This window comes from Rhinatrema bivittatum, chromosome 1 (genome assembly GCF_901001135.1).
Source record: "Rhinatrema bivittatum chromosome 1, aRhiBiv1.1, whole genome shotgun sequence".
Taxonomy (NCBI): Eukaryota; Metazoa; Chordata; class Amphibia; order Gymnophiona; family Rhinatrematidae; genus Rhinatrema; species Rhinatrema bivittatum.
This window is the reverse complement of record NC_042615.1, coordinates 521,009,421-521,153,599: the sequence shown is the minus strand read 5'-3', so window position 1 is coordinate 521,153,599 and position 144,179 is coordinate 521,009,421. Positions and strand designations below refer to the sequence as shown.

Here is a 144,179-nt window from a genome sequence, read left to right as displayed (position 1 = left end):
TGAAGGTACACAAGTTTCCCAATACACATATATATACTTCACACAAAGGAAACACTTATTTGCTTTATCACAAATGACCCATTTATTATTATTAATAATAATAATAATAATAATAATAATAATAATTAATAAATGGGTCATTTGTGATAAAGCAAATAAGTGTTTTCTTTGTGTGAAGTATATATTGAATCTCAGCTGCCATATCTTTGACCACTGTTCAAGCTTCCTTAAATAACATCTCATGCTCTCTACTCCTTCCTACATGTCCACTCTGTTGCAGATCTTAGTATCATCTGCAAAAAGACAAACTTTACCTTCTATCCCTTCCGCGATGCCGCTCACAAAGATATTGAACAGGACCGGTCCAAACACCGATCCTTGCGGCACTCCGCTTAATACCGCTCTCTCTTCAGAGTAGGTTCCATTTACCATCACACGCTGTCTTCTATTCATCAACCAGTTTGTAATCCAGGCCACAACCTTCGCGTTCACTCACAAGCCTGATATGCGGGACTGCTGAAATCCAAGTAGATAACACTGAGTGCTCTTCCTCGATCCAATTCCTTAGTCACTCAATCAAAGAAGTCAGTCAGATTTGTCTGACAGGTGAATCCAAGCTGCCTCTGGTCCAGCAATTCTTCTGACTATAGATAGTTCACTATTATTTCCTTCAGCAGCGTCTCTATTACTTTTCCCACCACCGAGGTGAGGCTAACTGGCCTGTAGTTTCCAGCCTCCTCTCTGCTCCCACTCTTGTGAAGCGGGACCACCACTGCTCTTCTCCAATCACTTGGCACTATGCCCATTTCCAGGGATCTATTGAACAGGTTGTGCAGTGGACCCGCCAGCACATCTCTGAGCTCCCTCAGTATCCTGGGATGAACCTCATCCAGCCCGATGGCTTTGCCCACTTTCAGTTTTCCTAGCTCTTCTCATACATTCTCTTCTATAAATGGAGTTTCGTCTACTCCATTCCCCTCCATTTTCATGTTAACTAGCGACGGTCCTTCTCCAGGGTCTTCTTTAGTGAACACCGAACTGAAGTATTTGTTTAATATTTCTGCCATTTCTTCATCTCTCCACACATTGATCCTTTTCACCTTTCAATTTCACTATATTACTTTGGACCTTTCTCTGATGTATCTGAAGAATGTTTTGTCACCTTGCTTTACCTCTTTGGCAATCCCTTCTTCCACTTGGCTTTTTGCTTTCTTGATTACTTCGTTTTCCTCAGTCTCACCAGATATTCTTCCTTGTATTCTTCCCTTTGGGATCCTTTATATTTCTTGAACGTTGTTCTTTTTGCTGCTATTTTATCAGCCACGTCCTTTGAGAACCAGATCGGTTTCTTATTTCCCTTGCTTTTGTTTACTTTTTTAACATATAGACTTGTCTTTGTAATTGCTCCTTTTAGTTTAGCTCACTGTTGTTCCAACTCTCTCATTTTCTCACAGTCTTATAGTTCTCCCTCCAAGTACTTCCCCATTTCAACAAAGTCCGTATTTTTGAAATGAAAAACTTGGGTCTTTGTGTGACTTCTCTGTATCCTATTTGCAATATCAAATCATACCATTTGATGATCACTGGTGCTGAGGCGAGTGCCCACATGGACATTAGAGACATTGTCCCCGTTAGTGAGCACTAAATCGAATATAACTCCCTCCGTCGTGGGTTCCATTACCACTTGTTTGAACAAAGCCCCTTGCAGGGCATCCACTATCTCTCTACTTCTGTTAGATTCTGCAGAAGGGATTCTCCAGTCTACGTCTGGTAGATTCAAATCTCTAACAATCACCACTTGTCCCTTCTTTCCCACCTTTTGGATGCTTCAACCAGATCTGTCTAGTTCTTTCGTTTGATTCAGAGGCCTATAAACCACTCCAGTAAAAATGGATGCACCATCATCTTTTTTTTTTAGGATGGCCCATAATGCTTCTTCTTTACCCCATAAGAGAGAACTGACAGAACTGATCAAATATTAACCATGAGGATGATGTAATAAGGTACGCTCAGCAGAATACACAGTCAGGGTTGGTGTAAGGGTATTAGGCACCCTAGGTAAACCTTACAGCATTGCGTACCCCCTCCCCCCAGGCCCCAGCCTACTCCACACAGAATTCAAAATTATGCATTTATAGTAACATATTTTACATGAAAAATAACATTCAAAATACAGTTTTCTAATGTAAAAATATCACTTAAAACATGTATATTATATTTACAGGTATTGCTGTATGCAACCAGAAAACCTTGCTAAAAAGCAAAAAAGCAAAAATGCTTGAAACCCATATATTAGGCCTATTATATCATGTGTTGGGTATGGGCTTATACTCAGAAAGCCATGAGTAAACTGAATTATAATTAATTAAAAAGATATAATTGCGATGGAGAAGTACAGAGAAGGGCAACCAAAATGATAAGGGGAATGGAACAGCTCCCCTATGAGGAAAGACTAAAGAGGTTAGGACTTTTCAGCTTGGAGAAGAGACGGCTGAGGGGGGATATCATAGAGGTGTTTAAAATCATGAGAGGTCTAGAACGGGTAGATGTGAATTGGTTATTTAGTTTTTCAGATAATAGAAAGACTAGGGGGCACTCCATGAAGTTAGCATGGGGCACATTTAAAACTAATCGGAGAAGGTTCTTCTTCACTCAATGCACAATTAAACTTGTTGCCAGAGGATGTGGTTAGTGCAGTTAGTATAGCTGTGTTTCAAAAAGGATTGGATAAGTTCTTGGAGGAGAAGTCCATTACCTGCTATTAATTAAGTTGACTTAGAAAATAGCCACTGCTATTACTAGCAACGGTAACATGAAATAGACTTAGTTTTTGGGTACTTGCCAGGTTCTTATGGCCTGGATTGGCCACTGTTGCAAACAGGATGCTGAGCTTGATGGACCCTTGGTCTGACCCCGTATGGCATGTTCTTATGTAAAATATAATAAATCTCCCCATACCAAAACAGCACCACATGCCAGCACTTAAAAAGCAAAAACCTTACCCTATGAAAAGGCTACACTACAAATATTACAGCAGGCCCTAAAACACCAATACATCTCCTATTAGGAAAACAGAACAAGTCAAGCTGCTATAGCTCTTTATACAGAAATTACACACTAGCAGAATACCTCATTTGTTCACATATGCAGAACACAGATAGACCATCACTAAATACAGAATAAAGAGACCCTAAAGTATAAATAAAAATATGTAGACAAAAACTGAATTGGAAACCGCAACAAGCCAGACTCTATGCGCAACATGACAATGGAAAATTAGAAACACTGCCAATCTTCATAAAATATCAAACAATAAAATCAAGAAATATAAAACAGCAATAATAGTATTACTATACCAATAAACCGAATATTCTGAAACAGATGACAAAAAGAATAGCATTGAATAATTAAAAACATATAAACATTAAAAATATGTTCCAAACACCAAAAAAATATTGCAAAATGGAAGACACATCAAACACCACCCAATGATTAAAACTAACAAGGATTAAAATATCCCCTGTTCTCAATACCTCTGAGCTTTTGATTTCCAGATGTCCTGAGATTGTCATGGATTAGCTGATGAGGTAGGGAGGGAGCGTTATTACATACAAACTTTCTGTTGCGTTTGTGCCTGTTCTCGCCCTCGCTCCACCCTCTCTACCTTTGTGGCGACTCCCTTCAGGTCTGACGGACAGATGCTGCCGCGGCTTCTCCTTGCCGCTTCTCCCCGGAATCCCCGGGCTGGCCTGACGCTGCGGATTTGCCATGTTCCTGATGACGTAAGGGTGCGCATGCGCGCGCTCCAGAGTTTGTACCGGCAAGGGCGCGAACCTTGGGGGCGTCCCCCCGTAATGACGTCATCTGCTTCCAATTTAAAAGGTCTTTGTTTGCTACTCCGAATCGAGTTAGCAAGGGGAAATCTTTCTCTGCTGCTCTGCCTCTACAAACTTACCTAGGGGTACCCGTTCCTCAGGGGCCTCGCTCTCTCTTCTTGATTTCAGACTGCTAAGATGGGATCCGGTACTCGCTCCTCGAGGGCCTACGTCCCTGAATGCTCAGAAGACTCAATGCCTGGAAGCGATCGCAGACGTGAACACTGTGAGTTATATTACAGATAGGAATCGGTAATCGCTCCACGAGGTCCTATATTCCTAATCTCTGAAGACTCCCTTCTGTCTAAGACATTATCGCAGGTACGGAGATCGTGAGTTGTCATTGAAGATTGCAGATAGGAACCGGCATTCGCTCCACAAGGGCTTATGTTCCTAAAACCTTCCAAAGACTCTCTTCTATTACAGAAGCCACCTCATACACAGATACTGTGAGTTCTTCTTCCAGACTGCCTATAGGAACCAGTACTCGCCTGCAGCTCCTGTTCCTGCATATACTGAAGACTCTCTCTGTTGCAAGATATCTACAATTGTGAGTGTATCATTTACTACTGGTTATGTATCCAGCATACCCTGTCTACTCACTATCTATAGTCTCTCTCTACAGCTCAGAAACCCAGAGATCACAGTTCCAGTATCTGAGGGACTTCAGCCTTGCTAGGCACATCAACTCACTACTGCCACCTCTGGTGGTTCTACTTCCTGTCTAATAAAGGACTATCTGTGTTTGTCTCCATACTCCAGCCTAGCCAGTGGTCCTTCTCAGGATATCCTCCTGGGGGGCGCTGTCATCTGCCATCGGCCCAAGGATTCACCTTCCATTCAGTGTTTTATTCCTTACACTACTAGAGCGGTATCATACAGACTGCCACTCTGTGGGAGCCAACCCACAACAGATCATTAACTCCATCTACGGAATACATCACTCTGCTGACTACTCCCCTCTGGGGAAGCAGATCCATATCAGACTGGTAACTCCGCCTCCCTGGCAGGGTGATCTACATCAGATTGCCAGCTCCTCCTCTCTGGGGGAGCTGATCAATAATAGAGTACTAACTCCGCCCCCCTTGGCGGGGTGAGTGCTAACACTTTCTTCCTCTTATACACACATACATACTTCCACACACCTACACTCTCACTCTGTCTCCAATACACTATCTCACTCATATACAAAGGTTCTCCCACTCACACACATACATTCAAACATGCTCTCTCTGACACACACATACCTTCATTCACTCACACACTCATCCCGTCTCTCTCTCTCTCACTTCCTCATACAGGCTTCTTCTCTTACTCACATACAGGCATCCTCATACAGGCTCCCTCCTACCGATAACCTAACCAAATACAGAAAACAGCTAGCTCTTTACAAACATTTAATACTCAATGCTAAGAAAGAATATTTCAGCAATAAAATAGAAAAGTTTGCGAACAATCCAAGAACACTATTCTCAATAGTTTCGAACCTAACCAGTGACAAGCAAGAATCACCACAAAACCTACCAGAAGCAAAATGTAATGAGATTGCCAAATTTTTCAGTGACAAAATTACTAAATTAAGAGACAAACTTCCAAACGCTGCCAACCAAGAAATCAAAATGCAAAAAAGAGATGTCAACCAATGGACATCATTCACTGAGATATCTGAAATGGAAGTGGAACAAATGCTAAAAAATGTAAACCCCGCCCCACACAAAATTGACGCAATACCAACTATTGAACTTAAGAAATCAGCTAACACAGTCACCCATACACTGACTAAAATCATAAACCTATCCCTTGAAGAAGGAGCAATGCCAGATATACTGAAAGGAGCAATGATAAAACCAATCATTAAGAAAAAAAACAGTGATCCCCTTATCCTGAACAACTACAGGCCAGTATCAAATCTTCCCTTAGCTAAACTAATTGAGAAAACAGTACAGAAGCAGCTAGCTGAACACCTAGATGACAATAACATACTGTATCCATCGCAACACGGATTTCAAAAACACTACAGCACTGAGACATTGCTCCTCTCTCTAACAGATAACATTCTAAGAGGCTTTGATAGCGGTAAACACTATATTCTAACAATGCTCGACCTATCGGCAGCCTTTGACACAGTTAACCACAAAATACTACTAAATAGACTAGAAGAAATCGGACTACAAGGCAAAACATTAAACTGGTTCAGCTCATATCTAAAAAAAACAGGTTTTTCCAAGTTCAGATCAATAACACATTATCAGAAAAAATCAACCTCAAAACAGGGGTTCCGCAGGGATCAGCCCTGTCTGCGACCCTTTTTAACATATACATGCTGCCATTATGCCACTTACTGGCAGGACTAGGAATTATACATTACATTTATGCTGACGATATCCAACTAATTCTACCTATAGATGACACAATAGAGAAGACATTAAATCTAGCTAACATGTACCTAAGCATTATAAAACAACTAGTGACACAAATGGAACTTGTTATTAATATTGATAAAACAGAATTTCTACACCTAGAACGGAAAAATACTGAAATCAGCCAAACCTCAATAATCCTCAAAGACAACCAGAAAATTGAACTAGCTGGAAAAGTACGTAACCTTGGAATAATAATGGACCCTGAAATCAATCTAAAACAGCACATATCACTAAAAGTAAAGGAAGGATACGCAAAACTCATGGTACTCAGAAAACTAAAACCACTACTAACTCAAAATGACTTCCGAACAATTCTACAGGCACTAATTTTCTCCAGCACGGATTACTGTAATGCCCTGCTGCTAGGACTACCAAATACTACGTTAAAACCACTTCAAATACTTCAGAACACAGCAGCTAGAATACTAACCGGAAAAAGGAGGAGGGACCACATAACCGAAACTCTAGCAGAACTACATTGGTTACCAATTGAACACAGAATTAAATACAAAACCCTATGTACCATCCATAAACTAATTCATGATGAGAAATCAGACTGGCTAAACACAGCATTACGGGTACACGTCCCACACAGAAATCTTCGATCAGCAAATAAAGCACTCCTAACCATCCCTTCAGTTAAAACAGCAAAACTAACCCAAGTGAGGGAAAGGGCCTTATCATTAGCAGGACCCACAATTTGGAACACAATGCCTCCAGAGATCAGATTACAAAGTGATCTCAAGGCATTTAAGAAAAGTTTAAAAACATGGCTTTTTAAACAGGCATTTTACAAGGAGGCGGGAGAATAGAAATTATTCAGGAATAAGCAGATAAGCACCGACACACAGTACTTAGGACAATACAGTAGAGTAGTCTATGAACCCCACATCACAACTAGCATATTGATAACACTATGTATGATAAATTTACCCATAAAAGTACTTTAAGTACACTCGGTCATGACCCACTTCTCTAAAAATTATTTTGTCTAATGATATATTGTAACCGAACCTTTGACGGCACCTGTTAGAATGTACTATAGTACACTTTTACCTACATTAAATATGTGCCTACATGTAAATCGTTGCGATGGTATATAACTTAGCGACGGTATAGAAAGGATTTTAAATAAACAAAAATAAACACACAGGCAACCTCCCTCTCAAAGGCACCCTCTCTCTCTCTCTCTCATACAAAGGCACCCTCTCTCTCTCACTTGAAGTGCTTGCATCCCACAAGCAGGGGAACTCAGTGGACCATATATACTCTCTGCTCAGTCCTTCAAGCTCTTTGGCTTGGATGTCCTGGCAGCCATATTCTTTGCACTGTCATAGTTTATAAACCAGCCTCACAGTGAGTAAGGCTGGCTTATAAAACTCAGTTGGGTCCAAGTCTAGTCCTTTTTATGGCCTCTACAACTCTGCTTTTGTCTGTTCTTGCTCAAGTCTTGTATTGACTGAAGTTGTGCCTTTTGCTTTGCTTGTTCTTTGTCTGCTTGGCCCATGTCTGTGGCCTTCTGCCTTGCTTGTTCTTTCTTTGCTTGGTCCAAGTTTTGGACTTCTGATATTTCTGTCTCTTCTTGTCTGTTTGGCCCAAGTCTGTGGCCTTCTTGTCCTTGTTCATTTGTTCTGTTCGTGTCTGTCCTCTTTTGATGACTCATAAGAAGCCTTACTAGTCCCTGTGCAAAATTCAAGGCATAAACTATAAGGCAGGATTTTGGGAGAACACAATTGGGCTTGGGCTAGAAAGTAAGATGGCTTCTCTTTGGGACTACATTTCTTAGCTCCCATAACAACTAGGTTCTGGCAGAATCTGAGCGGGAATTTGCTGAGACAGGTGCAGACAACACTGCATCACTAATAGGCTATCAGGTGCCATAAAGAGTGCTTTGCAGTAACAAGGGAGAGGGGAAATACCATGGCAAGGATAGAGCAAGAGCAGGCAGCTAATCAACCCACAGACATGGAGACGAACCTGGAGGAGAAGTGTAGGAAGATCTGGTTTGGATCTCTTAAATTTGATTATCAGATTTAACTAATAACTTTATGATAGGGATTTATTAGTTTTAAGAAGCAGATACAGACAATTTTTGTAAGGTGGTCAATTAGTTTATTAGCAACATAAGTAAACAAGAGTAATTCAGTACAATTCTTTCTTTTTTGTCCATTGCAGTTTTAGTTTGAGTTTACAGTTCAAGCACTGTCATGTTAGATAAGCAGTGAATAAATGTTATCTTTAAGCTCAACTTAAGAATTATGCAATTGCCAAAATAGATAAGCCCAGCTGTAAGGTAACTTAAGCCAGTATTCTCACCCTGTTACGACTGTCGCTGCCCAACGTCTCCACTCTGCCCTCCTTACCTCTCTGGCGACTCCTCCCATGGTTGACGGACGTTTGGCTGCCGCGGCGTCTGCCTGCCGTCCTCTCCGGCGTCCCCGGTCCGGCTTGGGCGCTGCCTCCCGCCATGCTGTCCAGCTGCCTTAGGGCGCGCGCGCCGCGCAGCCCTGCTTCAAATACTTTCTTTGGCGCGAACCTCAGGGGCGTCCCCCTGTGATGATGTCATGCATCCCGGATACAAAAGCCTACACTACTGCTAGCCAATCGAGTTAGCAAGGTCAGGTATTCGTACTGGCACTCCTTACGGATGGGATTCGCTCTCCGTACCTAGCTACTCTGCCTCTCCATTATTGGACTTGCTCTATTTGGGGTACTCGCTCCTCGAGGGCCTCTCTCTTCTCTTTCAGGTCGCTGTCTGGAACCGGTACTCGCTCCTCGAAGGCCCATGTTCCCGGACTCGCTGCCTGAACATTACTTCTGCCTGGAAGATACCGCTGCCTACACCATCAGTGAGTTACCATCTACTTCTCTCAGAGCTGTTCCCTGGAACCAGGTACTCGCTCCTCGAGGGCCTGCCTCTATTCCAGCTCCTGTGATTCCTACCGAGAGAAACCGCTATGTGAGTACTATACCAACGAGGCTCTATTCCTGAGCCCTGCATATACTTCACTGTACTCACTATCTCAGTTTCTCTTCACTACAGCACAGCCATTGTGGGATCGCTGTTCCAGAGCCTGAGGGACTACAAACCCAGCCGGGCTTCATCTCTGCTCACTACTGCCACCTCGGGTGGCTCCTCAATACTGTTAATAAAAGATCTATCTGTGTTGTGTGTCCTAAAGCTGAGCCTGAGCTGTGGCCCCTCACGGGACTTCCTCCCGTGGGCGTGGTCAGCAGCCACAGTGTCCAAGGGTCCACCCAAAACCTTACAAATAATAACACACCCTCTGTAGTACTGCACAAGTCCAGTCTAATTCCTGTAACAGAACACTGTCTTGACACCAAGGGATTAATCCCCACAAAATCCATTTTAGTGGATGATAGATAAAACCCAGAAAAGAGGTAAAAATTCACTAATTGATCAAAAGTCTTTCAATGGGAATAACTGGCAAACAGTTGCATTCGCATTACTGAATAACTGTGCTGAGTAAAACTCAGTCTTAGCTGACAAGTCATAGTTATAGTGACTTCCATAGTCATTTCTAGAAGCACGGCTCTCAACCCGAGCTTTTGGGTAGTCCGTGAAGGAAAGTCACTCTTGGGGAACTCAGAGTCCTTTTCTCAGAGTCAATCCCTATTGCTTATTCAGTTTCTTATGGGTCCAGTGTTGATCTGGATTGGATATTGCTACTTCCTATAGACACAGGATTGGTGGGATGCAAATTATGTTGTCCAGGCACCAATGCATAGGAATATTCTCATATGCTCATTAGAATCTATCAGCAAAATAAGTATTAAAACAATGCCCATTTCATAGCTAGTATCAGGCAGGATACAAAGTTTCACCAAGGACATGTTCTCACTTTTGGGCCAAGGACATGTTCTGTTTCAAGTTTCTTCTCTCATTTGGGAGGTGATGAAGAAACAAATATAGTCTTTTCTCCTTTGTGTAAATACAGTTTCATATAAAGTTGCCAAAAACATCACATAGCTGCAAACTCCATGTCTGCATTGCTTTAGGCCTGCAGTTTGAGTGCATAGCAGTAGGCCTCAGGTTCACGATACACATCCTGTTTAGGACCATTGACATTTACCCTACAGGAAGAGGACTCAGAAACTGACCTAGAAACAACTCATCACTTTAAGTCAAATGTTAAAGTTGTTAAGAGGGAGACTCTTTTCCCCGAAATGTTGGGACTTTGAGAAAATGATTTTAAGAAAGAAAGTGACCTGAGTATAGGTCCTCTGACAGGGCAGACCTGAAGAAAGAAACAATAGAACTGAGTTGGGCTTTACTCTTAATAAAGACTAAATTCCTTGTTTTCAGGGTTTAAACTTTATGTGAGTAAATTTGAATAGTCAGGCTCTGTATTGAAATCTTACAGCAGCAAACTTCTCCTAAATTAAGTAAATGAGTGAGGGAGTTGAGCCATTAGCTGGGCTAGAAATTGTGTTCCTGCTTGCCAGTTAATAACAGTACACCAGGCTTTTTAATTACAGGCACTGCTGTTATGTTTCCCTGATTGTTTGAAGGAAAAGGTTTGTTTCCAAACTAATGAAACTTGGCAATTTGGTTATAGGAACTGCAACCTGTGGTAAGCCAGGATAATTAATGACAATATGGTCATCCAGTACTTTTGTGTCACCCGCACCCTCTCACTTCATACTGAACAAAAACCAACGCCAATAACAAAATCAACAACTGTTGGAATCAAAATTGCCCACAACTTTATTACACCATGTTTATATATATATATATAACTGAGTGTAACAATATTAACACCTAACTCATTGCCTATAGACATCACCACATCACCAACAAGATGCCCAGCCCAGGCTACTCAGCCTGCAGGCTTCCCGCAGCACTACCATTACTACCTGTTGCGTTCATGCATATTCTCGCCCTCACTGTTGCGGTTCTGGCCGCGAGCGCCACGACCAGACCCTTACCTCCGTGCTTCTGGACCTAGGCCCGGTTTGCGCCCTGTTTGGTGGCGTCCCTGCGGGGGCCACGCCGCCAGGAAGCTTCCCATGGATGTCCTGCTTCTAGGCGCGCGTGCGCGCCACTTGGACGCTTTTCTAGGCCGTTTCCCGCCAGTGGTGACTCCACTCAGTTCCTGACATCAGATGCCGCGGCCTTGATAAGCCGGCTGCAGACACTCAGTCTTTGCCTTGCAACGGGCTTACCTCCTGGTTCCCTGTTGCGCCGTGCCCCGGAGTGAGTTGCCTTGCTACTCCCTCTGTTCCTGCTTGCCTGCTACAGTACCTGCTTGGTTCCTGCTAGCTTGCTACAGTACCTGCTTGGTTCCTGCTAGCTTGCTACAGTTCCTGCCTGGCTCCAGTCCCCGAGTCTTGCTACAGTTCCTGCCTGGTTCCATTACCCGAGTCTTGCTACAGTTCCTGCCTGGTTCCATTACCCGAGTCTTGCTACAGTTCCTGCCTGGTTCCATTACCCGAGTCTTGCTACAGTTCCTGCCTGGTTCCAGTACCCGAGTCCTGCTACAGTTCCTGCCTGGTTCCATTACCCAAGTCTTGCTACAGTTCCTGCCTGGTTCCAGAACCCGAGCCCTGTTACAGTACTTATCTTCTGTTCTAGTCTGGTTCCAGTTCTCAGTCCTGATCAACAACCCGCCTAAGTCCCAGCAGTCGGGCCCCTACAGGCTCCTCCCGGGGGGGCTTCGGCTTCCAAGGGTGAAGAGCACCTCTACGTCCTGCCTGAACATCTGCCTCCCGGCCTGCCACATACTAGAGACATTGACCACCTTTCCCAGTCTCCTGCAGGTCGGCCTAAGGGTCCACTAAACTGAGACTCCATAACAGATTGCAAGGCAATGGACTCGGCGGATGTGCCCGCTCCCTCGGATCTGCCCGGGGTGGCCCGGCAGATGCTACAGCACCAGAGCTGCATTGATACTCTGGCAGCCATGGTGGAACGACTATCCTCTCGCCTGGAGCCAGCTGATGAACAGAATAACATCCAACAATTAAAAACTCATAAAAATTATTAAAAATTGTCCAAATATCAATAAAATATTTCAAAACAGCAGACACATCACATAATACCCAATAATTAAAATGGCAGTCAATCAAGAAAAATAAACTTAAAAAGCCGCCTTTACTTACCTTCTCCAGCAGCTCTCCTACTCCTTTCCCTTGCAGGCCAATAGCACTCACCAGAAGCATCAGTGGCTGCTGAAGCTCTGTCCTCACAGTCCTCTTCCTTAGGGCCCACAACCAGTCACAACCAGTCTTTGTCTCACACAGACCAGTAACCTCCCTAACTAGTATATCTTCCTCACACACACACCAGTCACCTCCCTGACATAAGAACATAAGAACATAAGAAATTGCCATGCTGGGTCAGACCAAGGGTCCATCAAGCCCAGCATCCTGTCTCCAACAGTGGCCAAACCAGGCCACAAGAACCTGGCAATTACCCAAACACAGTCTCTGTCTCTCACACATCACCTCCCTGACCAGTCTCTGTCTCTCATACACACACACACCAGTCACCTCCCTGACCAGTCTCTATTTCTCTCACACAGACACCTGTCACCTCCCTGACTAGTCTCTGTCTCTCTCACACAGACACCGGTCACCTCGCTGACCAGTCTCTGTCTCTCACACATCACCTCCCTGACCAGTCTCTGTCTCTCATACACACACACACCAGTCACCTCCCTGACCAGTCTCTATTTCTCTCACACAGACACCTGTCACCTCGCTGACCAGTCTCTGTCTCTCACACACACATACACACACCAGTCACCTCCCTAACCAGTCTCTGTCTCTCTCTCTAACACACACACAAGTCATCTTCCTGATCAGTCTTTCTCTCTCTCACAGAAATACATAATCTCTGACCAGTCTCTCTCATTCACACACATGCTCTGTCACTTACATACTAGCTCTCAATCACACACAAATGCTCTTGCTCCCATTCTACCACAACCCAAAAAGCTGCCACTCACGCACCCAGGCACCCATTCTACCACAAAAACACACAAAGCTGCCACTCACGCACCCAGGCACCCATTCTACCACACACATGAAGCTGCCACTCATGCCCCCATTGTACCACACACACACACAAGCTCTCACTCATGCACCCAGGCACCCATTCTAACACACACACAAGCTCACATGGAGCCTCTTCTAATTGTTTGGCCCAATAAGCTTGGCCTCCGCTTATCAGGCGCCGCTGGCTTGATCTCCAGCGGCGTGCAACATCTCTCCAGCCGCCGCCGGCCTGGCCTCCAGTGGTGCGCAGGGTCTCTCCTCTCTTCGGCCCTGCCAGTCTGGCCTCTGGCAGTGGTGCACAAGTCCCTCCATTCTTCAGCTGCCGGCAGCAGTGCGCAGCGTCTCTCCATTCTTCGGCCCTAATGGCCTGGCCTCCGGCGGTGGCGCACAGGTCTCTCCACTCTTCAGCCGGCGGCGGCGCACAGGTCTCTCCACTCTTCAGCCGGTGGTGGCACGCAGCGTCTCTCCATTCTTCGGCCCCGCCCCTGGGGAGAAGGGAAGCACAAGTGGGGCAGTGGGACACTGGGAGCCACGACACACCAGTTGAGAACCGCTGGTCTAGAGGAAAGGGTCTCAGATTTGTTGTCACTACTCTTTAGCTCAGACTTTTCACTTTTTCTTCAATCCTCATCAAATAATATAGCAAGGAGAGCTACCTTTGTTGTTACATTTGTTTTAGAATCCAATAAGGATATTTTCTTTTGCCAATACATAAGAGTAGCCTATTTTGTGGACAAAAGATCCAAGCATTCCCAGATGTCTCTAGAGAGATACAGTTAAAAAGAAAACAAGTTTCTTCAAATGAAGCCTCGAGTCTTGGCTATTGGAACTTCATTCTACTTGAAATTTCCCTGCAAGAGTGCGATAAGTTTTCAGGGCAATGGGTTTATTTTTACAGATCCCGTACATCTTGAAACCTTCTTAGCTGATAAGACCTAAACCTATATTAGTGATATTGAGACCAAGGTGTGTTCCAGGGCTATTTTTCCTTGAGTGTTCTTCTTTGTTTTGCCTAATAAGCTGTCCCCTTGATATGAGGCCATATTCAGTATTTGTTTTTCTTCAAAATTTGTGTACTGTGCAGATACATCTAATAACATCCAATAGTTAAAACAAATAGGATTAAAAAATAATTCTAGCTCTCCATATCTGGGAACGTTTGATTCCCAATCACCATGAGATTGTTGTGGAATAGTGGGAGAGTGGGAGGGTGCACAATTTATTCTCTTTCTCATATATACAAACTCCCTAATATAATATTCATTCTCTCTCACACACATGTTGACTTTCAGGCATACTTCTCTCTCTCTCTCTCTCACACACACACACACACACAACTCTTTCAATCATTGGCTCTCTCTCCTTCCCTCACACACATATGCTCTCTCACATTCACTGGCTCTCTCTTACACAGACACACAGACACACCCCTTCACTGGCTCTATCTTCTTCACATACACAAACACACTCACACACGGGCTCTCTCACATTCACTTACTCTCTCTCTCTCAAGTACACACACACACATACACACAGGCTTTCTCTCCCATATACATACACAGTCTCTATCACATTCGATGGCTCTCTCTCCTTCCCTCACACATACTGGCGCTCTCACACATAAGAACATAAGAACATGCCATACTGGGTCAGACCAAGGGACCATCAAGCCCAGCATCCTGTCTCCAACTGTTATGCTCAGGCTTGTGGACCCTTGGCCGACGAGAGGATGGTATACCTTTCGGAGGGTCCATAGGCTCTCTCATCGGGTGGCGAGGCAGAACAGGAGGCAGGACCAGCTGACCCTTGGCACTGGAGACTGAGGCGAACACGGAGGCGATGAAGAGATGAGATGAGGCGCTGTGTCTTCACCACTGGTAGTCTGCGGTCCCCCCGGGAGGAGCCCGTAGGGACCCGACCGCTGGGATTTAGGTGGACCTAGGGAGGTCAGGGTAACGGTACAAAGGTCAACTGGAGCTTCGCCCTGGAAGCCCGCGGTCCCCCCAGGAGGAGCCCGTATGGACCCAGGCTGCTGGGACTTAGGTGGGCCCTTGGAGGCGGTGGTCTTGAATGAGTCCTAGGTCAAGTGCCAGAGGGACGACGCTCACCAGTCCGAAGTCGTGTACCAGAGAATCACTGCTTGCCAATCCGGAGTCAGGAACCAGAGAGTCACCGTAAGCCAATCCAAAGTCAGGAACCAGGAACGTCAAGACGGAACAGGAACGAGATCCAAAGCTTGAAGACTCACCGAAGCAAGTAGACTAGACAGCGCTAGGGGACGTTGCCAAGTCGCTGGATGAGCAGAGGAAGCTGCCTTATATACTTCCTCTGTTCTGCCTGATGGAAGACAGGTGAAGCCATTTAAAGGGATTAGGTCCCTTTACATCTCTGGAGGGGGCGCGGCCTCACGCCTAAGGATGGCGGTGGCCATCTTGAATCTCCCCCGCGGAGGGGAGACGCCATCAGATGCTGTGAAGGGGGAAGCAGGACGGCTTCCTCTGCAGTGAGCAGGTCCGGAGGCCGCGTGGGTGCGGTGGCCCGAATCGGGGCCCTTCCCCTGGGCTCCCACGGCAAGAGAACGCCGTGACTCAGGTAGGGGGCCCGCGGTCGTGGGACGCCACTGCTGCGGGACACAACACCAACAGTGGCCAATCCAGGCCATAAGAACCTGGCAAGTTCCCAAAAAACTAAGTCTATCTCATGTTACTGTTGCTAGTAACAGCAGTGACTTTTTTCTAAGACAACTTAATTAATAGCAGGTAATGGACTTCTCCTCCAAGAACTTATTCAATCCTTTTTTAAACCCAGCTACACTAACTGCACTAACCACATCCTCTGGCAACAAATTCCAGAGTTTAATTGTGCGTTGAGTGAAAAATATTTTCTCTGATTTGTTTTAAATGTGCTACTTAGTAACTTCATGGAGTGTTCCTGTTGCGATGTGGACCCTTGGGCCAAGGTGGGGTTGACGCTATCTACAGGGGGGGGCGGAGCCCGCCGGATGTCCCTGCCGTTGGCAGGCAGCCCGGGATGATGCGGAGACCCTGCCAGACCTTCACCACTACCAGCCCTCGTTCTCCACGGGTTGAGCCCTTGGGTGCCGGGGCTGGCTGGACTTAGGCGCAGCTCTCCGTGCGAAGGTTCCAGGTGAACGCTGGATGAAGGCGGAGTTGGACGGGCCAAAGTCAGGGCAGGCAGCAAGCAGAGGAATCCAGGAGAATAGCCGAGATCGGGGCTGGCAGCAAGCAGGGGAATCCAGGGGACAAGCCAAGGTCAGGACTGGCAGCAAGCAGGGGAATCCAGGAGACAAGCCGAAGTCAAGCCAGAGGAGCAGTCCGAGGAGCAGAAGGCAACTGGAGCAGGAGCTGGGTCAGGAACTGAAGCGGAGATGAATCAGAAACTGAAGGAGGAGCAATACACCACCCAGGTGGAGCTGAGCCGTTGCTGAGGTGATTCTGGGAGAGCTGAGCTGCCCTTATATAGGGGCCTTCCTGCTAATGTCATCAGATGGGGCCGTGGGTGAGCTTCCCGCTGCGGCCCTTTAATGGTTGGGGCAAGCCGCGTGCGCGCACCTATGGGATCCTGTGGGGGAAGGCATGCCGCGTCGGGTTGCTGCGGAGGAGGGTGGCGGCGGCCTCCCCGGGTCGTGTCCACGGGGCGAGGTACACGGCCTTGGCGAGGGGTGAGTAGGGCTGGCTGTGGAACGTGGCGGCCAGCCAGTGCAACAGTTCTCTAGTCCTTTTTATGAAAGAGTAAACAACCAATTTTCATTTACACATTCCATGCCACTCATGATTTTATAGACCTTTATCATATCTCCCTTCAGCTGTCTCTTCTCCTAAGCTGAAGAGCCCTAACCTCTTTAGTCTTTCTTCGTAGGGAGCCATTCCAGTCCTATAATGATTTCAGTCGCCCTTGTCCCTGCCTTTTCTAGTTCTACTATATCTTTTTTTAGATGTGGTAACCAGCGTTGTACATAGTACGCTAGGGGGCAAGTGTGGATTGCAGAAAATATCAGCCCAGGGAATGCTTTCAAAACTGGCCCAGAGTATATCCAACTCCCTCATGTGCTTTCCCTGCAGCATGTGCTTCAACAGTTCCCAAAGCATACCAAGCTAACTCTTGATGTATATGATGCAACCTGGAGCCTGACAGAACTGAAACATAAAACTTCCAAAATAGAATTTTACATTTTTCCTAAATAATTAAGAGCACACCCTAGACCAGGGTTAAGGAAGTTGAGCTGCAGACCCTTTTCCATCCATGCAATTGGTTGGGTCTCCCACAAGTTTGGTTACATCTTATATACATATCCTAAATTCCTGGCCTGATATTAAAGTCTCTTGCCAACCACTTGGCTCTTGAACCAGCTGCAAGTAATGAGATAACCATACTGCTAGCTAGTGTGAGTTGCATACACAGATTTTCAGCTTGAGGAAACTTTATTGGCATATCACACCAGTGGCGTAGCCAGAATTGATTTTTTGGGTGGGCACAAGGTTAACATAGGTGGGCACAAGGCATGCAGGTCTACTAGTTGTTTTCTTACTGATAAATAATGCCATATACTGCACCCTAGAATGGCTTTCTAAGTAGTTTGCAACAGCCATTATGTGTCATGTATGAAACTTTAAAATAATTTACTTCAATTATTTCAAGTATAGAAAACAATCAAATCCAATCATATAATAAAACAAAAATTAATGTATTCTTTCATGAACCATCTTTGCAGAAACCCAGAAATCTTCATAAATACAATAAAATATAATTAATCATCAGAACAGGTGCAGCGCAAAGCTAGGGCAATTCACATTACAAGTAACATGAAAAAAAAAAATTCAAATTCTGGTGTAATCTCAGCAAAAAATAACCCTCCACTGCTATTTTGTGAAGTAACAAACTCTTGCAAAGAAAGAGGCATCAGGAACCTTGCCAAACAATCACAGCACTGACTCTCAGGATTCAAACAGCAACCTTATGAAAAAGCAGCAATGCAAATACTACACCAGGCCCTAGAACATTAATACATCACCTACGGGAATAACAGAACAGGCTGGACTACTACTACAGAGAAACTATATGCTAGAAATACTCATTTCTGTCACAAACGGGCAAAACTGAGACCGACCCTTACCTAATATAGAAATAAGAGACTATAAATTAGAAACAGAAACATGTAGATAAAGCCAAAATAGAAAGCCTGAGAAACTAAAATGTCTGAACAGTGGAATACTTAAGAAAGAGCAAAATACAAAAATATAAGAATGCACATTCCCAAAGATGACATTTAAATTGTAACATCTCTCTCTCTCTCTATATATATATATTTTTTTTTTTACCTTTGTTGTCTGATCTTTGTATTTTTCTAATCAGTTGGTTGTGGTCTCTCTTTCCCATTTTTTCCCTTGTCGCTCATTTCCTAATTCCTCTTCAGTGTCTTTTCTACTACTGTCTTCTTCCCTTCCACACACACACACACATATATACATAAATGCTTTCTCTCACAGACTCCCTCACACACTCAGGCTCTCACTTTCATATGCTCTCCCCCCCCCCCCAGCTCACATTCTCTGCAGACACACATACAAGATCTCACTTTCTCACCCCTCCCCAGGCTTATATTCTTATGCACACACAGACGCACATCCAGGCACCCATTCTCATCCACACACACAAACCCATTCTCACCCACACATACACACATTTAAGGTCCCATTCTCACCCACACATACACACTTTCAAGCACCCATTCTTACCCACATATTCAAGCTTCCATTCTCACCCACACACACAAACCCAGGCTCCCATTCTCACCCATATATACACACATTCAAGCTTCCAACCTCACCCACATATTCAAGCTTCCATCCTCACCCACATATTCAAGCTTCCATTATCACCCACACACATTCAAGGCTCCATTCTCACTCCCATACACACCCAGGGTCCGATTTTCACCCACACACACACAAGGCTCCCATTCTCATCTTCACATACACATTCAAGGCTGTGCACAGTTTCTGCTTCCTCCCCCCAGAGCAGGAAGATCAGCTGGCCTCTCCTGCTGACACTGGCCTCCTGCTATCTTCGGGTCGTATGGCCGACCGATCTTCCTGTTTGGGGGGGGGGGGAGGAGAGCGGAAGCGCCGCGCACAGTTTCCGCTTCCTCCCCCCAGAGCAGGAAGATCAGCTGGCCTCTCCTGCTGCCAGTGGCCTCCTGCTATCTTCGAGCCATACGGCCGACCGATCTTCCTGCTGGGGGGGGGGGGGGGAGGGAGCGGAAGCTGTGCGCGGCGCTTCCGCTCTTCTTCCCCCCCCCCAAACAGGAAGATCGGTCGGCCATATGACCCGAAGATAGCAGGAGGCCAGTGGCAGCAGGAGAGGCCAGCTGATCTTCCTGCTCTGGGGGGAGGAAGCGGAAACTGTGCGCGGCGCTTCCGCTCTCCTCCTCCCCCCCCCCCCCAAACAGGAAGATCGGTTGGCCATACGGCCGCAGCAGCGCTTCCCCACGTGTGCCGTGATGGCGTGCCAAGCATGGGTTCTCCTCTTCACTGTCGCGGGGATGGGATCCCGCGACAGCCTTGCAGTTCTGGTGTCAGTTGGGTGGGCCTGGGTCTAAATTGGGTGGGCAGCTGCCCACCCAGGCCCACCCGTGGCTATGCCACTGTATCACACACACACAAACTCTCTCCCAGAAACAAAGATACACTTGCACACTGACAGTAAAAGAGAGTCTGTGTGTGTCTTTGTGTCAGAGAGAAAGACACCCACACTGTCACACACTCTGTTGTTGTGCTGCTGCTGCTGCTAATGTTTGAACTATGGATCTCCATACCAACTTCAAGCTCTGATTGATTAAGAGCCTACTCAGTCTCTTTAAATGTTTTTATTATCCTAATCTCTATGTTCCTTAGACCTTTCTTTCTAGCAGTCTTGGCTTCCAAGTTTACTACCCCTGTTGAATGTAACTTTGTCCTTCCTGTTTTTTACCAATGGTTTGTTACAGTTTCCCCCTTTCGATGTAAACCGATCTGATATGGTCCTCAACGAAGGTCGGTATAGAAAAGTGTTAAATAAATAAATAAATAATGTGCACCCCCAGCCCTGCTGCCTCCAGGGCTCTTAGTGTGGTGGTGGTGGTTGGTTTTACAGCAGCCACTCAGTTTTATCCACTTCTCAGTCACTGACCAAAATACTCACTGAAGCAGGGTTTACTTAATAGAGCAGGCACTCAAAACACAGGAAGAGGCAATGATGGTATTCAACAAAAGGAATTTACTTTATCTTAAAAAATAAGATCCAGGCCATTATTGCAGAAATCATAAATAGCCATAGTCTCTTTTTACCACTTCAAAGTAGATTATATTCAGGTACTAAAGGTATTTCCCTATCCCCAGAGAGCTTATAATGTTAAGTTTGTACCTAAGGCAATGGAGGATAAAGGGACTTGCCCAAGGTCATATGGAGTGATAGTGGGACTTAAACGCTGGTCTCTTGGATCAGAGCCCACTACTCTAACCACTAGGCTACTCTTCCATGCTGTAGGATAACATCTTCTAGCTCTGTTTCCTCTCACTGAATCAGTGTCCAATACACTATAGAGGGTAGGAAAATCTTCTTCTTTCACCAGCACATAGTAGAGGGAGAAAAAACAAAAACTCTTAGTCTTCAAACTGTTACACAACTGATTTTCATGATCCAGATATATCTATCCACTCTGCGTACTGGTTGCAGGATAGATTTGCTGTAACTCCAGCCTATCAGACAAGGGGGAGACTCAGCCCTCCTGTAGGAACTGATCCAACATGCAAAACTCTCAGATCCTCTCAAAGACTGCCACTGGTCAACCATGAGGTCTACCAAAACACCACCTCAAAGCTCCATCCTCTCAACCTTCAACCCAAGAGGGTCTAAGAGGATCTCGCCCTGAGGACGCTCAGCCAACACTTTATATAGAGGCGGGACTCCTCCCAAAGAAAAGGAATGGCGCAAAAAGGAGGAGGCCCTTCCAATGCAAACCCCCCAAAAGGAAGGCTGGGACACAATATTTAGTGATGGTGGCAAAGCCTGGTTTCCCTGGTAACAGGAAGCCCATGCGGGAAGAAGGGTGGAACGCTGCAGGGTCTTTCAGCAACAAAGGGCTGTGCGTCTGGCATTGGAGCTGGAGCTGTGCCGTGACTTAAAGGGCGTGGGGACGCCTGAGAAGAGGATTTGAGCAAGAGATCTTACCTTCCCCCACCATCCCCCTTTGTCCTATAGGCACATATCAGCAAAATCTGGCCGTGCTCAGATGGTGGAGAGAAGATTGCTTGCTTGGAAGTGATAACATTCAGGGACTTCCCTCTTTTTTTTTTTTTTTTTGAGGAGAACCCATTCCTGTAGCTCCCCTGCTCTCGGTTGTGCTTCTGGACTGTACACTATTGGTGTACTGTCTGTGTTGATTATGTTTTCCTGCAATCAGTGACCAGTAAAGGAATTTATGTTTTGAACACCTACTCTGTGAAAGTGTTGCACCCGTCGGTCGCAGATGGCTGTGACCTTTGATGCTCACTTCTTTTTTTCCCTGCACCAGCGATTCTTGGAAGATTGGCAGTCTCCGCCTGCAAACACCGCCTTCCTTGGCGTCCCCAGGACGGCGTGGGCAATCCTGTCAGTCATCTTGAATCAGGGATTACCTAGGGCACGCACGCGTCCAACAGGCCCTCTCTTAAACACGTCATGGCGGGAACCTCGGGGGCGTCCCCTCCGCATGACATCACCCGCCAGTGTATTTAAGATATTCGGACTTTGCTTCCTACGAGTTCCTTCCTGCTGAATTCCACTCCTTTTGGACACACTTTGCTACTTGCTACTCTGAACTCGTTACTGCACTCTGGGTCTTGAACGCCTTAGGTATCCGCTCCTCAGGGGCCTTGTTGCGTTCTGGCTATCCGCTCCTCGGAGGGCCTTCCTGCCTGGAGAATCCATCTACTCATATTGGGACTCAACCTTGTTCAGCCTTGTGAGTACACTACTCGTTTGTTACCATCTTGCTGACGGAACCTCTGGTGTACCCCGTACCTCGGGCCACTACCGTGCTTGCCTCAGCATACCTGCTTCTGCACTTCGGAGTGTGTATCTCTTCTATTCTGCTCTGTTGACCTCCGGGACTTTGCTACCTATCATCTGTGTTGATTCTCGACATACCCTGCGCTGCAGGCCACTACCGGATCTACCCCTGAGAAGTGATCATTGGAGGAAGAATTCCCTGGTGTACCCCGTTCCGCGGGCCACTACCAGGGATATCATCACCAGCCTCATTACCACTCTGGACTGTGCCTTTCTTCCCACTCGGTGGGTACTTCATCTACGTTCCAGTCTAATAAAAGTCTCTTTTCTATCTGTGTCCGTCTCAGCTGAGACCACGCCTATCGTGGTGAGTCCCCACAGGGCTCCTCCCTGTGGGTGGAGTCAGCTCGATCAAGGGTCCACAACCACACCAGAACATAACAGAATGATGGGTTTTTTTTTATCCTGAGTAGACTGGTTACAGAAAAGCTTCAGGTGAGGAAAACCCTTAATGGCCCCAAACGATTGACCCTTTCCCTTCGGTGTGGGAAGAACCCCAAAGCATGAGTATTGTTCTGGGCCATGACCTTGCCCATGAGGCCCTGCATGCTAGGGGAATTTGGGCAGGGGTTACAGTTGATTGTACGTAGGGAGAGAGATACAAGAGCAGAGCAGAGAGGTGGAGTGTTCAGTAGCATCAGATTTGTCCATAGGCAATGCAAACAATTGCCTAAGTTGCCAAATTTTAAAGGCACTGGCTCAGACCTCAAAGCATGCTGGAGGAAATCCAGGTGGTGCCTCACCCAGTATAGGAAGAAAGTCAGTGTGGGGCGTGTGAGTAAGCATGCGCTCACGAGTCCTGCAGTGTTCCTGCCCCTTGTAGATTTATTTGGTAAGAGGAAGCCCATGCAAGAGGAGAAGATAGGGCTGGGAGCTTGTGCCAGTTCATAGACCCCATGCAGACCTTCTTCCTATAGCTGCAACAAGCCAGAGGAGTGGAGGGAAGGAGTCAGAAAGAGGCCTTGAGAAAAAGGGGTCTGCACATTAAAGGGAAGGACCTGAGCAGGGGTACCCTGAGGGGGCATGGAGGGTAAGAGACAATCCCCACCCTAGGGTTCCTATGGGTGCCAACGTCCCAGATTCAGCCCTAGTGTTTAATCCAACTTGGGGAGCTATAGAAGCAGCAAGAGAACAAAATCCACCAGGTATGCTGACTGGGAGAAGAATATTTGTAACAGTGAAAAATTGTTTAGAAAGGAGTTGTAGTTTAAAAAAGTGATTTTTATGAGTTTAATCAAACAAGAAATAGATCTGGTTTTTGGGATCTGATAGGTACTTATGACCTGGACTGACCACTGTCTGAGAGAGGATGCTGGGTGCCATGGACTTTGGTCTCACCTAACATGACATTTCTTATGTTCTTATGTATAATTGAAAGCCATTGCTCATCCCTGAGTGTAAGTAGCATGGGCTCCATTTACTATTTGGGATCCTGCCAGGTACTTGGTTGGCCACTGTTAGTAACAGGACTACTGAGGTCCATGTATCCTTGCTCTGGCCCATTATGGCAGTTCTTATAGTTAACAAAAACAACTGACAAGTGAAGGACCCTATGTAGTCTGGAAAGCTCATGTGCATAATCTTAGATAATTATTATTAGGTTGATCCTATAAAAAAAAAAGATATCAAAACCTGAAAAGCCTCCCTCCAAAAACTAACAAGGCAATATCTCCAGCCGGGGCGAATACTGTAATCCTAACTTTACAATGGAAGCCCTATAACAGAGGGCGCGCGCCCCCTGCCGGATCTCTTTTCCCCGTCCCCGCGCGGAAGACTCTCTGGACCGGTAGTGTCTACCTTACGTCTCAGCGACTCTGTTGCCATGGCAACAGGACGCGCTAGGAGAGTTCACGCCTGCGGCGCCCCTCAAAAAAAATGCGATCCGCGCCTTCTCCCGGGCAGCTCCGTGTACTAAATAGCCACGTTTCAGCAACGCATTTATTTGAGACAAGGAGGAGAGTGGAGACGAGCAATCTCAACTTTGAAACTTATGTTTCTTTTTAAACTGGGCGTGCAGAAAGGAAAAGCTTGTGCGCGGGCGTGGCCGCGGAGGGAGGGGGTGAGGTGGCGCGGGAGTGCATAGTGCCCGCGTTCCAGCGGCGGTCGCGTGCAAGCAGGAGCCTGTGGGATAAATTCAGAGAGCGCGCGCGCGCTCGGTACTGTCTATTGGGAGCAGGGGAAGCAGCCAGCATGGATCTCGAGTTCATGTGGCCGAAACCTGACCTGAGGGACCGCAAGGGCTCCCTGACCCTGCGTGCCCAGCAGCAGATGATCTACGGGCGACCCACACTGGTGTACAACTGGTGAGCGCGCTAGTCCTCAGCCCGGGCTGGCTGGTTGCGGCTCTCACTACTTTGAATGGTTTAGACGGGGCAGAGAGGTCTTTACAGAACTGCAAGCCCACTAGCTTTGGGCCGGAAGCACCTATTCCATCTCTTGTCTAAAGGGGGACCCCTGTTCTCCCTGCTCCCTCCCTCCCCACGAAACATTTCCCGCCAGTCGGGATGTAAAGGTAGCTAGGCTTTTTTTTTTTTTTTTTTTTTTTACCCAATCCCATTGTGGGATTGGGTGCAAAAAATGGTAACCACACCCATTCCCCATTTAGAGTATATTATTGAACTATGTAACCATATAATACTGGCACCTTTTGGATAATTTAGAAACCAAACATATTTGTGCCTAACTGTAAACCGTTGTGATGGTGCTCTACTAAACGACGGTATAGAAACGTTTTTTAAATTAAATTGTGTGGGTATGCATATGTGCACCTGTTTAGGTGTTTGCTAATTATTGTTCTTCAAGACTTTTATTTTTTTTAAGTTGGGGAAACAGCATGTTTATGTGTACATACCCAAAAACACACACTTGTAGACATATATGCATACATAGGCAGGGCTAGGTTAAGGTCTGGGTGCTCATATGCAGAATACGGTAGTGGTGTCCTTTTAAAGCTGTGCTGAAACACTACCCTAAAGCAAGTGGGAGTAGGCTTCTGGTCGGCCTGGATCTTTGGTGCCTTAAAGTTGGCACTCTAAGCTGTTTATGCTTTAAATTTGTGCATGTATATATAATATTAAAAAAAAAAAACATGCTTCCCTTTATTTCCCCCCCCCCCCCCCAACTCCACAAAAAAAGGACTAGACATTTTTGAGAGAAACATCTGTTTTTGGCCCCATACATATTCTGGGCAAGCATTTTGACAGTGTTCATATAAATATATTGATCCTGGAAGTGTGGTTGCTTGACTGATTTGGATAATATGTGCAGAAAGTGAATATATTGGAGACTTTTTCTTTGTTAAAAGAAATATTCATCATGGAGCTAGAGCAGGTAAAACTGCATTTAGCAGTGTGCACAGTTTACCTATAGCTGTATGCACTTCTCTGTCTATGTATAGATGCTACTCCTAATGTAGTGTTTTGTGCTTAAAGTGTGTGTGTGTCAGTTTGCTTGGGTGCCCTCTCATGGAAAGCCCATGCTAATGAAGGTATTAGGTATTATGCCCCCCACCCCTCCCTCCCAGTGTAGAGAGCTGTGTTGGCTTCACTCCACTTTTCTTAGTGTTGGAAATTTTATTCCTGGTCAGAAGTGGTATAAAGCTTCCAGCATTAGGACCTGTACTTGGGATTAATGCACAGAAAACTTGCCTTGTGTATACAATGAGGTCTATATTCAGCTGCTGAGCAGCTGGTTAAGTTAGCCGGATACACCTATACAGCCTACTTAACCGGGGTGTTTAGCAGCATGGCAGCGCTGCTGAATATACTGGGCTATCTTAAGTTAGCCAGATATGTATATGCGACTAACTTTTTAGAGCTTCCTACAGTGACCAGAGTTAGCCAGTGAACTTAAACAGCTAACTCTGGCATGCTTACCACCTGCCCAGGAACTCCCCTGACACATCTGGATAAAGTTATCTGGCTACAATGTAGCTGGAAAAGTCACTGAATGTCATGACTCAGCCATTTAAATAACTTCTCAGCTTATTTACAAAATCTTAATATCCACATTCTTAATTAAAAAAAAAAAAAAGGCTTGAGGTGGATTACATCAGACTTGAAACAGATATTTAAAGCATACCCACACCAAAATTAAAAGCAACACAATATATAAAAAAACAAACAACATAATATATCTAAAAGCTTCTCTAAACAAATACAGTTTTAGTGCATTTTGTCTAAATGGCTTTTGAATATCTACCCCAATGTTTTCTGTATATAAATCTGAATTTATGTGCACAAAAAATGGAAAACTTTTATTGTGTGCACAAATCATATCTGAGAGAATCCCACCCCTTGAGTTTAAAATGTGAGGATCAGCCTGTGTTGAGTGCACTTTTTAACTCCGGATGCATTAGTATTCTATTAGTTTACTACATTGGGAGTTTAAAAAAAACAAAACAAAAACACCCCTGTGCATTAAGCTGTGTGGAGTTTGTGTACACATTTAACACACCTTATTTTATCAGGCTGGTAACTAATGTGGTACTTATCAAAGGACTTCCCTTTGTAGGATACATGTCTCTTGCATATAATTTAACAAGGGACTCCTGGGAGCCCTGGTCTGGTACATCACTAATGAAAAGATGGGTTAGGCTGAAATGCTGCCTGTAGGACAGGGCTTTCCAAACTTAGTCAATGTGATCCCATTTTAGCCCTTGAAAGTCACATCCTGACCCTAGAGGGTGACCAAAAGAAATTAGTGGGCTTGATGTCCTCCAACAGTGGCTCCACTCTTATCCTCCTTGCACTTTGGCTGATCCCCCCCTCTCTGTCTCCAGAAGATGCCTTCCAGTCCTTTTTGCATCATCCCAGCTGTTTTTCACCTCCAGACCATTTTTATAACACGCCCCTCCTCCCTCCCATTGATCCTCTGTCATCCCCCTCCCTCCCTCTCACCCCATCCCCTTCTAATGACCTTTTGGGACTCGTGATAGGGCTTCCCAAACATTTAACACAAAATATCAAATGGTAGCATGGGACCCATTTTAGCAGTTAAATTCCCATGACCATAGAGGATGACCCAACAAATTAGCAGGAGTGCAGTCTCCTCCAACAATCACTCCACTCACCCTCTCTGCATTTCCCATTGATCCTCTCTCCACGTACATTCCTTCCAGCTGGTCTTCTTTCATCCATCTCCTCTCATCTTCCTCTCAGCTGATCCTATCTAACCTCTAAGCCATTTTTTAAAACCCCAATTGATCCTTTGCCATTTCACATCCCAGCCTCCCCTCCAACATTTCTCTTATAGCTCCCCTTACATCCCCAGTTGATCTTATGTCATTCCCGTTCTCACCCACTACAGCCAATCCTCCTTCAGCTGATCTAACCCTCAAACCTTTCCTGCATCTGATCCCTTCCTCCAAACAAAATCCCTGGCAGTGGTCGGCAGCAACCTTTTTCCTTTGGGCCCTAGACTAAAGTTGGATGACAACTGGCGGGAAGGAAGGTGCAGGTCAATGACAGGGGCAACATTTTTCTCTTGGTTAAATTCGGTGGTGAGTGAGGAAAGAAGCGGTGGCCACTTCACTGGCCCGTGCATGCTCTGCCCTCTTTCTTTCCCTTGTAGCTGCTCCAGAGCCTGACGGTGATCTGCGATCAGTGGCATTAGTAGTGAAAATCAGCATAAACTTTGAGCCAGAGTAAGCTCACAATCCCTGCAGCAGCCCTTATCCCTTCCTTGTGCAGGGCCTCTTGCTACCACAAACTCATGCAAGGGTAGGGCCTGCAAATGTGTGCTGACTCATAAGCCTCCTGCTGACTTCCACTAATGCCTGAAGAGCACTGCCCTGTGAGGAGTTTGGGATCCCGACCCACAGTTTGGGGAAACCCTGCATTATGAGTTTGGCTAGGTTAAAGAGGCAGCAGAGGGGAGGGGTGTACCATTCTGGAACAGCTCCTCTGCTGAAGTTGCTGTAATGGCCGTGCCCCCGAGGGTATAAAAGCAGCATAACTGTGTGGCCCTTGAGTTAGAACTCAGAAGAGCAGGAGTGTTTTCTAAGTTGCAGTTACCTTCCCCTTTTTAAGGTGCTAGGTGCCCTGCTCTGGACCCTTACCTTAATTGGAAGGAGGCATGTGCTGGCTTCGGGGGGGGGGGGGTCGTTATGAGCTTCTACTTTTTTTTTTTTTTTTTTCTGCGAGAACCCTGGTGCATGGGAATTCAGGAGGTAGGGAAGATTCCACTGCGCACCATCTCGGTGTGGATTGCGACACGGGTGTCTTGCTGCAGAAGAGTTCCAGTGTTTGTGGTTTTTATGAGGATATTTTCCTTGAGTTACCGGGGAGGAAGCTTTTGGCCACCCTTCCTGCCCTGAAGAGGGGACATCTACTACAGCTGTTCCCTGCTGATTGGCCCTTTCCTAAGACCCTATTTATCATCGGAAGAGAACTGTAAGATCTTGATACACTTGGAGCTGGGAAGATGAGGTTAAGAGGGGTGTTTGTGCAAACACTGTAAGCTTTTTTTTTTTTTTGCCATCAGTATACAGTATTTGGAAGTGTTCTGCTCAACTAAGGATACCCTTCCCAAATGGGGACCTTATTTATTTATTCCAAGCTATGGAGCGCGAGTTTCCCTGTCCAATACTGAGACACTTGTGCAGATAAAATTGGAGAACTGTGAATTTCACCTCTCATGTCCAGATCTGATGTGGCAGTGCCATTCCTGCTACTTAAGAATTCTGACAGCTTCCAGTATATTTGTGCTGACACTTGCATGCCTGGAAGATGAAAGATTTGATACCTCCCCAGGGCACTGAATCAAGAGTCGTTCCTGCCATCCTGGGTCTTGGAGGAGTCATTCCTCCTCCCCTCCCCCTCCCCATTGAAAAACAACTGTCCTGGGGCCTGGGACTGTGTCCTGAGTGGGGGAGAGTTAAGATTGGCCCTGGGACTCTTGTGTGCCCCTTTCCTCCTGGCCTATAAACGGAGAGGGTTTACACCATCTAGCTCCACATTCCAGGTTTATCTCCTCTCACCCCCAGTTGATTTTCTGACCTTCCCCATGTCACTCTCTACAGCCAATCCTTTTTCCAGAAGATTCACCCTCAAAACACATTCTGCATCTGCTCCCTTCAAGCAGCTCCTCCTCAAAACCTTCCCCTGGCCAAGGTCAGTGGCAACAGTTTCCTTTGAGCCTTGGGCCAAAGTTGGATGACAGCTTGGGGAGGACCAGGGAAGAGAGGGCAGGCTGAGAGGCAGCATAATTTTTTTTTTTTTTCTCTTGTGCAGATTAGTGGCTGGGGAAGAGGAACAGTGGCCACCTCACTGGCCCATGCAAGCTCATCCCTGCCTTCCCGTTCATGGCTGGTCCAAATCCTGACTGTGATCTACAACCAGCACTAGCATTAGTAGTGAAAAATAGCACAGAGCCTCTGAGCCAGTACTAGCTCGCATGCCTTGCAACAGCCCTGATCCCCTCTCTCATAGGGCTTTTTGTTTCCACAGACGCTTGTGCAAGGGCGGGGCTGCTGCAGAGCCTGTAAGCATCTGCTGGCTCACAGGCCCAACGCTGGCTAATGCCAGAGCCTGAAGAGCACTGCCCCTTTGAATCACTTGTGACCCCCATTTGGGGTTACGACCCACCGTTTGGGCAGCCCTGCTGAACAACACTAAAATATGCTACTCCAATAAGTGAAAGAGCTTCCCTAAGTCCTAAGTGTCTGGTTAAAATGTAGTGTTGAGCATTTTTCTAAGGTAAGGCTTGGGAAAAAAAAAAAAAAGGGAGAGGTGGGTTCTGCAATTCTAGATGCTTTCTTTTTTCCCCAGAGGACTACATAAGAAATTGCCATGCTGGGTCAGACCAAAGGTTCATCAAGCCCAGCATCCTGTTTCCAACAGAGGCCAAACCAGGCCACAAGAACCTGGCAATTACCCAAACATTAAGAAGATCCCAAGCTACTGATGCAATTAATAGCAGTGGCTATTCCCTAAGTATAATTGATTAATAGCAGGTAATGTACTTCTCCTCCATGAAATTATCCAAACCTTTTTTGAACCCAGCTACACTAACTGCAGTAACCACATCCTCCGGCAACAAATTCCAGAGCTTAATTGTACGTTGAGTGAGCACTTTCTCCGTTTAGTCTTCAATGTGCTACTTGCTAACTTCATGGAATGCCCCCTAGTCCTTCTATTATTCGAAAGGCTGCTTTTGAAATGATATTTAACTGTCCAGGTTAAAAGAATAAAACATAAAAAAATTGGCTGCTCCTGCTACTTTGAGTAGTTGCTTAGTTTGTTTGAGATGGACAAGCATTTGCAACTTTGGATATGATTTCCAAAGATTTTTTTCCATTCTGTGTCTGAGAAAATGTTATGCTCAGCTGGGTTGCTTAGGTTGGAAAGATTCCCCCCCAAATACCAGGAAACTTCTTATTGTGCAATATGTGTTTTTAACACTGAATCTCTAGATGGTTTTTTTTTTTTTTTAGCATGTTGGTATTTAATGATTCATACTGTACACTAAACAGGATTTAATTTCTAGACAAAAGTGGAACTAAACTATGGAGGGGGTGAAATTGGTGATGCCAGGGTTAAGGGTGATCTGTGCAAAGTGGTGTGGTCAGGAACAAGTGTGAATCCCTCCCACTGAATCTGTGATCTTTGCTTCCTCCAAGGGCTGGGGGACCAGCAATGATCCATGCAATATCAGCTTTGTTCTATTTCCTTGGGGGAGCCAGAACTGATATACACACTACCAGCTCTGCTCCACTTTCTCGGGTCCCAGAAAAACAGTGGCAGGATGCCTTTCTGGGTGGTTCTGCCAGAAATTATGCCCTCCATAATGGACACAAAAAGGGGTTGAATTGGCTTGGGTTTGAAAGTTGTTGTTTTTTTTTTTTTTTTTTTTGAGCAGTAGTGACATTCATAAACCCCAGGATTGAAGCCGTGACAATTGGCATTACTGCTGTTCACAACTTTCAGACCTGTAGTAATTCAAACCTTATTTTGTCTGTTCTTTGCAGTGCCTGCTTCAGTATCGCCCCTTCCTCTTCAATTCCCTGCAATACAGTAAGTGGGGGAGGGGGAAAGGAATTGCCAACACTGGGCCCTGACTGAGATGCAGACATTAGGGGAAAGTGTAGGACTGCTTCTACAAGCAAGGCACATTCAAGAAGCAGCATTGGATGAATTATCAGGAAGACTGCTCACCCTGTAAAAACATTCAGGTCGATACAGTAAAGTGTGCTCCGTCGGAGCGCACTGTCAGCCTGCTCTGGACGCGTGTTTTCCCTTACCCCTTATTCAGTAAGGGGAGGAAAACACGCGGCCCACCCGCGGCACCTAATGGCGCCCTCAACATGCAAATGCATGTTGAGGGCGCTATTAGGTATGCGCGCGGGATCCATTAAGTAAAATGTGCAGCCAAGCCGCACATTTTACTCTAAGAAATTAGCGCCGACCCAAAGGTCGGCGCTAATTTCTTCCGGCGCCAGGAAAGTGCACAGAAAAGCAGTAAAAACTGCTTTTCTGTGCACCCTCCGACTTAATATCATGGCGATATTAAGTCGGAGGTCCCCAAAAGTAAAAAAAAGTAAAAAAAAAAAAAAAAAAAAAAAAATTTGAATTCGGCCCGTGGCTGTCGGGCCGAAAACCGGACGCTCAATTTTGCCGGCGTCCGGTTTCCGAGCCCGTGGCTGTCAGCGGGCTCGAGAACCGACGCCGGCAAAATTGAGCGTCGGCTGTCAAACCTGCTGACAGCCGCCGCTCCTGACAAAAAGGAGGCGCTAGGGACGCGCTAGTGTCCCTAGCGCCTCCTTTTCCCCGTTTTTCCCGTGTCACCTCATTTAAATACTGAATCGCCCGCACTGGCGAAGGGCCGGTGCGCGCGCCGGGAGAGCGGGCGTTCATCCGCTCTCCCGCGGTCTTACAGTATCGACCTGAAAGCTAGCAGTCATTTTGTTATGGGCTTGATATTTACTTGGTTTTGATTACTACTCTTAACAAGGCTTGAGGGTAACCTGCACGGAGCAGTAGTTTCTACCATAAGAAGCCTGTTGGGCAGACTGTATGGACCATTTTTTTCTGCCATCATTACTAAATTACTATCTGGCCGATACAGTAAAAATCGCAGGAGAGCGGGTGAGCGCCCGCTCTCCTGGCACGCGCACAGGACACTCTCTCCGCGGTAAAAAGGCGCTAGGGACACTAGCGTGTCCTAGCACCTCTTTTTGGACAGGAGCGGCGGCTGTCAGTGGGTTTGACAGCCGACGCTCAGTTTTTCCGGCGTCTGTTCTCGAGCCCGCTGACAGCCACGTGTTCGGAAACCGGACGCCGGCAAAATTGAGCATCTGGTTTTCGAGCCGCGGGCCCATTTAAAAATTTTTTTTTTAACTTTTTACTTAACTTTTGGGGCCTCAGACTTAATATCGCCATGATATTAAGTTGGAGGGTGCACAGAAAAGCAGTTTTTACTGCTTTTGTGCTCTTTCCCGGCACCGGCAGAAATTAACACCAGCCTTTGGGTAGGCGCTAATTTCTTAAAGTAAAATGTGCGGCTTGGCTGCACATTTTACTTACTGCATTGCACGGGAATGATTAATAGGGCCACAACATGCATTTGCATGTTGCGGGCACTATTAGTCGGGGGGGGGGGGGGGTTGGACGTGCATTTGATGTGCTATTACCCTTTACTGTATAAGGGGTAAAGCTAGCGCGTCAAATGCGCGTCAAATGCGCGTCCAAATGCCGGTTAACAGTGCGCTCCATCTGTACTGTATCGGCCTGTATGATAGGTGAGGAAGGGCTGAATTAGGGAGCAGAGCGGCTGTTTTCTTCTCTGTGTACTCCAGGCTTAACCTCTATTTCCTGCAGGCTGCCTAGAGGGGAAGGGCTGGAGCAGAGCACTCCTGCTGCTCTGCCTCTTAAGCCTGAAAAGAAGCTGGCCCCCTGCCCCCAAGTAAGCATAGAGAGATATCCTACTATTTGCAATTTTAATGTGAAATAAATTTAATAATCTCTTTTGCCAAATCTGTGATGCATCACAACTTTTGCTGCTGCTGTATATATTCAGCAATAAATCTGTACAGCTTGCTGATCTTTAGCTAATAGGAGCAGAAGATCTGGGATGGTTCAAAGATAATTCTTTCCTACTTGGCAGATTGATAGGCTCTGTTGCTTGCTAAAACTAGAGCTTGGCCTGTAGGATAGATGCTGCTAGGCAATGGGCTGTTGAAGAGATGCAGCACTTCTATAATACTGGTCCGAGCAGTACTTGTGACATTATGGTAACAAAGTGACAGCAAAAAAATAACCAAATGGTTTATCCAGTCTGCCCAGCAAGCTTCTTATGGTAGTATCAGCCACGCCATGCAGGCTACCCCCATGTTTCTGTTAAGGGTAGCAACTACCGCTCCATGCAGTTATCCACAAGCCTTATGATAATGCATATGACTGACAGCAATATATTTGTACTGGGTGATGAGCTGCCTTGAAAATTTCAGACAGTGCTGCTTGACGTGCTTTGCTTATGGACTTGGCCATAGAAGCAGTCCTGTGCTTTTTCCCTTATGTCTTGTATTAGTACCCCAGGCCATAAAAGCCAGGGCCTGAGTTGGTTGTATGAATCCAATTCCTTTCCACCCTCTTCCCCCCCCCCCCCCCCCCTCAATGAAATCTGAGAGAAATGTTGCAGTTGCTTCAAAAGCATCAAGGCTTATAGGTTTAGTAATCCCATGCCTTCTCTTAAGGGTAGAAACTGCTGCTCCATGCAGATTACCCCCATGCTTATCAATTCCCCAGTCTGTCAGTTGGGGCCCTTGGTGGTTGTCTAAATCTAGTTCTCCTTTTTCCCCCTGAAGTGGAGAGCAGAGCAATGTTGCAGTTGCATCAGAAGCATCTAGACTTATTGGTTAAGGGTTACAACCCCCGTGCAGTCTTATCTTCATTTCCATCCTCTGTGCTGTACTTCAGTGCAATGGTTAATAGCGGTCAGCTTCCAGTTTTCTTCTTAGTTTTATTCAAACCTGTTTTGGAAACGAGTGCTATTGCAGTTGTTAGTTCATTGTAATCCCATAACTTGTTTGCAATTCAGCTGACTACCGCCACGTTCAGAAAAGAGCCCTCTGGTAAAGCCCCAGAGCAGCAGCTTCCAGTTAGCACGCCAGTAGAGAAGGGGTAATAAATGCAGTATGGCTTTTGTGGACCTGGAATTGTTCTGAAAAGGTGATGGCAACAGAGGTTTCACTCCATCTGTGCAGCTGTAGGATGGATTTAATGAACTGCCTCTAATCTGTGGTTTTTAAATAGAAGAATAATGGATGTTATGATTTAAATCCTGGTTTTTTTTTTTTTATAAAGGCACTGTAATCGTGAGACTGAGCCGAAAGACTATGATGTACATGCAATTCCTTTGGGTGACAAGAACCTTCATCACTCAACGTACAAAAGACTTGGAACTTCAGAGAACGTGAATACCACTTATTTGTTTTTAAACAAACATTAGACTTGTTACTGAGTGCAGATACATTTTGCTCACACTTAGGTACTGAGTCCTCTGTAGCTTTACAAGAATAATTTGGAAGGTGGGGAATTGGTTTAAAAAGGTAAAACATTTGATCAGTGAAAGGGATAAACAATTTGTTTAAGAGTTTCTTTCCCATGAATTTCAGTTTGTGGAATGTTTGATTTGGTTCAAAAGCATCAGTCTGAACATCCTCCAGGGCTGTTTTTACTCTGCAGAAGCCGTTTGATCTGTGCTTTTGTTAATATATTGGACCTAACTATTATGTAAATAGTCATTTGAAGTAGTCTTTGAGCCAAGCCGATTTAGATTTAGGTTCTCCTTTGACTAAAAAGTAGCAAATGTAATTCAAATTGTTTTCCTGGGCAGTTATATCTTTCTGACTGTTACCCAGAGTTGTTTTTTTTTTTTTTTTTTTCTTATGTTCTTGGTTCCATGCATCTCCTACAGGCAAGTTCTTGTTCATTGTAAACCGGTTTGATTTGTATTTAATGCAAGAAGATCGGTATATAAAAACTAAAAACAAATATGTAGTAGGAAAAATATCACACTGCATACATTGTAGGGATGTGCATTTGTTTAAGTGTGCAAAACACGACTAACAAGGGCAGTTTGGTTAGCTTCGTTCAGGGGGGGGCCCCCGAATTAATCTTCATTGCATTTGTTTAAAAGGGAATGTATTGGGCCTAGGCTTGAAGCTGTGTCCTAGGCCCGAGCACAACGCCAAGGGTCTCTGTCTAGGCTCAGGCCAACACTGGGGGGGGGGGGGCGGCCTCTGCCGAGACCAGAGCCCCTTACCTGATCTATCAGGTTATCCGAAGAAGCCGCCCGGCTGGGTCCCAGTGCTATAAGTTAAAATAGCACCATCCACTGGGGAGAATGTGCTGGAGTTATCCCTGGCACAACCCCAGTGGATGGCATCAGTTTATACAGAAAGAGGACACTGTCTGGGCCTGGGGGGGCCCTGGCATCTGCCTTGTATAGGCCGAGCTTGCAGTGACCCTACCTTGTCCTTTGCCTGGGGAGATCCTGGCCCAGACACTTTTCTGGATGGGTGGTGGGGATGGGAGACTTATTTTTTTTATTTTTCACACCAATGAACCAAATCAAACATTCCACAAACTGAAATTCATGGGAAAGAAACTCTTAAACAAATTGTTTATCCCTGCACACCCCTATTATGTGGTTTTTTTGTTTTTTTTTTTCTTATATTCTAAGAATAAAATGATGTTCAAGGCAGATCCTGAATGTTGTGGTCCATCTTTGTAAAATTGGCTTGGAGTTATTTAAAATTCTTGTAGCCTGATTATCTATGCAAGTAGCCATTCTAAGTGTGGAACATCATAACTCCACAATATAAAACAAGAAATTAATCAAATGCTTGTACAAATATTTGATTTCTTATAAAAAAAAAATCTTTGTCAGTAATTGCTCGCTGTTTGCATGGCAAAGCCTTCCATAATGTTAGTTCTCATTATGAAAAGCTGTCTGGAGTCTTGCATCCTGCAACAAAGAGATCACAAGGAAAAGCTTCTCGTGCATGCAGTGATGTCTTAGGAACATAAAGATGCAATAACTCTTGCAAATATTGTGATTTTTCCATTTGTTAAAACTTTAAACATTAACGGCTGCTGCAATACAAAGCATGGAAAAAAGTGTCCAAACTGGGTGCATGTTTTCCAAAGCCTTCACACCCCCCTTTCCTGGGCGCCTGATACAGTACGCAAATGAGCTGCCGGGTAGAAAGGATGTGCTAGGGATAAATTGTGTATGTCCATGGCATCGGACACCCAGGAGATGTGGCTGGGTGCCGGTTAGGAAAATGGATGCTCACTTACGAATGTCCATCTTGCTAACCTGTGCACAGCCATGGGTTAGGAAAATGGGACACTCATACATTACTAGGAGGAACCACAGAAAAGCAGCATTTCTGGATTCTTTTTTTTTTTTGTGGTGGTTTTGAGCACAAAGACTTAATACCAGTTTGCATCTGTTCAGTGATTTTTTGCTTCATCTACATGACATTTACATGTGAACTTATCTGTGCTGGTTTGGCCATGCATTTTGGACACACCAATGGAGTTATTGTAGCGCATCCAAAACACACGTCCAACCTTGCAGCAAGCTGTGCACTAGGCCGAGCACACCTTATTGCATTGGCTTGTAACATCTTTTTAAAACTTGCCCTAAAAATCACAGGCAACCAATATAATTATGTTAAAATCAGGTGATGTGATTAGAAAAAGCACAAAGGAAGGAGTCAAGTAGCTGAATTTTGTAACAGCTGTAACAGTTAATTGATTCTTGGGGAGATCTTCATAAAGTAAATCAAAATAACTGAATTGTAATAACAAAGGCCTGCACTATCATTCTGAAATGAGTGTCTCAGTTCAACCTGCCACCACCCCCAGAAGAGGTCATCAGTGAGCCTCTAGCACAGCTGCTCTATTGCAGGTCCATGGGGTGGTGATTCCAGGCCTACTTAACCCAGCCTGTTCATTCCCTCGTTACTTCTTTGAGTCACCTCAGCTCCTTGACCTGGTCATCCTTGTTTTGTCTTGCAGCCTGTCTCTTCCTTGTACCTTGTTTGGTCTTGTTTCCCATTGCCTGTCCTTGTCTAGTCCCTTGTATTCTATTCCAGGCCCTGCCCTTGAATCCAACCTTGTCTCCAGCTTGCCTGTACAGTGTTCTAGCACCAGCTATGCTTCTGGATAAGTCCTGCTGGCCAGCAGAAACTAAGGGTTCAACCTGCAGGGGAGTTGGCTGATATAGGCAGATGACCCAGTCCAGCCTTGCCCCTGAGTTTGGTCCTACTTCTGCTGGGGGAAAGCCCAGCCTGCCTACCCATGACAGAATGAAGAGTCCACAATTCCTCTGGAGTGGGATCAGGATTTGCTGCCTGCTTGGTAAGCAAAGAAAACATTTTTCCAATCCTGTGATAACTCTTGCTCCCAAGCTAAAAGCACTGGGGTCTGCCAGCATGCAGTCTAAGGGAGTTACCTGCCAGCTTGAATAACCTAAGAATTTTCTTCTATTTTTGTAACCTCGGTCAGCGTTGGGACCCACCACTGTTTCTTGAATGCATGAGGTGTGGTTCTCTCAATCTTGCCCGCTGAAGGTGTGGGGTGCAAAATTGTGAACCCTGTGGATGCAGAGGCCTATCTGTCTTGTAAAACACCCAAATTGGAGTCCCAGGCTACAAACTCCTAGACTGACAGCATGAGACTTGCCTCTCAAAATACCTAGCATAGCCTTGCTGAAAATTACAGCGAATAATGCCTCAATTTGTCAAAGTAATTTAAACTCTGTACCTGGAAGGGAAAATTCTGCTTCAATTTGCAGCACTCCTTCAGTTCTTTGCTCCTGTGTCAGAGTGCAGAGAAGTTTTGAGGCAGAAAGAGTTGCATTCAGCTACCTGCAGCAAACCTTTTAATGTCAGCTCTGATTCTGAGGGTAGTGTGAACTTTCCCCCACCTGTTTGAACAAGGCTTGGAAGCTAATTCTAATCCAGCTCCACAGAATCCTTTCCAGACTTCTGTTCCCATAACATCTTCAGGTCTATCTCCTCCAGAGAAGTCCAATACTTCTGTTCAGCCATTGAGAGATGTGGTAACACCTCTGCTTTTCTGGTTATTCCATGTCGTCTTTTCAGTCCGAGACATTATTTGTAATAACCCCATTACACACTCTGCTGTACCTCAGTTCCAGGAGGTGCCTGGTCTTGCAGCTCCACTCTGGAAGGCGCTGGCATGATCATCCAACTCGGGAGAGATTCTAGTCTAGCATGGTGGCTCCAAGGAACCTCCTCTCTTCCCTCAGAAATCCCAGTACCTGCTGGCCAGATAGCTAAAGTTCCTCCCTCGAACAACCAACTTACTGGCCATAACTCCCAGGAGGAGTGGGTCTTAAGGGGAGGTACTGTCACACTTCGGCCTACTACACAACCCTCCTCCCCACCTCCACCAGCAGAGCTCATAAGTGAGCCTTACTCTAGCTGCTGTATTGCTGATCCCATGGGATGGCAGCTCCAGGCTCTACTTAACCCAGCCTGTCTATGCTCTGGATGCCTCTTCATTTGGCCACAAGGCAAGGAGCCAAGGTGACTCGTTTCAGCCTTTCCTGTCCTGCCTTGTGCCCTGTTACCAATCCTTGTCTAGTTCCTTGTATGCTATCCTGGACTTCTGGTCCAAGTGTGTCCTTGATTTCAGCCTTTGTCTTGTTCCAGCTCTAGCCATGCTTCTGAATAAGCCCTTCAGGCTGCTGAACCTGTGGGGAGGGGGAGTGGCTGGGGTAGGCAGAAGATCTGATCCAACCCTGCCCCTAAGTCTGGCCTTTCTCCTGCTGGGGGGGGGGGGAAATCCCAGCTCAGCCCAGCCTGCCAGCCCTGACACTGAGGCAAATAAAATGTACTTTAAATGCCTTAACTAGCCTTAGTTTAAAAAAATGCTGATTTTAAAATATTGCTTTTGCTGTAAAGAAGGCTGGTTATACCAGAATATTACTTAAATGATGGGCTATAGAAGCATGTGGGGAGACCAGACTTAAGTTTCTTATTTATAAGATCTGTCAGTGTGAAGCCATAAGGAAGACTTAAATCATTTCTGGTGCTTAAATTTTATCTCTGTAAGCAATCTGGGATTTTGAGTTCTTGCAGTCACAAAAGCAAAGAATGTTTTCTAGGAAAGTATAGGGATGGGAGTTTGAAAAATACTGGTCCAGAGCTTCCCGGCGTAGTTGGTCACTGTCAGGGTCTCTTGATTTTCTTGACAAGCAATGAACTCTGCTGTATGAGCTACAGTATCACCAGTACTCAAACATATGAAGCTGTATTGTGTTGACACAAGCCCATGGTGGGGGAGGGGGGAGGAGGGTTATGGTGTTGGGAGGGAGGTGAGAAAAGGAGTTAAAACACATACACAATTGGAAGATTTTTTTTTTTCAAAACAAACATTTTAGTTGAATAACTTGCAATAATGATTTGGCTTTGAATATTAATGGAAAACTTAATGCAAATGTATAGAATCTTATTCTTTTTTTGTAGAGGCTACCCCTGAGCTTCCACAGAAAGCTAGAGGCTTTCACCACTGTACTTTTAGCTGTTATCTCTTATGTTTATATTATATTTACAGTGGTACTGCATATAGAATGTTAGTCATGTCAGGCTTTAGTGTCAAAATGAATGTTTGTTACTCAAGCATAGAATGAAATGCATTTGCACACACCCAGGTTAGCTTGAAACTCTTACCAGGTGAGCAGTATGTGAGGAACAGTGCCTACAGGATAATACAGGTGACTGGGTTTAAAGTCTAGGCCCTTGACTGTACTTTATATTCTTGGTTTATCTGTATTAAGACTCTCACTAAGACAGTTGCCACAGTTTATTTGTTTTAAATCTGGTGATCTTAAATCATAACATCTTCATATAGGTCTATACATGTTGCAAAATATTAAACTCTTCTAAAAGAACAATGCTACTTAAAGTATTCTAGCACACAGTATAGCCAGTGATTTCCAGAATTTAAAATTCAGGTGTCTGTAGGATCTGCTGGGGCATTTGTGAATGCTTCTACCTGGTTGGTCTACTGTTTCTGCTGGTTGTATGCAACAAGACCATTGCTGCTGGGGGCAGCCTGCTGACCCTTGAGTTGAAGGGACTGATAGTGGCTGTAGAGGGGGCTGGTCATGAGAGCCAGAGATGGTATAAAAGGAAGTTGTAGCTGTCAGGCAGTTGAGGAGGTAAAGGGTAACAGGAGCCATATATAGAAAGAGCAATGGAGTCCAGGGAAGTTAGGGTTAGGCTGAGGAGGGAGGTAAGAGTTCATAGAAGAACTAAAGATGAAATCTGGAAATGGAATAAAATGAAGACTATACTTGAAAACTGCCTATTGCTCACTTATCCTAACTTGGACCCTAAAGATGCCATGCTGGGTTAGACCTAGGTCCCAAGTCCAACATTTTGTCTCTAGCCATGGCCAGTGTTGGTCACCTAGCAGGTCCAAAAATGTAGATCTGTTGTTACTCCCCAGAATAGCAATGGCTAACATGCTTTGGACACTTCCTCCAGCATCTTGCTCAAACCTTTTAATCCCTGCTATGCTAGTCCCCTTGACGTATCTTCTGGAAACAAAAAGATATATGGTCAACACAACTTGATTGTGTTGCATGAAAAACTACTTTCTACAGCTTGGTTTTAAATCTGGTAGTGGGTAGTTTCTTGGTGTTTCCCCTTGGTTTAGTATTGGAAAGGTAAAGCATCCTTTATTCACCCGTTCCATGCTTCTCAGGATCTTATAAACTTCTATCATGTCCCTCCTCAGTATTTTCCAAGGCACAGGATTTTGCGTATGTGACAGATGGGTTTTCTTCTCTTGTTGAGCCAATGACAGCTAGAAAGCTGCAAGTGTAGCTTGTTGTGATGACTCTTCTTTTGCCAAATTATATTTTAGCTTTGCCTCCAACTATAACTTTACAAGGTTTTAGTACACCACAAGAATGACAACTAAAAAAAAAAAAAATCCTCTTCACATAACTCAATTGTTTGCTCTTAAGAGCATACTTGGGGGGGGGGGGGGTCTAATTTACTAAACCTTTTTCTCAATAGGCACAGAGAATGTATTGAGAAAAATTAGTAAAATCGTGCCTTCAATCATTGTAGAATAGTTTAGATTTGGTCACATGCCCGTAGTGTAGAGTTGGGTTGTTGGTTCCTTTTTTAAAATGGAACAGCTTCTAATGTTTTAGGATACACTAGATAAGGTGTCTAATTTACATATGAGTAAATAAACTTAAAAAAAAAATTGTCAAGGGGCAGGCAAACATAATTTTTCCCCACTCTGGCTTCTGTTTGCATCCTGCTATACAGTGCTATACAGTGAGGACTTGCATCCTGCTTATCCTTAGTCCTCCCAGAATCCACCTTCCTCCCCTTGGAAGTTGACTCGTACATTAATACATAATTAGCTAAGAATGGAGGGGCTCTGTTCGACATGGTGAGCATTTGCTGCACAACCTCCAAGCGTTCTGAAAGCTGCTAGAAACATTTGAGAAATCCTTTCTGCTCCAGGTACTGTAAGATGACATCACCCACAAGACTTAAATCTGCTTTCCTTGAACACCTTTTTATAAGTAAGCAACTTGCTTTATTGGCAACTAAAACTTTCAACTCCTTCCAGCCATTTGTGGAAACTAACTTTTCACATGGCTGATTTTTGAAAGGATTCAGCTTCTCTTAAAGAATCATGATTAATTCTAGTATATTCATATACATAGAGCATCAATGTAAAATATGTATAATAGTTGTACTCAAGTTTATATACCCTTGGCAGAATTTGTAAAATGTGTAGCACTTTAAGAAAACATGAGTGATCACACATGTCTATTTTTGTTTCAAATTAAACTATGCATTCACAAATAGCACAATCATTAAACAAGCCAGAGCAATAAATGAAATAACAAAATGGTCCTGTTCAAAAGTTTGCATACCCTTAGTTCTTAATATCATATATTGCCCCCTTTTTTTGCATCAATGACAGCTTGCAGACTTTTGTGATAATTGTGACTAAGGCCCTTTATTTTCTCATGTGGTAAAGCTGCCCATTTCTCTTGGCAGAATGCCTCCAGATCCTGTAAGCTTTTTTTGGTTGTCTGGAATGAACAGCATGTTTTTGAGTCTTTTCCCCAAAGTGGCTGAATGATGTTTGGCCACTCCAGAACATTCACTTTCTTCTGCTACAGCTGGCCTTATGTTTCAGATCATTGTCCAAGTGTACCCCATGTGCAGCTTCCTGGCTGAATAATGCAAATTCTCCTGCAATATTTTGTAAGATGCTGCATTCATCCTGCTATCAAGTTTGACTAAATTCACTGTGCTGCCGTAGCTCACACCCCCCCCCCCCCCAGCAGAAATCTACCTCCATGCTTCATGGTAGGGATAATTTGCTTTTCATAGGCCTTTTTCACTCCTCACCAAACAGTGTTTTTGGTTGTCACCATAAAGTTCAATTTTGGTCTCATCACTCCAAATTATTTTGTTACAGAAGTTTTGAGGCTTCTCTGGTGCTCTTTGGCATATTGTAAGCAGGCTCTTTTGTGGCATTGATGCAGCAATAACAGTTGCTCTACCATGCAGCTCATTTTTTGTTCAAGAATCTCCTTATTGTGCCTGCTGAAACACCCACACCAACTTGTTTCAGGGGAAGTTGCTTCTGAGTTTTTTTTTTTTTGTTTTTTTTTTTTTTGCATCGCAGCATGCCAGTTATCCAAAATCTTTTTCGGTCTACCTGATCGTGGCTTGGTATTAAGAGAGAACCAACAATTTATTTTTTTTTTCTATTTCTTGTTCAGTTTGAACAGTACCGACTTAAAATTTCAAATCTTTGGCTATCTTTTTATATCCTTTTCCTGATAAAAGTTGATCCTTTGACAGGTTTTTTTTTTCCTTTCCCTATTAATTACAGTTCAAGTATTTTAAAGAAAAAATGGAAGTGGTATACTCCTGTCATTGGGACAAAGTATTTGCAGGTTCCCTCACTAAAGATCTATATATAGATTGACAGATCCAAATTAGAGGCTTCTCTATGGCAGCACCAGTATTGTGTAATGCTATTCCAGAGCAGTTGAGGAATGAGGTAGATCTGGACAGTTTTAGACTGAAAACCCTATTTAAAGAAGCATATGGGTAAGAATTTTTCAGGCATGCATTGAATTCTTTATTTGATTTTTATAAGAACATAAGAAAATGCCATACTGGGTCAGACCAAGGGTCCAAGCCCAGCATCCTGCCTCCAACAGTGGCCAATCCAGGCCATAAGAACCTGGCAAGTACCCAAAAACTAAGTCCATTCCATGTAACCATTGCTAATGGCAGTGGCTATTCTCTAAGTGAACTTAATAGCAGGTAATGGACTTCTCCTCCAAGAACTTATCCAATCCTTTTTTAAACACAGCTATACTAACTGCACTAACCACATTCGCCGGTTTACATCGTAACAAATTAACAAGAGAGAAATACAATAAACAGGGAAGGGGAAGCATGTTGTACTTGTTTAAAATGTTTCATGTGCTATGACTGTAGGGTAATCTGCTCTGAATAGATAGGTATCTTGGAAGTAGCAGGAAATAAAGACTTTTAAATCACACACGGCACAGGTATGGACACCTACCCTTCATTGCCATCTTAACCTGTCAACGTGAGTGTAAATTATCAGCCCAAACATACAAGGGTATGCAAACTTTTGAACAGCACCATTATTTCCTTAATTGCTGTGGTTTAATGATTGTGCTATTCTGTGTTGCATAACTTAATCTGAACACATTCAAAATAAGATGTTTTGATCACTCATGTTTTCTTAAAATGCTAAACATCTTACAAATTCTGCCAGGGGTATATAAACTTATGATTTGTGTGTTTACTCACTCTCAATAACTTTAGTCTACCTGACTAATATTATGGACTCCTCCTCCAGGAACTTGTCCAAACCTGCTATGTTAATCACTTATCACATACTCTGGCAACAGTTTTTTCACAGCTTTGATTGTGCCGAGTGAAAATGTACTTTTTATCATTTGATTTGGATCTGCTGGTGGTTGGGTTTCATGGAGTGTTCCCTCTTTAGTATTTGAAAATATAAATAACCATCCTTTATTTACCTGTCCCATCCCACTCATGGCTTTATCAACTTCTATTATGTCCCCTCAGCCATCTCTTTCTAAGCTGAAGAGCCCTAGTCTGCATAGCCTCTCTTTAAAGATGTTCCATCTCTTTTTATCATTTAGCACCCTCCTTTGTCTGGTTGAGATGGGGTGATTAGAACTGCACACAATACTCATGGCTCAATAGAGGCAGTATTTTTCCATCTTTATTCTTTCTTTTTTGGATCATTCCTAGCATTCTATTAGCTCTTTTGACCACATCTGACTGAGCAAAGAATTTCAACGTGTTGTACAAGGACTCAAAGGTCTTTCCTGGGTAGTGACTCCAAAATAAAAACCCATCATCCATAGACCTGTAGTAGAGATTTTTCCCTCTATGCATCACTTTACATGTTTTCACATTAAACTTCATCTGTCTGTCAGTTGCCCAGTGTCTAGTCTTGCAAGGTTCTTCTGCAATTCCTTGCAATTTGGTATTTGTAAATTTTGATCACCTTACTTGTTCCCTTTTCCAGAACTTTTTCTATGAATGCTAAACAGCACAGGCTCTGTACTGAGCCTGTGCTATTCCACAAACAAGCTTTCTCCATTTGGAAAACTGAGCATTTAGTCCTACCTGCCTTCTAACCAGTTACCAATCCACAATAGAACCCTGCCTCCTAGCCCATGACTTTGAAATTTCCTGAGGAGTCTCTCATGGGGGACTCTGTCAAATGCTTTATCAAAATCCAAATACAGTATATATACCAGCTCATCTTTATTTACATGTTTTACATCTTCAAAAATTCTAAGATTGGTAAGACAAGATTTCTCCTTACTAAAAACATTGACACCCCCCCCCCCCACCCCCCCCCCCCCCCCCCCCCCCATTAAGCCAAATCTCACTTATATGGCTAGTGGTTTTTTGACTGGCTTCTATCATTTTGTCTGGCATGGGCATCAGCTCACCTGTCTATAATTTCCTGGATCATTCCTGGAGCCCTTCTTAGGTTTGTCATATTGGCCACCTTCTAGTCTTCAGGACCTTTTTTTAAATGAAAGGTAACAGGTTTAGCAATTTCATGTTGGTTCTTCTAGAATTCTGGGGTTGATGCCATCCAGTCCTGGTGATTTATTCCTTTAGTTTTCAGTCTGGTCTATTACATTGTTCTAGTTGCTCAGAATCTCTGCCATTAAATGTTTCAGTATCCTTTGTAAAGACTGATGCAGAGAACTCATTCAAGCTTTTCTGCTATTTTCTTGACCTCCCTGAGCACCCCTCTTGCCCCTTTGTAATCTAATAGTCCAACAGGCTTTTTGTATTCTTCACTCATATTTTGATGTGTTTATGATCGACATAATTCATTTGTATCAGAATAATCAGGAATTGTGATCTTGGAAGTAATTATCCATAGTGCAAAAAGATGCGTTACACAATACATTTTTAGCAACGGTTAATTGACAAGTTTGGCCTATTGAGTGTAGGGGCTCTAATCGAAAGTTGCCATCCAGATTCACTGTTTAAAACTATGTATAGAAGTGTCAAGACTACAAATAGCTTTTACTTGTGGACTTAATTTTCAAAGGCAATATAACTGACGAGTATATATAAAGACCTGTATCTGTGTTCTAGTACAACTGCTAACCCCTCCTAGACTTCCACCTCTCCTCTGCACATCAAAGTATGTGTACTGGTACTATGTGCATATTTTTCATGCAAATAGGGTAGGAAATTATCAGAAATCCTATTTTTGTACATAATACAATTTATTGACAGAATTGGCTTTGAAAATTGTCCTCGTGCTTACAGTCAAATAATTTTAAGTTTGCTAGCATGTTTTATGTTCAGTAACTTCAGAACAGTTTCCTTTAAAATAAGGATTAAAATGTATATTTGGAAGAGTATTCTTGTTTAATAGGTAGGATTAATAAGACACTGTGGTTATGAGCCCTTGTGGTGTAGATGATGCAGCCTAGTGGGCAAACAAACTAGGTCCATACTGACAGCTGGCAGACTCCCTAGGCTGGGACTGAGCTGGACCTTCACCAATATCAGCCTTGTTTTCTGCAGGTTGAGCCCTTGGATTCCAGGGGCCAGCAGGACTTAGGCAAATGCCCCAAAGGGCAGTCAGAACAGAAAGTCCAGAGACAGGCTTAAGGTCGTGGCAGGCTGCAGTCCTATACCAGGTTTAGGCAGAGGGTTGAGGTAGGCAGTGTTCAGCATGTAGTCTAGGTCTGTGATGGGCATGATCTGGATCTGTAGTCAAGGTTACTACCAGGAGATCAAATAGACCAGGGACTGGGTCAATGCTGGGTAAGCTGGACAAGGCAAGGCAGACTGGACAGGAATGGAAGTACTGGAAGGCTGCAGGGGACCTATTGCTGAGGCAAAATGCTTTGAGCACGACTGTTGTAAATACCTAGCCATGCTGACATCATTGGGCACCTTCAAGGTCTCTCCTGCTGCAGGGCCAATAAGAGATGGCATGCCCCTAGAGGCAAGGGAGGGATGAGATGGCATCCACACTGCAAATTAGTGGCATTGGGCAGTGTCTTCACTGCTAAGATTGTGGCGGTGTATTCAGGGCCCTTCTGGTCCTGGGGGTGAGCATGGTTGCAGACCTTCCCTTGACCAGCCAAAATGTTAGACACTTTGTTACAAATATAGACTGATCATTGAATTTGTGCTTGACTGTGGATTTTTTTTTATATTCCTTATTTGTTACTCCTTTTTCTTCACCAATGTTGTATCCTAGGTTAATTTATATTCTACAGTGCTTGCCCATTTTTTTATTTAAAGGTAAATGAGACATAGCATGACATAGCTATAGATGGTATCACTATCTTGTTTGAAACTACTGCATGGTTTTAAAGCTTTAAATTTCTTGAACCTTAAGATTGTTAGCTTTTTATTTCATTAGTCATCTGTCTTTCCAGGACTGGAGGACTACGACGGATGTGCAGTTATCTCAAATATGTTTAAAGAAAGATTATGAAGAGAGAGAGATACGCAAGTCCTTGGTCAATGTAGATAATTTTCACACAGTTGACAAGAGGTAATTTTTTTTTTTTTTTTTACATTAGTCTATAACACTATAAAATTGTTTTGATTTGTTTATCAAAAGGGATTATATTTGATAAGAGTAAAATTTCCTTAACTAGTTAGGAGAAGACTATGGCAAGATCAAGCCCCAGTTTTGTTTTGTTTTTTTAACTTGAAGCAGCAGTGCTGCATTCTTCCTAAATTTCTGTCCAATTTCAGTGGATTACATTCAGGTACTGTAGGAATTTCTCTGTCCCAGAAATCTCTCAATCTAAGTTGGTGTTTTGTTGTTTTGTTTTTTTGTTTTGTTTTTTTTACCTGAGACAATGGAGGGTGAAGTGACTTGCCCAAGGTTATAAAGTGGCAGTGGGATTTGAACTCTGGCTTTTCTAGATTCACAGCCTGCTGCTCTAACCACTAGACTCTTTCAGAGAGGCAGGTTATTGAATGCAGCTAATTTCCAAAGCATGTGTTTCTTGAATTATTCTTTAAGAATAGCTTTGAGGACCAGTTGAAATACCTGCCAGTACTGCTATTTGCATTGTTAATATTGGTAAAGCACCAGAAATGAGGGGAGAGGGCTATGGATATTAAGAACATAAGAAATGCCATACTGGGTCAGACCAAAGGTCTGTCCAAGCCCAGCATCTTCTCTTACAGTGGCCCATCCAGGTCACAAGTACCTCGCAGAATCCTAAAGAATAGATCCAATCCTTGTTGCTCAAACCAAAGGCAGTGGCGTTCCCAAGTCTACATGGTTAATAGTTTTATGGACACTTCCTCCAAGAACTTGTCTAAACTCTTTAATCCCTGCTTTGCTAACTGCTTTTACCACATCCTCTGGCAAATTCCAGTGTGTGTACTTGGTGAAAAAAAAACCACTTTCGGCAGTTAGATGTGCTGTGTATTAGCTTCATTAATTCTAGCATAACTGTAAAAGTTGGGAGAAAAAAATCCTATTTCCCTGTTCCACCTCACTTATTAGTGGATCTCCGACATCTCATCTTGGTTTCTTCTTCTCTGGGCTGAAGAGCCCCAACCTGTTTAGTCTTTCTTTAAAGGAGTCTAGAATGGCTCTCCTATATTATATCTGTTGCCCTTCTTTGTACCTCTTCCAGTACCATATTTTTTTTTGGGGGGGGAGGGGGAATTAGGTGGTCAGAACTGCATACAATAGTAAAGATGCAGTTACACTATGGACTGATAGAAGCATTATTATATACTTTTTTTTTCCATTCACTTTCTAAATCCTAACATTCTATTTTTCTTGTCTGCCACCTCACACTGGGCCAAGGATTTCAAAATATTGTTCAAATTGATGCCAAGATTCTTTTCCTGGGTAGTGATGCCTATAAGGAAAGCAAGCACAGTCTACCTATAACTTGGATCTGTGATTCTCAGCCTAGTCTTCAGGACACATCTAGCTATTCAGGTTAAGATATCCACTATGAATATGAAAGCTTTGTATGTACTACCTCCATTGTATGTAAATCTCTCATGCATATTCATTGTGGATGTTCTGAAAACCTGATTGGCCAGGTATCCTGAGGACTGAGTTGAAAACTCCTGATATGTATTGCTTTGCACTTATCCATGTTGAAATTTTGTCTGCCATTTTAGACACCCAATCCTCAGTCTTTCTAGAGGTCTTGCAATTTGAATAATTTTGTCAACTGCAAATCTGATACCTTTATTAATCGTGCCCATTTCCAGATCATTTCAATACTAAAAAAGCATTGGTCCCAGTACAGAATGCTGCAGTATTCTATTAACCTTTCTCTTTTGAACATGACCATGCAGTCCTGTGGTCTCATCCTTCAGCCAGTTACCAATCCATAATAGGACATTGCCTCCTATCCCATGACTTTTTAACTTCTGAGGAATCTCAAGGGATTTTGCTAAATGCCATCTGAAAATCCACACAGGTGTTATCCATCAGTTTATTAACCTCTTAAAAAAATAAACAGATTGAGGCAGGACTTCCTTGGGTAAATGTTGGCTCTGTCCCATTAAACCATGTGTCTAGTCATTTTGTTCTTTAAAATATTCTGACTTTTCATGGCACTGACCTCAGGCTCACTAGTCTAGTTTCCCGGATTACCCCTGGAACCCTTTTTAAAGATTGGTGTTATATTGGCAACCCTCAAATCTTCAGGGAACATAGACTATTTTAATAAGCCTGAAACATAATTCAATTTTCAGAATTCTGGCGTGTATACCTTCTGGTTCAGGTGATGCTCGTTTAAGTTGCCCTATTATAGCTTCCAGGTTCACTGTAATTGATTTCAAGTCCTTTGATTCTTCAACACTAAATATGGTTTCTGGCATTGGTATCTCTTCAATATCTTCCTCAGTAAACACAGAAGCAAAAATTAATTTAGTCTTGTCTTAAGTAATTCTTACCCCTTGATTATCTAACTTCCAACTTTGTGCTTCAGATGTATTTGAGAGTGTTTGTTTGCCTCTTTGACAAGCTTCCATGTTTGGATTTTTTTTTTAACCTGCCTTAATGGTTCTTGCTTCAAATTTGCCAGAGCTTATGCTGCTTTCTATTTTTATTTGGTTCCTATTTCCTTTTTTTTTTTTTGGCTCTAATAGCCTCACTTTTTAACTATGCCAGCAGTCATTTGTCTTGTATGCATTCTTTAATGTGCATACATCTGGTTTGGGCTTTTTGGGCTTCTAAGATAGTATGTTTAAACAATGTCAACATCTTTTACTTTTTTGCAGCTGCACCTTTTTTTCTAATTTTTCCTGATCAGTCTCTTTTGAAAATTGTATTTGCTAGTGCAGTAGCTTTATTTAATATCCTTCCAGTTAAGTCAATTTAGTTCACTTTGATAACTATTGCCAAGCAGCCCCACTACCACTTCTACCAAATCTTGTGTTCCACCTAGAATATGTGTAAAATAGCTCCCCACCTTCTAATTGGTTCCTGGACTAGCTGCTCCATGAAGCAGTCACTTATTTTAATTATTTACCTCCCTACTGTGTTGTGATGTGACATTCACTCAGTCAATATTGAGGTAATTGAAATATCCCATTATAGTGTTGCCAAATTTTAGTTGCTTTAATTTCTCTATTCTGGCCAGGTAGTATACTTCCACAACTATACTCTACTCTACTCTTCCTTACTGCACATAGAATCTTCATGGATAGAAACTCTACAGTACATTTGGTCTCCTGCAGGATCTTTTTCCTGTTTGACTTTATGCCATCTTTAACATATAGTTTCCTAGGACAAGCAGGATGGTAGTCCTCACACATGGGTGTGACATAATCAGTCAGAAAACTTTCAGTTTCTAGAAACTTTGACTGACACACTGAGCGTGCCCATCATCCCACTATTCATCACTATTCATGTGTCTACATGTGGTCCCTCTTCAGTCTTTTTCCGCTATGCTGAAGCCTCACAACCTTAGTTTGCACTCTTTTGTTTTTGTGTAGAAAAATATTTTCCTTCCAGAGTCCCATCAGGTCCCTCTGCGCTTTGGGGTTGTTTTTTGGGCTCTGCAGTAAGTGTCTTCATTGTTTGCAGTAGATTAGATGGTGCTGCCTCTTTTTGCATAGTGTCATAATCTGCTGTTCCCCCAGTGCCCAGGACCATGTTCATTACAGACTCCCCATGAGTCTGTTTTGTGCCTGGAGGGGCTGCAATTTGTTTGTGTTGTGCCCAGACGACCTTCCCCCAAGGGCTGTCGCATGCATCTCAAAATGGAAAAGTTGTTTGGTGCCAAAAAGTTGGAACCCTTGACTTCAGCATTGGAGGCATCAACACCAAAGGGTAAGGTCTTGGTGACCCCCCCCCCCCCCCCCCTTCGGTGTGTCCTCCACTACTGGTTACCAGGCTGGAACTGGATGCGGGGAGCCCATCTGTATGTTGCTTCTCGTTCCAGGCCTGGATCCTCTCCCATTTCCCTCAGTGCTGGGGAAAGACTGGGCCGAGCATTGGAGGAAATCAAGAAAACATCGCCATCGATTCTAGTCACACATGTCCAATCGTACTTCACCCGAAGCGGTCCCAGGCTGAGGAAGGCTTGCCTTCCATGCAACCTGAAGGACCACTGTGATTTTCCCCCCCCCCCCCCCCCCACAGATGCCAGTGGAAGGTACAGATCTCTGCCCTCATGGTTCCAGGGAGGATCTGGTTTTGCTGTGGCCACCTCCTCAAGCTGTCCTGTCCTCATCAGCATTTGAGGAGGAGTTGGGAGATACGTGCAGCTGGTGGTCAGCCAGGCCCTGCAGGGCATCGAGACACCGGTTCCATCGGGACAGCCACCAGAGCTCACTCACTGTGTTTGTGCCTTTGGAGCAGCTGAACCTGCTGCTCGGTGTTTCGCTGACACAGCCTGCCCTGATGCCCTGGGCCCCCTCGATGCAGGGAGCATCGCTGTGTCTATGCCTGAAGTACAAGACCATCTTGCAGAATCTGCCCTGTACCAGGGAGAATCTTTAAGATCAAAGAAGCAGTAGCCCAGCTCAAGGATTACCATGAAACCCTCCAGAAGCTATCAGCCAGCACCTTGGACTCTGTCCTCTGACAAAAGCCATCATGGCAATCCTCAACTCCCCTTTTACAGGCTGCAGCCATATTTGCCAGCTGCTAGGGTGAGACCCTACTTGGGCGCCAGCTAGGTCAAGAGTAAGGCAGCCATGTGTCCCTTGACCACACCCAGCCCTGCAGCAGAGCCCCACCACAGGGTTTTGACTGGCAGTGAGGGAGTCTAAGCCAGCAATCCCTACCCCCAAGGAATGACTCTCCAGCGGGGGCCGTTTAAAAAATCTTTGCCAACCGGTGGCTCTTGTCACCTCAGACCAATGGGTCCTATCCATTGTTCGGTGGGGGTACAGTTTGAACTTCCAACAGATCCCTCCACAGTCTCCACCATGTCTCCTATGGAGGTCTGCAACAAACCAGCAAATACTTCAACTAGAGCTCTCCGCTGCCTTAATGGCTCAATCTTTTGAGCTGGTTCTGAAAAATTAGTGGCATGACTGGTTTTACTCCAGGTATTTCCTGATTCCCAAGAAAATTGGAGGCCTTTGCCCCATCTTAGATCTAAGGGTGATTAGAATTTTTCTCTTACGAGAAATCTGTTCAAGGGTCTCGTTCGGTCCCCTAATTCCTCTCCTCAGGATTGGGGACTAGCTTTGCTCCCTCAATCTGACACTTATGCTCATTGCGATCTCACCCTGCCATCAGAAATATCTCCATTTTCTGGTGGGGGAGGAGCACTCTCAGTATCGGGTGCTGCCTTATGGCCTCTCATCCACTCCATGCATCTTCACAAAATGCCTGGTGGTAGTGGGAGCTTATTTCAGGAGACACTGGGTGCATGTCTTCCCCTACCTAGATGATTGGCTTATCAAGAGCGACACCAGGCAAGGAGCATTACATTCTCTCCTATCTGGATCCTGGAGGCCCTGGGATTTCTAATAAACTACCCAAAATTCCATCTGGTTCCATCACTACAGCTGGACTTCATCAGGGCCAGGTTTGATATGGTCCAGAGGAAGGCGCTTTGGCCTTGGCAGGATCACTCATAGCCACCATGTCTCTGCGCACGAGATCCTGAGTCTCTTGGGGCACATGGTGGCTACAGTGCATGTCACGCCTTTTGCTCTACACATGTGCAGGGTGCAGTGGTCATCGTGCTCTGGTGTCAGGCCACCCAGGACCTTTGAGCTCTCATCCTAGTCACCTCACCACTTCTGCAATCCCTCTTGTGGTGGGAGACCCTGTCCAACCGAGCAGTGGAAATGTCTATCCAGGTTTCTCCACCTCAGGTCGTTCTCACTACAGATATGTCCCATATGGGTTGGGCCTCAGCTCCCAGGGTCAATGGTCCTTAGTGTCTTCAAATCATCCTGGAGCTCCAGGCAATCCGGTATGCCCTATGGGCGTTTCGGGATCACTTGACCAACAAGGTAGTTCTGTGCAAACTGACAACCAAGTGGCGATGTGGTAACGGAACAAGCAGGGGGTAACTAGTTTGTTCCTCCTCTGCCAAGAGACTGTACAGATCTGGTCCTGGGCTCTTACAGGGCATTCTCCTGTGAGCCATATACCTGCCAGGGGCCGAAAATGTGACGGACGCTTTGTTGGGACTTCTGCCCCCACGAATGGTCCCTGAAACAGGAGGTGGCAGATCAGCTCTTCTACCTTTTGGGGGACTCCAGACATAGATCTGTTTGCTTCCCTGTGCAACAGGAAAGTGGATCGGTTCTGCTCCCTAGTGAGGATGGATGGCTGACCAGTTATGGATGCCTTCTCTCATCGGGACATCAGCCTCCTAAATGCATGACCTCCACTTCCACTAGTGACGGACTCACCTGAAACTTCAAGAGGACCAAGGAACCATGATCCAGATCGTGCCTTGGTTGGCCATGGCAGATCTGGTTCCTGCTTCTGCAGGATCTATCCTCATGGCCTCCATTCCATCTGGGGACCTCTTCTTTGGGAGCAGTCTGTAGCCGTGTATTCACCCATGTTCGAGGACTACATCCTGCTTGTCCTAGGAGACAGTTGCTTACCTGTAACGGGTGTTCTCCTAGGACAGCAGGATGTTAGTCCTCACGAAACCCACCTGTCACCCCAATGAGTTGGTTTTTCTTTAGATTTGTTTTATTTTTCGCAAATTCTATGACTGAAGAGGGACCCCATGTGGATGCATGGATAGTGGCATGCTGGGCATGTTCAGTGAGTTGGTCAGTGTCTAGAAACTTTGACAAGTTTTTTCCCATGCTGGGCTCCATCTGTCACCCATGTGTGAGGATTAACATCCTACTGTCCTAGGAGAACACATGTTACAGGTAAGCAACTTTGCTGTGCAATACCCCACTCCGTCCCCAATTTGATTCTTCTGTTGTGATATAATTTGTACCCTGATATTGCAGTGTACACTGGTTATCCTCCTTCCAGCAAATCTGAGATGCTAGTTATGTATACCTCTTCATTCAGTGCTATACCTTCTAACTTATTTTTTTTAGAATTCTGGCATTTGCATTCAGACATTTAAGGTATGGAGTGTCTGTATTTTTTTCCCTACCTTTCTAGCAATTGACAGGGATAATTTTGGTATCTTAATCTGCTCTTTAAAGGTACCTGGGCTGCTTTTGCCTTTATTGGAACTTTTTATTGGGTGCTCTAGCTTCCTTTGTTTCATTAGTTCAGAGGGAGATATCTTCAAGAGACACTGTGCTGCTGAGTGACTCAGTTCCCCCATGTTATAGTTAAAAAAAAAAAAAAAAAAAAAAAAGAAAGCTACTTTTAAAATAGCACCAGAAGCTAAGTTCCTTGATTGCCGGCATGCTTGTCTTTCGTGCTGGTTTAAGATTATTTTTCTTAGTTACTGATTTATTTAATAGGAATGGTATTTCCTTCAAAAGAGACAGAATACTCTTAAGGACCTCTTGTGGTAGTTCTCCTTTTTTAATATCGAAAATGCATTCCCTTGTGTGCTAGATACCAAAGAGGGGGTCGAATCAGCACAAGCTTGAAACTTGTGAGCAGTAAAGGCCAGGGTTGAAGCCTTGACAATTGGCACTACTGCTCACAAGTTGAAAACTTGTGCTGATTAGACCCCCTTTTTGGTGGTTACTATGTGTCCAATTTATGCATACATTTTTTTTTCTTCTGTGCTACAGACTTTGAATTTTGCTGTACAAATATAAGGCTCCTCACATGTCAATACATTATCACCCTGGAAACTCGCCTTTCTTTATACTTCTCTTAATTTGGCCCTGAAAGTACTGAATGTATGGCAATTTAGTATGAAAGTGTTACACCACTAGTCGATGCAATTTACCTAACAAGCATTAAAGTTCTTAAAATATTAACTTGTTCAGCTTGCTGGCTTATAGACCATCCTGTGCACCGTCTTGCTTGGAAGTTGGTTCACTTCCTGTACCTGATTTCTGTTCATTGGGCTGGCAGGAATTGGGGACAATAAGGAGGCAGTGTTAATAGTTTCGGGTGAGGATTGAGAGGGGGGGGGGGGGGGGGGGAGAATCCATTCCCCTACAGATTTGAGGTGCATGTGTATTGGATTCTAAAAAGGCAGTCTGTAGGGCCTGTCTAAAACGTTGCTGAAATGGCTGGGTTATAGGAGGAGAGAAGGGTTAGGGATTGGGAATAGTTACCCTTTCAACTAGTACTAGGAATAGAGGAGACTCCAGGAAACTGGTAGATCTAAAACACAGGTTTTTCAGTCCTTGCACCATTAAACTATGGAGCTTGTTGCTGGAGGATGTGCTGCTAGTTTAAAAATGGCTTGGACAAGTTTCTGGAGGCCTGGTGCACGAACCACTCCCAACCAGTGAGACTGTTCTTGAAGCCTACCTGGCTAGTAAACAGTCCCATCGCAGCTTGGCTGTTATATATTATTTTTTTAATGAATGGATCTTTCTATCATGATCTGTTTGAGTACTTCTTCTTCCAAGCAACCTGGATTAGCCACTGTCAAAAACGCATTGCTGGGCTCAGTTAAATATTCTGATCCGGTATGGTATTTAATACTTAAAAGCTTGGGTTGGCAGGGGAGGGGGAGTGTCAATCCGTGGGAACAGTACATGATAGGAGGCAGAGGAGATCTCAGCATTATCCTTTGAGCTAAACTAGCAAAACAATGTGAAGGTGATGGTTAGAGCATAAGGAAATGCATATTGCATAAGCATTTTTTGGTGTAACTTTATTTTTTTGTAATATTGTAGGCTCATATGTCTTCATTTTTTTATTTTTTTTTAAATATGAACAAACCTACAATGAGGTGCTGGCTTATTTGATTCTCTTAAGAGTATATAAATCTCTTGCTTTGGTCAATGAATCAAAATATTTGAATGTTCCATTTGAGTGGCAGTGTAGGCTGCTTTTTTTTTTTTTTTGGGCCAAACACTTTGCATTACATAGTTTTTTGGACAATGTCATTGGTGCTTTGGCTTATATGGTGTCAATTTGAAAAGGATAAACTCATTATCTTTATTTCAGCTTGGTGTAGTCTCAGTATGCTTCCCCCTCCCCCCCCACCCCTCCCTTGAGTGTCATGACTGTTCCCCATCTAGAAAGTTAAACTATTGGTAAGAAACATCCAAATGTCTAATCTTAATATTCTGTATCTGCTTCAGGAAATACAGGATATTAAATTGAATGGTGGTTAAAACCAGTGGAGATTCTGAACAGGTTGTTGGTGAAATATTGCATGGAATTCTAGAGGCTGCACTTTCTAAAGCAGTGGTCCCCAACCCTGTCCTGGGGGGGGCCCACCAGTCAGTCGGGTTTTCAGGACATCCCCAGTGAATATGCATGAGAGAATTTGCAAGCACTCCCTCCATAACAGGACAGGGTTGGGGACCACTGTACTAAAGGATCTAGACAGGGTAGAAGCTGACCAGAGGGAGGCTATCCAAATATTGCGGCGTACCTCCTGAAAGCCTTGTGAGAGGAGGCGCAAAGTTCTTAATATCTATATCCTAGAAGAGAGATGGGGATATAACAGCTTTTAATACCACAAAGGTGCAAATAATGCTCAGGAAGTAAAATGTCTCAGTGGAAGGCAAATGAGAGCAGCAGAACTTCTGCAGGGAAAGGGTGGCTGCATGAAATAGCTTTTCTAGTGGGGAGAGAAGCAGCAGTGGAAGCCAAAACCTGGTGTAAATGGAGGGATCCAAAGGTGGGGGGGGGGGGGGGGGGGGGGGGGAGAGAAACTAGAGCTGAAGTCTGTCACCGCACCAAGAACAAAATTGGATGGAGCAGATGGACCTTAGCCTGCTGTGTTGCTATGAAAATACGGAGCAACACTGAATGAGGGATCCTGGTGCCTAACTCTGCTTGCAAACAGATTCCAGTTCATCTGGAAACCCACCAAAGCAGGAAGAGCTGATGGGGAGGGAACCCCTACGTTTTCTATAAACTTTTTTCCTTAGTCTTATTTATTTTTGCTATTTATAACTTTTTGTATCTGCCTCTTATTCCAAAACAAGAGTAAAAACAAACTTTTTTTTTTTTTAATCCCCTTTCTGGAGCCTGCTGTAGTCATACTTTATAGTTTTGATGCCCAGATTTATGTGCACAGCAGTGACTTCTGAACTCTCAATCTTAAAATTCCTCCCAAGGAATGAAATGTAAATTGGGACAAGAGGAAAATCTTGGCTTTGTTTAAACACACATTGAATTGTGTAAACTGTGCTCTTGCTACTGCTACATTCTGATGAACGTACGCGGGACGACTTGGACAAATCACACAGCATATTTACGTACATTTTCCTTTTGAAATTGTTTTATTCCTTCTCTAGAGACACAAGACGACCTGAGAGAGGTTATGGAGCTGTCCTGCCACACCATCCCTTGGATCACAAGAAAATGTGCGTAAGTTAGGAAACTCAGTCAAACTACATCAAAATTAGTTTTGTTTTTTTTTCTGTTAACTTCTATGCAACTCATGCATACAACAAATATGCCAAATGCACATAATGAGAATATTTTCATTCAATGCCCCCTGTGTCATTTGTCTTCTTGAGACTTACACTGTGAGAGGGGCTGCAGATAAAGCTCTGATCCTTAATGTGTCAAATAGGGATCATGTGTGGCTTTCTATATAGCTTACATCCCTTGCCTTGCTATGCCCTCCTGTCAGCCCTGGGTTGGAAGGAGAGGAGACAGGAAGCTAACTTGCAGTGTTTTCAAGCCAGAATCAGCTGTGGCTTGAGCCAGTGAAACATAAAACTGCTATGCACCAGCCTCTTTCTAAAGATGAGTTAGTAGCTGATAGGTTGCACTAATGGGTAGTACACTACAGGTAGCTAATTCTATAAAACCTTTTTCAGTGTCTGGGCTTCTGTTTTTGGTAAATATTACTTTAACTGTATGTCCCTAGCAGAATTGTCACTTTAAGTAGATACGATCATTACTTCACTTATGCACACTAGAAACATTCCCACCTATTAATGACATCTGGGTTGGCTTTGTGGTTCAGGCTGCAGTCTTCTGTCTGGGATTTGGTGTATCCTGTAGGCTTTCCCAGGGAGGGAAAATAACTGTCGCTGCAAGTTAGATACATCAATGAATGTAAAGATGAGAAATTAAATTAGCGGAGTCTCCATGTAAAATGTTTGGTTTCCTTTTTCATAAAGGAAAACCATTTAGCTGCTTGTTTTTCTGCACTGTAGTTTAGTCTAAACATTTAGATTACTGTGTGAGAATCTAGAGGAATTAATTGAATTGTTGTAGTGGATTAGCTGCTGTGATAGAAGTAGTTTACTGCCTCTGTGACATCATTCAGTTTTAAAAGGGGTCCTTGTTTGGTCAGGTGCCCTGCTTTCAGTTAAAATTCAAACCCTTGATTGTACACGTATTCAGTGTTGGCTAGATGTAAAAGCTAGCCTTTTGATGGGCATTGGAAACCTGGCTGCTGGATACAGAGACCCTACTCTAGAGATCTTGCATGCCTGTTAGCAGACAAATTGCATGAAGTTGGGTCTGGAGCCAGAGTACACAATTTTTTTTTTTTTGGCAGTAGAAACAATAGGAAATAAGAAATGACAGTTAACACAGGGAGGCCAGACATGCTCTTAGCTCGCTCATCCTCTCCCCCCCCCCCTCCCCCCCAAATAACAGGAAACCAAAAGAGACTCCGAACAATGCACTAAACATGCCAAATAACATCAAACTAACTCTGGCTGAGTCAGTAAGAGATTTAGGTTTAAACTATTGACTGTGATTTAAACTTTAAGAAACACATCACGACTAAATAGAGAGAAGGCTATTACAAATTGTTGATAAGATGGCTAAAACCTTTATTAGAAACCAATGATTTCTGTTCAGTCCTTTAAGCTCTTACATTTTCCTCACTGGACTACTGCAACTCATTACAATTAGGCCGTCCCCAAACTACTCCGCATCCGCTGCAGGTGTTAAAACTCCGCAGCTAGAGTTCTGACAAACTTGTAAAAAAAACGAGACCACATTACTCAGATATTGATACAACTACATTGGCTCCTGATTACTCAAAGAATATAGTACAAAATTTGTTGCATCCTTCCCAAGGCAATATATGGTCAGAAAACAGACTGGTTAAACTTCTCAATTAGACTACATACCCCGAGCAGGTCATTGAGGTCAGCGAACAAAGGCCTACTCCATATTCCCTCACTAAACACTGCACTTCTGTTTTTGGTGTGTGAAAGAGTTGTATCCATTGCAGGTCTTAGCCGTTGGAACACCATGCCTGCAGAGTTAAGGCTAGAAACTGAGTTAAGGAAATTCTGAAAAGGCCTCAAAACTTGGCTCTTTGAGAGAACCTATTTGGAAGATCAAAAAGAGGGTCTTTAACATCTAGAGCCTCGAAATATTGTCTTGTGTTATATTTGTGAATCCTGCTTGGAAACTGCGGTACCCAGCCTGTCAGTTATATAAAATTGCATTATACACTGTTTTTTTTATTAGTTTTGTTTGGTATTGTAAACCATTGTGATGTACCCTCGAACGACGCTATATAAAACCTATTAAAGCTGGCATTCAAAACAGGCCGCAGTTTAATAAACATAACCTGAGCCCTTACATACAATTGTAACTCCATAACACCCTCCTACCACCTTGCCCCAGTAGTAGAGCAAATTCCCCCCCTTCCCCTGCCTCACCACCAGCGAGGGTAAGCCCTAGCTCAGAGCTATAGGTCTTCTTGTGCAGCTTCCCCTCCTCCCCCGATTACCCCCCTTTAACACTAGTTATTCCAAATAGCAGCTCGGGTTCCCGTCACAAACAAGGACATGTAAGCTGTCCTTATTCCCTCACTGCAGCCCTAATCCCTTGTAATGACTCTCTAACCCTTCCTGTAAGGAATTATTAAAGAGATCCATCCCAACAATCTGACAGGTGTACTCCATCTCCTTGGAATAAACCCTCTTCTTGAATTATCCATTTCCCAATTTGCTAGTTCATTTTCTTGACTCCCGAGTTCCATAAGATCTCGTGTTGGCACTTGAGCCGGACAATGATGTCTGACCATCCCATCCTCACCCCTGGGTCATCTGATCCAGACTTGTGAAATCTTTCTTAACATGTTACTAACTCTTTACATGTCTTCTTGCCCACGTCATTACCCCCTAAATGAATGAGGATAATATCCAGAACTCCCCACATATCCGTTCGTTCCCAAATGAAGGGCAACAGCTTGTCCCAGACCATGACCCTTTTACTGAACCATGCCACACTCCAGTTCAGGTGCTCAAGGTCCAGATGTTCACCATATGGCCTTCCCAAAGCCCGCCGCTGCGCTCCATGTATGAATGAGTGGCCCATGATCCAGGCACACCCTGTTCTCTGCACCTCCCTGTATAACTCTGCAACATAAAAAAAAAATATATCAGTCATTATCCCTCCCTCTTGTCCCCCGTATAAGGCCGCTCATCCCTCCGTTGGTGAAGAGCTTATCACCCCTTTATGATATTTATTTATTTTTTGCCCGCACGTAGGACAGAAAAGCCTTTGATTTCCACCTCCCAATGCTTTGTATACCAGCCCCAGATATCTCCCCTTCTGCTGCAGAAGTCGCTGCCCCTATTCTAAAAGTGTGTGAACTATAATCTGCTGTATCCCTCCCAAACTGCAAATTACCATGTGTAACACTCATAAACTGGAACCTAGTTAATGGATCCGCATTACCATGCACCAAAAAGGACCCTAAAACTGGAGGGCAACTCCTCGCGTATCTGTGCATCAACCTGATCAGGCATACCGCTTCACAAGCTGCGGGGAGGAGCGTGGTGATCTGACCCTTCCCTTTCTAATCCGTTTTGGATTTTCGCAGGAACAATTCCACGTACATAGGGTACACCTTGACGTGCTCCGCCAATAACCCTGGGTCATAGAAAGAGGCCGTAGACTTTGCCACCAACTCACTGATGCGCATGGCCCCAAAAAAAGCTAGCAAATGCTGTCCTAAATAGCAAAGCTTTGTAATCGGACCAACACACCCGGCAACTACCCTATCAGAAATCAAGTCCGTGTATCTGGGCTTCCTCCTATCACCTTCCCATTCCTTATCCTTCTGCCACCCCCCCCCCCCCCACCCCCAAAAAAAAAAAAATTCACTTGATCTGAAAGCTACACATTGGATTACCCCAACCCTGTAACTTCTGAAAAAATGACCCCCCCCTACCTGAGCCCTCACCGTCGCCACAGAATAACCATTCATATTTGCCCATAATATGAATTTAACTAGATTCTTATCCAGCAAGGGCCCCCCCCCTTTCCATCCAGTAACTCGCTTTAGCTAAAACATCACTGCTTGCCCCCTTTGGCGACAGCAGGGACAGCACTCAGCGAACACTTGGACGCTGGGTGGGCCCCATTGCAATTGGCACAGGCATGCCAGAACTTACAATCCGGGAAAAGACATGAGTCTATTGAATTGCCAACACATGTTGAACTTCCCCTGCACCTGCTTTAATCCCAGACTCCAATCCTCGAAAGGAACTACTTCCCTGTGCCCCTGTTCTGGCTCCTCCCCCCCCCCCCCCCCCCCCCACTAACTACCCCAGTGCCGCCACTCCTAATATTTCCCACACTCTCATTGGTCATTTGTATCAACCACAGATTGTCTTGAGTGCTCCATGACATATGTCTATTCCCAGCCAACTTATCCCGAAACTTCTCATCATAATTGAGCCAAGCCCAACCCTCAATCTCGGAAAGCCCCCAATACGCTATCTCCATACAACAGTAATGCCCCATATTGTGTAGGCTGAAAATGTCCTACTACACTATCCAAACAGAAGATACCTCTCACCCAATTTACAATATTCTTAGAGATCTTAGGTGCCCCAGAATTCTTCTTCCCCCTTCTTGCCCTTTTCCTCTCCTTCCTACCACCCCTCCTGCCCTCCAAAAGCTTAATATTGACATTTTCTCTTGCAAATTCTTCTCCTCAATTTTCTTGGAACCTCCTCCCACAACTGTCAGCGATGCCAGAGCCGGATGTCCCATATCCTGCTTCAGACCCACCTTCCCTTGTAGTCTTGTACTAACTATCCCATTGGAAATTGATGTGGAAGAAGAACTGGAATCAGACTCGGATGTAAAACGTGCTGGACTTTTCTCCTTTTTGCCACACCCCCTCCCTGCTTACCCTCTGACAACTGTAACTCACCAGCCTCTGTTCCTTGTCCCATCTCTGCAGTTGCTTCCTTCCTGGCAGCACCGCCCATCACTGTGCTCTGACTCACTCCGTGAAGGTCAACTCTCTCATCAAGCTTCATGTCTCAATGTGGCCGGCATCTCAATCACATCTGTGAAAACCACACACATCTGTCGTGTGTGGATTTTTTTTTTGCCCCCACCCCCTCAATTTGTCACCAGAGGCCCTTACCACCTCACCACCCCTACCCTCCTGGGAGCCACGCCCTAGCAACATCTTCCCTCTGCCAGTTAGGCTTCAAACTCTACCTACCTTCACCTCTACCTAGATTGCTCTCCGGCCTCCACGCCACCTCCGCCCGCATACTTCGCCGCACGCTCTCCAAGGAGACAGACTGGGCCTCTGTATCGCATCCCTTCCCATCATTGGACCCTCCTTTTCTTGTCCGGTTGACGCTCTTCAGAACCTGGACTTTTCCTGGGCCGCTTATTTCCCGGGACCTCCCTTCGCCGTGGAAGCTGACAGCCTACCTGCCTGCCTCCGGTAACTGTTCCCGAAACCCCTTTTTTGTTCCCTTGCTCTTCCTGCCTCTTTTCCCTGCTGGGGTTTTACCGTTTTTATTAATGCTCCTCAACCTAACCTTTCCACTATCTGCCCTGTCCTACCTGGAGACCTGTCTCCCAGGCCATGTGTCACTCGTAGTATTTGTAAACCAGGGCCTTATAGGTGAATCAAAATCCCATCCCGAAGCATCCAGGGACAGATCTAAGGGAGCAAACTCCTCACTGCTCTCCAGTCTTACAGCTGACATCACAGGCATGGGGTCCACCTCAGGCCTGCTCTCGCCAGAACTAGTGTCAGGTGACCTGCGACAGGGAATACTTGCCCGCACTGAACACACTCGACCTGCTGGCGACTGCCCCCCCCCCCCCCCCGAGATAGACACTCTCAAGCTGAAACGTGTTCCTCGTTCTCTCCCTCGGCACAGCATGCTTCGCTCTCCAGAGCCCCACCTCTTCATGCCTCCCAACAACAATCTCGCCGACAATCTGCGAGTGCAACACTAACTTATATTTTTATTAAATTGTCCCCTAATTTCTTTTCTTTTTGTTTTTGTATTATCCTTGAACAGTATTAACTGCCTGTTCTGAACTAATGTAAAAGCAAAACCAGCTCTTGACACTACAGCGAGCCAAGATTCCTACCGCTCCCGCCACCTGCCCTGAGGAAAGTGGCACTTCAAGCCCTACACGTCATCATACTCCTCCCCAGCCAATCCAATCGCTGAATTCAAGTAATTCAGCAAACGGCCGTCTAACCCTACCTCCGCTTCTAATGTGCATGCTCATTCCTGCATTATACTTGGCAGCGCAGGACAAGCCAGCAATGCTGGTCCTATGTCCTGAAAAATCATGTAGCAAAACACCTCCAATATTGACAATTTATTTAGAAACTTTTATATACCGGTATTAGTGGGGACATCATACCGGTTCACATAATAACAAAAAGGCTTGAAAGTACATATCAACAGGGAGGGAGAACTGGGCGGGGGGGTTAACCAAGGGCAGAATAGAAAAATAGTTTAAGGAATAAGTAACAATTTACAATGCACTGAACCAGAACAGAGGTGCAAGATATTTCAATTTTAACAAATTGCCATATCAATGAACATGGTATCAGAATATGAAGGTGCTATAACTTACTGATCTAATGTGTCTTGTCTTGCAGTGGGCTACTGATATTTTCAAATGAAAGCATTGCAATGTTTACCAATTCGCTGAAATTGTAAATTTTGCAAATGAATTTTCTAAATTGTTTGCCCCTATATGGCAAAAAATGTGCACTTATCTTAAACATTAACCATAAACTATCTTCTGCTCAAGTATTCTTGAACAATCCTTTAGTTCATGTTGGCATGCCAGACTTAGGCTCATGTTTCAAAAGGATTACCTGCCTTCCTCAGGGGTCAGAGATATTCTTTATACTAGCTCATGTCTCATTCACCACAATTTATTTCAGCGAACTTATAACACTTTAAGTGCTTTCATCTGAAACTTTCTGTAGCTCCTTGTGAGGCAGGAGGCATCAGATAAGTTGTAGCACTCTCATATTCTGATGTTATGGCAATTTGTTTTTTGTTAAAAATTTGAAACTTTGCATTTCAGTTCTGGTTTATTATGTGACAGCCTTAAAACACCCTTTAGTACACAGTATTTGCATCAAAAGGAAAATGAACTCTCAGCATAGAGCAAGGCACTACTGCTCTCCCTAAGATGCAGACTCAGGAGTCCTGCGTACTCAGTTCTGTCAAAATCGGTCTGCTGCTTTCCTCTTCTATCTTGTACTCACCCCCTACACAACCCTCCCCCTCCTTGGCCTTTTCTAGTGTGGGCTTCCAGTCCTGTTTGACCTGCGTGGTGCTGGCAGGTCTGACCAGGCTGAATATTTATGAAGGTATGGAATGTATGTGTGCAGCTGAGGAGGAGATGGTACCCACCTGTGGTGTGGGGATGGGGAGAGTAACAGTAGGTTGGCATTCCTGGGTTAGAATCTAAGGATTGGTTACACATATGCTGCCATCCTAGTTTGTGTGCTACTGTGCTTTTAATAGCTTACAAAATAGCTTGAAGGAATACCTGAGAGAGCGCGAGAGAGAATGAATCAACATCGTCGGCATGGCTTTGAATGTCTTGAGAAAATCTGCAAGCTGTAGAGATGCTGGCAGTGAGTGTGAGCACAGGGGCAGCCACCAATAATGCACATTCCCTAGCCTCAACCAAGCAAGCCAGCTTAGGAAAGGGCATGTGCAAAAGACCTCTATATGACACGGGAGAATGTATAGGATTATAAGATTTGTTGTAGTGTGTTTGCCCAAGGCACTGAATCTGTTCTTCAGTTTGTGCACCTTCATTGCAATTTTATATTTAATGTGGTATTGAATGTTGAGCCAATGACAAGTAAAATTAGGGTTGTGATCTCATCAATTCTTTCCTGAAATACTCAGCATTTTGTAGTAGTCTAAAATCTCAGCGTGGAAGCAGATAACCCACTATATGTGGTAAAATGGATGTTTGACCCACTGTACAAAAGCCACAGGGCTCTTGCTTGTTTCATCTTTCTCCCCACTAAGGTCCCTTTTTTGTCTCTATGTACTCTTGAATTCTGCAAATGCTTTAACTCCCTATTGCCTTCCCTGGCTGTCTGCAACCTCTGAGGCAGAGTGTCACTCCCTTCAGCATCATCTGAGGACTCCTTGTTCTTGAGCTGCTTGTCTTATGAAAAATGCTGCTTTCTGGTATTTTTTTTGTTTTTTGAATGTTTGTATCTTGTCTGCACTCTTCCTTCCTTTCCCTTTCTTCCAGAATTCATTTCTGCGTACGGCTTATAATGTAGGACCTATCCCACTTTGGCACTCATTTTGAATTACTCAAACCATATCCATTTTGTTTTGTAGTTTCCACAATTGCACACAAGGATGCAAGGTAGGGTCTCAGCAGAGACCTTGTATAAACCCATTGTATTGAGGCTCTAGAGGGTCCAGGTCAGTACCCTATCTTTTTGGCCCTGGAAGATACTCTGCCAAAAAAAATGGTTACTCAAGGTTTTTTTTTAATGGAGTTGATGTTTATAGCATAGATACTTTGAGTTTTACATATGAGTTAAAACATAAGCCTAGAAACTATTATATGCTCAAAGACTTAAGTTCACCTAGAGGACAGTGGAAAGAGTTTAGTACACTGTCAGTCTAGAGCCTTTGCATGGAAAAAAAATTGCTTGGGTTTTTTCCCCTCTGAATACGACATATGTAATGAATGCTTAACTGTAAAACAAACCTCAAACTTCATTTTTTTTTTTTGCCCATTTACCCAAGTTGTACACAATTTCAACATCCAAAAAAGTGTTAAAATCTTTTGCTCATTTTTCTGGGTTAGTCTTTATTCAGCTATTTTAATTCTTTAAGGAAAACAAAAGGTTTGCATTATCAAAAGTTTATAGTAGGTGGGACGTATGCCAGACTTCTAAGTACAGTTCAGATACAAGTTAAAAAAAAAAAAAAAAAAAAAAAAGCTACAAAATAATTTGTTGATGTAAGATTTTCCATAACATTTTTAAAACTATTCATTTTTTGATTTAGTGTGACTAAACGCCACATGTTTAGCTCAGCACATTTACACATGATGGTGAAACCCACATGTCTTCCAGGTTGGCTGTAACTGTGGTCTTGGCAAATTTTTCTATTCTTGTGACCCCTGGGCAGGATGGTTCCTTTAACTGGCACCTAGGGGCACATAGTAAGAATTGAGTGTCTATGAAAACTCCTTTCCTCCCACCCGATAGGAGCCTGGTCCTCAGAGTAAAGCTGAGTGTGGGGATGAACAAAGGATTATACCCTGCTTCTTTGCAACCAAGCCCTTTCTCCATCCTTGACTTCACAGCACTGCCAACTTACACTATTTGTATCTAATAAACACACAGCAGAACTTCTTTACTGATATTTTGATCAGATTGAATAATTACACTTCTATTTGATTAGCAGCAGTAAATAAGACAGGAGATAGAATAAACTTGTGACTTCATGTTTTCTAGCAAGTCTTTTAATTGTTTTGGAAGCACTCCTTATTTACAATGAAACTTCTTCTCCCACTTACTTAAATTACTCAGATTATGTAGACTGAAATTAGTTCAATCCTTCACCTCACAACTTAATTCTTAAATCTTCCCACATAAAGTGATTAGAAAGTACACAGTCCCAATATTTAATCAGATCTTAGATTAAATCTGGGACTCTTCCAAGAAATCCTCTAACTCAGTGGTTCTCAACCCTGTCCTGGGGACCCCCCCCCCCCCCAGCCAGTCGGGTTTTCAGGCTATCCACAATGAATATGCATGAGAGAATTTGCATATACTGCCTCCATAACATGCAAATTTTCTCTCATGCATATTCATTGTGGATAGCCTGAAAACCCGACTGGCTGGGGGGGTCCCCAGGACAGGGTTGAGAACCATTGCTCTAACTCCTCAGAAGCACCAGCAAAGTACCTAACTCTTCTTTGATTTCTGTTAACTCCTTAGGCAGTGCCTGGTGGCCACTTCTCACCCCTTCATGTAAAACTTCTCTCAATAGCAACTAAGTTCTTGTTACCTTTGTATCTTCTTTGTTTCTCCTATCAGTACACTTTACTGGGATCCCTTGCTTTAGATGGAATTTGTAACCCCTCTGTATCTCTCTGGATGAAAGACTTCCCTCTTCCAAAGGTTTGGGATACTGACTCCCAGGTACCATGGGTTATCAACTCTAAAGTGGAAAAAATTATTAATTGAAACCAAAAGGGGAAAAATAGAATAAGAAGCAGGGAAAGTGGAATAAAACTTCCATGCCTCCAAACAGAGGAGAAAGACAGACAGTTAAAGCAAAAATATAATTCCTGTGCATCAAGTCACCAGACAGCTTAAATCCTCTGGAGGAGAGAAGACTGCCAGAATCTTCCCTAACACATGATCTAACCTTACAGCAGACTCCCCAATCCACTGTGAAGGGGGTACCAAGGCTCTCGCAGGACATTCTTAAAAATTGGCTTAAGAGTCCAAAACCATCTTTAACAGCAGGCAGATGTCAACTGTAAGCTGACCCCCCAAAAGGGAAACTCCTTACTCCTTTCCTTTAAATTAAGAAGAAAAATTACACAGAAAACAAGCTCCTGACTGCTTGAAAGTCTAATTAAACATCCATAAGCTATTAACTCAAGTTCCAGGCTAAAAGTCCATGAGAATAGCAGTTGTGTTGGGATGATAAGCAGTTGGGACACGCCATCTGCACATTCCCACTTGGAGAGCAGAATCCAAACTTCTTAATTAACTCTGCAGAGAACCTCCCCAGATCAATGGTACACTCCTCTAGTAAGGGGGAAAACCAAAGCTCCCTTACTCTCATTTCAAGCAGCAGTTTTGGCTGGAAAATATACTTTAACCGATCTCTAACCTAAGAATAACAAGTCTTTGAGCTTTTTTTATTACTTCAGTGGTGGTTTGTGTTTTTTTTTTTTTTTTTTTTTTTTTTTGTACAAAGTGAATTGTGATTTTGCCTTTGGGGGCAATTAGATTTGGAGGTTTTGCAGAGATGGCTAAGGGCTTTCCTATTGTAGGACAGTGCCAGCACTCTGAGTAGTAGACTTTAAAGAGGGCAGTAAGTGGGTTTTTGTGTTCTAAAAAAAAAAAATTTGAGCCCCTGAAAGTATCCAATGATTACTTGGTGTTTTGACACACATGTGAAAACATGGTTCTTTGATCAGCAAACCACAAATGAAGCATCTCTGCCTGCAGATTACTGCTTACTGTACTCGGGGAAGATAAAGGAAATGGACCCTCTAATGTAACTGCCAAACATGGCCACTAAGTACAGTATGTATCATGGCTGTCAATAGCTGCAATTAATATCTTGTAACACATTAATATGTCAGTGGTACATGAGTCTGTCAGGATGTACACAGGCAGCACATCACCACTGCACAAGAAGGGGTAAAAGGCAACAATCTGCTACTGTGCAGGAAGAGCCAACATCTTTTTCTCTCTCGGTGACCCATTGCCAGCACCAATCTGCCCTTTCTCCTGGATCACCTGTGGCATTTCCCAATCTGTTAGCAACTGGGGAATAGCAGGAGAGGAAGCTGGTGGTTGTGAAACTGAAGCAGAAGCAAATATTGCTAGGGGGAGGGTGCAGTGAGCATGGCTTGTCTCCTCAACCTCCTGTCTTTCTATTGCATGGGCTTTTTGATTAGAAATGAGCCCATGGAGAGGAGAGAGACTAGGTAGCCCCAGGGATAAAGTGCAGTGATTTTTTTTATTTTTTTTTTTATTTTTTTTTTTACCTACCCCTGCTTTCTCCTTGACTGCCTGTCCTTCGAGTTTTGTGGTGGTTCCTTTTTGTTTCCTAGTTGTAATGATTGCACAAGATAGGGGAGATGGAGAGGGAGGGAAGAGGAAAGGTGCTGGGAGTTGTACAGAACAGACCAGAGCGATTTATAGGGACTGACCAAGGGAGCCAAGAACAAGGGGAAGTGGGGGAGCCAGATGGAATGCTTGGTGTATGGATTGGAGGGTGAAGTGGAAACTAGAGAGGCATATGGAAGGCTGAGAGACGCAGGGGGAAGAGTCCAGGAGAGAGATGGAGGGCTCAGCCTCACTGGGAGAAGAGGCAGGGTGTAAAATAGGTGAGGGGAGAGAGAGGGGAGATTAGAGATCTTAGAGAAAGGTGAGGGCGACATGGATGTGGAAAGAAGCAGAAATTTAAATTAAGATGGACACTATAAAAGCAGAGAAGGGACTTGGTGGGGAATCTGACAAACAAGGTAGAGAAATACACTATATCCAGCTTAGGTATTGGGATCTGATTCCCTAAAGTACTAATGTTTTTTTTTTTTATATTCTAGTTTATTACAAATTCAATATGAATATTGACATAGCAAAGCTGTACTCCTAACTGTTGCTGCATGGTTTGTTTATGTATAGATGCCATTTTTGACACATTTAGAAAAGGGAGGAAGTGAAGTAGGCAGGACAGTGCCCACTTGTGACATTCTGTGCCCTCCTCACCCCTGCTCTCTGAAGCGAGCAATGTAAAGTTGGGCTATCTGGCATGCCTTTTCTACCACATCTCCCTCTGTTCCTTCCTGGAGCTTCAGACTGGTGTCTTTTTTTGTCAGACAATCGCCACAAGAAATGTGCCCTCCAGCTGTCTGTACACCATTGGCTCTGCTGCACCAATATCCTTTCTGCAGGAGACTGAATTCAGCAGTGTCAGTTGTCAGGTGTTTGGCAGTTAAACAGCACACTGCAAATACAATATTTTGTGTGAGTTATGAATTTGTGACCCTAGAGGTACAAAAGACACCCCAAACTCCCTTTTAATAAGGGTACGGTAGTCCTGAAAAGTTAGGAAGTGCTGCTTTTAGACCTATAAATTTGCAGGTTTGGTTGAAGCAAATTCTAAAATTCCAGAAAGCTAGAACCACTTTTGTCCTGTTTAGTGGTGGTAGAACCATCTTTGGAGCAGGCTCTGAATTTCATTTCAACACCAGGTAAGTATATCTTCTCAAATTGTAGGGACGCCACTTCTTGCGGAGACTTGTCACCCATGAAAAGTACTACTCTATAATCCTTTTTTAGGGTCCTGTGTTGTATTTCATTGATTTTGCAATATTGGTTTCATATATCTTCTGTGACAGTTTAACCCTCTGAGACACCACATCTTTTAGAACACCTGAAAAGTCTGTAGAAAGTAAATGGTGAACTATTATTCAGTCTGAAAATATAAGCATTAGGAGGCAACGGGTTTCAAAGGAGTAAGAACAACTTCACACAACTGTTAAAATTGTAGCACTAATTGACCATAGGACGTTAGAGGCAAATAATAGAACTAGGTTAGAGTAAAAGGTATTATGAAAGAGTGATCTCTCACAGGCTATTTAACATGTCAGGGATGTCACATGGAGTTCAATTCATCCCTAAGCCATGAGTACTAAAATAGGAAGAGTTTGAGAGCCATTGCACAGTGCTACACATGCATGCCCTGTTCCTTTATATATATATATTTCCTCTAAAGCTCCTACTGCTTACTGGAACATAGGTCTGACCCAGCTTGGTAAATCTTGTGCTCTGAATTTGGGTGAAATTGAGGCCAATGTGAAGGTCACACAATACTTCGGTAATATGAATTGTCATCTAGTTTTTTTTTGTTTTTTTTAGGTTTCTAGAAACAACCTACAACTCTGAATTTGTTGCACCTTATCGCTACACACCAGCATATGTAAGTATGGAAGTGAAAGCGACTACTTTGTGGATATTATTGTACTTAATACTATTCTTATCTAGAGCAGGTCAACTTGGAAACTCAAGATACTTTGGGCCTGATTTATAAAGGCCTTTTGTCCATTCTATGATGGGGCAAAATGTCTTAGTAAATTAGGCCCAATATAATGTGGTTTGCAAATTCAATTCTGTTCCATCCCTTACCCCCCACCCCTTAAATATATTATGAATATTTAAGAGCTTTGAATACACTTTTTGATCCATGAACCATATTAGCATATTTTTGATATCCTGAAAAATCCAACTTATTTGGGGTTATGGGGATGGGGCACTACTTTCGGTTCATTTCAGTTTTCCATAGAAAAGAGCATGGCAGCACCTTCCTAGCCTTGCTGGCCTCTGGAAGTCCCATTTGCTGCAAATATGCCTTCATTTCCAGAAGCAGGCCATAATAGGGAACAAAGCAAGAGCTTCCAGTTTCTATAGACCTTTTTCCCTTCTCTCTCTATCCCCTATGCATTTCCTGTGGCAGGAACACATTACCAATACAAGGTCCTTCTCTCTCTATCCCCTATGCAATCGTGAGTGTTCTAGTGCCTGGTGGTAGCAGCATATCTGCACTGGAGGGAGTCTATAACAGGGTACCATCAAGCTAGGGAGAGAACATAGTACAAAATTTCATCTTTGTGAGACTTTCCTCACTTCAAATGACATCAAATCTTCAGAGGTGTACTGTGCTGTTCTTGCGCCTCACTATGCATGAAAACCTGGCCCTTAAACCACCACCAATACCTCACCTTGAGCTATTATCTGCCCTTCCTATAGAAAAATACTTGACTATTATGAAGGCCCAATAGGCTCCTGCGCTCTCGCAGTGCGAGAGATGAAATAGGAACTATCGCGGGGCATGAAGTTTACTGCACCATGTGATACTACCTATGCGAAGTGCTAGGTTACCGCATGGTGCAGTAACTCTAAAAATACCCTAAACACTCCCCTTTTCCTTATTGTGGATGTTAGGCCTGCGATATTAAAACATTTTGATGAACCTAGGGGTTAGATTGTGTCCCTTGTCATATCAGGAACAGATCATAAACAATTTCACACCATATGTGTGAAATTAGGAGAAAAATATATAAAACATTCCTCAGATACAAGCGAACAATATTGGGGCCCATCATGGCCCCCATTGCTGTTCCATGCACTTGCTGAAAACTTGCCCTTAAAATTTTGTCAGAGCAATCCTAGCCAGTTCAACCAAAAATGCAGATGGTACACATCCATTTTCTTTAACAGAGCCAATCATGTCAATTGCCTCCTGCAGGATATTAGAATATAAAGATTTGATATCCAGAGAAATCATCAATGCTGGATCAGTAATCATTGGTAAACTATATAGAACTTCACTAAAATGTGGTGAATCTCTAATGTAGAAATATGCTTGTGAAACAAAGGGATGCAAAAAGTATTCCACATTCTGAGGACAAACAGGAAGTCCTCACATGGGTGACATCACAGGATGGAGCCCAGTCACGGAAAACTTCTGTCAAAGTTTCCAGAACTTTGACTGGCCCCTACTGAGCATGCCCAGCATGGCACTAACCCTGCAGCCAGCAGGGGTCCCCCTTCAGTCTTTTTTCCGCACAGCAGTAGCCACACGGTTAAGGAGCTCTGTAGAGATTCCTGACAGAATTTTCCTCACGGAATTACTAAAATTGAATTTACCCCACAGGGGTCACTCCAACTTTTTTCAAGCCGCAGTACTCCAGTAAGTCTTTACCCATTTTCCATCGATTACCACTGAGTTTGGCCCTCGCGGCCTACTGGCAGTTGACCATACCATGGCTCAATTTTTGCCATGGCGTTGGGGTTCCGTCGGTGCGTGGACTGTAATCGCACCATGTCCATCACAGACCCCCACAAAATCTGTGTAATGTCTCAAGATGTGAGCATGATGTCCTGACCTGCACCAAATCTACCCTAATGACACCCAAAAGGTTGCAAGGCCAGAATGGAGAAGATGGAACTTCTTTTCCGTGCTCAAACCCAGACGCCGTCCATTGCATTGATGTCAGAACCGGCACAGTCAACTTCGTGCCAGTATTGACCACCGGCCGGTGACAGTCTGGCGTTGACAACATCTCGGCCTTTGACACCCTCTGCTCCCCCTCAGGACCAAGGGGATCGTAGAGACAAACATTGCCATTGGCATTGAAAGCCTCGGACAATCGAGGGAGCAAAATCATTTACCTCGCCGCCGTCGAAGAAACCCCATCCAGAAAAGGCACCAAACCTTTCGGCGACCGGGTCACTGAGGCAACCCTCACCCGAAAGGGTATTGGTAGCCACGACTCCGCCTTTAACGGTGGTCCCTCTGGCTATGCCTCTGCCTTCCTCTTCTGTACCAGAGCTGGGGCTGCTTGCTCCAAGTCTCTGAGAAGAACTGGACCGGATGGTTCAGGAGGCCATCGACAAGGCAATGCACCGACCCTGGTACCAATTGTGGAACCGACCCGATTCCAGCAACATTGGCACCACTGCTCTCCAGGATGGAAGTGCTTATTGCCGCTTTTCCACCAATGGCTCCAGTGCCCTTCCCGTTTACTGTCATTAGGAGGAGAAACACCATTCCGCATCCCTCCATCGGGAGTTCTGCCTTAGCCATCGATGCCGATATGCCCATCTCCACCGATCCATCCATCGGTGCCTTTGATGCCTTCATCGGTGCCTCTAATTAATCCTTCAATTCCTTTGGAGCCTAGACCAGGACCTTCAGGAATCCCACCAACCTGTCCCCCTCTAGTTCCTAGAGGGACAGGTGCTGACCCCTATGATACCTGGACTGATGATTCCTCACCAGACACTGATTTGCTTTCACCCACTGAAAGTAGAAAGCATTCTCCTCCAGAGGACCTTTCCTTTATAAATTTTGTGAAGGAAATGTCTGAATTGGTTCCCTTCCAATTACAAACTGAACAGGATGATAGGCATCAGATGGAGTTGGTGCAATTCTTGAATGCTCCCAAGGAAATAACCTTCATCCCTATCCACCAGGTTCTTCTGGATCTACTAAAAAAAAAAAAACTGGGAACATCCTGGCTCCATTGCTCCAGTCCACAGAAAAGCTGACACTACCTACTTGGTGCAGTCAGCTCCAGGTTTTCAAAAACTCAAGTGGATCACCAATCTGTAGTTGTAGAATCTGCACAGAAAAGAGCAAGGAGATCAAAACCTCACACTTTTCCCCCTGGCAAGGAACAGAAGTTTCTAGATGCCATTGGTCGCCATGTCTTCCAGAGATCAATGCTCATCTCTTGAATTGCTGCTTATCAGCTCTATATGACCCAATATAACAGGGTCATATTTTAGCAGCTACAAGACTTGACTTGGATTCCCTGCCTCAGCAATTTAAAGAGCAACTACAAATCCTAGTCAACAAGGGTTTTGAGGCAGGCAAGCATGAGATACAATCATCTTTGACACTGCAACCAGGGTATCTGCAGCTGCTATCTTAGCAAGACAATGGGCCTGGCTCAAGTCTTCAGACCTTCGCCCAGAAGTTCGACAGATTGTCTAACCTCCCCTGTGTAGGAGACAATCTGTTTGGCGAGCAGATTCAACGGACAGTGATGGAACTAAAGGATCATCATGAGACCCTAAGACAGCTCTCTCTGCCTTGAGTACTCTTCCAAACAGCCCTTCTGGAAGGACTCTAAAGTCATTCTTCTGCCCGACAAAGTCCTACCTGCCACTAACCAGAACCTGTTCTACGAGACAGTTTCAGAAAACCCAGTCTCGTCACACGGAAACAAAAGCCCCCCCTCAGCCGGGCCCTGCTTCTGGTTTTTGACTCACAGAGCAGCAGCCAGCTTCCTTTACCCACATACCAGTGGGAGGTCGATTGTGCCATTTCAGCAGGTGGCACTCAATCACCTCAGACCAGTGGGTCCTAGTGATAATTGCTCAAGGTTATCATCTGAACTTTCTCTCCATTCCACCGGACTCCCCACCTCTACTGACGTGGAAAACATCGGACCACTCACTGTTCCTGGAGCAGGAGGTCTCCTTCCTCCTCCAGTCCAGAGCAATAGAACCAGTGCCATACTCACAAGGCCTAGGGTTCTATTCCCGGTACTTTCTAATCCCCCAAACATTGGGAGGCATTCGTCCAATTCTGGATCTACGTGCCCTCAAGTACCTCCGAGAAGTTCAAGATGGTAACCTTGGGCTCTCTTCTACAAAGAGGAAACTGGCTCTGCTCTCTAGACCTCCAGGACGCATACACTCGTATTGCGATAGTTCCATCTCATCACAAATACCTGAGGTTTCTAGTAGGCCACAAGCACTATCAGTACAGAGTGCTTCCATTCGGCCTTGCGTCTGCACCACGAGTCTTCACAAAATGCCTCTTAGTTGCAGCCTTTCTCACAACTCAAGGTGTTCACATCCTACCCTTACCTAGACGATTGGTTAATCAGGGCTCCTACTCAGCAAGCTGTTCTGTCATCCCTACATCTCACCTTACACACTGATTTCTAGTCAACTATGACAAATCCTTCTTAATCCCATCTCAAACCTTATCGTTCATTGGGGCAGACCTGGACACCTTGCAGGCAAAGGCTTTCCTGCCTAGACAGCGAGCTCACTCTAGTGTCTCTGGCACACCAGCTGCAGTCTCAACACTCCGACTGCACACCGCTTTCTCATCCTCCTGGGACACATGGCATCCTCAGTTCAGGTCACCGCGATGGCTCGCTTGGCCATGAGAATCATGCAGTGGACTCTGAGTCCATTGTGACCTTAATCTATTCAGCCCCTGTCGACCATTGTCCACATAACCGACTCACTCAGTCTGTCTCTTGCCTGGTGGGAAAAATCAGATCAATCTCCTCCAGGGCTTGCCATTCCAGGCTCCAGACCCTCTAACTCTCACCACTGCTGCTACCAACCTCAGATGGGGAGCCCATGTGGCCGATCTGCAGACACAAGGATCTTGGTCTCCAGAGGAAGCCAAACACCAAATAAATTTCCTGGAGCTGCGAGCAATCAGATACACTCTCAGGGTATTTCAGGATCGCCTCGCCAATCAAGTCATCCAAATCCAGATGGACAACCAGGTGGCCATGTGGTACAACAACAAGCAGGGATGGACAGGCTCCTACCTTCTGTGTCAGGAGGCTGCACAGATATGGGCGGAGGCCCTCTCCCACTCGATGTACCTCAGGGCCACCTACTTGCCGGGAGTGGACAATGTGGTGGCAGACAAGCTGAGTCGCACCTTTCAACCGCACGAGTGGTCTCTCAACCCCTCAGTAGCAAACTCCATCTTCCAACAATGGGGTTATCCTCAAATAGATCTCTTTGCGTCACCACAAAATCGCAAAATAGGCAACTTCTGCGCTCTCTCTCTCTCGCAGCCAACACTTATCAGCCAAGAGACGTGTTCTCCCTATCAAGGGCAACTGGTCTATACGCATTCCCTCCAGTTCCACTTCTCTCGAAGACACTCGTGAAGTTATGTCAGGACAAGGGAACTATGATCCTGATAGCACCCCACTGGCTGTGCAGTGTGGTTTCCGATACTTCAGGATCTTTTCATTTGCAGGCACATTCCCTTGGGAAAAGATCCGCTTCTAATCACTAAAAATGACGGGTGCCTATGCCACCCCAATCTTCAAGCCTTGTCCCTGACAGCATGGATATTGAAAGGTTAATCCTTCAGCCACTTAACCTTTCTGAACCAGTTTCCCGTGTCCTGATTGCTTCACGGAAGCCTTCCATGAGAAAGTCGTATTCTTATAAATGGACCAGGTTTACGTCTCGTGCTCTTCTCAATCCTTTGACCCCTTTACCTGTCCAATCACGAAGTTTCTGGACTATCTCTGGCACTTGTCAGTCAGGTCTAAAAATTTCCTCCAGAATGCATGTCAGTGCGGTAGCCGCCTTCCATAAAGGTGTCGGATGTCCCTATATCAGTACAACCCCTTGTAACATGTTTTTTGAAAGGCTTGCTTCACCTCAAGCCTCCACTGCATCCTCCGGCCCCTTCTTGGGACCTTAACCTGGTTTTGGGTCTGCTCATGAAACCACCATTTGAGCCTCTTCACTCTTGTGAACTTTGATATCTCACATGGAAAGTGATTTTCCTTTTGGCAATCACTTCAGCTCGCAGAGTTAGTGAATTACAGGCCCTAGTTACCTATCCACCTTACACTAAATTTCTGCAGGACTAGGCAGTACTCCGCACTCACCCTAAATTTTTACCTAAGGTAGTTTCTGATTTTCACCTCAATCAATCCGTCATACTACCAACCTTTTTTCCCAGGCCCCACTCCAATCCAGGAGAGCAAGCTCTGCATACCCTTGACTTGTCCTGTGAGAAAGCAAATGTTGCTCACCTGTAACAGGTGTTCTCATAGGACAGCAGGATGTTAGTCTTCACAAAACCCGCCTGCCACCCCATGGTGTTGGGTTAGTTTCTTATTTTTATTTTTTGGCACTGCCTGTAGCTTTGTAACAAGACTGAAGGGGGACCCCTGCTGGCTGCAGGGTTAGTGCCATGCTGGGCATGCCCAGTAGGGGCCAGTCAAAGTTCTGGCAACTTTGACAGAAGTTTTCCGTGATTGGGCTCCTTCCTGTGATGTCACCCATATGTGAGGACTAACATCCTGCTGTCCTGTGAACACCTGTTACAGGTAAGCAACATTTGCTAAACTTCACATAGGGGGTTCATGTTCTGAGTCTATTCCTTAAAAATAACAAATTGTTCAGTGCTCATACTTCACTCTCTCCATTTTTAAATCAATCTCCTTTTGAATATGTTAAGGTCTGTGTGGCTTCCACAATTAAGATCAGATCAATAGCACATTTTAAGAATTGCATTCCATTTGGACATAGTTATCAAAAAACAAATGTTCCTTTTGGATCCATAAATCCCCAGGAATTATTTGCTCTCAAATACTCTGCTAAAGCATACAAGTCTAAATGTACTAAACATTTTTGTAAATGGGTCAAGTCAGACCATTGAACCTCCCCTTCCAGATTCCAGTAAAATCAGCCCTGATTTTCCAGGTCAGGTGGCAGTCTGTTCCAATAACTTGGCTACTTGAGGGGCCTTAGATGTCAGTGGAACACGCTGTGACATCCATTAGGTCCCCACATAAAGGTCAGAGCGAGAATAAAGATGGCTCTTCATTGGTGGCTTAGGAAGTTTGTTCTGGATATAGGGCTCCCTCTAGGGGCTCAATCTCAGGTTTGTCCACAGCTTTCGCTGTCTCCAGGGGGATGGGGAGCTCATATTAGTACAGGGAACATAGTCTTTAGAGAGCTGCTTTCAGATCAGCCTCCTAGAACTACAGGCCATCTAGTATGTGCTGAAGGCTTTCTTTTTCATTCTAGCGGGAAAGACAGTCAGTAAAGTAGCCATGTTCTATACACGCAATAAGGTAGAGGCTACTTTGCTCTGTCAAGAGGCTCTTTGGATCTGGACATGGACTCTCAATATATCTTTCGGGAGCCCTAAACACACTGGCAGATGCCTCTGCAGAGTTCTGCAGTCCCATGAATAGTCTCTGAATCAGTGAGAGGCAGACAGTTTGTCCAACTTCTGGGGTTGGCCAACAATAGATTTCTTTGCTTTCAGAAACAGGTCTTGCTTCATGCTTCCAAGCAAGTATAGCTTAGCTCTCGAGGCTTTTCTACCATGCTAGGATGCAGATCTTTAGCATATTCAATTCCATTAATTATGAGGACAATCCAGAAAGTGCTTCAGCAGTGTGCAAGAATGATTCTCATTGCACTGGCATGGTCATGGTTTCTCTTTTTCTAGTTGTCTGAATGTTCTTCAGTTTTTTTTCATTAGACATTTCCATCCCTTTTTTTCACTCAAGGAGGTCATCTCTGCCATCTGAATCTGTCCTACCTAGCAACTATGGGCATATATGAGCACCTGTAGTTTCTTTTCTCCTTACTAAGGAAATGGAAGATCTTGAACACAGCAAGGAAGCCTTCAACCAGAAACTCTTATGATTTAAAATGGAAGATTTTGGCTGGTGTTAGGCTGGCTCTTTGGGTCTGTTTATAGCCCAAGGGACCTGCTTTACTGTTTTTCTCTTTTTTTTTTTTTGACAGGGCTTACTAAATCCTTCATGAAAGTGTACCTTAGCAGCATACTATCAACAGGTAGAAGGTGTACAAGTTTCCTTGCATCCTTTGGTCTCCAAGCTTTATGAATGACTTGTGGCATTCTAAACCTCCAGTACTGTGATCTGACTATTGTAATTCAACTTATTAAGCCTCCACTTGTACCTCTTGGAGTCTGTTCCTTTTAAAGTTCCCCACATGGAGAGTGCTAGTTTGCTGTCATGTCTGTATGCTAAGTTGGTGAATTGCAAGCCTCAATGACTTATTCACCATCTTTACAGCTCTTCCAGAGCAGGGTGGTCCTTCTTACTTGCTATAAGTTCTTTCCTAAGATTGTGGTGACTTGTCACATCAATCAAACCATCCTAACTCCCCCTCCCAAGACCTCATGCACTTGAAGGTAAGGGTTCTCTTCGCTGGACTGTAAGATCTTTGGCGTACTATGCAAAGAGGGCTCTAGCTCCTCACAAAACCTCCCAATTATTCATGGTATTTATTTCACATTGGATAGGAGAAGCAGTTGCCAAAAACTGTCAAATTGGCTAGCTGACTGTATCATGCAATGTTATCCACTCCATGGTCTACACATCATGGACTCTATCAAAGCCTTCAAAAAAGAGAATTGATGCAGGCATTTAAGCAAAGATATGCGGCATAAAGCACCGAATGCCTAATTTAATGCTCCTTACTGAATTAGTGCAACCTTTTTAACTGTAGGCAACCCTCTGGATGCATTACTATGAAACACTCAATCACCCAAAATTAACACCTTTTTTGTTACCGAATACTAATGGCACAACCTATGTAATGTACAACCCATACTTATTAATATAGTTGCCCTATTGTAAACAGATATGATGGTGAATAACTTAATGACGGTATATAAAAACTCTTAAAAGTGAAAGCCGTGGCATCTAAGGGCCACTTTAATATCTGCAAAGCTGCAACTTGGTCAGCTGGTGCACATCTTTACTTTCTACTAATAGAACATAAGAAATTGCCATACTGGGTCAGACCAAGGGTCCATCAAGCCCAGCATCCTGTTTCCAACAGAGGCCAAACCAGGCCACAAGAACATGGCATGTACCCAAACACCAAGAAGAACCCATGCTACTGATGCAATTAATAGCAGTGGCTATTCCCTAAGTAACTTGATAGCAGTTAATGGATTTCTCCTCCAAGAACATATCCAAACTTTTTTTGAACCCAGCTACTGCACTAACCACATCCTCTGGCAACAAATTCCAAAGCTTAATTATGCATTGAGAGTGAGAATTTTCTCCGATTAATCTTAAACGTGATACTTGCTAACTTCATGGAATTCCCCCTAGTTCTTCTATTATCCAAAAGTGTAAATAACCGCTTCACATCTACTCGTTCAAGACCTCTCAATCTTAAAGACCTCTGTCATATCCCCACTCAGCCATCTCTTCAAGCTGAACAGCCCTAACCTCTTCAGTCTTTCCTCATAGGGGAGCTGTTCCATCCCCTTTATCATTTTGGTTGCCCTTCTCTGTACCTTCTCCATCACAACTATCTCTTTTTTGAGATGCAGCAACCAGAATTGTACACAGTATTCAAGGTGTGGTCTCACCATGGAGCAATAGAGGCATTGACATTTTTCATTTTATTGACCATTCCCTTCCTATTTCCTAACATTCTATTCACTTTAACTGCTGCATCACACTGAGCTGACTATTTCAAAGTATTATCCTCTATGATGCCTAGATCTTTTTCCTGGGTGGCAGCTCCTAATATGGAACCTAACATTGTGTAACTACAGCAAGGGTTATTTTTCCCTATATGCAACACCTTGCACTTATCCACATTAAATCTCATCTGCCATTTGGATGCCCAATCTTCCAGTCTTGCAAGGTCCTCCTGCAATGTATCACAATCCACTCTTGATTTAACTTTGTATCATCTGCAAATTTGATAGCATCACTCATCGTATTCCTTTCCAGATAATTTATATTATATATATTGAAAAGCACCGGTCCAAGTACAGATCCCTGAGGCACCCCACTGTTTTACCCTTTTCCGCTTAGAAAATTGACCATTTAATCCTAATGTTTCCTGTCTTTTAACCAGTTTGTAATCCATGAAAGGTCATCTCCTATCCTATGACTTTTTAGTTTTCTTAGAAGCCTCTCATGAGGGACTTTGTCAAACACCTTCTGAAAATCCAAATACACTACATCTACCGGTTCACTTTTATTCACATGTTTATTAACCCAAAAATGAAGCAGATTTGTTAGGCAAGACTTCCTTTGGATAAATCCATGTTGACTGTGTTCCATTAAACCATGTCTTTCTATATGCTCTACGATTTTGATCTTTAGAATAGTTTTTACGGGCACGGAAGTCAGGCTCACTGGAGCCCTTTTAAAATATTGGAGTTACATTGGCCACCCTCCTGTCTTCAAGTACAATGATAGGTTACACATTTTAACTAATAGATCAGAAACTTCATATTTTTTTTATTTTTTAGTTCCTTCAGTACCCTAGGATGCATACCATCCTATCCAGGTGATATGGCCTACTACATCTTCCAGGTTCACAGTGATTTGGTTCAGTTCATCTGACTCATAACCCTTAAACCATCTCTGGAACTGGTATCTCCCCAACATCCTCATTAGTAAACACGGAAGCAAAGACTTCATTCAGTCTTTCTGCGATGGCCTTATCTTCCCTAAGAGTCCCTTTAACCCATCGGTCATACAACAGTCCAACAGACTGCCTCACAGGTTTCTTGCTTCAGATATATTTTAAAAAGTTTGAGTTTTTGCCTCTACAGCCAACTTCATTTCAAATTCTTTGCCTGTCTTATCAATGTTTTACACTTATTTATCCTATTTTCTTCATATAGCGCCTTCTTCCAATTTTTGAAGGATTTTTTGGCTAAAATAGCCTTTTTTACCTCACCTTTTAGTTTTGCCTTCCTTCCACCTTTCTTAATGTGTGGAATATACATCTGGACTGTGCTTCTAGGATTGTATTTTTAAACAATGTCCATGCCTGTTGAACACTCTGCAGCTGCACCTTTCTGGGTTTTTTTTTTTCTATTTTCCTCATTTTATCAAAGTTTCTTTTTTGAAAGTTTAGTGTTAGAGCTGTAGATTTACTTATTGTCCCCCTTCCAGTTATTAGTTTAAATTTGATCATGTTATGATCACTATTGCCAAGTGGCCCCACCACAGTTCTCACCAAATCCTGCGTTCCACTAAATTAAATCTAAAATAGCTCCCTCTCATTGGTTCCTGAACCAATTGCTCCATGAAGCAGTCATTTGACATCTAGGAACTTTGTTTCTAGCATGTTATGATGTTACATTTACCCTGTCAATATTGGGATAATTGAAATCTCCCATTATTACTGTACTGCCAAATTGGTTAGCTTCCCTGATTTATCTTTGCATTTTATCTGTCTTTCCATTTTGTCCAGATGGATGGTAGTATACTCCTATCACTATACTCTTACCCAACACGTGAGATTTCTACCCATAGATTCTACTGAGCATTTATTCTTGTATGATCTTTATCCTGTTGGACTCTATACCCTCCTGGACATTATTTATTTATTTAACATTTTTTCTATACCGACCTTCATGGTTAAAATACCATATCAGGACGGTTTACATCGAACAGGGGTAAAATAACTAGATAAAGGAAGAAAAAACAAAGTTACATTACAACGAGGACTGTGAACTTGGAAGCTTAGGAAGCTAGAAGAGAAATATAAAGTTAAGTTAAAGGGAGAGAAACAAATTCCGGACTAGAGGTAGTCCAGACTAGAGATAGTCCACATGTTAGAGTCGGTATCCATGCTGTCAAGGTATTCAGAGGAGGGGAGGATCCATTAATCATGGGTAGATAACGCCTAATGTGTATCCCAGGGTTCTGGGAAGGCTTGGCGGAACAGCCACGTTTTGAGTTTTTTCTTAAAAGTTAGCAGGCAAGGTTCCAGCCTAAGTTCTGCAGGGAGGTTGTTCCAGATGGCTGGGCCTGCTGTCGAAAATGCTCGGTCCCTGGATGCGATGAGTCGTGTGACATAAAGTGCCACACCCCCACCAAGTTGATCCTCCCTATCATTGCAATATAATTTGTACCCTGATATAGCACTGTCCCATTGGTTATCCTTCCACCAGGTCTGTGATGCCAATTATGTCACTCATCATTTACTGCTATACACTCTAACTGTCCCATCTTACTTATTTTATTTTATTTAAATTCTTTTAATATACCTCTTAGATTTCTGGCATTGGCATACAGACACTTCAGTGTGGTGTTTTGGTTTTTTTTTTTTAACAACCTGCTTTTCAGTTGTTAGGGATAATTTGGAAATCTTTACCTCAAATGAGTGGGGTTTTTTTTACATATAGCCACATGGACTACACTTGCTTTTATTGCAACCTCTCTGTTGGGTTGCCCTAACTCTCCTGTTTTATTAGTATCCTTCAAGGATACATTTCTCTGAACCATGCACTGCTTAATGACTGTCTGCTTTTCCCCTTTTTCCAGTTTAAAAACTGCTCTATCTCCTTAAGTTAGTGCCAGCAGCTTGGTTCTACTCTGGTTAAGGTGGAGCCCATCCTTTCGGGAAAAGTCTCTCTCCCTTCCCCAATAATTTCCCCAGTTCCTTACAAAACTGAATCCCTCTTCCCTACACCATTATCTCATCCATGCATTGGAGCTCTGCCTGCCTCTGGGGACCTGCACGTGGAACAGGGAGCATTTCAGAGAATGCCACCCTGGAGATTCTGGATTTCAGCTTTCTACCTAAAATCCTAAATTTGGCTTCCAGAACCTCTCCCACATTTTCCTGTCATTGGTACCCATATGAGTTTGACAGCCGATGCTCACTTTTGCCGGCGTCTGTTCTCAAACCCGCTGACAGCCACGGGTTCGGAAACCGGACACTGGCAAAATTGAGAGTCCGGTTTTCAACCCGCGGGCAGAGTTTCAAAATTTTTTTTTTTTATTTTAAATTATTTTTAACTTTTGGGACCTCAGACTTAATATCGCCATGATATTAAGTCATAGGGTGTACAGAAAAGCAGTTTTTACTGCTTTTCTCTACACTTTCCTGGCGCCAAGAAATTAACGCCTACCTTTCAGTAGGCACTAATTTCTGAAAGTAAAATGTGTGGGAATAACTAATAGGGCTATCAACTTGTATTTGCATGTTGCAGGTGCTATTAGTTTCAGGGGGGTTGGATGCGCGTTTGACGCGCTATTACCCCTTGCTGAATAAGGGGTAAAGCTAGCGCATCAAACGCGCGTCCAAGTGCAGGTTAACGGTGCGCTCCACTGGAGTGCACTATACTGTATCGGCCTGTTTAAGTTAACGTGATAGTACGGTACAGAGGGGAAAATGTTATAGCTAAGATCTGTGGGCATTAACACTCATTCTATCTGGGGTAGGGGGGGTTCCCTTTTTACCCATAATACTCCTATTTTAGAGTGCTGCAGCTTTATCCTCTCGTATTTCTCTAGTCTCCTCTCTTAAATCAAACTCCTTCAAATCATCAGAGGAAGACTAGTCCTGTTCATCCCACAACTGCCCCAGAAATTAATACCAAGGTTCCCCGTGCCTGTAACTCGTCATGAAATGTGGCAATTGAGATGGGGATTATCCTTCAGAAGAGCAAGTGGTGTATGTTGATCAGTTGGTATGTTCAATTGTTTACAAAGCATATGCCACCCCTTACTGTATGTGCTATAGTTGGGTTAGTTCTCATCACCTGCCTACCCCTCTGTGCTGTGTCAGAGGTCTATTCCCATCTCCAATGATAGCCATGACTGTGGTATACTCTTGATTTCAGCCTTGCCAACAACCAGGCCAGTCTTGAGGCCTCCAGAACCCTAACAGGTTAGGGAGTGCAAATCCTCCTCCATTTTTAGTAAGCCATAATGTGCTAAGCTGTAACCTGGGAATCCAGGATATCTGTCCATTCACATTAGCAAAGAATTTCATAGGAAGTGACACTGGTAAATGTTGGAATAAGTACATTAACTTAGGAAGGATGTTCACTTTTAAGATTCCAATTCTATTTGCCCACAATACGCACAGCCCAGACCACTTCTGAATGTCTTCTAAGTGTGTGTTTTTATATGGGGGCATAGTTTTGTATATATCTGACCAACTTTTAGGTATAAAAATGTCAGATATTTGAACCCTGTCTCCACCAGTTTAAAACTAGCCATGCAGTTTGATATCAGACAAGACTTGGTCCCCCCCTCATCAAAAATTCAGATTTTTGATAGTTGATCTTATAGTCACAAACTTCTCAGTATTCTTCGAATATTTGTAACAGTTGGGGAGCTGGTTTCTGAATCTGTCAAAGAAATTAAAATGTCAGCATATCGAAATCTTATTTGATCTCCCATTAAACACAAGCCCTGTGATATCCATATCTGGCTGGACAACCTGTGCTAGCACTTCAATGAGATCACAGGGGGCACAAGGGGCACCCCTGCCTTGTGCCTTGCCTGATTGGGAAGGAACCCCTTGCCATTGGTCTAAAATACAAAGCACTAACCTATCCAATAAAATCTGTCAAAGTCATGATAGCATAAGACCACAAGCAAGAAGGCCTAATTTAGCCTGACTGATACTAATTGAAAGTGCAGTATATAAGAATTTTAAATAGATTATGCCACCCAGGTGGCAGCAACCTCAAGACCTGAACACTGCCCTTGACATCTATATCACCCCAGACCAATTCCCCAACTGCCCTAACACATTATCCTCATTCCCCTCTCACACCAATCCTTCCTTCCTCCTCCCCTCCTCACCCCAAACATATATACAGTATGAGCACATTGAGATGATGGAAGGCAGGTAAGTGAAAGATCATCAAGGCTGTCTGTTCTGTAAGAGAAGGAAGGCTAAAAGCAACCTTTGAGTATTCTGGCTCCCTTTTGGTCACACAACATTCTTCCCTTCCACTATTGTCACAAGGGTTGCAGGTCACTGCCTCATGTGTGTCCAAAGAGGTGGCCGTCCACTACAAACGCTGTAACTCATACCTGGTCACATGCCTATTGCATACTCAGTCCTTTCTGCCACTTCTCCCTCCAGCACAAGTGAGGCTCAGCCAGATCCCAGTGTTCTGCACTTCTCTATAGTCATTGCAGCCCTTCAAGTCCCTGTAAGGAAATGATTGCAGAAAAGTTGTGCTTGCTTGCATTTTTTTTTGTTAAACAGCAAGACTTTCCATCCAAAGAGCACAGAAAAGAAAATGTTTCAGAATAAACAAACTTGCAATACTCTAAAATCTCCCTCTTATCTCCCACCCGGGGGGGGGGGGGGGGGGGGTGTCTGACTCTTTCCACCCTCTGCTCCATAGCATCAATTGCTGTGCTCCCCAGGCTTCCTCCTGTCAGCATTATACCAGTCACTGTTTAAACACATTCATAGCCACCACTGTTCATTGTCCTGTCTCTGCTCCTCTCGCTCCTGTGCAGAATTATCCCATAACTGGTCCACATTTTCGCACCTCTCCAGGTGAAGTAAATATTCTGGAATGGTTCCCCTCGAGGATCTGCAGGCATAATGGAACCCGAGCTTCTGCAATGATTTCTTTATCTGGGCAAATTCCGGTCTTCCTGGAGTGCTACTGAAATCATTTGAGATGCATTTTTGATTTTTTTTGTATGGTACTTCTCCTTTCAGCCAAGCTGCTTCTAGTATCTTGATCTTGTCAGGGTAATTGTGGAGCTGTAAAAAGACTTCCTAAGTCCTTCTGCCAGGCCCCAAGGGAGGAGCAATGGCTTGATGAGACAGTTCGCTTTCACAGGGAGGCCCAGCACAGTCTAGTTCCATTTGGCAAAAAAATGTGATTGGATCTGATCCCTCCTCTTCGTCCAGAAACCAGACTATTCTCATTTCTCCTGCAACCCCTATTTTATCAGTAAGCTATGTTACTCATTTTTCAAGTGTCACTTTTTTGCTGTATGTTCTTTAGTGCATCCTCCACCTCATCTACTTATCCAGCCACGAGAAGGTGTCCTGTACTGAGGTGATCAAATTTGCCAATGTTTGCTCCCAATTTTGAATATTTTTTTTTTTAACAATTTTGAAACTAGTTTGAGTCATATTTATGGGAGTAGCAAGAGAGGGCCATTCGTCTCCTGTGGCCTGCTCCTCATGGTTGTCCTACTGTTCCATTGCACAGCCTTTCGATGTTCTCTGCACCTTCCCAGGCTTATCCTGCAAAAAAGCAAGCAGCACAATTTATTTATTTTTTTTTTTTTTTGCATCTCCTTAGACATGTTTTGTATGACCGTAGAAAGGAATATCTTGCAAAAATGTATGGTTTAGGTCCTTTGCCCATGGAGCTCAGGACCTAGAGGAAGAACTAAATGGATGGGAAAATGAGAGAGATGTGGATCAACAGTGGACCAATCTAAAAGGAGCAATCGCCAAGGCAACTGCTCTATATGTTAGAAATGTAAAGAAAAGCAAAAGAAAAATGAAGCCTATCTGGTTCTCAAAGGAGGTGGCTGACAAAATTAAAGCTAAAAGAACTGCATACAAGAAATACAAAAGATCCCAAAGGGAGGAGCACAAAGAAGAATATCTGATTCAACTGAGGGAGACTAAGAAATTAATCAAGTTGGCAAAAAGTCAAGCAGAAGAGAGGATTGCCAAGGAGATAAAATATGGTGACAAAACATTTTTCAGATACATCAGCGAAAAGAGAAAAGTCCAAAGTGGTATAGTGAAATTGAAAGGTGGAAATGATCAATGTGTGGAGGGAGACGAAGAAATGGCAGAAATATTAAACAAATACTTCAGCTCTGTGTTCACTAAAGAAGACCCTGGAGAAGGACCATCTCTACACAACAAGAAACTGGAGGGAAGCAGAACAGAGGAAAATCCATTTACAGTAGATAATGTATGGGAAGAGCTAAAGAATCTGAAAATGGACAAAGCCATGGGGCCTGATGGGATTCATCCAAGGATACTGAGGGAGCTCAGAGATGTGCTGGCGGGACCGCTGTGTGACCTGTTCAATAGATCCCTAGAAACAGGAGTGGTGCCGAGTGATTGGAGAAGAGCGGTGGTGGTCCCTCTTCACAAGAGTGGGAACAGAGAGGAGGCTGGTAACTACAGACCAGTTAGCCTCACTTCAGTGGTGGGAAAAGTAATGGAGTCACTGTTGAAAGAGAGACTAGTGAACTATCTACAGTCCGGAGAATTGATGGACCAGAGGCAGCATGGATTCACCAGAGGAAGATCCTGTCAGACAAATCTGATTGACTTTTTTGACTGGGTAACCAAGGAATTGGATAGAGGAAGAGCGCTCGATATCATATACTTGGATTTCAGCAAAGCTTTTGATACGGTTCCGCACAGGAGACTGGTGAATAAAACGAGAAGCTTGGGAGTGAGTGCCGAGGTGGTGACCTGGATTGCAAATTGGTTGACGGACAGAAGACAATGTGTGATGGTAAATGGAACCTTCTCTGAAGAGAAAGCGGTTTTAAGTGGTGTACCGCAAGGATCGGTGTTGGGACCGGTCCTGTTCAATATCTTTGTGAGCAACATTGCGGACGGGATAGAAGGTAAGGTTTGTCTTTTTGCGGATGACACTAAGATCTGCAACAGAGTGGACACGCCGGAAGGAGTGGAGAGAATGAGACGGGATCTAAGGAAACTGGAAGAGTGGTCGAAGATATGGCAGCTGAGATTCAATGCCAAGAAGTGCAAAGTCATGCATATGGGGAGTGGAAATCCGAATGAACTGTATTCGATGGGGGGGGAAAGGCTGATGTGCACGGAGCAGGAGAGGGACCTTGGGGTGATGGTGTCTAATGATCTGAAGTCGGCGAAACAATGCGACAAGGCAATAGCTAAAGCCAGAAGAATGCTGGGCTGCATAGAGAGAGGAATATCGAGTAAGAAAAGGGAAGTGATTATTCCCTTGTACAGGTCCTTGGTGAGGCCTCACCTGGAGTACTGTGTTCAGTTCTGGAGACCGTACCTTCAAAAAGACAAAGACAAGATGGAGGCGGTACAGAGAAGGGCGACCAGGAAGGTGGAGGATCTTCATCGGATGACGTACGAGGAGAGATTGAAGAATCTAAATATGTACACCCTGGAGGAAAGGAGGAGCAGAGGTGATATGATACAGACTTTCAGATACTTGAAAGGTGTTAATGATCAAAAGACAACGACAAACCTTTTCTGAAGGAAAAAAATCAGTAGAACCAGGGGTCACGATTTGAAGCTCCAGGGAGGAAGATTCAGAACCAATGTCAGGAAGTATTTCTTCACGGAGAGGGTGGTGGATGCCTGGAATGCCCTTCCGGAGGATGTGGTGAAGACCAGAACTGTGAAGGACTTCAAAGGGGCGTGGGATAAACACTGTGGATCCATAAAGTCAAGAGGCTGCCAATGAAGAGTGGGTGACTCGCCAGAATGATGGCTACTGCCTGGAGTCAATACCCTTATTAAATAAACATACACAGGCTTACGGTGACTCCAACATCGCTCTAAGCTTCAACAGCAAGAGGAAATGTGGAAAAAAGGATTCACACTCACAAAGAGGGGAGTAGCTGGCTTGTTACGGCGGTTACTACCCCAAATCAAATAAGCCTGATACTTCACTTTCAATGCATATACAGCAAAGTTCTCTGATTCAACGGCAGGGGAGAAGAAAAACTGATACTTCACACATCCAGCAGAGCTCTCTGCTTCAACGGCAGGGGAGAAGAAAAGAGGGTTCGCACTCACAAAGCGGGGAGTAGCTGGCTTGTTACGGCGGTTACTACCCCAAACCAAATGTGCCTGATACTTCACTTTCGATGCACATCCAGCATGGCTCTCTGCTTCAACGGCATGGGAGAAGACTTATACGTCACGCATATCCAGCATAGCTCCCTGCTTCAACGGCAGGGGAGAAGAAAAACAACCAATAAGGGCTAATAACATAGTCTGGGTAAAACAAATAAGCATGGGTGCAGCTTGCTTATTGCGGCAGCTACTACCCCTAACGAATCAATCTAGATATTTCACTTGGATGCAGCTCCATCACTGCTCTCTACATTAAAGGTGGGGGTGGAAGGGAAATAGATAAGTATGAGAGAAAATATGTGTGAAGCTTGCTGGGCAGACTAGATGGGCCATTTGGTCTTCTTCTGCCGTCATTTCTATGTTTCTATAAGTGCATCACGTGACCCCCATTTTCAATATTTTTGATAAGTTTTTTGTTATGTTTACATTTGCTTAAAAGTAGGACAGTTCAACTAAGTGGATTACAACAGACAAGTGTTAAAACAGCTTGATATGTCTGAAGATTTTTAAATGTTAGTTTTACAGAGGACCTGATTTAAAAATAGAAAAGAAAAAGCAGTTCCTCCTTGCATTAGTAGTATTTGGGTTACCATTTTCCAGGAAAAACAATATAATTTTCTGCCACTAAGCAATTACTTTTTAAAATATGGCATTTGGAGTTGTATTGGGGGTTTCCCCACTATTGCCACAGTGTTATGCTATACTACGTTTAGTTATTCACTGCACCAACTTGCCCCTGTGTAGAGCAGAAACATTTTTTGCAGTCTAGCAAAATTCTTTAATATGGAATATTTTGTTCATGATTTCTTACTGATGGTGCCAAAAGTTTCAGTATGAGAGCTATACCCATGTTTTTTCCTATTGAAAGACATGTTCTGCAAACTACATGCCACATGAAAGTCAATTTGTGATATTTCCCAGTATTTTGGATGGACTTTCAATGTTGGCTGAAGTGCAAGAAGGTTCTCCTTGAATGTATAAAACTATAAATGCTTCAGAATTGGCTATACAGCTGTTTGAGAGGGCCAACGTTCCTTGTAAACTTACTTTTGACCAAGGCAGAATTAATAAAGCATAAGCACTAGTCAAGGGGTGATTGTCAAATGTATTAGAAGTATGAGTACAAGTTGGGTTCAAAGAATATTTTAAAGGAAGATAGAGGAAGAGAGACAAATGGAGAATACTAGAGGGATCAAACAAAACGTAAATGGAAAGAATAGGAATAGGCATAGAGAAACAATAGTGAGCTGTGAACAGAGCACTGAATTAGGAAATATATGGACTCTGCCCAATGAGGTGTAAGGGCTGATGTATGCAATTGAAAATGTTAAGTAATTTGACAAGCTTTCCAGCTTTGAAGTTGGAGCATATACTTGAGCAATACATTTTTGAAGAAAAAGCACTGTATTTCACTGTGCATGGACTTTTCTGCATTAGATATCTGTAATGTGAAGTCCTTTTAGTGCACACACCAAGCAAAGGATAGTCTATGTATAGAAGGGTGCTTTCCCAACAAGAGCCAAGCTCAGGTGTACTGTGCTATGCATTGCCATGTGGAGGTTTGATTTCCAGGTTGTCTGGGGCTGAGGATGCTGTAGAAGCAATGTTTGCAGCCAATTTGGGGGGGGGGGGGGGGCAGGAGTCCTAGTCACTGTGCAACAGCGATCCATGATGGCTAGGGCTCTAGAAGGGAGCCCTAGCCAAGGGCAACTGCAGTGACTAAGCTAAGTGAGTTCATGTGACTTAAGGTACTTTTTTTTTTTTTTTAGTGGAGCAGTAAGCTGGCAAACTTCTTAACGTTGGTCTCTTCCACAGCACCGCTATTCTCCACAAGAATATTCCACAGTCCACCGGAAATGTCACTCCCAGTTTACCGAGCCAGCAGACTACAGGAGGTACGGCAGGAACACGTGGCAAGATGAAAGTGGGATTTATGCCAATGCGGAACTGAAGCGGAAGATATTCAAACCAACCTGTCCTATTGCCCCACATCTATATCCAGGGTAGGTGGGTCCCCCTGGCCCTCGTCCCTGAACACGGAAGAGAAGTGCTGTGCTATGAAGAACTGTGACCTGCTGCTATCTTCAATTATGCATCTGACCTCCTTATGACCTATTAAGTGACTTGCTCTCTCTGCAGTAGATTTGGGCTTTTCTTTTACTTTTTTAAAATAAATACTGTATTTTCTTGCAGCTTTTGTGTGCTGGATGCTGTAGGTTAGAGTTGCAGCAAACTGAATTTTCTCACTGTCAGTCATGGGTTCTTTATATTTAAGGGCATTAATTTTAATATTTTGTAAAATATGACTTTTTAGTGGCTTGAGTTTCATCTAGCCTGGAGATTTACTTTTGGCTCCAGATTGCACTGACACATTTAGTTGACTGACTGATCAAAAAAGTTTCCACTTCCCCCACCCCATAAAAAACCATGAAGATAAAATCCTGAGCACCAGGTCTTCCTTGTGCTAGTTTTTGTTTTTTTTGTTTTGTTTTTTCATCCAATTGAAAATTTGCTGTAAGGTAGAAAAAAATGAGCCTTAATAAACTAAGGAGGTTCTATAGTTGGAACTGTTATAGCTCATGTAGGATCCGGATGGAATGAGACCTCCAATAAAGACTCTGTACTAGCACTGCACAAGTTTTCTGTTTCTATTTTGTTTTGTTGCTGCATAAAGTTAGTGTGGAGCAGATTAGATGTAAACTCAGGCTAAGAGAATGCAAGAAGAATTTTAAAGAGGCAAACTTTTTCATGTGCATTAAATGGGAGTCAGTTGGGCCACTAGATAAGTTCATAAGCGGTGCTTAGGGAGGACAGAGACATAACAGAAAACCAAATTCTTTACTGAGAAGGATGTTTGGGATACCCACACCATGGATTCTTTGAAAGTGATTCAGAGAAACTGAAACTGGAAGATTTAATAAACCAACTTGGACAAACCAGATTAACAAATCACCAGATCTGGATGTTAGTTGCCCAAGTGTTCTTAAACTCAAATATGAAATGGTAGACCTGTTACTACTCAGTTTCCGGTCATTAAAATCAACCATTGTGCCTGAAGACTGGCCAATGTGATGTCAATTTAAAAATATGGCTCTAGAAGTTATCCAGAAAACCATAGATCAGTGAGTGTGGTGATGTGCCAGGCCAAATAGAAGTAGTTTTTAAGACTAGAATTATTGGACATATGGCCAAATATGACATAATGGGGAAGAGCCAACAGATTAAAAGGATGTTGTACCTTATCAATATTAGTTTTTGGAAGATGTTACATATAGATTGGCTAGGTAACACTGGTTCTTGAGTACTAGAAGTCATTTTTTTGTCATCTATCCACCCTAAATATTCAAGAAATACACTTAAATGCACCACCTTCATTGTATGCAAATAAACCTCATGCTTATGTATTGTAGATATCCTCAAAACCCAACTAGCTTCTGGTACTTGAGGATTGGGGTTGTCCACTCCTAATGTAGATATAGTATGATCAGCTGACTTTCCTTTATCTGAATTTTCTAAAGGCATTTTACAAGTCCTGGCATTTGAGACTGATCAGAAGATTTAAAAAGACTGGTTAATAGAGGAATGTGAGTTGGACTAAAAGGCCAGCTTTCCCAATTGGGAGAGGTGAATAGTGCAGTACCCTAAATCTGTACTGGGCTCTGTAGTGTTTAGCATTTATAACTTATACATAAAGCACCTGCTCAGAGAAGGCTCCAGGAAATATACAATAAAAGGCGCTCACAAATACACATTTAATCATACAAAAGATACAATTCCCCCCCCCAAAAAAAAAGTCATCCACAAGACTAAAATCAGGGTCACAGCAGTAGAGGCTCCATGGGCTTTTGCTCAAGGCTGTTTTAACTTCATCAATTTCTTAATTTTAAGGCTTGACTAAACATGGTCTGGAAGATGGAATGAATGAAGTAATCAGATTTGCAGATGACACAATTACTCAACTTGGTTAAAACAAAAGTGGACTGAACTGTGGAAGACTGGGCATCTAAATAGCAGACTGAAATTTAAATGTGGACTGATGCATGTAGGGGGGAAAATAACCTTTTACTATAGGAACCGGCCGGCACCCACAAGATGCCTCTGCAAGAGGCAGGCGCAAAAAAATTAAAATAAGGTGGGGGGGATTTAGGTGGGGGTGGGTTAAATAGGGGAAGTGAAAAGTTCTCTCCAAGGCCACTCCGATTTCAGAGGGAACGGGGAAAGCCACTGGGGCTCCCCTAAGGCTCGGCACGCGCAAGGTGCACAAGTGTGCACCCCTTTGCGCGCGCGCTGACCCTGGATTTTATAACATGCACACGCATGTTGTAAAATCGGGTGTACATTTGTGCGGGCCGGGTAGTGCGCACAAATGTACCCTGCGTGCATAGGATTAAAAATCGGCCCCAGTGCTTTCTGTAGGCTCTGGAGAGACGGGCATGCTTCTCTGAAAGCTGGCCCCAAAATGGAGAATCCTCTCCCACAAGGAAATTCCCAGTATACATAGTGGCTTGCCCAATCAGATCAGAGTACGCAGACCTCTTACAAAGGAAAAATGTAGCACAAGTTAGTGCTGTTTTCCTATAATGTCAGCAGGTGCTAGCATACTGCATGAACATAGCATAAACCGGCTAAGCATACAAAACTCAATATAAGGCAGCAGGGTAACAAATTACTGTTGTGACAGGACACAGACCGACAGGAGAATGGTGGAGGAAGAAATACCATAGGCTATAATAAAAGTATAATGGGAAAGGTAAAAAGAAATCAGGAGTGGTGGAGTCTTATTGTGTACAATCTGTCAGGGAGCCCATAGCAAGCAGTGGCTAAGGTTGAACAAAAACCCTTTGGTCTTTGCCATGAAGGAGGTTACTGGAGATGTGGCAAGAGCAAATTCTGTGGAATGTAGAAGGCAAAAGCCAGACTGCAGTGGATCTTAGAACGGCTTGAGGTGAAGGGCATGTGCGAGCAGTTTGTATGTGAAAGGGAGATGGGATGACAGGTAAAGTCCAGTGATGTGTGGAAGGAAGAAGACAGTCTCACTGGAAAATGATCAATTGAGGGTGGGACAGATGCAGGGGAGATGGAGCCCGGTGAGAATGGGGGTCAGAGAAACAAGTAGTGAATTGGAAGGAAGAGAAAAGATGGTCCACTTCTTTCTGTGATTTCAGAAAAGAAAGTGTGGTGGGGCCAGAGGAAGGGGAGGTGAATGAAGTCTGGAGAACAAAATGCAAACTATTCTATCTGTTTTATGCTAGCAATGTAATAACATAATAGGGTTCAGTAGTATTATGTTTATGTAGAAACAATAGTGTTAAGAGCCACACAAGTAGAACATCTGCGCCCTCCCACGAAGATAGCATTATCTGCTTGTGCAATACACTTTGCGCATATTTTCTTTTTCTATTTACCATATTCACCTTTTGGCAAGTTCCAGCTTTCAGGGTTACAAAACAAAATAGTAATGGCAGTAGTGACTTGTTTGTAAATGTAAAGTAAAAAACAAACAAAACAAAAATACTGGACTATACTAGTTTTGGGTTTTGAGAGAGCAGGAGAGTGTGCTATGTTTACTAACTAAAGGATGGTGACATTCCCCTGCTGCTTTTATTTTGTATGTGTTGATTTTATTTGCATCTCTCTGCAAAATTAACATCTGTTAGAAAGTGCCTCCTGGACACTCCAAGAGTGTGGGGCATGCGAGGAGGAAGAAACATAAAATTGTAAGCAAGTTGTGATGTCTTGATATACTCCATGCTGCATATTTCACACTTGCCTAAAGAAATTGGAAGTAAAAAATACTCAAACTCATATCAGCTTGACTTGTAGAGGGAGGTTCTTAAGGGGAGGCTGGAGCCCAAACAAAAGCCTTATAGAAATGCCAGTGAGCGAGGGTGGCTAATCTATGGCCAAAGATTTGGTTTGCCATGGATTAAGAGTTGCAGGTACAGTCTGCTGCGAATTGGACCTGCAGTATTTCTGCAACAAAGCACACTCTTTGCCTGTAAGCTTTTTGTCTGCTTCCATTTTGTCAGTGGCTCAAAAGAGGATCCTATTTTCAGAAGGCTTTTTATATACCGGGGGGAATGGAGAATCTTCCAGGCAATCTGAAGCATCTGAAAGCATCACAAGCGATATCTTTGTCTTAACTCTGTGTGTAGTGAAGTTGACCTGTCTGTCCTCATACAAATGACTGCCACTTAAAAGGGAGACACAAGAACACCTGCTTTTTTTTTTTTTTTTTTTAAAGATTCTTAAAAATGGTCATGTTGGTAGAATGAGTGGGAGGGTGATACAGGAGCAGGTATGTGAGGGTTATTTTTAAAGCCACTGATGTGTATTAAACCTGGTTTTAGTAAAGATAGCGAAGATTGGTATATGTAAGAAGCCCTTTATTGAAATTTGCCCGACTCTGGCTGTTTCGCTCTTTTTGGTCGAGAGCTGCCTCAGGGGCAATAAATGTGAGCAGGACTTATTGCAGGGCTGAGACTACAATATGTATACATCCACTATTGCATACAGTCTTTAGTTCCTGTTCTTTGAAACATGTAGTTATGACATGTAGCACCAGATGTGAAGAACACTTCATTCAATTTGTATCCTCAAAGCACTGATAGAATATATGAGACTGTGGTGTGTGTCAGTATTTGCGGCTGAACCGTTAGGATATATGAGACTGTGGTGTGTATCATCAGTGCTTTGAGGATACAAATTGAATGAAGTGTTCTTCACATCTGGTGCTTCATGTCATAACTACATGTTTCAAAGAACAGGAACTAAAGATTGTATGCAATAGTGGATGCATAAATATTGTGGCCTCAGCCCTGCAGGTGTGCAGTAAGTCCTGCTCACATTTATTGCCCCTGAGGCAGCTCTCGACCAAAGAGCAAAACTCTGCCAGAGTTGGGCAAATTTCAATAAAGGGCTTCTTACACATACCGATCTTTGCTATCTTTACTGCTACACAGCTAACTGGATCGGCTTCTGCTTTTTGTTTTCTGGTTTAAACCTGGTTTTATGCATGCAAGTGGCATTGAAACTAGCCCCAGTGAATATCTTCCTGTAAGTATACCTGGAACAGTTTTGCATGCACTTTCACTTGCATGCTAAATGGGATGAGGATTGACATGTTTTACATTTTTTAAAGTTTTTGGTGCACTCTCCTGAATTTTCAAAGTGGATTTAGTTGCATAAATCCTGCTTTAAAAAAGTCTGTCTAAAATATTTTGCTTAAAAGGTATTCACAGAATTTAGCCTGTGCCGGCAGTTTTGAAAACTACTCTCTACAGTTGCAGAAACGCTTTTTTGAAAAGGAGTATTGCAGATACCTTTGTATTTCAGAAAACCTAAGGATTTTATTTCTCTGGAATTTTAATTGAAGATTTGTATGGGAGCTGTGGGCTTTTAGACTATATCTGTGCTTTGTGGAAACCTTGCTATAACTATTCACAACTGCAAGAAATTAGACAAACTTTGAATAAAGGAGGCACTATAAGAAGCATCCAAGACCGCCCTTGGGTGATGTAGGAGCAAGCACACAAGGCTCCAGAAAATATTTAAGGGGAAGATAGGTTAAAGAATTAGGGGGGGGAGGGTTTTTTTTTATTGCTGCTATCATACCTAACTTATGTAAATCTTGAAAATGGTTGCAACTGCCAAAGTGATAGCTACTGATTTACAACTGGGAAGGAAGAGAATTGCAACACAAGCACCCTTGATAGGCATGGTGACAGTGTCCTTCAACTATCGCCACTCCTGGATTTTGGATTTGGATTTTTAGCCCCTTTCAACTAATGTTCATAGTATGTCAAGTACAATTAAAGTCTGTGCTCCAAAGATGTTACAATCTTAAATGGGTACTTGAGGAAACTGGAGATAGTGACTTGCCCAAGATCACAAGAAATGTCTGTAGAGGAAGTGAGATTTGAACCCTGGTTTTTACCCTAAGGACTGTATCCAATGTGAGGTGACAGCAGACTATATCCCTAAAGACATTACAGGAGGTGACTAGGATAAGGATCATTTGGGACGATGGTTTTATTGACAGATTATTCATGGAGACCTTGCTGTCTGTCCATGAGGAAGAACAAACTAGAGAGGATGGAGGAAGCAGAAGAGTGTATCCTATTTACACAAAACCAGAAAGATAGTCACTTCTAGCAGCAGAAAACCCCCCGTGAGCCCCCTTCAGCTTGGCAGTTTTGGAATCCCTAGTGAAGGAAGACATGCAACACACAGAAGAGGGGAAGCAGAACACTCTCTAGAGGTCCACAATGAGGAAAAGGATTGTGGTGGTTGGTCCCTCTGTCTCACATAGAAGAGAGGCCTTTTAATGAATAAGATCGTGTTAATTTCCATCCCATTTCAAATTTTCCCACCTTTAGAAAAACAGGTTCAGAGAGTGTTTGTCCCAACTGAATTTTCAGATGAGCATAGCATTTTGGATTCTTTCCAATCTGGATTTTGAAAAGGACATGGCTTCCTAATGATCTTATTGCTGGACCCATCTCTGTTGTATACTTGACAAAGGTGGGTTGCTACTGATGGTGTGTTAGTTGAAAGCAGTTGAGATACTCGGTCATAACATACTAAAGTACCTGTCTGAAATGGAGGTGGCAATGGTAGTGATTAAATGGCAGATAGCAGGTCAGACTTGAAGATAGCTGCTCTCTTGAAAGCCTCTCACAATTGGGGTCCCTCACCGTTCTTCCTTGTCAGCCATAGTGTTTAATATCTATCTTTATCCCTTCGAGAAGCCTTCATCTTTGGGTGGGTTTAGTACTGAATATATGCAGATGATGTCCAACAGATGTTACCATGTGGGGCTAGTGCTACTATATTGTTCTCAGATTGTATGAGGGCCTTTATGTTATGGATGAAGTAACATTTTTAGTTTGAATCTGCAAAAAAAAAAGTGAGCTTTTTTGGGTCAATTGCTCATCTCCTTCTGCTCTGTATTATTTGAAGATTTGGGTTGCCCTTTCCTTTGTAATGCTCACAACTTTGAATATTTTGATTCTAAGGTCACCTTTATATAAAAAAAAAAAAAAAAAAAAATTGGACTAAAGCTGTGGTCAAAGCTTCATTTTTTTAAAGCTTAGACTTCTACGAAGGATGAGATTGCAGCATGCTGACTTCAGAATTGTCATGCATTGAGTGATCTGGATTACTGTAATTTTGTTTTAGTTGGGGCTTCCTCTCCTATATTTCTGTTAATTCAAAATTCTGCTGTACAATTATTGACAAGGGGTAGATCATGATATAACTCCCTATAAAGCATTTACAGTCAGGGCAAGTGCTAGTTATTTATTTTGATTTTTGGCTGCCCTTTGCAAACAATTACTGTGCTGCTGCCTTCTCTTTTTTTTTAAACTCCTAATTTTCATTGGTTTTCCAATCGGGTCCAATCAGGCCCTAAGCAAGCCTTACAGCCTTATTACACCCCCCCCCCCCCCCAATCCACTCCCAATCCTCCACAGATACAATTATAAATGCATAATTTTTTTCTCTTATAAAATCAAAGTACATTCCTCTGAGGTAAAAATATCACCAGCAGCATGTATATTATAGTGCATGCATTCCTGTGCTGTCAACTAGAAAATTGTGCAAAAAAGCAAGATCCTTGTAACCTGTATGGTATTAGTGTAGCAGATATTAGATTCTCTTTACCGTATACAACCAAATATGAATACTGACTTTGCCAGAGGGATGCAGACTTCATATAAGGGACGCTGACATGTAGGTTTCAACAGAAAAAGAAGATGAACTTTGACCAGATTAACAATACTCGCCCAGGTTATCTGATCACTGCCTGTTTACCGTAAGGGCTTTAGCTTCTTTCCACAACCATTGAAGTAAACTGGACAGGGATAGGTTAGAGATGTGAAACAAATCTGCCCAGAGATGAAAGACGGCCTCTCTAAAGAGCAAGTCTTTTTTTATAAGACAGATCAGCTCACAGAAAAGCGCAGACACCGCAGGGCAGCACTAGTCAAGAGCTTACTGTACTGTGGGGTTGCCACACAGCACTGGGATGGGAGGGCCAGTGGTCTGAAATGAAGAAACGCTACCATCCACCCTTCTATTTGTCCATGTAGTTGCTGTTTACAAATGCATGTCTGAGCTCTTGAAAACAGCAGGGGAGAGGGGGGGGGGGCTGTGCCTAGTTCTCTAAAATTAGGCCCCCCCCCCCCCGCGCACACCGCCTGCAGAGGTGTGCACTGCCCACGGATTTTATAACAGGCGCGCGCATTTTATAAAATTGGTGTCCATGTGTGCATGCTGGGAAGTGCGTGCACAGCTTTTAAAATCTACCTCACAGTCTAGTAAACATCCTATACCAAAATAGCCCTACCTATGAAAAGACAACACTGAATATTAGATCAGGCCCTAAAACACCAATACACCTGCTGTTGAGAAAACAGAACTAGCCAGGCTGCAAAACACTTATTCAGGTCCATAACCAGTAACTGTCAAGAGCTTACCTACCTCAGTTGAGAGCATTTAAGTTGGGCATATCTTCCTTTGACATCTGCCTTAAATGCAAAAAGAGTAATGGTGACTTCCTGCATAGCTTTTGGTCATGCAAGGTTATTTTGCGATTCTTAATAGCACAGTTTTGGGGGCAGACCATTCTTCTATCCCCAGTCATATGGCTATTAGGTATCTTTGCAAATATTAATTTCTCTCTGTCTTAGTCACAGCAACTCTTCCTAGCTACAGTTTCCTTAGTTGTGAAACAGGTTATTTTAGTAAATTGCTTAAAGGACACAGTTCTGCTGGAACAATAGCAGCTATTTTATAAATTGTTTCGAGTATTTAACTGCTAAAAAGTCTTCTTCAAAACGTTATGCACAAATGATGGCTTTTGGGGGGACTATTTACAATCCCTCCCACCAGTTTTTAGGGCTGGAGTCCTTAATTTTATAGATTCAGGTCTGTAATGCCAAAATGTAGCTTTGTCCTATTTTTATTTCCATGATCTCTGCAACTGGGTGCCTGGCTCATTGTGCTATGTAACTAGTGGGTGGGATGGGAGGGAGGGATTATCATAGAAAATACGTGACAATTATGATTTGTGTTGGATGTATAATTCTTTTTGGACTGTTCTGCAACTTATGATGATCTCCTTATGGGAATATTATATGATCTTATTGTTTGTGCATTGTCAACTAAAAATATTTGCACAAGCCAGGTTGCTATAAATCCCCCACACAGTAACTTCATGCTAGCAGAATAAGGTGAGGACCTTATCAATGTTTTACCTTTAGCTTGCCAATGCTTAGGGAAAAAAACATATTTTCTTTAGCTGGCTCCTTTTTTCCAACTTTTAAATTTCACCTCATTTCTTAAGCATGGTACTAGTTGTTTGGCCTTCCTTCCTTCTTTTGATAATTACCCAAACACTCAAGATCCCATGCTACTGTTGCAATTAATAATCAAGTTGACTTAGAAAATAGTCATTGCTATTACTAGCATCAGTAGTGTGGGATATACTTAGTTTTTGGGTACTTGCCAGGTTCTTATGGCCTGGATTGGCCACTGTTGGAAACAAGATGCTGGGCTTGATGGACCCTTGGTCTGACCCAGTATGGCAATTTCTTATGTAATAAGTATAAAGGTAAGAGTATGCTGACCCACACGTTCACTCAGTTTCCTAAATTAAAACATTTGGGATAGACTTAATGAGATATTGAAAACATTTTAGAGGTAACTTTCAAAAGTATTTGCATATATATAAGGGCTTTTTGAAAATTACCCTGGCATTGTACATGTGGAAGCAATTTTGTTTTTATGTGCACTTGAAAGACATTGGCGTGGGGAAAACATTCATTTATGTGCATGGCTTCAATTTGCAAGTATGCACGTAAATGTACGCACACATTTAGACCGGCTCCCAATGGGTGCACATAAGTTGACAGGGTTGTGTGTGTGTAAGTCCACTTTGAAAATTAGAGCTGAAGCTTGTGTGTGCTTTCTCCACTCTGATTTCAGCCTTATAGGGGCTGTTCTAAATGTCCATCCATAAGTTGTTGTTTTGAATAGAGAAGCCAGTTCTCTAGCGAGCAAGATTGGACTAGAATGATGACATTGAGTGTGGCAGTAATATTAGTGCCTTCTCTTCCTTCCAACATATTTTTAACCAATTTGTTTAAATTGGCAAGAGCAAATGAAGCAGCATTTAACATTTGAACAAAGGTTAGCATAAGAAGGAATGAGTTAGACTGTATTGGATTTTGAGGTAGACTTGTAAAAAAAATGTTATCCTGACCAGGAATTGGTCCTTCATCTGTGGTTTTTTTTGTTTTTTGTCTTTAACATTTTCGTAAGTGATTATTGTAGAATTATTGGTAAAGGTTTGACTTCTTGTAGATGTTACTAAACTCTGCACTAGGATAGACAGGAAAGTGGGGAAAAAATGAGGATCTAGCAAAGTCTACTGCATGCTCTAGACGTTGACAGCTAAAATTGTAAGGGATGTGCTTGAGCTGCAAAAACCCAAAGCGGTACAGTCTTGGACCTGAAATTCTTTTCCACCTGAAATAAGAACAGGCTCTGGTGGATAAGGTGAAGGCAAAAGCCAGAAAGATGCTTGGGTGTGTAGGGAAGAATGAGCAGCAGACGAGAGGTGATTTTACCCCTCTAGAAATGTTTGAGACTGCATTTGAAATACTACGTATAGGGCTGGAGATTGCACTTTTAAAATGATATAAACAGCATGGAGTTTGGCCAGAGTGTGGCTACTAACATGGTCTGTAATTGATGGCAGAGACAGACCAAATGGCCCAATCTTTCCCCCAAGTTGCTGATGGTAGTAAAGCCACTGTCCAGTTACACCCTGCTCCTCCCATGCCTTCTATTAAGGGTAGTAAGTAACTACCACTCCATGCATGTTAGCCACTCCCACCACCCTGTACAGAAATGTTATTCTGAAGTTCATATAGGTTACCCAGTTTCCTCATTTCTGTCCTGTAGCGAGCCAATGTTTATCCCATATCCTTTTGAATTCCATTACTGTTCTTGTCTTTACCACCACTTCTGGGAGGGCATTCCAGGCATCTACCCTCTCTGTGAAAAAATGTTCTCTGATATTGGTCCTCAGTCAACTGCCCTGAAGTTTCAGATGGTGAGCCCTACTTCTACAGTTTCCAATGGAAAACATTTGAAGTTTTGTGCATCATTAATACTGTCATGTATCTGAAGGTCTGTATTATATCTCCCCTGCACTTCCTCTTCTCCAGGGTATACATATTTAGGTCCTTCAGCCTTTCCCCATCACTCTTCTGATGCAGACCCCCACACCATTTTGAAATACCTTTCTCTGGACCGCTTCCATTCTGTCTCCATCTTTTTGAGGTGCAATCTCCAGTATGCCAAGTGATGTTTCAGCTGGAGTGCTTAGGGATGTACCTTTGTTTGAAGTGAATGGATAAAATGCAACAAATGAGACCATTTCTGTTTGATAGGTAGCGCCCCTAAACCAAGAAAGGGTGCCCACAAATATAAATGAAAATTAATTTCATTTGTTTCCCTTTCAAGTCTATGGCCCCTTTAAAGTACTGCATTAAGCCTGATAACCATAGCAATGAAGCAGTTCCTGTGAAGTAGACTGGTCCTCATCCTCCCTTTACTTGTCCAGCTTGAGCTCTGACCAACCAAGGTGAAGTATTTTTCTAACTAGCCTATAGTTGGCATCTGGAGCAAGTGTTACTGATGGTCTCCCACTGTAAGGTCTGAGCATGTGTAAAGAAACTCCATTTTTTTTCTCTTGGATTTTACAAGAAAAAGTTGGCTTTTCAGTAACTGTTAGTTAAAAAAAAATGTAGGCATTGGTAAAGGTCTTTTTGTTATCTTCACTGTTGCAATTACCATACTCATTGTATGAGAGACAGAGGTGCTGCTGCATTCTATCTGTTCACTGGAGCAGGGCCAAAGCCAGTAGACAGAGAAGCAGTGCATGTAAACAAGTGACTTTTTTTTGTCTGACTGCCCAGCACACTGCTTGACCACAGCCCGAACAGAAGATCAGCCTTGCAGTTACTTCTCTGTCAAACAGTTTGTGTGCAAATGGAGTTAAGCAGCATGCACACCCATACTGTGTGATGAGGGATGTTTTTTGCACACATGATGAGGGATAGCCCTAGCTAGTCAAAGACTGAGTTTGTGCCACTAACAAACTGCTCACTCTGCATGATAAGTTAGAACTGTGCTTGCTAAGCATTGCAGTGAACACAGTCTATCAACTCATTGAGTGTGTGAGACTGACAACTACTGTTTGTATTATCATAGTACTAGTGCCTGGTACAATATTAAAATATATTGTGACTAAAAAAATCCCAATAGCCACTTTCAATTCTATCAGGTCACTGTGCGCAAAAGGGAGAGAAGTGAATTGCAGTGCCCAGATAAATGGCAAGGGCAGAGGACTGGGTGTTGCTGCAGAGCCAGGGCATCCTGTCAGAAGTACTAGTAGCAATGAGCAAAAAAGGAGTCCTGCCCTACACTTAAGACACTTTTTTTAGCCGCAGAAAACCAGCTATTACAAAGTGCCCTCCAGGACAACATTTAGTAGGTAAGATATCCCTGCCATGTACAATCACTCAATCAGTGCTGTAGTTGCATGCAGTCACAGCTGCCCAAGGCAGAAGAGTAATGCACATTTCACCAGTGCCATCTGGACCAGCCAGAATGCTATGCATGCCTGCCAGCACAATGGTGGGAGCTAGCAGCAGTAGGCATCAGAGTGCAGCTGAGCTGTGCTGCACATGCAGGTAATGAATACTACCCATACCTTGTACAATATTTGAGCAGCCATAAGGGAGGCTGGAGGGCTGGCAGCTAGGCTGGAGAAATATGAATGTTCATGCAAGGTTTTTTGTGACTGATGAGAATACCTGCCATTCTGCTTGGGGGTAATGCCACTGTTGGTGCTGCCCTTGCTGCCTTCACTGCAGAGGGCTGTTCATACAGTTCCCTTTGCCCTCTCATGATGCTTTCAAGGTTTTGATACCTCTATGCTGTTTGATACCCTGTACTCTATACCTTGGAGGGTTTTGATGTCACTGTCTTTCTGACTCACTCTCTATGCTGTAGTCTTGTCTATTAATCTGCATTACTATCAGATTGCGGTGAACACCAGTCTGAGCCTTGTCTGTTTCTTCTCTGTCTCAGTTTGTGTGTGTGCACAAGATGTTGCCAAACATATACAGTATGTGTGAGACATATACGGCTGAATTTTAAATGTCCAGCATGTGTAAAAATCGGTAGTTATGTGCATGGCCAAGCCTTGCACGGGTCATGCTCATTTTCAAAAGGGCCCGGCCATGTGCATAAGTACTGATATGTGCACATGAGCCAGATCCTGAAAAAAGGGTGGGAAAGGGGTGTGTGGTCTGGTGGGGCAGGACAGAAGCCATTAGCCGCTGTCCTGGGGAAGCACGCTAGCAGTTGGCCAGCATGCGTAACTTGCTTCTGCTCCAAAGGAGCAGGTAAAAGTTAGGAAAGAAAAAAAAAAAAAAAGCAGCTTCTAGTTAGTAAAGGGGTCGGGGAGGAGAGGGGAAGGAAGGTTAGGCAGGAGGGTAGGAAAGTTCCCTCCCAGTCCACTCCTTAATTAGAGTGGACTGGGAGGGAACTGGGGAAGGCCCAATTACGTCGCCGCTCGTAATTTGCAAAAATGTACCTCCTATGCATGCGCAGATTGTAAAATCCAGCGCACATGTGCGCACGGTCACCAGATTTTATAATATGCGTGCTCGTTTTATAAAATTGTCACGTCCTTGTGCGTGTGATGAGAACCGTGCACACCTTTTAAAATCTACCCCTTATTGCACACTCAGCATTACTGTGTGTACTACTTTACTGTACAACTATAGTGCACTAGCTAGGCATAGCCAGTTGACAATGTGAGCCACTGCACCAATTCCACTGAGATGAACTCTTGAGGTAGTTTTTAAGCCAGCTTCCAGTAGGTGTAGAAGGTAAGCAAGCAGTTTTTGCGTAGGGCAGGAACACATAGCTAGGGCCTTCTGCTCCCACTACATGGTAAACCTCCTCCACTTTAATCCATAGGACTTTCTAGTGGAAGTCTTTCTAGAAGCCACCAGGACCCAAGACCCATCCTCAAAGACCTAGTGAAAAGAGGATAACCAATGAGACAGTGCTATACCATGATACAAATTATATCACAATGATAGTGTGGGATTAACCTGTTCAGAGGGTGATGCTTTGTTAGGGATGGCATAGAGTCCAACAAGAGAAAGATCCTGTAGAAAACTAAATACACAGTAAAATCCGTATGGGTGCAAATTCCATGTGTGATGGGAAAGAGTTTAGTGGTGGGGGTATGCATCCAAACAGCTGGCCAAAATGAACAGATGAATAATGAAATGCTAACAGATTAGGCAGCACTTTAATGGGAGATTTCAAATCAATTACCCCAATTTTGACTTGCTAAGGAAGTAAAAATTCTCGATGAAATAAATGTCTGCTACATGGAGCAGTTGCTCCAGGAGCAGATGAGAGGGGGGAGCCATTTTAGACCTCATTCTTAGTGGAATGCAGGATTTGGTGCAAGAGAACTGTGGTGGGGCTGCTCGGCAACAGTGATCATCATGTGATCAAATTTGACTTGGTGATGGGGAGAACATAAAGTAAATCTGCTCTAGCATTAAACTTTTAAAAGGGAGCCTTTGAAAAAATGAGGAAGATAGAAAAAAAAAAAACACTGAAAGCTGCAGCTACAAAGGTTGACTGTACATCAGGCGTGGTCACTGTTTAAAAATACCATCCCAGAAACCCAGTCCAGATACATTGCACACATTTTAAAAAAAAAAGTGGAAGGAAGACCAAAGGAATGCTGGCAAAAAGAACATTTCAAAAATTGGAAAAAGGATCCATCTGAGGAAAATGAGCATTGGCAAGTTAGATGTAAAACACTGATAAGGTGGGCTAAAAAGGAATTTGAAAAGAAGCTGGCTGTAGAGGCCAAAACTCAAAATCTTTTAAGACATATCCAAAGCAGGAAGCCTGCAAGCAAACTGGTTGGACCATTAGATGACTGAGGGTTTAAAGGGTCACTTAGGAAAGATAAGGCCATTGCAGAAAGATTAAATTAATACTTTGCTTTAGTGTTTACTGAAGAGGATTTTGGAGAGATATCTGTGCCGGAAACTGTTTTAAGGGTGATGATTAGAAGAACTGATATAAATCACTGCAAAGCTGCAAGATATAAGAACATAATGGACCCTCAGTCTGATGCGGTATGGCAACTTAAGGCCAGCAAACTGTTTCCAACAGTGGCCAATTCAGCATACAAGTACATGGCAAGTACCTAAACATTACATAGATCACATGCTGCTATTGCTGGTAATAAGCAATGGCTATTCCTTAAGTCAACTTGACTAATAGTAATATATAGACTTCTCCTCCAGGAACTTGTCCAAACCTTTTTTTAAACTAACTGCCTTAACCACGTCCTCTGGCAGTGAATGAATGCCAGAGCTTAATTGTGCGTCGACCGGAAAAATAATTTTCTCTGATTTGTTTCAAATGTGCTACTTGCTAACATCATGGGATGTCTCCCCTAGTCCTTCTCTTATCTGAAGGAGTAAACCAATTCACATTTTCCTGTTCTAGTCCTCTCATGATTTCAGGCAACTCTTCACCTAGCTAAACAACCCTAACCTCTAGCCTTTCCTCAGGGGGGAGCCATTCCATGTCTTTATCATTTTAGTTGCCCTTTTCCATACCTTCTCCAGTTCATCTACTTTTTTGAGATGTGACCAGAATTGAACATAATATTCAAGGTGCAGTCTCATCATGGAGTGATAGAGGCATTATGACATTCTCAGTTTTATTCACCATTCCCTTCCTAATAATTCCTAACATTTTGAATGCTTTTTTGACCACTGCAGCACACTGAACTGACTATTTAAATGTATTGTTCACTAAGACACCTAGAACTTTTTCCAGGGTAACATAAAACCTAACATTGTATAACTACAGCTTGGGTTATTTTTTTTTTTTTCCTATATTCATCACCTTGCACTTGTCCTCATTAAATTTAATCTGCCATTTGAATGCTCAGTGTCGCAAGGACCTCCTGCAATTTATCACTATCTGCTTATTATTTAACTTCTCTGAATAATTTTGTCTCCTCTGCAAATTTGATCACCTCGTTCGTCTTTCCCTTTTCGAGATCATTTATAAATGTATTAAAAAGCACCAGTCGAAGAAAAGATCCCTGAGGCACTGCTCTGTTTACCTACCTCCACTGAGAAAACTGACCAGTTCATCCTACTCTGTTTCCTGTCTTTTAACAGTTTGCAATCCACAAAAGTACATTTCTTCCTATTCCATGATTTTTTAACCTTCATAGAAGCCTTTCATGGGGCACTTTGTCAAATGACTTCTGAAAATCCAAATACACTACAGGCCGCATTTTAAGAGGTACATGTGGGCGCACAAATCTATGCCCGATTTTATAACAATGTGCGTGCAGCCGCACGCACATTGTTATAAAATCTGGGGTCGGCACATGCAAGGGGGGTGCACACTTGTGCACCTTGCGCACGCCGAGCCCTAGGGGAGCCCCGATAGCTTTCCCTGTTCCCTCTGAGGCCGCTCTGAAATCGGAGCATCCTGTGAGGGAACTTTCCTTCGGGGGGGCCCCCCCCCAAGCCTTTATTTTCTTAGTTGCGCCTGCCGCGTGCGATCCCTGGGCCCAGCAGCAGTGGAGAGGCCTCTAGCCCCACCCATTTTTCAAGCCCCGGGACTTACACACACCCCGGGGCTTGTGTGCGTCGCTGGGCCAATGCAAAATAGGCTCGGCGTGTGTAAATCCACCTGCATTTACGGGCGTAGGCTTTGAAAATCTGCCCCTACAGCTACTGGCTCACCTTTATCCACATGTTTATTAACCCCTTCAAAAAATATTGCAAAGGCATGGGGGGAGTAAGTACTTTCAGGATGGCCTCTGGAAAAAGTTGGATGAGCCAGGCCCCAGGTGGCATGCCCTGTTCTGACACCTATGTAAATCCATCCCTTTCTGAGTAAGGTATATTTTATTGTGAAAATCATAACATGAAAACAAGTGATAGCTAATAATACGTACAGTACCTGAATGTAATCCACTTTGAAGTGCTGAGAAAATTGGAATATAAATCTAAATAGTGCACATCTCAGTCATAGACTCATGGAGACATCCATTCCAGCAGCAGACACTGAATATATCTTTCTTTATCTCAAAGACTGCTAACCTTTGCCAAAGAATGTGTAAGCACTGCCCTACCAGCTGCAGCCATACCTACCTTTGTATAGCAGAGTAACTTTTTTCTCCTCCTTTGGGAGCAGAATCACCAGGAGGCTAATATACTAAAATAGGAGGCATTGTACAAACCCAAAGCATAGGAAAAAAAAAGGCAAATGTGTGTAAATGCATTTGCAAGAAGCTGCATATCATTTCATGGTTTACATGTGTAATTTAGCAAATGCAAATCATAATGCAAAATTAATGCCAAACCTGGTAATGAGCTAAAGAATCATGTAAATCAGCTTGATACCCATGCTATTGTTACACAATGTTAGGTTCTGTATTAGGAGTGACCACCCAGGAAAAAGATCTAGGCATCATAGTGGACAATACATTGAAATCACTGGCTCAGTGTGCGGCAGCAGTCAAAAAAGCAAACTAGGTTAGGAATTATTAGGAAAGTAATGATGAATAAAATGGAGAATATCATAAAACCTCTGTATCGCTTTATGGTGAGGCTGTACCTCAAGTACTGTGTGCAATTCTGGTTGCTGCATCGCAAAAAAGATGCAGTTGCACTGGAAAAGGTACAGAGAAGGGCAACCAAAATGATAAAGGGGATGGAACAGCTCCCCTATGAGGAAAGACTAAACAGGTCTGAGCTATTCAGCTTGGAGATGAAATAGCAGGGGCAGATATGATAGAGGTCTATAAAATTATGAGAAGACTAGAATGGGAAAATATGACTCAGTCATTTACTCTTTCAGATAACACATGAACTAGGAGGCATTCTATGAAATTAGCAAGTAGCATATTTAAAACAAATCAGAGAAAATTATTTTTTACTCAATGCGCAATTAAGCTTTGGAGTTCATTGCCAGAGGATGTGGTTAAGGAAGTTAGCTTAGCTGGGTTTAAAAAAGATTTGGAGGAGAAATCCATAAACTGCTATTAATCAAGTTGATTTAGGGAATAGCCACTACTTATTACTGGCATCAGTAGCATGGGATCATCTTAGTGTTTGGGTAATTGCCAGGTTCTTATGGCCTGGATTGGCCACTGTTGGAAACAGGATACTGGGCTTGATGGACCCTTGGTCTGACACAGTATGGCAACTTCTTATGTTCTGTGTTCACTAAGCTAAATTTTGTGCATTAAAATGTTGGAAATTTAATGCAGAGCCATTTCCACCTGAAACTTTACTTCAGGTAGGCATCATTAACTTTGTTGTGATAAGTCTGCACTTCAGCCATGCATTAGTACATGGAGAGCTCTCAGGAGCCAAATTATAGTGGCTAGCACACTGGATTCTTAAGGCATTCTCATTTACAGGATGGGATGTTAACTAGTCAAGAAATGGATTAAGTTAGACCAATAAAACAGTATTACCATATATATATATATATATTTTTTTTTTTTTGCTTACTGACCTTTATTTTCACTGCACTGAAAAAGCAGCAACACTGTTCCATTTAATTTTTTTTGTTTTCACACCTAAACAGCTGGGAAACTACTGGAAATCTCAGTAACATTTTTTGGCAGTTAAAAAATGACTTCTCAATGAACAGGAAGGAAAGGGATTTGCTTATATTTATTTTTATTCATAAGCTAGAATTTATACCATGGCAGCACATGGTGTCAGCACATGCATTTCAGTTGCCATGACAAACAAAAAAACACAGTGCATTGCTTAACTCTCTGGATTAGTGTCTCCAAATGGATTTCTTAAGCCCCTGTGGTACTTACAATTTTGAATTAAAAAATAATTATTTTACAAAAATAAGAATTTTTGTGCAGAAGACAAAACCCTCCTTCGATTGCTGAATTTAGCAGGAATTCCCAACCTTTTTAACGCTCTGTGCACAGCTATGTTAACTAAATTGTGATGTGGCACACCAGCCTCCACGGAGCAGGCAGTAGCAGACACGGAGAGGACTCCTATGGCCAATAGAAGAGAGCCATGCAGCTTGCAGTGCTTCCCTATCTCTTCCAAACCTTAAAACAGAGAGAAAGAAAGAGGGGATGAAGATGCACATGAACCTGTCATAAGGCACCAACTCCTGCAGGTGGTTTTGGTTGCTGCTTGTGGCTACTGGAGCTCCTTCATTGCTGCTGCTGCCGCTGCTAGCAGCACTCAATCACATCTAGTGAATACGTTCCTCCATCTCAGTCAGCCTGGGGATAAGACAGAGGCTTGAAGGACTCAGAGGGGAAAGAAAGATATGGAAGTGCTGTGTGCGATGTCTGTGCTGCTCAAAATGGGTCTCAGTTAACCAGGACCTGCATGCTGCCCAGGACTTATGCTATAGCTAGGAAGAGGAGGTGTGCATGATTACACACCTTCTCAGAAATTTGTTCCTACATATTTTAGAGCCACCGCTGGTGTCTCTTGTTGCTGCAAGGTGCTGAAAGCAGAGCCCAGGTGCTGACCTTGATCTGAGTATCAGACAATTCAAACACCTGATAAGGTCTGAAGGCACATTGGTTGGGGAAACAATGATGCCCAGGACAGGTATCAGAATATGTTAAAGGAAGGCAAACCATTTCTGAAATCTGCAGGGGAAAGCCACACCCCAGTCTTTGGGGGATTCCCAAATCACTTAGATAAAATATTAGTAATGACAGAAATCCTTGCCCAATTGCATTTCTTTAAATCCTGGCAGAGTGAGTGACTGCGTATATCTGTGTAGTAGTGATTACAAGCTCCCATTATAGACATGAAAGCAGTGAAGAAGCAGTTAAATACTTTTTAACAGGTCACACATGAAGTCATTATTTTGTTATCAGTTTTTAATTGTTGATCATAAGCAGTTTTGTAAGTATTAACACCGTTATAATCTTGCACTTGGTTTCCTAGACAAGACTATAAGTTAGATAAAAGATGTTTTATCTAATGTTTATAACTGCAAGGTTATAAACATTTTTGAACCGATATGATGGCAGTTGCCATTCCACCTAAAATTAGAAAATTTCTGGACAGAAACAAGGCCAGTTTATATGCCATTTAATTGCAATCCATAGATAACCTAATCTACATATGAAACGAGAATAATTATCTTGGAAGCTGAGAGCAAATTACCATATCTCCATTTAGATCATTTGTTTGTAATAGAAAACCAGCCAGAGAAATTTTGGCAGGTATGTGATCTAGTTTAGGGGTGGATGAAACAAGTGTAGAAATCCTATAAATAGTCTTGCTGTCAGTAAAATCACTTGAGAAAGAGTGTTATATCGGAAGATACTTTGCATCGCACGTTGCCTCTCTCTCCAAGGTATACCTTATTTTATTGAGTAGCATTTTAATAAAAGAAGTTTGTTTTCTCTACAGCTGGTGGCTCTAAGCATCTATTTTCAGAGAACCACAACACCTGAGCAGCTATTTGCTTTTGTTTGATTTAGAATGAAAATTATACAGCCATTTGCTTTTGCATTATAATATTTTCTATTAATTAGGGCTTCTGATTTTCTGTTAAAACAGAAAATCTTGATAAAGCAACCCCTATGGGGAAATTCAGTTTTTTAGTTCTAACTGAAAAAATCCTGAAAATAGGCCTAACTTGAGAAACTCTGCCAGTATCATCCAGCTGCTGTGCATCAAGAGTGCGCCAGGGGGCGCCCAAGAACTGCTGCAGGAGGAGCAACTCAGCAGGGGGCTTAAGCCCTGCCAGCTCAAAAAATGAGGGGAGAGGGAGAAGAGATGAAGGGGAAGGCAAAGGGAATCCCCCCACTCCCATCCTGCTCCCTCAACCACACAAAACCACCCCTACTGTGTCAGCACATCCCCTGCCACAACTTCAATACACATTCTGCCATTCACCCCACAACACAGCACTGTCAAGACACATTTTGCAATTTTAACTTTTAAAGTTATTGTATCAAAGTGGCTACAAAATACGTGCCCTGTTAAACAAATCATTTCAAATTATTACAGATTAACTAAAGTTGTTATTGAATGGCGAATTCCAAGGAAATCCATCGAAAGGTGATGGGAGGGGAGGAGAAGTCGGTGGAACTGATCAATGAAATCAAACCCAGCACAGATATTTTGGTAACGTTTTCATGAATAACCTGGTTTAATGGCAGTGTCTGATTATCACAGACATGTATATGCGCTGAAACTCAATCCTGGGTGGGTCTGTTTGTGTCTAGAGAAGATGATGAGTTAAAGACAGGGGGGCTCAGTCAATTCGCTCATTCAGAGGTCAGAAAAGAAATCGTAGTGACCAGCTATTCAGGAAAGTCAGCCAAGTATTTCAAATGCTATTCTGAAATCAAAGATGGCCTCTGGAGGCCATATTGCAGTGAATAGGTGTGGGATGGCCAGCTCTGATCAACAATCAAACAGGACAGATTTTCAGGATATCCACAATAAATATTCATGACAAAGATGTGCATGCACTGCCTCCATTGTATGCAAATCAATCTTATGCATGTTCATTATGGATATCCTGAAAAATCAGACCTTTATGTGGCTCTTAAGGACCAAAGTTGGCCACACATGAATTAGGTCAACAATAAGCATTTAATCAGATCTGTAGAGACTGAACCCTTCCTGAGTCATGGAATTCATAATCAGCCTCAATATACTTTTCTGGACAGACAATCGCATCAATGACATCAATATCCTAGGGAAAATGGTAGAGGAAGTACATTGGGCATGCCAGAGCTGTGATATCAGTACAAAAGGCAAGAAGCCTTCACACTTCAATCACAAGCCTGTCTCATTTGCATAAGAACAGACCAAGGGTCCATCAAGCCCAGCATCCTGTTTCCAACAGTGGCCAATCCAGGCCATAAGAACCTGGCAAGTACCCAAAAACTAAGTCTATCCCATGTTACTGTTGCTGGTAATAGCAGTGGCTATTTTCCAAGTCAACATAATTAATAGCAGATAATGGACTTCTTCTCCAAGAACTTATCCAATCCTTTTTTAAACCCAGCTATACTAACTGCACTAACCACATCCTCTGGCAACAAATTCCAGAGTTTTATTGTGCGTTAAGTGAAAAAGAACTTTCTCCGATTATTTTTAAATGTGCTAATTGCTAACTTCATGGAATGCCCCCTAGTCCTTCTATTATTCGAAAGTGTAAATAACCGATTCACATCTACTTGTTCAAGACCTCTCATGATCTTAAAGACCTCTATCATATCCCCCCCTCAGCCGTCTCTTCTCCAAGCTGAACAGATTAACTTGTAAGAGTTTAGCAGGACAGTAAGTAAGAAAAATGGAAAAATCAGACATATAGAGAATTAGCATTTCATATAATGATTCACCACTAATATTTTGAAATTTGGGATTCCAGCTTTCCTTGTAGAGAGAGAACAACCCTCCTCCTCTACTTCTTTTTCTGGGTTGTGAAAAATAAGTGTAATTAGGGGGATAAATTTGGTTGAGATTCACGGCATCAGAGGCAAGAAGCCAGCTCTCATTTATACAGGAAAAGTCCAGCTGTTCCAATTGAATCAAATCATAAATTAAGTGAAATTCCTTTTTAACAGCTTGAGTATTGATAACAATTTAAGTGTCAGCAACTTCAGGAGCTCGAGGTTTAGGCAAAGTAGCAACATTAATCAAATGGTACATACGTAGCTGTCTAATAAAAACAAGATCACCATATCTGCCTTGGCCAATACCAACTGGAATAGCGCAATTTACTGAATTGGGAATATCTAAAGAAATCAGAGCAGGATCTAAGGTCCTGTCGACACTTGTGCATGAAGGAGCTCCTCGGTCACGCTCCTTCGTGCACGCAATGAGGCGCATGCCCCACCAGCGCTGGCCAGCTTTTCATCCCCTTGCATGGGTGATGTCAGCAGGGCTGCACTGAAAGCCAAAGCTGGAATCGGAGCCGGCATATTTAAAGGCACCCCCCCCCCGCCCCCAGCGTTGCTTTTAGACCAGATCTTTCTCATTTTTCCTCCAAGAAGTGTAACATTTTTTACTTCCTTTTCGGTCCTTGATTCCTCAGTGGAACCTTAATTTGACTCGGAGCTTTAGTGGGCTCACTGTACAAAGTTCTTGATTGGGCTTTTCTGTAGGTTTTAATCAGTGAAGATAATTTTTCTGGTGGCCATTTGTTCAGCTAGAGGCATTTCCGAATTACAAGCCTTCCCGTGCAGAAAGCCTTTTCTGGTCTTCTTATTCTTTTCATTGTGGCACAGACCAGTCCTTTTTACCTAAACTAGTTTCTGTGTTCCCAGCAGATGGCAGGACATACTTGGCTGGTGCCTTTTTCCTGGCCTGGATGAGAAGTTTTGAGCAGTTCTGTTTTATCAGCCTTTTCTGCTGTATGGACAGCGAATTGCAGGCCAGGCTTCTGGTGCTTCCCAGTTAAGTGAGCCCCTGTGTAAGACTCTCCCAGCCCCAGAGCGGGTTTGGTAGAGATTAAAGGGTGGAAGCTTGTTTTCGGCTCAGTTGTCTTCCCCACTCTTCCCCTCCCCCCCCTTTTTTCTCTGCCTTATTGAAGTTTAAAAAAAAAAAAAAAAAAAAAAAGGTGAGGAGATCAGCCCTATCCGCTGAAGCAAACAACTAGAGGAAGGTAAATCTCTAGTGGATTTGGGGGGGAGGGGGGGGGAGCTGGGGGAGTATATTTGAGCAGGTATAGAAGTGGACCCACCAGCCATTAGTCTCCTTTGGGCCTGCAGTCTTTGGGCCATTAGTCTCCTTTGGGCCTGCAGTATTTCTGCTCAGCTTCTGACCATGTTGTAACGGAGCCCGGTCTGCGACGGAGATTCTGTGGGCCGCTGCTTCTGCTATGGTGCCAGCTCCTGCAGTCCCTATTTGTATCAGCAGCAGGAGTTCTTTGGAGGAGTCTGCGCAGGCCCCCTGAATCCAGCAGCACAGATCCGGCTATGCTTTGTGGTCAGGCTCTTGGCTCCAGGTGCGGAGGCAGCTGTCTAGCGCTGGAATCCATTTTTTGTTTTCTCCTCCGAGGTGGCCTTTTTGGTGGGAATGACGACCATTTTGTATATATCCTGACAGGCCATTCCCATCCACTTCTCTCGAGCTGAGATCTTTCGTCCTTGGTGGAGGGGGGGCCCCATGATGTCTTTCCGTGTGTGGGTGTCACAGCCGCACAAGCTGATTAAAGGTAATCCCCTGTCAGGAGCAGCACAGGTCACAAGAGCTGGGCAGTGCAGAGTCCTCTACCTGATTGGCCACCTCCCCATTACGTTAGGCCCTCAGGTTCTAGTGGCCAGCAGGACTCTGCTGGTAGTGCCCTTGGGGCAGGAGTACAAGCAGAGACTAAGCAGAGCAAGGTCAGGGCAGGAAGCAAGTGAAGCAGTGTCGAAGGTCAGGCCCAGTCAGGAATGAGAGGTCAGTCCAAGACAAGAGGAACAGCAGGGCAGGCATGAATCAGGATAGACGAGACAGGAACAGAGAAACTAAGCAGAAAACAATGGAAGGGCAAAACTGGAACAGGATTCAAGGTAAGGCAAGAATCAGACAGACACAATACCAGAAGAACAGAGACAGGAACAAAAAGCAAAACAAGGGCAGGGCAAGCAAGACACCAAGGCCAGGACAGGGACAGGGCTAGACATGCACAAGGCAGGGCAAAACAGAGACAGAATGCAGGGCAAGACAGGGATCAGACAAACAAGGACAGAAAACAGGCAAGAGGGCCACTAGGAGACCACACAAGAAGCAGGGAAAAGGAACAGGCTGAAGAGCTACTGGAAGGACCTACAGGAAACTGGGAGAAGGACAGGCAGGAGGGCCACTGGAAAGCCCCACATGAGCTAGGGAAACAGAAAGGAACAAAGACAGGGCAAGAAGGCCTCTACAGGCCATACTGCAAACAGGAACAAGACAAGAATAAAGAACAAGGGTGGCCACAGCAAGAAGCAAGGGAGACTGGATGATGAGACAGTGGGCTGTTGGTGAGGCAGGCTTTTAAGATGTAGTAGAGCTGCCTCATGTGCTTTCAAGGCAAGCCTGCACAGCTCAGACTGTAGCCCACCGAGAGCCCTTGCAGGCAGGAGGGTGGCACAGCAGCTGGGATTGTTATGAGGGGAAACCTGTGCTGAAGCTATGCCAGGCCGCTGCCCTTTCTCTCTAGGGGATTGATCCCAAGAATTTGTTTTTCTTAAGTATTTTACAACTGTCCTGCGTTCAGAGGCTTGGTGAATGGTGGGGAGGGGGCTTTGTCCGCAGCTGGCATGGGTCAAGGATCTGCCCTGGTCATTTCAGCTGCTGGACATGGTGAGGCGACAATGATGTTTGCAGAAGGAGACTCTGTGGGAGAGTAACCCCATTTTTTTTTTCTGTCCTGAAAGATAATGTGGATGTAGTCAATCCTTAGAGGAAGGACAGGTGGCTGCAAACATTTGCCTATATCATAACAGATTATCTGTTTACTTTAGCAAAACAAGTTGTTATATTGAGCTGGTTTCCATCTAACAATGTTCCAACAGTATTTACTATTGATATTCCAATTACTCAGTGTGGAATCTAGGGGTAGTATTAAACCCTGCCCTATCCATGCACCCCCACATAATGTTAGTGGTCCAATCATCATTTGCTATTTATTTAATTTGCTAAATTAAGACTTCAGCAGCATCTTAAACGTTTACTGGAGCATCAGTTGAGACTATTGCAATTCCCCGTATCTAGGCCTACCAGCCAGCCATTTAACATCTCTTCAAATTGTCCAAAATGCCGCAGCATGTGTGTTAACTGGCTTCTGCGTCCACAGCCAGAGACTATCTCTGATTTCAGCTGGGAAAGGCTGAGCCCAGGTAAGGCTTAAAAAAAAAAAAAGTCAGAGATAGAATAGAAGGGTTCTTTGTAAGGCTTTCCCCTTCCTCCGGTCTCTGCTCAGTGCACTGTTTCGACGTTCGTTCTCACTCCTGAGGGAGGGTTAAGGGATCTGGGCAGCTTGGCAGGTTGAGCAGCCTATGTGGGCTAGGCCTGCTGTTAGGCTTTTCTCTGTGCACTGCGTGGTAGGCCACGGCAGTGTTTTCGCACGCCTTTTCCTGTGCGTTACACTGCTTTCTTAAGGACCGTCGGTGTATGCAAGTGAATCTGGCTGTTACATCGGCTGCGGCGTAGTGACCGACCATGCTCATTTTCTCTGCGGTCGACTTCCTGTCTCGCTGTGGGCTGCTGGAACCGCCCACAGTGCGCCGCTCATCTTCCTCTGCCTGCTCGGGGACAGGAGGCCTCGACCCGCGGCAGGAACGCTGCTGCCGCTTTTGGGCTCCATCCCCCTGACTCTCTATAGTACGCACACATGTGCGCCAGCAGGGGAGAATTTAAAGGGCCCAGGGCAGGAACCCTGGGCCAGCCCTCCAGTTGATGTCAGACTTGCAGGGTTATTTAGGTCCTTCCTGTGCTGCTCTCCTTGAGTTAGCAAGGAGTTCAGTCTTGCTGTACTCTGCACTTCATGGACTTCCTGTTCCTGTCGCAGCCTTGGCTATTGGACGCTGAGTACCCACTCCTCAGAGGCTTCCCTGCGTACTCTCTATCCGGTCCTCTGAGGGCCTTCCTGCCTGTCTGCTGCTGGATCTGCTTCTCAGATCTTACCTTGCTCCAGGAATCATCTACTGTGAGTACCTTCTGACACCTTCGATTCTGACTACACTGAGGACTCGTCGTGGCGTACCCAGAGTCTCTGGCCACTACCGCCTTTCTTCAGTAAAGAGCCTTCATCATCCCTGCTCTACAGTATTCCTGCTTGTTATCTACATTGATCCATTTCTGGATCTCGGCATCGCTGCCAACATTTACTGTATAGACTTCCTCGGCGTACCCCGCTCCGCGGGCCACTACCGAATCCGTATCCTGAGGTGCCTACGTTCATCTAAGGGGATCCACGGTGTACCCGCTCCACGGGCCACTACTGAATCTGTATCCTGAGGTGCCTGCGTTCATCTAAGGGGATCCACGGCATACCCGCTCCACAGGCCACTACCTGATCTTCTCCACCGTTCTCATTCTGGGCAAGCCTCATTGCTCAGGACTGTATTACCATATTACTAATACTGTGGACATTCCTTTTTTAATCAATAAAGTCTCCTCTTTTAGCTGTGTGCCACGCCACTGAGACTTCGCCTGCTGACTGTGAGGCTCACAGGGCTCCTCCCTGTGGGTGGAGACATCGCTCATCTCAGCCCCAAGGGTTCACATCCTTCCTTAAACATAACACTGGCTGTGTGTCCAGGTTGTGCACCCAGTTTTGGATGCTTAGTCGGATGCCTGCTTGGGCGTCCAGGTGATAGAGGCTTCCGTGTTAGGCGCATGCTTGCCTGTGCGCACAATTTGGGCTGCATTGGTTGTGCACATACGTTTGTAAGGACGGAAATACGCCTAGCTTTGTGACGTGTAAATTTTGGATGCATATATTATATAGTGTGAATTCAGCTGGATGCACATCTTCAGCTGCCTGTTAAGTGTACTGACAGATCAGTGGCACCTGGACTAAGAAACCTAAGTGCCTTTCCCTCAGTGCTGCCTGTCATATTTGGGCATCTCAGCCTGGCGTGCCCTCTAGCTTGTGCCAGCTCTGCTTAAGGCTCAGGGAGAATTATCTTCCTCTGATTTTACTAAACCTGGTTCTTCCTAGCCTGATGACTGCCTGGATAAAGACATGTCAGGAAGGATGCCTGACCTTGGAACTCCCTTAACTGGTTCGTCAGTGGGGGAAGGTAGCTCTGTGGGCATGGCATAGGTGCCTTCTGATTTTGGCATGGATCCTTCAGCCTGCTCTTGGGTAGAATTTTTTCAAGAATTGCAATCCTTTCTTCAGGCTCGGTCCTCGGCCCCATCCAATCCTGCCAGGTCGGAGTCACAGATGGTGGCCCAGTTATTAGATGATGGTGGTCACAGATGGTGGCCCAGTTATTAGATGGTGGTGGCTATCAGATGGTGGCCCAGTTATTAGATGGTGGTGGCTATCAGATGGTGGCCCAGTTATTAGATGGTGGTGGCTATCAGCCACCACCATCTAATAACTCGCCTGGAACTCATTGGCATCTCAGACCTAGCCCTTTCCTGGTTTAAATCCTTCCTCTCAAACAAAGTTCTCAGTCAAAATCGGGAACTCCACATCCACACCACAACCCCTCCAACAGGGAGTCCCCCAAGGCTCATCTCTCTCATCCACCCTTTTCAATATTTACATCACCCCCCTCTGCCAACTCCTCTCTGATCTCCATCTCAAGTTTTACCTCTACGCTGATGATGTTCAGATCATCATCCCCATCCAGAACTCCATCTCTGACGCACTAGAACATTGGGAGAAATGCCTTACAGCCATCAACTCCCTGCTCACCAACCTACACCTCGCCCTCAACACGAACAAAATGGAACTTCTACTCATCTCACCTCACGCTGCCCCTGCACCTCCGCCATCGGGTACCTCCAAACTCCACCTCCTCTCAACACAACCAGCTGTGAGAGACCTTGGAGTTCTCCTTGACCATCAACTAAGCATGAAGAACTACATAAACTCCATTCTCAAAGCCTGTTTTTTCAAACTCAACGTACTTAAAAAACTCAGACCCCTTCTTCACACCCAAGACTTTCGTACAGTCATACAGGCCACCATATCATCCAAATTAGACTACTGTAATGCTCTTCTTCTAGGACTCCCTTACTCTTCCATCAAACCTCTACAAATGTTACAACATGCCACAGCGAGACTCATTGCAAACTCTCGTAAATACGACCACATCACCCCTATACTCAGAGACCTACACTGGCTCCCCATAGCCTCTCGTATTATCTACAAAACACTCACCATAATGCATATATCAATTTACACCCATAACTCCAACTGGCTAGACCTACCCTTCACAACCACCCAGTCCAATCGACCGACTAGAATGACCAATAAAGGCACCCTAGTTGTGCCCTCCCTTAAAGCAGCCCATCTCACCTCTCCACGTGACCGTGCTCTTTCCATAGCAGGTCCCACTCACTGGAACACACTGCCGCCTGACCTACGCCTTGAACCATGTATGAACAACTTCAAAAAGAAATTGAAAACATGGTTGTTCAAACATGCCTACCCAGAATAAAAACTCACACCTCCTCCAATAAAAAATAGACCACATTGCGTCTGTTCCATCTTCCTCATACTGAGGAACCATATGTTGTTATCCTCTCTCCTCGTTCACACCGAGGAACAATGTTAATGTTACTGTTATTTCTCGTCTATCCTATTTAATTATTTACCCTCCTCCCAGTTTCTAATTCCCTGTTAAAATGTAATTTCCATACTTTACCAGTTTTGATGTAAACCGCCATGATGTCCACAACTAATGCCGGTATATAAAAATGTTTAAATAAAATAAATAAATAAAATAATACTGTTAAGCGTTGAAGTACACCTAGATCGGCAGCAGGCCCTCCTGATAGGAATCTGGATGGCATGGATGAGGCTGATCCTGACTTTCTGGATGATGGGGAAATTCCTCCAGTACTGGATTCGTTTAGGTCTATAAGAACATGCCATACTGGGTCAGACCAAGGTTCCATCAAGCCCAGCATCCTGTTTCCAACAGTGGCCAATCCAGGCAAGAACCCAAAAGCTAAGTATATCCCATGCTACTGATGCTAGTAATAGCAGTGGCTATTTTCTAAGTTAACTTTATTAATGGATAATGGGCTTCTCATCCAAGAACTTATCAGATCCTTTTTTAAACACAGCTACACTAACTGCACTAACCACATCCCCTGGCAACAAATTCCAGAGTTTAATTGTGTGTTGAATGAAAAAGAACTTTCTCCGATTAGTTTTAAATGTGCTACATGCTAACTTCATGGAGTGCCCCCTAGTCTTTCTATTATCTGAAAGAGTAAATAACTGATTCACATTTACCCATTCTAGACTTCTTATGATTTTAAAGACCTCTATCATATCTCTCCTCAGCCATCTGTTCTCCAAGCTGAAAAGTCCTAACCTCTTTAGTCTTTCCTCAAAGGGGAGCTGTTCCATCCCCTTTATCATTTTGGTTGCACTTCTCTGTACCTTCTCCATCACAGCTATATCTTTTTTGAGATACGGCGACCAGAATTGTACACAGTATTCAAGGTGCGGGCTCACCATGGAGCAATACAGAGGCAATATGACATTTTCAGTTTTTATTCACCATTCCCTTCCTAATAATTCCTAACATTATGTTTGCATTTTTGACTGCTGCAGCACACTGAACCGACAATTTCAATGTGTTATCTTCTATGATGCCTAGATCTCTTTCTTGGGTGGAAGCTCCTAATATGGAATTTAACATCTTAACTATAGCATGGGTTATTTTTCCCTATATGCATCACCTTGCACTTATCCACATTAAATTTCATCTGCCATTTGGATGCCCAATTTTCCATTCTCACAAGGTCCTGCTGCAATTTATCACAATCTGCTTGTGATTTAACTACTCTGAATAATTTTGTATCATCTGAAAATTTGATTACCTCACTTGTCGTATTCCTTTCCAGATCATTTATATATATATATATATATTGAAAAGCACGGGTCCAAGTACAGATCCCTGAGGAACTCCACTGTTTACCCTTTTCCACTGAGAAAATTGTCCATTTAATCCTACTCTCTGTTTCCTGTCTTTTAGCCAGTTTGTAATCCATGAAAGGACATCCCCACCTATCCCATGACTTTTTACTTTTCCTAGAAGCCTCTCATGAGGAACTTTGCCAAATGCCTTCTGAAAATCCAAGTACACTACATCTACCGGTTCACCTTTATCCTCATGTTTATTAACCCCTTCAAAAAAATGAAGCAGATTTGTGAGGCAAGACTTGCCCTGGGTAAATCCATGCTGACTTTGTTCCATTAAACCTTGTCTTTCTATATGTTCTGTGATTTTGATCTTTAGAATAGTTTCCACTATTTTTCCTGGCACTAAAGTCAGGCTAACTGGTTTGCAGATCGCCCCTGGAGCCCTATGTTGCGCTTCTTTCATAAGATGAGCTACCGGCTCTGATTTCCAAGCAATTAAAGATGCTGGAAGTACCTGGTGCAGATTTCATTTCTGATCCAAAGGAAAAAAAAAATCCTTATTTGATTTATTTGGGTAAAGTCTTTTGTTTTTTTTCCTGTTATGGAAGCCATTAAAAAATTGATTGATCTTGAGTGGGGCATCCCGGTGGCTAATATCAAAGGAGGTTGTTTTTGGAAGGCCTGTACCCCCTGGATCCAGTGGTGAGAGAACGTTTGCATTTTCTGAAAGTGGATGCAGTTGTCTGTGCCATCTCTAAGCGGATGAATATCCTCGTGGAGGGAGGAGCGGCCTTGAAGGATGTGCACAATAGAAGGATTGAGGCCATCCTTAAGCAAGCATTTGAAGTAGTGGCAATGACCTTGCAGATAGCTTCTTGTTGTTCCCTGGTGGCTCGCTCTTGTTTACTTCTCTCCCAGGAGGTCGATGAGTCTTGAGTCCAGGGCAGTTGTGGAGCAAGCAGCTATCTTTTTGGCAGATGTGGGCTGCGATTTGGTCCGCACCTCGGCAGGAGAGTGGCTTTGGTAATAGCAGCCAGGAGTCAGTTATGGCTGAGAAATTGGTCGGCCGATGTGACCTCCAAGGCTAACCTTACAAAATTGCCCTTTAAAGGCTCGCTCTTGTTTGGGAGTGAGTTGGAGAACTGGCCAGTAAGTGGGGCGAATCGCCGGTTCCTCAGTTGCTGGAGGAAAGTAGCAGATGCTGTGCTACTTTGGTATGAGAGGTCGTGCCAGAGGATCCAAGTGTTTTTGACCCTACAGCGGAGCGACCTTTGAGAGGACTCTACCTTTTAGTAGGTCTCAGTCCTTTCATCCCAGCAGCCCAGACAGGGTGTGGGCTTAGGTAGTGGAACCTCCCAAATCACCCAATGAAGATTTGTTGACCCGCCCTCAGGAATAGCAGTTTTGGGGGCGCCTCTCTCTCTTATCAGAGATAGGTTGAAATCACATTGGACCAGTGGATCCTGGAAGTAATACGAGAGGAATATGTGCTGGAGTTTCGCAGTATTCCTCGGGACATGTTCATGGTGTCTCCTTGCCACTCCCTGCAGAAAAGCAGACCGTGGTGTGTACATTGTGAATTCTCCTCAGTCTGAGGGTTGTGGTTCCAGTGACCACTTCTCAAGAAAATGAGTCGATATTCCATTTATTTTGCTTTGCCCAAGAAGGAGGGATCTTTTTATCTTATCTTGGACTTCAAAGGGGTCAACCATCATTTGCGGGCGATTCATTTTTGCATGGAAACATTGCACTCAGTGATAAAGGTCGTGCAGTCGGGAGTTTCTGACCTCCTTGGACCTGTTTGAGGCATACCTACATATTCCCTTCCGACTAGACCACCAACGTTTTCTGCGATTCACAGTTTTGGGATGCCATTATCAGTTTTGGGTGCTGTTTTTGGTTTGGTCACCACTCCCAGAACCTTTTCTAAGGATATGGTGGTGGTGGCAGCAGAGTTAAGAAAGGATGGTATCCTGGTACACTCGTATTTGGATGACTGGCTGATTTGGACCAAGTATCTGGAAGAGAGCCGCCTAGTGTCCCACAAGGTGATTTCCCTGTTGCAGGAGCTCAGCTGGGTGATGAACCTGGCCAAGAACAGTCTTTGCCTTCTCAGTCACTAGAGTATCTCGGTGTTTGGTTCGACTTGAAGGAGGGCAAGGTTTTCCTGCCGGAAGCTCGCATCCAGAAGTGAATGGTTCAAGTGCATCTATTGATGAACACAATGCACCAGACAGTGTGGTCCTATCTGCAGGTACTCGGTTTGATGGCAGCAACCCTAGAAGTGGTGCCATGGGCGAGGGCGCATATGCATCCTCTTCAGCACTCCCTGCTGTCTCGTTGGAGCCCACTTTCTCAGGACCATTCAATTCAGCTCCACTTGCCAATGGAGGTCTACTCTCAGCTACAGTGGTAGTTACAAGCGGATCATCTAAAAAAGGGAGTTTCCCTGGAATCAACGGACTGGATAGTACTCATTATAGATGCGAGCCTCCAGGATTATGGAGTGCACTGTCAGGAACTGATGGCACTTGGGCGCTGAAGCGCAGAAGAATCTCTCCGGAACATCCATCAGCTGGAAGACCGGGTGCTCTGGTTGGCATGCTTGTAGTTCAGCGGCAGGTTGCAAGGTCGAACATTCCAGATAACAATGGGGAACACAATTTTCGATGGGTTACATCTGACACTTGTTTTTGACTAACTTTTGACATCTGAATCAAAAAATGACCTCAATTTTTCTCTATCACATCAACTTTTTAAGGTACAGGATACCCTCCCTTTGTCATAAAAATCATACTAAATGTACATGCAAAGGAAATAAAAGAAAAAATTACCTGAATATACTGTTTATTTAGAGTTATTTTATTCATACAAAGGCTAATTGTTACTGTAAGTCAAATTGTTTACAAGTAGTAAAGTTCTGCTACCCAACATCCAACCTAGCTTAATGGACTCTACCTGGATAACATCAAGCTAGGATGAGAGAACATTGCACAAATCTCATCTTTGGGTGAATTTCCTCACTCCAAAGGTCATCAAATCTTCACAAGAGTGCACTGTTCTGTTTGTATGTCGCACTTTGAATGTCAAAGTGGCCCCTAACCCCTACACTAATACCTAAACCTCACCTCGAGTAACTAGGTGTGCCTCCTATAGAGGTATAAATACCTACCTAGTATGAGAGCCTTATAGCTAGTCTCTGTCTTTCTCTGTCTCTCTCTCATGTGAAAAAGTTATCCAAATAGCGCACTTTGCGATAAACAGCCTATTACCATAAAACACACCCCTTTTCCTATCGCATGCAATATTTAGTGCATTTTGATAAATCCAGGCCTAAGATAGGATGTAGAGAAAAAACTTGATGTGAATGAAGAAAACTAATTGCAGTTTTGAAATCAGCATGCCTATTTAAGTCTAAAACAGCAGAAAAATCAAACTCAACAGGAATTATGTTAAAAATTGCTCCCCAGTGTAATGTCTGACAATGCAATGACAGTAGTTTTATATCAGTCGGCAGGAAGGAATCAAAAGCCAGCAAGTGTCGCAGGAGATAGACCAACTTATGGAATGGGCGGAAGTGCATCTTCAGGAGATCTCAGCCTCACACATTGTAGGAAAAGACAATGTGACAGCAGACTTTCTCAGCAGGGAGAGTCTGGACCCAGGAGAATGGGTATTGTCAGCTGAGGCGTTTCAGCTGATAGTGGATCGCAGGGGCTTTCCATTTCTAGACCTGCTAGCGACTTCTCGCATTGTGAAAGTTCCTTGAATCTTCAGTTGCAGGAGAGATCCGAAGTCCTTGGGTATCGATGCTCTTATGGAAGAATGACTGGAGGACAAGCTGCTATATGCCTTTCCTTTGTGGCTTATGTTGGGAAGAATGGTTTGGAGGGTTGAGTGTCACAGAAGAATAGTGCTTCTGGTGGCACCAGATTGGCCCAGGAGACCATGGTATGTAGATCTGCGAAGGCTCCAAGTAGACTCTCCCCTCTGGTTTCCAACGCACAGGAATCTGTTGTGGCAGGGATCTATTCTTCACAAAGATCTGACTCAATTTTGTCTTACAGTATGGCCCTTGAGAGGGCTCTCTTGCTGAAGAAAGGGTATTCTACTGCGGTGATTACCATGTGGCTATGAGCAAGAAAGTTCTCCAATTCCTTAGCCTATGTGTGGGTTTGGCAAGTGTTTGAGGCTTGGTGTGAAGACTGAAGTGGTGTTCCTTGTTCGGTTAAGATTCCACTCATTTTGGAATTTTTGCAGAACGGATTGAATAAAGGGTTGGCCCTTAGTTCCTTAAAAGTGCAAGTATCAGCTCTTGCCTGTTTCAGGGATCAGGTGAATGGTGTTCCCTTGTCAGCTCATCCAGATGTGTGGCCCATTTCTTGAAAAGAGTGAAACATCTTCGTCCTCCCTTGCGATTACAAGTGCCCTTGTGGAGTCTTAATCTGGTTTGGATTTCTTAGTGGGCCCTACGTTTAGACTGATGTATAAACTTTCTTGTATGCGGATGCGATTTTGTTCTGCACATCGAATTTCCAAGCTGCAGGCCTTGTCTTGCCAGGAGCCATTCCTCTGGGTGGCTCCAGGGGTGATGCAGCTGTGTATAGTTCCTTCCTTTTTGCCAAAAGTAGTCTCAGATTTTCACTTGATCAGACCATTTGCCTGCCATCCCTGGATAGGGAAAGGGTCACAATTGTGACCCTTGGATGTCAAGAGACATATCGTGAGGTATCTGGAGGTTTCTAAATCTTTCCAGAAGATGGGATCGTCTGTTTGTCCTCAAGGGTGATAATAAACAGGGTGAACCGGCTTTGTGGGCTACAGCAGCTTGCTGGATTAAGGAGGTTCAGCATCCACCCCTTATGTGGATGTTGAACAGCTGTTTCTTAGTCAGCTTAGGGCTCATTCCACTAGGGCTCAGGCAGTGTTATGGGCGGAAATTAGATTGTTGTCTCATGTCAACATTTGTGGAGCTGCGACGTGGGCCTCCTTACAAACGTTTTCCAGATTTTATCATCTGGATGTGCAGGCCTGAGAGGACTAAGTCTTTGCACATGTGGTTTTGACCGGACTGTGAGCAGCCTCTCGCTGTATTCAGGAGTAGCTTGGGTATATCCCACTGGTTCTGGATTCATCTGACTAGACGCTAAGAAATGAGAAATTACTTACCTTATGTTTGTGCTTTGGTCCTTCTGTGGCTATGAGGGTAAACAGTGGAGTGCCTCAGGGATCTGTACTTGGACCGGTGCTTTTCAATATATTTATAAATGATCTGGAAAGGAATACAAGTGAGGTTATCAAATTTGCGGATGATACAAAATTATTCAGAGTAGTTAAATCACAAGAAGATTGTGATATAGACCTTGCAAGACTGTAAGATTGGGCATTCAAATGGCAGATGAAATTTAATGTGGACAAGTGCAAGGTGTTGCATATAGGGAAATATAACACTTGCTGTAGTTACAGGGTTAGGTTCCATATTAGGAGCTACCATCCAGGAAAAAGATTTAGGCATCATAGTGGATAATACTTTGAAATCGTCGGCTCAGTGTGCTGCAGCAGTCAAAAAAAAGCAAACAATGTTAGGAATTATTAGGAAGGGAATGGTTAATAAAACGGAAAATGTCATAATGCCTCTATATCGCTCCATGGTGAGACTGCACCTTGAATACTGTGTACAATTCTGGTCACTGCATCTCAAAGATATAGTTGCGATGGAGAAAGAACAGAGAAGGGCAACCAAAATGATAAAGGGAATGGAACAGCTCCCCTATGAGGAAAGGCTAAAGAAGTTGGGGCTGTTCAGCTTGGAGAAGAGACAGCTGAAGGGGGATATGATAGAGGTCTTTAAGATCATGAGAGGTCTTGAACGAGTAGATGTGAATCTGTTATTTACACTTTCAGATAATAGAAGGACCAGGGGGCATTACATTAAATTAGCAAGTAGCACATTTAAGACTAATCGGAGAAAATTCTTTCACTCAACACACAAATTAAGCTTTGGAATTTGTTGACAGAGGACATGGTTTAGTGCAGTTAGTATAGCTGGGTTCAAAAAAGGTTTGGATAAGTTCTTGCAGGAGAAGTCCATTAACTGCTATTAATCAAGTTTACTTAGCTAATAGCCACTACTATTAATTGCATCAGTAGCATGGGATCTTCTTGGTGTTTGGGTACGTGCCAGGTTCTTGTGGCCTGGTTTGGCCTCTGTTGGAAACAGGATGCTGGGCTTGATGGACCCTTGGTCTGACCCAGCATGGCAATTTCTTATGTTCTTATGCTATGTGTTCTAGGGGTTACTGGTAAGTGTTAGACTAGTCCCTAGACTAGTGTTTGTCTAAGCCCAGTGTTTCCTATTGGCGGAGTACTGAAATGGTTGTTATTGATCACGTTTTTGCTAGTCTGTTCACAGTTGGCTTTTGAAGAGGATACTGGCAGGCTGATGTCACTGTAGGGGTATATATACTGTGATTTCAGCTTTGCTCCGTCTCCATCTGCTGGTAAAGGTGCATAACCCACTGGTTCTGGATTCATCTGACTATCCTAAAGAAAAGGAAAATATCAGATAAGTAATAATTTCTCATTAAAAACCCTTCTATTTAAGGAGGCTTTCAAAACAACTGACTGGACACCCTCCTTCCTGTCCACGTAGGCAATCTTATTCGGTATCCAGCAGCCTTAATGTTTTACAATCAGTCACTTGATGAAATTTGTTGCCTATTGTTTGATTGTTTTGTTTTTTGTTCTTAATCTTTTAATTTGTTTTGTAATTTTTTTTCTCCCTCTGATGATGGACCAACTGCTCCTTCGAGCACATTCACACACACTGGCTTCATACCCTGTACCTCCTCAATAGGACTTTCCAGCAACATCGACTTCCGTATGTCTGGAAAGCCTGGTTCAATGGGATAGCCAGTGGGCAGAGGGGGAGTCGGTACTGTTGGTGCCCCGGGACTGAGAGTCACTTCGCCTGATTGAGAAGAATTCTGCTCCTTATCTGACTCCATAATAGGCCTCTCCGGGGTTATGACTCCCGACGGTGAGTAAAAACCTGTTATCATTGCTTGTATGGGATTCGGTCTGGCAGGTACTGAGGACTCCTGCCTGACCTTACCCTTATGCTTCGTGTGAGGCATTGATTCAAATAAGGTTTATCAATGAACTAGGGATTTACTCACAGTTCTGTTTCCTCAATTTTCGGAATGAAGGGAGTAGGAACCGATATACCCAGCACTAGAGCAAAATATTGTCTGGGGAAACAGGAAACCTGACAGAAGATCAAAAATTGCTGGAGAAATTATTTCCTCTCCCGATATTGGGAACTTTAACAGACAAGAAACTACTGTGCAAAATGTTATGTCCTCAACCCCTACTTATGCATTATCACCTCCCAAACAGGTTTCCCTAGAAATGCTATGGCAAGCAATAACAGCTTTACAGACTAATATTACAAATTTAAATGTGAATATTAAGGAGATGCAAAACGCTATATTAAATATAAATCCATTGGTTACTAGCAATAGTTTAACATTAGTAAGAGTTGAAGAAGAATTAAACTCGGTAAAGAATGTACAGGCCAGTATCATCAAAGGTGAAAATATTATAGCTAAAAAAGTGGAGTCTTTGGAAAATGAAGTAAGATATTCAAATCTTAGGATAATAAATTTTCCCAAGTGTAAATTGATCTCATCAAGAGAACAATTAAAGAATTATTTTTTGACCGTTCTCTCTTTAACATCTGAAGATTTACCTTCTATTGCTAAAGCTTATTTTATAGCACAGAGCAGCCAAAATGGAAATATAAATCAAGATCAGCAGGAGTTAACTTTAAATGTTACAGAGTTAATCGAGACATCTCTAAGTGCCCAAGTGGAGAAAAGGGGTACCCTTGTGGTAAAATTTTCTCGGTCCGAGGACAGAGATAAAATTCTTAAGGTTTATATGTTAAATAGGACCTCGCTCTACCTGGGCCAGAGAATCTGGATTTATCCAGACATAGCAAGGGATACCCAAGTCAGGCGGAAAAAATTTATTATTCTAGCAAATATTGCTAAAACTTATGGGATACGAATTGTGATAAGGTTCCCCTGTAAATGTGTGATGTGGGTGAAGGGGGAAAAAATATATTTATTATGAACCTTCTGATTTGGAAAAATTCTTAGAAGGGCAAAGGGCCCAAGGTGATGAGGAAAGTAATGTTAGCCAGCAATAACTGTTTGGTTTGGAAAATTAGCCTGACATGTTTCTGTTATTATATAAGAGTATTAATTTTTCCTTAGAATTTATGCTCATTAGCAGTTCCCCAATATTGTTTGGTAATTGGAAAGGGGAGATTTGTTTTTTGTAATGTTAAATTTGAGCTGCTGGGAAGTAATCAGAATTATGTTAACCCCTTTCCTCGAAAATAATTTCATTGTATGGAATTATAACAAATGTTTTGATTTTACTTTGTGAATTAAAATCAGAAATAAAGAATTAAAAAAAAAAATTGTTTTGTAATATTTTAATTTTTATGGATGTTTATATTTTACTCCTCCCCAAACTTTGGAAGGTGCAGGTAATATTTTATAAATAAATCGGAGGGTGAAAATGACTTAGTATTCTGCCTGGTTTTTTTTGTTTTTTTTTAACAAACAAAAACAATTCTCCTCATCTCAGGTGGCCATGTTCTTTTGGACAGTGTTTCTCAATCCTCTCCTGGAGGTATACCTAGCCTGTTAGGCTTTCAGGATTTCCACACTGAATATCCATGAGACTGGTTTGCATACTCTGGATCTCCAATGTATACATATCTATCTCATGCATATTCATTATGGATATCCTGAAAATCTGACTAGTTAGGAGTGCCTCCAGGAGAGGGTTGAGAAACACTGCTTTAAGATGTCAGTTTTTCAGGTTGTGGAGGCTCCAGTAAGGGACCCTATTCTGCAAAGAATCCTTAGATCATCTAAAACCTTTCCTCTTCATTCTGAAGTGTAGGGTATGCTCCTAATGGAGTGGGAATCCCCTGAGAATAGTTCAGAGGGGTTTATCTCCCCCCACTAGCAGATGAAGACAGAGGACTCACCTTTTTCTGTAACATCACTGGTAGTTACCATGGTGCAGCTCCAGCAAAAAGCCAGAATTCTTAAATCAAAGCCATGTCGGTTCAGTGTGCTGCAGCAGTCAAAAAAGCAAACAGAATGTTGGGAATTATTAGAAAAGGAATGATGAATAAAACGGAAAATGTCATAATGCCTCTGTATCGCTCCATGGTGAGACCGCACCTTGAATACTGTGTACAATTCTGGTCGCCGCATCTCAAAAAAGATATAATTGCGATGGAGAAGGTACAGAGAAGGGCTACCAAAATAAGGGGAATGGAACAACTCCCCTATGAGGAAAGACTAAAGAGGTTAGGACTTTTCAGCTTGGAGAAGAGACGACTGAGGGGGGATATGATAGAGGTGTTTAAAATCATGAGAGGTCTAGAACGGGTAGATGTGAATCGGTTATTTACTCTTTCGGATAGTAGAAAGACTAGGGGACACTCCATGAAAATTATTCCCCTAGGTCATAATGTCAATGATTTTATATAGAGGAAATTAAGGGTTATTAATATAAACCTATATCCTGATTTGTATGAAGAACATTTAATCTACTGTTTTAGGTGAGTTGGGAGAAGCTTTGTACAGTTGATTTGTTAAGATCTTTTGCAATTCTTCATATAGACTTTGTTCCTTGGGGCTATTTCTTTGTTCATTTCTAATATTGAGCTCTCATCACTGGCATAAGAACACAAGAAGTTGCCTTACTGGGTCAGACAGAGAGGGTCCATCAAGCCTAGCATCCCGTTTCCAACAGTGGCCAATCCAGGTTACAAGTACCCAAACATTAAATATATCCCATGCTGCTGATGCTGGTAATAAGCAGTACCTATTCCCTAAGTCAACATGATTAATAACAGTTTATAGACTTCTTCCACAAGAATTTATCCAAACTCTTTTAAACCCAGCTAAACTTACTGCCTTAACCACATCCTCTGGCAATGAATTCCAGAGCTTAATTGTGCATTGAATGAAAAAAGAATTTTCTCTGATTTTGTTTTAAATGTGCTATTGCTAACTTCATGGAGTGTCCCCTAGTCCTTGTATTATCTGAAAGAGTAAATAACAGATTCACATTTACCTGTTCAAGTCCTTTCATAATTTTATAGACCTCTACAATATCCCTCTTCAGTCATCTCTTCTCCAAGCTGAACTGCCCTATCCTATTTAGCCTTTCTTCATCAGGAAGCCATTCCATGCCCTTTATCATTTTGGTTGCCCTTCTCTGCACCTTCTCCAGTGCAACTATATCTTTTTTGAGTTGCAGCAACCAGAATTGCACACAGTATTCAATATGTAGTGATACAGAGGCATTGACATTCTCCATTTCTCTCCTAATAATTTATAACATTCTGTTTGCTTTTTTGACCACTGACTATTTCAATGTATTGGCCACTATGATGCCCAGATCGTTTTCCTGGTGGTAACTCCTAACATTGTGCAACTACAGCAAGGGTTATTTTTCTCTATATGCATCACCTTGCACTTGTCCACATTAAATTTAGTTTGCCATATGGATGCCCTATCTTCCGGTCTCGCAAGGTCTTCCTGCAACTTATCACAATCTGCTTGTGATTTAACTACTCTGAATAATTTTGTGTCATTTGCAAATTTGATCACTTCATCTTTGTTCCCTTTTCCAGATCATTTTTCAATATATTAAAAAGCACCCTGGGATAGTCATGGTCTGTTCAGAGGCTGGCAGCAGAATGCCAGTGTGGAGCTGGCAGCCACAGTAGCAGTAGCAGCAACAGCATGAGTGGGAACTAAAGGACACCAGATGAAGATGGAACAGCTGTGCAAAGTTTGGAACACGAACCTGGACGAATATGAGTTTCTCTCTCTCATTATGATATGTGACCCTAGTGCAAGAGTCATTGAATTTCCTGTTCATGTACAGAAAAAAGATATTTATTTATTTATTTTATTTATTTATAGATTCTTTTATACCGCGGTACGTATAGACATACATCACCTCGGTTTACAATGAAACAATAAATTAGCAACAGGCTTTACATGTAACAGTTTACAAAACAGTAAAACATTTAACAGCAACAGGCTTTACAGAAACAAGGGTTTTAAAGATAATATGCATACATCATTAAATATCAAACAATAAAATATAAATAACCATGTATTCGCAGGAGCAAATTAACTGTCAGCAGCGAGACCAATGTCACATTGAATACAATAGCCTAAATTGAGTAACAGTGGGGGGTATGGAATAGCAGAATGTAAATACAAAATGCGAGGAAAAGAACTTGAAGCCAGTGAGGAATAATAAGGGATAGCTGAATTTTTTAGGTTAGATGAGATTCATAGAGTGAATGCTTGTTCAAACAACCATGTTTTAAGGTTTTGTGACAGGATTCAAGACGCAGGTCCAACGGCATGTTGTTCCAGATTTTGATACCCGCTATGGAGAATGATCGGTCTATGGTGGAAACGTGTTTGATGTGTTTTAGTGGATGGACAGCTAATTTCGCTTGGTGAATATTTCTAATTGGTCTGTTGGAGGTGTGAAAAATGAGCTGATCAGAGAACCATTGCATCTCTTGGTTGTGAATTGATTTGTGGATGAGTGAGAGAACTTTAAAAGTAATTCTGAAGGATACGGGTAGCCAATGTAGGAACATGAGTGCTGGAGTAATATGTTCATGCCGTCAAGTATTAGTAATTAAACGAGCAGCGGCATTCTGCAACATCTGAAGAGGTTGAATTGTGCTTTTAGGGAGACCCAGTAGTAGTGCATTACAATAGTCAATCTTTGGTAGAATTGTGGCTTGTAACACAGTCCAGAAGTCCTGAGGATGTAATAACGGTTTAATTCTTTTCAATGTATGTAACTTGAAGAAGCCACTCTTGATTGTGGTTGAGATGAAATTGTTCAAAGTAAGGTGATTATCAATAATGACCCCAAGGCTGCGGACCTGCTTTAGCTTGGTATGGTCTGTTGTTGAGGAAGGATCATGTTGCGTGTTGGTTGAGGTGTTCTTGTGTGGTGTTATAATGAGTAGTTCAGTCTTGTTGGTGTTGATTGCAAGAAAGTTTTCCATGAGTAGATTTTTTATTTCAGTAAGTGCTGAACACTGACCAGCTTCAGCTCCTTATTGCTGTGTTGGAGTCTACTATAAGCTCATGAACAGTCAAGAAACAGTGTAGGGGTGATGAGCAAGAGAGGGAAAGCATAGGTTGAGGAGATAGGTGCTGGGTGACATTATTTGTATGATAGTATTGCCAACACTGAATCGTAGTCATTGCTGGCTCCTCACTTGGGTTCAGCATTGGAAGCCTCTGTGGCGATAAAGAAAAATGTCAAAAAAATCTTTGCAATAAAGACAAGAGTCCAGAAGTGAGAGGGAAGGACACATTTTTGCTGACCCCTTCTGAGGTAGGGTGAGGGAGATGATATACATAAAAGAGTTTGGGGGTTACAAAAATAAGTTTGCCTAGTGTGGTAAAAATTTGTGAGACTAGCACTGAGCCAATTGCTTATAAAACAGTACTTTTTTTTTTCCTGAATGAGTTGATTTATAAGCAGAATTAACCACATCTGAGTGAGTGGTAAGATAGTTCTCAGGTCACAAACAAACCCAGGACATGAGCTAATGTCTGTTTTACATCTGTGCATGGTGGTCGTGTGGAGGTATATTTTATGTCATAGAACACGCAGAAACAAATATTGCAAAAACAAAACTTGGTTTATTAAATGTTGTAAATATATGGATAATAAATCAGCAAAGTAATATCAATATTGAATACAGTATCACAGTAAGCTGTACATAAATCAATACAAGTAAGTAGGAGACAGGCAGAACTAAAGACAGAATATTAATCAAAGAATAATAAAGAACAAAAGGATGAACACCTCCCTTATATGCCCTCCTCATATAATCCAGTATTCTTAGGAAATCCGGAGGATTTTATGGGCCTAGAGACTCTAAAGAAAGAACCATAGCTGGCTATTCACGTTACCCTCCATTGCCTAAGGTACAAAAACTTAGATTGTAAGCCCTCCAGGGATAGAAAAATACCTACAGTACCTGAATGTAAACCGGTGTGATATCTCAATTGAGATCAAATGTCGGTATATAAAAATAAATTAAATTAAATTAAATTAAAATCCCAGCAATAAATCAGTTCCTCCTTTGCAAATTTAAGGAGGTACTTTACGAAGGCATTTGTAACACAGTCAAAGGACGTGGACTCTTGTGGCTGAGGTATGGTTGGTGCCACCTAGTGAGCGAGCTGGTGGAGAAGCCCATAGGTGAGACAAGCTGGAGCTTCACCTAATTAGCTGCCTCCCCCGCAGGTTGAGCCCTTGGGTTCTAGTGGCCGGCAGGCCTTAGATGGGTCCCTAGGGCTATCCTGAATGAGAGTCCAATCTGAGCAAGACTTGTAGCAGACAGCAGAATCGGTAACAAGACAGAGGTCAGGCCAGGGTCAGGATCCAGGAAGTCAACCCGAGACAAATGGGAAATTCAAGACAGACAAGGCCTAGGGAACAAGCAGGGCCAGGAACAAGGATAGACAGGAAATGAACAGGATAGGGAACAGAGCACAGAGGAGACTAGGACAAGACAGGGGACCAAGACAAGGACCACAAAACAAGGCACAAGAGAAGGACAAGGACAGCAACATGCACTGTAACACAAAGGGCACCAGGAGACCTGTTGCTGAGGTGCTGGCTGGTTGCAAAGGAGTTCCTTATATACTTATGGAGGATATAATGTCATCAGCTAATGCCACAGGAAGTCCAAATTTGCAGAAAGGTCTATCCTAGGTCCTTGGAACAGCATGCTGCTGGCGGTTTTGCCACAAAGTTGCTTTGGATCAGAGATGAGGGGTTTAACAGTACCACTCCTTCAAAGCCCCCTCCCCAGTCTTCTGGGCCTGGGCTTCAAGAGGAACCTGCAGTGGAATTCCGCCACCAGCTGGGGAGCTTGCAGATTGGTAGCAGGTTCCCATGAATTCTCCTCAGGGCCATAGTTCTTTCAGGCGATGAAATGCTTTAACTTTTTTTGGACCCTGCAGGAATCAAGAATTTCTTTTACTTCAAACTGGGTGTCCTCTTCCAGAGTGAGTTCAGGCTTTTGGGGCAGTGTTCTGCCTGGCCAGAACAGGATTGCAGGCTTTAACAAGGAGACATGAAAAATGTCATGTATTCGTAGAGACGCATGAAGCTTAAATTTATAGGCGACTGGGCCCAACTGCCACTCAATGGGAAAAGGCTCCACGAATCGGGGCGCAAATGTTGTGGATGGCATTTTAAGCCTCAGATTCTTGGTATTGAGCCATACTAGTGTACCAGGCTGTCATTTGATGGCTTGGGCTTTAGCATATCGTTCAGCTTGATCATTGAGTTGGCGAGTCTTTACTCATAGATCCTGGAGCTCTTGTCCTACTAGGATGGCATAGGGAACAGGTCACGGGGGTCTGTGGGTGGTGTCCAAAGCTGATGTAAAATGGTGACTATCCAGTGGAGCTGTTGACATGGTTGTTATGGGTGAATTCAGCCCATGGAAGCAAGGGAGGCCCAGTTATCTTGTCTCTGACTTACATATGATAACCATAACCAGAAATGCTTGAAGCTTTGGTTGACTCGCTTGGTCTGGCCATTGCTCTGAGATGGAGGTGAAATCCAGGACAAACCCAAATTTCTGTCATAATTTCTCCAGTACTTGGCAGTGAATTGGACTCCCCGATCTGAAAGAATGTGGAGAGGAAGTCCATGGATTCTGAATACGTGCTCAGTGAGAGTTGAACCAGTTCAGGCAAGGATGAGAGTCCAGGTAGAGAAAAAAAGTATGCCCATTTTTTAAAACCTATTCACAACCACCCACATGGTAGTGTGGCCATTCAAAGGAGGCAGATCACACATAAAATCGGTAGCCACATGGGTCCAGGGTTCCTTGAGAGTCAGCAGTGGATGTAAGAGTTCCTATGGTCGGCCTCTGTCACTCTTCTGCATGGCACAAGTAGGGCAGGAGCTCACGTAACGTTGAATGTCATTCTTCATGTGAGGCTACCAATGATAGTGTATGATGAGTTCCAGGGTGTGGATGATGCCAGGATGCCCCGAGAATAGTGTCATGGGCCCATTCTAGATCTTTTTGTCGTAAACACTGAGAAACCACCATTTTACCAGGAGGAACCGTGAAGCTGGCCCTGAGTACAGTCTTGGCTGGGTCGAGAATGGGCTGAAGCAGCTCCGGTGGACCTCCTCTATTGAAGGTTTGGGAAAGCATGTCAGCTCGACTGTTCATGTCAGCAGGGCGGAAGCATAGCTGAAAGCTGAACCTGTTAAAAAACAAAACAAAACAGGGACCAGCAGACTTGACTGGGGTTTAATCTCATGTTATGGTTATTATTGTTTGGGTGGATCCTTGGACACTGAGGCAGCTGACTATGCCTGGGGGGGGGGGGGGGAGGCAGTCCCGTAAGGGACCACAGTGTCAGGCTAAACTCCAGACAAACACAGATTTGAATCTTTTATTAAACAGTATATGGAACTACCAGAGGTGGCAGTAGTGAGTAGTGGTTGTAGAGCCTGATTGGGCATGTCTCTCACAGAATGCTGGAATAGTGGATCCTCTGTAGGTAGGCAGTGCTGTAGTGGAAAGAGGCTGAATTAGCATTTAGAGTCCCAAGTAGAATAGGAGAGCTCCGAGATAGGGAGAGCAGGCCCTCAAGGAGCGAGTACCTGATCCCTTAGAGCAGAGAGACTCAGTAACGATGTATTCACTAGCAGTAGCAGATATTCCACTAGATGAGAGGTCTGGCACCGGAGCAGAGGGCAGGCCCTTGAAGAGTGAGTACCTGATTCTGGCGAAGCAGTACTGTAGAGAGAGAGATGTTTTCTGTACTCACTGATGGTGACTGTAGTTAGTTTTTCCAAGTAGAAGGTAGAGGTTACAGGCAGCAATACAGGGAACATGGGCCCTTGAGGAGCGAGTACCGGTTTCCTGATAGCACCTGAAAGAAGCAGAGAGGCCCCCGAGAAGCGGGTACCCCATTAGTGACCCCGAAGGGTAGTAATAGATCCAGTTAGAGCTGGAATGGCAGAGTAGCTTAGGATTGGAGAGCAAATCCCATCCGTACGAATTCCATTGCTATCTCAACGAGCTAGCAAATATATTAGGCAGATATACCCTGGAGTCGTGACGTCAGAACAGGGAGATGCCCCTGAAGTTCGCACCAACGTGGAAATAAAAGATGAGGGAGGTGTGCGCCCACGTGCCCTAGAGGTACCTTGAAGGAGAATGACGGGAGGCAGCACCAAAGCCGGTCCATAGACGCTGGAGAGGTCGGCAAGCAGACGCTGCGGCGGCCATCAGTCCAAGGTGAGCGGGAGGAGCCGCAAGTAGAGAGAGGTAGGTGGGTTGAAGCTGTCAAAGACCTGACGCAACATCTCCATGCTTGCACCGGGCGGTTGATTCTTATGGTCCATATAAATGGTTACAGGATGCTTGACTTCTTCCAGCAAGTGCTGTCATTCCTCCAGTGCTAATTTGACTACAAGCAGCTGGCAGTCTCCTATAGTGTAGTTTTTCTCTGCTGGGGAGAATTTCCAAGAGAAATAAGAGAAGGTCACAAGAGTATCATTATGGTTATGCTGTAGGAGGGCAGCGCCCACTCCCAGGGTGGATGCATCTATCTTCACAATGAACAGGTTTGCTGGGTCTGGGTGATGAAGGCACAGATTCCGAGTGAACTCTTCTTTAAATTGTTCAAAGCCTTGGGTAGCATCTGCTGGCCAATTCCTGGTATCTATTCCTTTCCTGGTTAGGGCTGTAAGGGAGGCCGCCAATGAGGAGTAATTGGGGATAAATTGTAGTAGTTGAACCTTAAAAATCATTGCAATGACTTGATACTAACAGGTCGAGGCCACTTCACGATGGCTTTCAATTTAGCAGGATCAATCTTGAGGCCTTGGCACGAAATAATATAACCTAAAACAGGGAGCTCCCCTTGCCCAAAGTCACATTTTTCCAGCTTACCATAGAGGTGGTGGTCACGAAGTCTCTGCAGGACCTGTTTCAAATGGTCTCGGTACTCACTAACCAATTTAGAGAACACTAGGATGTCTTCTGCGTGTACGACTACATGGGAGTAGAGAAGTTCTCTAAAGATCTTGTTCAACATCAGTTGGAATACTGTGGGGGCATTACTCAACCCAAAGGCCATTATCATATACTCATAGGGCCCATTGCAGGTATTAAAGGCAGTTTTTTCCATTCATCACCCTCTTGGATCCTGATCAAGTTGTAAATTCCCCAGAGGTCCAGTTTGGTGAAGAGATGTGCCCCGCAGGTGGTCAAAGAGTTTGGAGATTAAGGGAAGTGGGTAACTGTTTTTCTTTGTTCTGACGTTTAGGCCCAGTAATCTATACAGGGGTGCAGTGATCCATTTTTCTTGCAGACAAAAAAGAAACCTGCCCTGGAAGGTGATGAAAAAAGGCAGATAAATCCTCTGTCATGGTTCTTTTTAATGTACGTGGACATGGCCTCTGTCTCCAGGACTCACAGAGTAGACTCGCCCCGTGGGTGGAAATTTGCCAGGGAGCAGGTCAACAGGGCAGCCATAAACTTGGTGAGGAGGCAAGGTCACGGCCTCCTGCTTGCTGAAGACGTCCACATATTCAGAATATTGGGCGGATAGACCGGGCATCTAGGTAACAGTCACTTGGCCAAGAAGTCTCTTGGGTAGGGCCTCATCAGGAGATCTCTAGGATGCCCCAATCTATGGTAAGTTGATGCTGTCTTATCCATGGAAAGACCAGAATGACCTGGTTGATCGCCCCAGGAAGAATGTATAAGCAGATTTGCTTCTGATGGAGCAGGCCAGTTTACATTAGAAGAGGTGATGTAGAGCGGGTGACATGGCTGGTTAGAGTGTCTCTGGTGACTGGATATGGAGAGTGAGATATCCAAAGGGTTAGCTGGAATGTGGTACTGAAGCATGAGATCCTCGGCAATAAAATTCCCAGTTGCCCCAGAGTCTAGGAAGGCTTGCAACCAAATATTGGATCCCTCCCAAGAGAGGGAGGTGGGGATTACCATCTGTGGGGAGAAGTTAATGAGCCAGGGCAGCATCCCCCACCAGCCCTAGGCCAGACTTTGCCGGGCAGTGAGATGCGAAGTTCCCCAGGGCTCCACAATACAAGCAGAGGTTCAGTTGGCATCTCTTCTGCTTCTCCTCTGGGAGAGCTGATAGTGATTGACCTGCATAGGCTCTTCGGTGGTGGCAGTAGCCCCTTCATCTAGGGAGTGACTAGGCAGCGCTGAGAGGTTGGAGATCCTCAGCGTGGTCCAGTGAACTGAACTTCTCTCCTTCAATCTTTCCCTGAATCACAAGTCTAAAGGGGTAACTAGGCAAATGAGTCCCTCCAGGGTCACTGGGAGGTCACTCCCCGCAAGCTAGCCCATGATAGCCTCAGCGAGTCCTTGCCGGAATATTGCAGTCAGACTATTCTCACTCCATTGGAGCTCCAAGGCAAGAGTCCTGAAGCGCATGGCATACTCCCCCCACAGAGCTGGAGCCTTGACGGATCTTTAGGAAGTCCGCTGTGGCAGAAGACAAGAGTCTAGGTTTGTCAAATATCAGGCAGAACTCAGCAAGGAACTGGTCGAAGTTGGCAAGTATGGGGTCCTCTCTTCCCCTTAGGGGAGACGCGCAGGCCAAGGAAGGGCTTCCTAGCTGGGAATGGATGTATATCTCCTTGATCTTGTCAGTCAGGAAGAGAGGTGCCTGCAAGTCAAAACACATCCAACATTGGTTAAGAACATAAGACATTGCCATACTGGGTCATCAAGCCCAACATCCTGTTTCCAACAGTGGCCAATCCAGGCTGCAAGTACCCAAACACTAAGTAGATCCCATGCTACTGAAGCCAGTAATAGCAGTGGCTGTTCTCTAAGTCAACTTGATTAATAGCAGTTAATGGACTTCTTCTTCTCCAAGAACTTATCCAAACCTTTTTTAAATCCAGCTACATTAACTGCACTAACCACATCCTCTGGCAATAAATTCCAGAGCTTATTTGTGCATTGAGTGAAAAATAATTTTCTCAGATTAGTTTTAAATGTGCTATTTGCTAACTTCATGGAGTGCCCCCCTAGTCCTTCTGTTATCCAAAAGAGTAAATAACCAATTCACATATACCCTTTCTAGACCTCTCATGATTTTAAAGACCTCTATCATATCCCCACTCAGCTGTCTCGACTCCAAGTTGAACAGCTTTAACTTCTTTAGCTTTTTCTCATAGGAGAGCTGTTTCATCCCCTTTATCATTTTGGTCACCCTTCTCTGTACCTTGAAGAATCTTCTGCTCTCTGGCAACCCATGAAATCAAGGTGAGGGAGGAAGCTGTGGTACTGGTCTAGGTGTTGGTGGTAACACTGGTGGAGGAGGCACCAGAGGTGGAGACAGTTGTGGGAGAGACAAGGTGTAAGATGGGTCACCAAGTGGTCTAATACCCCAGTTACCTGGTCCAAGACATTTTGCTGCTGCTGTATACTTTGGGCCATGCCAGGAAAGGCCTGCAGAGTGGACAAGACCGCCAGGTTCATAGCCTCCGCATCCTGTAATACTGGCGAAGGAATTGGACCCTTGTGGCTGTGGTGTGATTGGCACCACCTAGTGAATGAACCTGCTAGGCCCATGCTGGCAGCGAAGCCCATAGATGGGACCGGCTGGATCTTCACCTATACCAGCTGCCTCCCACACAGGTTGAACCCTTAGGTTCTGGCAGTCAGTAGGACTTAGGTGGGTCCCAGAGCTATCCTGAGCAAAAGTCCAATCTAAGCATGGGTTGTGGAAGGCAGCAGAACGGTTAACAAGCCAGAGGTCAGGGCAGGCAGCAGACAGCAGAATGGGTAACAAGCCAGAGGTTGGGGCACACAACAGACAACAGAAGGTCAGAGGTCAGGATAGGATCAGGATCCAGGAAGTCAGTCCAAGACAAAGGGGACAGATAAGATAGACCAGGGCAACAGGACAAGCAAGGAAGGGAACTCTTGTAGTGTGTATAAGCATTACAGATATGAAAGCAGTGAAGAAGCAGTTAAACACTTTTTGACTTATCACATATAAAGTCATTATTTTTGTTCTCAGTTTTTTATTTTTGATCATAAGCAGTTTTGTAAGTACTAACTTTATAATCATGCACTTGTTTTCCTAGACAAAAAAATCTGTAAGTTAGATAAAACATACTGAACTACAAGATTAGAACATTTTTGAACTGAAACAAGGCCACTTTACATTCCATCTAAATTGCAAGCCATAGATAACCTAATCTACATATGAGGCGGGAATAATTAGCAAGGAAGCTGAGAGCAACTTACCATATGTCCATTCAGATCATTTGTTTATAATGGAAAACCAATCATAGAAATATACAAATATAAATTCTAAGTAATACTTGGTTATAAGTAAAATCTTTTGAGGGAGTTTTGAAGCCTTGTGTGACAATCTGCCCCTCCATAAATTACCTTATTATTTAATGTCTAAGATTTATATTATTTTTTCCCATCGATAAGCAAGCTGAATTAGCCATGCTGTCTGAGACATCTCCCTGGTGGCCCGATGAGGAAACTCTCTCAACAGATTCAAAGCTGTGCTCTGCGCGCTTGCGCGGCTGTTCCCACATGATTACCCGACTCACTCAGGTTTTGTTCTTCCTGCACACCTCACAGATGAAGATTCTCCTCTCTCTTGCCTTTTTTCTTCTAATTCTCTTCTTTTTTTGTTCATCCTACACTTTGGTGCACCCCAAAAAGCACTTTTCAGTGCTGCTCGTGGCACTCAAAGCCCTGGGCTTTAAATATTGCCAGTGTGGCAAAGTTATGTCCGTCTGCAATAGGCATAACTATTGCTATCTGTGCCTAGGACCAGACCATGACCAGACGTCCTGTTGTGACTGCAGCAGGATGTCCCCG

At 43.7% G+C, this 144,179-nt stretch overlaps 1 protein-coding gene across 2 annotated transcripts; it reads left to right on the top strand.

Annotated features, from left to right (window-relative positions):
* Window positions 1-24,383: 24,383 nt before the first annotated feature.
* Window positions 24,384-93,079, top strand: C1H9orf135 (chromosome 1 C9orf135 homolog). Of its 2 annotated transcripts, none has more exons than XM_029612732.1 (6): window positions 24,384-24,729; window positions 34,729-34,837; window positions 47,459-47,577; window positions 57,855-57,923; window positions 71,438-71,498; window positions 92,215-93,079. In XM_029612732.1, the coding sequence occupies exons 1-6, from the start codon at window positions 24,617-24,619 to the stop codon at window positions 92,365-92,367; spliced, it is 624 nt and encodes a 207-aa protein (XP_029468592.1). In that variant the 5' UTR covers window positions 24,384-24,616; the 3' UTR covers window positions 92,368-93,079. The 2 variants fall into 2 exon arrangements, with proteins under 2 accessions (XP_029468592.1, XP_029468582.1); XM_029612722.1 differs by having other exon boundaries at window positions 24,496-24,729; window positions 92,261-93,079.
* Window positions 93,080-144,179: the final 51,100 nt, after the last annotated feature.

Coding starts and splice junctions, on each gene's coding strand:
- C1H9orf135 (XM_029612722.1), top strand. CDS start 24,617: ATGGATCTCGAGTTCATGTGGCCGAAACCTGACCTGAGGGACCGCAAG. Junction 34,838..47,458: donor GACTTGGAACTTCAGAGAAC/GTGAATACCACT, acceptor CTGTCTTTCCAG/GACTGGAGGACTACGACGGA. Junction 47,578..57,854: donor TTTCACACAGTTGACAAGAG/GTAATTTTTTTT, acceptor TTCCTTCTCTAG/AGACACAAGACGACCTGAGA.